This window comes from Eulemur rufifrons, chromosome 8 (assembly GCF_041146395.1).
Source record: "Eulemur rufifrons isolate Redbay chromosome 8, OSU_ERuf_1, whole genome shotgun sequence".
Lineage (NCBI taxonomy): Eukaryota > Metazoa > Chordata > Mammalia > Primates > Lemuridae > Eulemur > Eulemur rufifrons.
The window spans coordinates 39,800,886-39,916,334 of NC_090990.1; the positions used below are offsets into that span (position 1 = coordinate 39,800,886).

General features: G+C 42.6%; 4 protein-coding genes, 1 non-coding gene and 1 pseudogene across 11 annotated transcripts; 4 read left to right on the top strand and 2 right to left on the bottom strand.

Annotated features, from left to right (window-relative positions):
- Window positions 1–738: 738 nt before the first annotated feature.
- On the top strand, window positions 739–13,612 carry DIO1 (iodothyronine deiodinase 1). Of its 5 annotated transcripts, none has more exons than XM_069480001.1 (4): window positions 748–946; window positions 8,362–8,507; window positions 10,292–10,491; window positions 12,494–13,612. In XM_069480001.1, the coding sequence occupies exons 1-4, from the start codon at window positions 804–806 to the stop codon at window positions 12,560–12,562; spliced, it is 558 nt and encodes a 185-aa protein (XP_069336102.1). In that variant the 5' UTR covers window positions 748–803; the 3' UTR covers window positions 12,563–13,612. The 5 variants fall into 5 exon arrangements, with proteins under 5 accessions (XP_069336105.1, XP_069336101.1, XP_069336104.1 ...); XM_069479999.1 differs by having other exon boundaries at window positions 749–1,140; window positions 8,364–8,507; XM_069480000.1 differs by lacking the exon at window positions 8,362–8,507 and having other exon boundaries at window positions 744–1,140.
- An 11,919-nt stretch (window positions 13,613–25,531) lies between these two features.
- On the bottom strand, window positions 25,532–58,537 carry IFT25 (intraflagellar transport 25). Of its 2 annotated transcripts, XM_069477965.1 has the most exons (6): window positions 58,465–58,537; window positions 46,984–47,096; window positions 32,722–32,828; window positions 30,073–30,141; window positions 28,326–28,369; window positions 25,532–25,730 (listed from the first exon to the last, which is right to left on the bottom strand). In XM_069477965.1, exons 2-6 carry the CDS (start codon window positions 47,079–47,081, stop codon window positions 25,617–25,619), a joined length of 432 nt encoding a protein of 143 aa, XP_069334066.1. In that variant the 5' UTR covers window positions 47,082–47,096; window positions 58,465–58,537; the 3' UTR covers window positions 25,532–25,616. The 2 variants fall into 2 exon arrangements, with proteins under 2 accessions (XP_069334066.1, XP_069334067.1); XM_069477966.1 differs by lacking the exon at window positions 46,984–47,096.
- On the top strand, window positions 26,177–26,237 carry LOC138391131 (U7 small nuclear RNA). Its single transcript, XR_011234751.1, has one exon. It is a non-coding gene; the product is annotated as a U7 small nuclear RNA (small nuclear RNA).
- A 362-nt stretch (window positions 58,538–58,899) lies between the features above and the next one.
- LRRC42 (leucine rich repeat containing 42) lies at window positions 58,900–79,132 on the top strand. Its single transcript, XM_069477967.1, has 8 exons — window positions 58,900–59,078; window positions 64,694–65,180; window positions 69,981–70,112; window positions 71,274–71,392; window positions 72,970–73,058; window positions 73,232–73,345; window positions 77,083–77,167; window positions 78,637–79,132. Exons 2-8 carry the CDS (start codon window positions 64,708–64,710, stop codon window positions 78,909–78,911), a joined length of 1,287 nt encoding a protein of 428 aa, XP_069334068.1. The 5' UTR covers window positions 58,900–59,078; window positions 64,694–64,707; the 3' UTR covers window positions 78,912–79,132.
- Window positions 79,133–85,965: 6,833 nt separating this feature from the next.
- LOC138390956 (small nucleolar RNA U3) lies at window positions 85,966–86,168 on the top strand (annotated as a pseudogene).
- Window positions 86,169–100,444: 14,276 nt separating this feature from the next.
- On the bottom strand, window positions 100,445–108,559 carry LDLRAD1 (low density lipoprotein receptor class A domain containing 1). Of its 2 annotated transcripts, XM_069477968.1 has the most exons (5): window positions 108,539–108,559; window positions 108,149–108,200; window positions 103,555–103,692; window positions 101,745–101,873; window positions 100,445–100,593 (listed from the first exon to the last, which is right to left on the bottom strand). In XM_069477968.1, the coding sequence occupies exons 1-5, from the start codon at window positions 108,557–108,559 to the stop codon at window positions 100,445–100,447; spliced, it is 489 nt and encodes a 162-aa protein (XP_069334069.1). The 2 variants fall into 2 exon arrangements, with proteins under 2 accessions (XP_069334069.1, XP_069334070.1); XM_069477969.1 differs by lacking the exon at window positions 103,555–103,692.
- Window positions 108,560–115,449: the final 6,890 nt, after the last annotated feature.

Below are 115,449 nucleotides of genomic sequence, written 5' to 3' on the forward strand. Positions count from 1 at the left end.
CTCCTTCCACAGGATCACTGTCCCCACTTGGCCTGGCCAACTGCCTGCTGCCTCTCTGGTTTCAGCACAGACATCACTTCCTCGGGGAAATCCTCTTGACCTCTCTAAAATTAGCTCCCAGACCCACGCACATCTTCCATCACGGTACTTAATATACTCAGTGGTAATTTTCTATTTACTTGTCTCTTCCCTGCACTAGACTATCCCCTGCTTGAGAGCAGAGAGTATTTTATTTATCACTCCAGTCCCAGAGCTAAGGGGAGCTGCAGGCCCCAGATTTCACTGGAGATGGCTCCAGCTCTTTCTCTGCCCTGGGAGCTTCCAGATCCATATCCTGGGCTCTGCCTCCAGAAATACTCAACCCCCAGCTGAAAGCTGCAAGTGGGAAAAACATCTTTCATTAGTGAAAGAACAATTTATATTATTAAAACAATAATTAACATCAGAACTTATTCACTTGCAATAGATCCTTTAACAGGGTCTCTTTAAGAGTGATCTGTTAAGTATTTGTTTTTAAAAATTAATCAGAGGGAGTATTTAAGATCTGGAATCTCCCAACCCAGGAATCTCTTAAAAGCTAAGGCAAAGAATCTGAATTGGGTAATGACTAGAACAGACCTTTGTGCACCTGGTTTGGAATTTTACATTTTATTGACAGAAAGGCAAGCACCTTCTGTCCTGGCACCTTCCTCTTGCCTGGGGCTGGCTACTCCCACCCTGCACCTTTGCTCAGCTCCGCCCAGCGTTGCCTGGCTGCTGCCTCTCTGCACATCGGCCTCAGAGCCGGGTCTGGCTGTGCCAAGATGGGGCTGCCCTGGCCCAGGCTGTGGCTGAAGAGGCTCTGGGTACTCTTGCAGGTGGCCGTGCATGTGGCTGTGGGCAAAGTGCTACTGACACTGTTTCCAGAGAGAGTCACGCAGCACATCCTGTCCCTAGGCCAGCAGACTGGGATGGCCAAGAACCCCCACTTCACCCATGACAACTGGGTCCCGACCTTCTTCAGCACCCAGTATTTCTGGTTTGTCTTGAAGGTCCGTTGGCAGCAACTGGAGGACATGACTGAGCGAGGGGGTCTTGCCCCAAACTGCCCGGTGGTCCACCTCTCAGGACAGAGGTGCAACATTTGGGACTTCATGCAAGGTCAGGAGGCTGCTACATGCTTGAGGGGTACTTGAAATAGTGGTGGTAGAGGGGGCTGGAGAGGTGGGTTGGAAAGTCCTAAATTCTTCTACTACTCCAGCTGCTCCTGTTGGGGCTTGGTGTCCTCTTCCTGCTTCCTGAAACTAGGGATTCTTGTGGGTTCTGTTTCTCTGAGTGGCATCCCCACCTTCCCAGGCATTCAAATCACAAACCATCCTCTCTGGCCTTTCGCGCCTCGAATATTGCTCTTACCGTGCAGTCTGATCTGCCTGGGATGCTCTTTGCCCACCTCTGTGCCTGGGTGACGCCTGTTCACCCTTCAGGCTTCTGCTCAATGACACGTCTTGTGAGAAGCCAACCCCAGCTCCCCAGACTAGGTTACCCCCTTACATGCTTGATTAACATCCTAAACTTTTCTTTATTCTCCTGCCACGGTTTATAATTATGTGGGGGTATTTGATTAACATCTAGCCGTCCTGCTTAGCCTGCGAGCTCTGTGCAGGTGGGGACTGTCATTCTAACCCACTGTTGCATCATGCCTTGTGCTGGCACGTGGTAGTTGCTCAGTTGCACTGCCTCTCCCCTCCCATGCCCCACCCCCGCCAGGCACACCAGTTCCATCTATCTGGGACCTCAAAGACCTCTCCACTCAGTTTTCTCTTTTTGTTCTCGTAGCTTCTATTCCTGCCAGGACTTCCTTCTTTCCCTCTTGCCCTCTTTTCCAAGCCAACTTGGACAGTGCTTCTTCTTAGCCAGTACCTGGCTACCTAAGCACAAGCCTTATCTCTCTGCCCACCGGGGCACCTCAGGAGAGGGACATGCTTACCCCAGTGGCCAGACACAGCAGGTAGAGAGGCACCTGAGGCAGTTGGTTAATCTGGTGTTTTTCAAAGCATGTGCTTTGGAACCCAAGTCCTACAGATATACTCTGCCATGTAGAGTTCCCTGGTCAAAGTAGTTGGAGAAACCCTTCATTCTGTATCCTGCTCCTGGAAATTTATAGTGCACATGAGCATATGAAAGGATCTGAGAAGCCCCGAAGCTTAAAAACTTGGCTGGATGCAGTGGCTCACGCCTGTAATTCTGGCACTATGGGAGGCTGGGGCGAGAGGATTGCTTGAGCTCAGGAGTTTGAGACCAGCCTGAGCAAGAGTGAGACCTCGTCTCTACTAAAAATAGAAAAATTAGCCAGGCATGGTGGCGAACACCTGTAGTCCCAGATACTTAGGAAACTGAGGCAGGAAGAGCACTTGAGCCCAGGAGTTTGAGGATGCTGTGAGCTATGATGATGCCACTGCACTCCTAGGCAACAGAGTGAGGCTCTATCTTTGGAAAAAAAAATTTAAAAGTATAACTTTTGCCTGCAAGACTTTGGAAGGTTTCCTGGAGGAGGTAGCTTTGGAACTAGGCTTTGAAGAATAAGATCTCTGTAGCTTGATAAGGAAAAAGGGAAGAGTGTTTCAAGCAGAGGGAAAGGCAAGACTTTTCTTCTTTTCTTTTCTTTTCTTTTCTTTTCTTTTCTTGTCTCCTTCCTTCCTTCTTTCTTTCTATGATTTTAAACCACGGTGCACAAATGACCTGGATTTATTCAACATTCACTAAGTTACTACTAATAACAAGAGCACCGAGACTAACAACTAACTCACCACGTGTCTGCTGCGTGCCACGCACTGATAGAACCAGGCCAATTTTCGGAATGTCGATCACCTGAAGACGAGTTCCCTGAAAGCCAAATTGCCTCATTGCCAATTCACAGAATTTACTTGTGTCATGTAACTGCCCACTTTCAGTGGGCCAGTTTACATTTTACCAACTATTCAATTTTTCTTGGCTTCCTGCTGCTGCAGCTGAGACTGAAAGATGGTGAGAGGAGGAGACTGAGGCAAAAGAAAATTCTATGTACAAAATAGAGTTTTGACCTAGACATTGACCTAGAGTCCCCTGAAATCATAGGTACCAGCGAGACAGAAATAAACACTACTGGCCTCTGCCCTGGACAGCCTTATAACCCAGAGCGAGAGACAGTGTGGTGAGAGAGGGAAGCAGGGAGCCGTGGGGGAAGGGACCTTGTCACAGGGTGGGGCAAGGAAGCTGGCCAAGGGAAGGCATCTGGAGGAAAGGATGGTGAGCTGACTGTCTAGGGGCAGTGGTGCCTTGGGGCAGGTGAGGAAGAGGAGCTTGGGGAGCAGGGGAGGACAGAGGGGAGGAGCAGCAGAGGTCTGAGACGCAGAGGAGCATCATTCAGTTTGGCAGAAGTGGGGTACAAGAGGCAGGAAGGGGTGAAAGATGAGGCTGAAGACATCATCACGGACCAGCGCTTGTTGGGGGGACTTATGTGTCTTACCTGAGGGAGTAGACTTTATCCTGAGGGTACTGGGCAGTTCTGGAAGAGTTTTCAAGCAGGGGTTTAACATGATCAGTTCTGCTTATTAGAAAGACATCCTGCAATTGCTTTGGAAACCTACCAGGCCACTGAAAAGCTCTGTTACATGCTTTGGGTATAAACTCTGAACTCGCTTTAGGGCCAGAGACTGGGAAACCTACAAGATACTTTACAGATAATCTAAAGCAACTGCTTCATTTTTCAGATACAAAGGCCCAGAGAGGTAAATAACTTGCTCAGGGTCATACAGGGAGTTCTTAGAAGAGCCAGACTAAGAACTTGTACATTCTGACTCTCAGCTAGTGCACTTTCTCTTATTGGATAAGATAATAGGGGCTCAGAGAAATTCTCAGCTGCCTCCCAACTTCTGCATGTCCATGCACACATACACAGACATACATGTCCAAGATACATACCTTGGACACACACACAGAGCCAAACATTGATTAATGACATGTTGTGGCAGAAGGCAAGTTCTGGATGATTTACATTATGGATGATTTATATTATGGATACTTGAGAGTTAATCTGAAACTGGCTTTATTTTAGCCCCATTTAAAATCTTCCAACAGGTCTCCAACTATACTCACAAAGTGTTATCTAGTAACTATAAATGGGATTTCTCTCCGGAGAGAGCCGGGTATGGGGTAATTTGTTGGCCTGGGAGTCATGAAAGGTGGGTTCAAGCCTAGCTGTACTACACAGATGTTTGCTCATTGATATAAAAGAGTTGGACTTGACAGTCCTTGCCCAATTCTTGAAATGGTGTTCTCTGCACTGTGGCCTGTGGACATGGGCAGGGTGCCAGCCCTTGGCACAGACGCCCCTGTGCACCCATCTTTCCTCTCTCTGCTACTAGGAAAGCAGGGAACTAAAGTTTAAACTTTGTCCAAATACTGGTCACTGTACCCAAGCACACATAAATAATTAAACAAATGGCTCTGTCTCTTCCGGGGTCCTAGTCAATGAGTGTTGAATTTTTTTCCCAGTTAGAAACAAAATTTCAGACAGATGATATTTAGAGCTGGCCATGACCCTAAGTCTTTTGGATTCTTATCTAAAGTGTGACTCCCTGAGGTCACTGGAGGCCAATGGCCGTCCACTGGCCATGACTGACCTCTGGGCATCCCTCCTGAGGCCTGGGCCTTCCTGTCATGTGGGTGAGGAATCATTGTGCAATCAACTCCCAGGGGCGGAGGCCCAGTCAATGGCTCCGTAGGCCTCTTACGAAATGAAGTGTGAGCCCAGGACAAGGAGAGCTTTCTTGTCAAGAGAAAAAACTGGCCTGTTTCTCCTCATGCACTGAAAACTGAGGAATATATAACCGATTTTTTTCTCCTTTTACTTGGCCACCAGGAAACTCAGAGTCAAATATATAGTTCAGTTATAACAAATGCATGGGACCTCAAGGAATGTGGGTGTTCCATTTTTTCCTCCTATTCTACACCTCCCAGACGGCATGATTTTTGAATAATTTCTATTTAATATTTTATTATATACGTAAGCTGGGTCAAATCCTTCACAGAACAAGGATAGGGTATAACTAACCAAATAAACCACAAGCAAGTTAGTATGCCCTCTACTCCCCATCTATCAGCAAACCTTGTCAATTCCACCCACTCCCCTTCTCCAACTAGCCCAGGCTCCCATTACTTCTCCTGTGGACTTCCCAATGCCCCCAGCCGCTTCTCCCCCATGTCCATGCTCACTCTGAGTCCTTTCTCCACAGAGCAGCCAGAGTGACCTCCAAGCGTAAACCTCGTAATTACAGAGCCCTACTGTAGCAGTCGGGGTTCTGGCTTGTGAGCAACAGAAACTCACTCTGGCGTTCTTGATCTCACACACACATACATACGTAAAGGAATGTATTGGAAAGATATTGGGCACTTCCCAGAATCAATACCAGCTGAAGCCCTAGGTCTGGACTGTCTTTTAGCATCAATAGTTGGGCTTGGATCCTACTGCCATTGTGGTTGCGATGGGAACCCATCCCCATCCCTGACGGGGCACCACCACTGGGCTGGGGGATGAGTTCTACCATCTCAGTGACTCCAGAATCAAAGCTCTGTGTGGGAGGGTACAATCAGCCCAGCTGCTAGAGACAGAGAGCAAACCTGGCCCCTCTGTCTCCCACAGAGCAAGGTGAGCACACACTCCCATCAGTGGAATACAAAATAGGAAACTCCAAGTAGGAAGGAGGCTTAGGAGCTGGGCAACCCAAACTGCTGTAGTGTGCAATGATCGTGCCTGTGAATAGCCACTGCACTCCAATCTGGGCAACGCAGTGAGACCCAGTCTCTAAAAAACAAACAAATGAAAAGCTGTAAGAAGGCTGGATGTGGTGGCTCACATCTGTAATCCCAGCACTCAGGGAGGCTGAGGCGGGAGGATCGCTTGAGGTCAGGAGTTTGAGACCAGCCTGAGCAAGAGAGAGGCCCTGGCTCTACTAAAAAAAAAGAAAAAAAATTTTTTTTAAAAAAAGCTGTAACAAATATCCACCACCCTTGTTTTATCTCCATGACATCCCATTGTACATAGAATAAAATCCAAATTCTTCACCAAGGCTTATGGAGCCTGCCTGCTCTGGCCCCTTCCTGACTCTCTGACCACCTCTCCTATTGCTTCCCTCGCCTGGTTGCTGCCTGGGTTCTTGCAGGGCCCTGAACACACCAAGCTCTATCCCTCCTTGGGGACTTTGTACATCAGTCCCTTTGCCTGGAATGCCCTTCTCCCTTTGCCCAGGGCTGGTTCTTTCCTGTCCTTCATTTCACAAGTTAAATGGCAGTTCCTCAGAGGCCTTCCCTGACCCACCTATCTAAAGCAGGTCGCTCCTTTATAGTCTCCTTTGTAACATTTACCACCGTTTGAAATTACTTCATTTATGCATTTTCATGTATTTTTTCTATCTCCCCATTAAACAGATCTCAAACTGCAGGCAGAGAGCCGCTGGTCTCGCTCTCTGCAGAATCCCCAGTGTGTGGCAGGGAGCTGTGCACATGATGAGCACGGAATAAATGGTGGTAGATACGATGAGAGTGTGTTCAGTGTCAGGGATGAATGAGAACAGGCCCTGCCCTCAAGGGACAATGAGGGGGGTGGGGGGGGGATGTGGACACTAACATAGGCCATGCAGCACCAGTCGTGCTCCAGTAGATGTGTGGTAAGGGTTAGCTCTGGCCATAAGAACCCACAGGGTGCTGGCAGCTCCCCAGAATTGCCCTCCGTCTAGGCTGGAGGAGTTACAGAAGGCTTCCACGAGGGCTGGCTTCGTGGGCACATGACCGGTGAATGACACTGGGTCCCATACTCAGAAGGGCCTCATGCTTGGGGTTTAATGTTCTGCAGTAGCTGTCTTGAAATTCTTAATCATTTTATCTCTGATTCTACATTTTGTAAGTGAAGCCCTATGGGACAATGGAGCATGCCCTTAGAGCCTTGGCTCACACAGGCTTCTGTCTTCCACAGCCTCCTTGTCACCCCAGGGACATGTTCTCCGAGGCCCACTCTTCCATCCCCAGGTGCCCCTTCTTCCTGCTCCCACCCAGTGACTGCTGCCGCCTTCTGGCTCCAGAGAGGGCCTGGACACAGGCATGAGGAAGGTGCAGGTCAGGTGTCAGCGTCCCCCAGTGTCTTGTGGCAGGGCATGGAGGGGGCTTTCTCCATCCCAGGCTGGCAGTGTCATGGTACAAAGTGGCAAGTGACTGGGGGTGACTTGGCAGGAGAAGTCTCTTGCCCACCTCGTCCCCCATTAAGGTACCTAGCATGTCCCTGAGCAGAGGCTGTAACACCCTGTGGTTGGAGTGGTGGGCAGGTGGGAAGGGGGGAAATGTCTGGCTCAAGTTCTGTGCTCCAGGCTGGGACATGGAGCACTGGTTGGGTGGCGGAAGGGAGAAGAAAGCACATGTGCACGGAGTCTCCGGGCTGCTGGGTAACTGTGAGGGTCTACACTCGCCCTGGGAATATCCCTGTGCCAGGGGAGTATGACATTAAATAGCAACTAAAAACCGCCATGCCAGGTCAAGAGAAAGACCGCAGAAGATAAGAAACATCTTTATATTTAACAGCACTTTTCCATTTTTTTGAACAAGTGGCCCTGCATTTTCATTTTGCAGCAGGCCCAGCACGTTGTGCAGCTGGTGCTGCTCCACCCTTCACTCTCTCGGGGAACCGCCTTCGCTGCCTCCCTCCTTCACGGCTCTGGGAGGAGATAAAAGCTAATAGAACAGCTTACATTTATTGAGCAGTGGGCCAGGCACCAGTTTAAAGCCCTTACCATATTAATTTATTTAATCCTCATAATAATCTTACAACAATGCTATAAAGTATTCTTATTATGCCCCCTCGAAGATGAGGAAACTGAGGTGCTGCGAACAGAAAGAACACTGAACTGAGAGTCCAGAAGCCACAGTGTTCATTTTAACTCCACCACCGACCTGCTGTGTGACCTGGAGCAAGTCTATAAACCTCAGTTTCTTCATCTATAAAATGCAGAAAAAAATCACTCGCCTTGCAGTGTCACTAATCACGTCACAGGAGAGTGGACGCAAGCCTGCCTTGTGAGCTGCACGAGAGGGGCTCTGCTTCTTTATAGTAAGCAAGTGCAGCAAGTGCAGGTGGTCCGCTGAGACCACCTAACAAAAATCTCTCATTTTAGAAAGGAGTAAACCAGCTCCAGCCCCTGCTGAGTCATGCTCTCTGGGCTTTAGACCCCCACTGTGCCCAGGACCCATCCTGGGGGTGCAAAAAAAGTAACAGAATTAAACACTGGAGTGAAAATGGTGCTTCCAAAAGAAAGCTGTGTGTTCATTCTTGGTTTGTGATGTTTCTATTTCTGTTTTAGGCAACAGGCCACTGGTGCTGAATTTTGGAAGTTGCACCTGACCTTCGTTTCTTTTCAAATTTGACCAATTTAAGAGACTTGTTGAAGACTTTGGTTCCATAGCAGATTTTCTCATCATTTACATTGAAGAAGCACATGCATCAGGTACAGAGAGATTCTCTGCCTCTACCTCTTCCCACCGTCACTTATCTTTCTCCCCTTCCCCCAAGGCCCAGCACGAGGTTGGGGGTGTAGAGGGAGGAAAAGGGGGAGAGGGGAGAAGAGCCACTATTTACTGAGCACCTACCATCTCCCAGACCTTGCACGAGCTTTACCCACCACTGGCTAACTCCAGTCTGTGCTTTCAACCAGGGCACACAGAGAATGGAAAACTCGGAGTGACAGGGTCTGTCTAGGAGAGAATTCTAACATTCTGAATGGATAAACAGGGAAATCAAGGGAGAGAGACTGTTAACAAGGAATTTAGACCTGAAATGTCACAAGTGAAATGACTGCTATATAGCTATTATATGACATCCCAAGACTCAAAGGGATATTATGGTTCATCCTGGTCAGTAGTTCCCAAGCTTTAGGGAGCATCAGAAGCCCCTGGAGGGCTTGTTAAAACAGACTGCTGGACCACACCCCAGAGTTGCGTAGATCTGGGACAGTGCCCAAGAATTTGCATTTCTCATGAGTTCCAGGTGATGCTGACACTCCTGGTCCAGGGACCACACTTAGAGAACCACTCCTCTAGGCCGACTTTTACCTGGGGTAAAAATCCTTTCTACAGCCCCTAACTGGTGGTCACCCACCTTCCTTACGTCATAGGAAATCTTGTTCCTTTGCTAGACAGTCCTGTTCATGAGAAAGTCCTCTCTCCAATGAGCAGAAATGTCCCTCCCTAAAACTTGCACACCTTGGTCTAAGCCCCTTGACCTTTATGAAACGGTCAGACACCTCTTCATCTTCCTGACCATCGTGGGGCTTGAACCCATGAGTTTGGTCCAAGTCTCAAAGATAGAGATTGAAAACGACAAGAAGGCTTGTGTGGCCAAGGGGGACAAGTATCATTTTCTCACAGATGGGAGAGATGCTATCTGATTTGTCATTGTCACCCAGTGGGTCAAGGGATCCAAATATTTCACACACCTGGCCGGAGCAAAGAGCTGGAAGCAGGCTGGAGAGATGGGCAGAAGCCGGGTCACTAAAGGCCGGGTAGACCACACCGAGGAGTTTTGGATTTATCCTGAGGGCAACAGGGAGCCACCAAGAAAGATCTAAGCAGGAGAGTGACATGGTCATATTTGCATTTTGCAAAGAACACTGTGATAAAGAAAAATTAGGTGGGAAACTGTCTAAACTCTAGAGCAGTGGCTCTTAAACTTGGCATGCATTAGAATCATCTGGAAGGCTGTTAAAACACAGAGTGCTGGGCCCCATTCCTGGTCGGTCTAGGGTGGGGCCTGAGAATGTGCATTACTAACAAGCTTCCAGGTGATGCTGATGCCTCTGGTCTGGGGACCACACACTTCGAGAACCACTGGTCTAGACCCAATAGCCTCTCAAAGTATGGTCCAGGCACCAGGAGTCTTGGCGTCCTGGGAGCTAGTTAGACTCTCAGTGCCACCCTACACAGACTGAATCAGAATCTTCCTTTCATGAGGTCCCCAAGTGATTCGTGTGCACATTAAAGATCTCAGAGTGCTGCTTCATTGGGCTGTTTCATGTCGGAGAGCAGAGGCCTGGCAGCCGGGAGCACCGGGCTTCAGCTCTGGATCCATGGCTAGCTTCCTATGTGACCTCGCACATTCAGCCATAATAGGAAACGGGCCAAATCATGGCCAAGAGCTCCTCTGTCTGAGATCCTCAGTTGAAAGTGAGGGGTATGCAGTCTGCAGGAGGTGTGTGCCATGCTGAGGGCTCGGTGCCTGCCCTTTCTCTTCTAGATGGTTGGGCTTTTAAGAACAACGTGGACATCAGGAAGCACCGGAACCTCCAGGACCGCCTGCGGGCAGCCCACATGCTGCTGGCCAGGAGCCCCCAGTGCCCCGTGGTGGTGGACACGATGCAGAACCAGAGCAGCCAGCTCTATGCGGCGCTGCCCGAGAGGCTCTACGTACTCCAGGAGGGCAGGATCCTCTACAAGGTGGTGCCCCGGGGATAGGTGGCCTAGGGAGGGCAAAGGGGCCCAGGGAGGGTAAGGGCAAAAAGGGGGCTTTGTATCAAGCAGATCAGCCATTTACCAGCCATGTGACCATGGGCAAGTCCTTTTACCTCTTGGAGCTTCAGTTTCCTCTTCTGTAAAATGGGGATGCTGGTCCCCACCTCACAGGGGAAGAAATAATGCACGATAAAGTCCCTGGCATTTGCGCTGGAGCGGCATCCTCCTGGCTGCCTTCTGAACCCAAGTGACTGGCCCAGCCCTGGTTTGGTTTAAAGCTGAGAGAGAGAATATTGTTCTCATTTTATAAACAATGCTCAGAGAAGGGAATTGACTTGCCCAAGGTCGCACTGGCCACGGCTCAGATTTTAATTGTAAATCCCCCATGGGATGGGCCCCAGTGGGAGGGTCTGAAGCTGCTCCTCTCTGAGGCACGCCTGAGTGGGAGTGGGTGAGTGTGGGGTGACGGGGTGTAGGAGGCCCAAAGAGAGTGAGCCCTGTGGTTCAGAGCAGCACAGGTGAAGCAGGGATGTGGGACAGAAATGGGTCCTCCTTTCTGGGGATTGCTTCCCCTCGAGACTTCCAGCCTGTCTGGGGGAGGCAGGTACAGCCTCTGACCCCCTAGACACTGTGGGCCTCCCTTGAGAGGGTAGACATTAAGGTTTATGGCTACTGAAGGGATTTCAAGCCTTGGAGAACAGATGAACCCCAACCACGTGGATGCTCCTCTGCCCACAGGTCAAGCCAGCCCTACTTATCCAGGCAAAACAAGCAACAGCTTGCAAATGAATCCCCAAGGTGCCAAGGGTCACAGTTTAAGAATTCAGGTCCTTCTTCCTTTCCTGTTTCCTGAGACATGGTTCTAAGATACCATGATTGCCATAAGTTGGGCACTGAGTCCCTAGAGGGCTGGGCCCTGTGCAACTACTAGAAAGACAAAAATGAATTGAAAATGACCCACACCTTACTTCAATGTACTCACCATCTAGGGGACAAGGAAGATTCACATCCCATGTAAGAGTATTACAATATCCCAAGTGCTGGGAGACTCCAGAGCAAGGGTCAGCATACTTTTTTTATAAAAGGCCAGATTTTCGAATATTTTCAAATTTGTGGGCCAAATAACCCCTGTCACAATTCAATTCTGCTGTTATAGCGCAAAAGCAGCCACAGGCAATATGTAAAGAAAGAGTGTGAGGCATCGGAATGGATTTGGCTCTCAGACTAAGTTTTCCAACCTCTGGGGAAGGACAGGCTTCTCAGAGGAGGTAGCAATTGCTTGGGCCTGGCAGAATAAGGAGTCAGCCAGTGAGCGTGGTGGATGAGAACCACTACAAATACAGGGAAGAGAGTGGGCGAAGGCACTGAGGCATATTAGGGCAGAGTGTGAATAGAGAATTGGGGGCATTTGGGCTATAGGGGTCTCATTCTGGACCAAGGAGCTTGGCCTTCATCTCAGGGCAAAGAAGAGCCCCTGAAGGGTTGTGGGCAGGGGAGAGGCATGATCAGCTCCGTACCTAGTTCACCGGCTACTGGGTGAAGAAGGGACTGCGGGGAGCAGGGGCTGAGCACGGGGGATGAAGAGGCTGATGTAGGGCAGTGGCACTGGAGAGGTGGAGGTGGTTCCGATGTAGAGTGGGTAGAACTTGACGTGAGGCCTGGAGAAGAAGATCCGGCCAGTCTGAAGGTCTGATTAGGGAAGAAAAGCTTATCTGTATAGACTCCTTTCTCTGCCTGAAACTCTGTCACTTCGCCTCCTCTAGCTTTCTCCGCCTTCCCTGTCCCTTCTTCCTGTTAACTGCTGGCACGACTCTACACTCTCTCCCTGGGTGATCACTTCTACCTCACTGTTGCATCTGCCATTGACTTCGCCGTACTGGCGACTCCCACATAGATGTCATTTGCTCAGATCTTGCAACTAAGCTCCAGACCCACATGCTCCTTGCAAGTTGGAAATCTGGGAGTATCTGATTCATTTCTCTTGCAGGGTAAACCCGGCCCTTGGAACTACCATCCAGAGGAAGTTCGTGCTGTCCTGGAAAAGCTCAACAATTAATCTGGACAGATCCCCCAATTCTAAGTGACCAACGAGAGGACTTCTCAAGGCTTGGCTCTCCCCACAACCCAACTGGCTTTTTAGCTGTGGCCTGTGTTCCCAGCTAAATGACTAGCTCAGATTTTTCTGATCGAGGCAAACAACTCCCAGCTAGGGAGTACAGGACACCATATCCAGTTGGGACAAATTGTTATAATCAACAAATGAAGTAACACTTAAGCTGTTTAGGCAAGTGAGCTGTCACAGAATGTGTGACGTCACACTGCTCCCACTGTGGAGACCACGTCCACTGCACACTGTCTTCCAGTGAGGGAGCAGTTGCACTCCGCGGGCCTGGTTTCCCTCTCCAGCTACTCTGACACCAAGTAGTTCAATATGGCATCCCTTCAAGTAGGTGACTTCATTTTACCAAATTTGCATTTATAGAATTGTTCATTTAGGACACTAACTTGGTTTTTAGAACGAAGTATGAGAAGAATTCCAGTTGTGAGGAAGAGATGAGGAATTGGAAGAGGAGGGAGTAGAAACAAGAGAAGACAATAATCCTTTCCTTGCCAAAAGATTTAAACCAGTCGGTGGTGGTGATGGGTGCGTTTCCATGGTAACACATCTCTCATTCTACCAGGGAAGAGGAGGGTACTCACTTTGCCATCTTGAGTATATTTCATAGAAATCTGGCTCTCTGTACCATGGATTCTTCCACTATCCTCACTTAGCAACCGAGTCTAGAGGGGCGGATTGGCTTCCCAAAAGCATTACAGCCTTGATCAAACCAGACAGCAGGCACCGGCCAAGCTGTCATTCAGTTATGCAGAAGCTCATATCTGAAATTCTGTTTCTCTGATGTCTTTGCAAGTCTCCTAATGGTCGTTTGTGTTAGATTACATCAGACTAATGGATAAGCATTGGTTTTCATCTGTTTTAACTCTGCTTCTTTTCATATTTGTTTATGACGGCCACAGCCTAAAGTACACACAGCTGTGACTTGATTTGTAAGAAAATGTTATAAGATGCAGCAAGCGAATACAGAATTATTAAAATATATCAGGATATTTTGGATGGCTTGACTGTGATTTTTACATTTTCTTTTCCAATTTGTGTCACCCTTGTCTTTTATTGTAGCCCAGTGTAATCTGCTCAGCAAAAATACCATAACCTGAAAGGACCCCATTTGATGGGAAGAAGACTCAATCTCTATGTCTTACATGTCAAATGTGGTTCTTTCTTGTGAACTCTTGCTGGAGGGAGATAACTTTTCACATTAGAATTAAACTACCTTCATAACATGATTCCCCACAGACTTGGAGACATTTTGCTGGCACGAAACACATTGTCTTTGGGTCTGTTTTAGTTGTTACAATGTCAGTATTATTATTTTCCTCTTTTAAAAATAGTTATTATTGGCCTGGCGTGGTAGCTCACACCTATAATCCTAGCACTCTGGGAGGCTGAGGCGGGAGGATTGTTTGAGCTCAGGAGTTCGAGACCAGCCTGAGCAAGAGCAAGACCCCATCTCTACTAAAAAAATATAGAAAGAAATTAGCTGGACAACTAAAAATATATATAGAAAAAATTAGCCGGGCATGGTGGCGCATGCCTATAGTCCCAGCTACTCAGGAGGCTGAGGCAGTAGGATCGCTTGAGCCCAGGAGTTTGAGGTTGCTGTGAGCTAGGCTGATCCCACAGCACTCTAGCCTGGGCAACAGAGTGAGACTCTGTCTCAAAAAATATATATATATTATTATTAATCATCTATCAGACACAGGCACTTATTATCTCATTGAATCTCTCTATATCCCAAAGAGATTATCCCCATTTTAAATATGAGAAAATCAAGGCTCAGAGAGTTAAGTAACTTGCATAAGTTCTCAAAACTAGCAAATAACAAGTCAAGATTCAAATCCAGGCCAGGCGTGGTGGCTCACGCCTGTAATCCTAGCACTCTGGGAGGCCGAGGCGGGTAGATCATTTGAGCTCAGGAGTCGGAGACCACTCTGAGCAAAAGCGAGACCCTGTCTCTACTAAAAACATAGAAAGAAATTAGCTGGACAACTAAAAATATATACAAAAAAATTAGCTGGGCATGGTGGCACATGCCTGTAGTCCCAGCTACTCGGGAGGCTGAGGCAGGAGGATGGCTTGAGCCCAGGAGTTGGAGGTTGCTGTGAGTGAGGCTGACGCCACAGCACTCTAGCTCGGACAACAGAGTGAGACTCTGTCTCAAAATAAATGAATGAATAATAAATAAAATAAAAAGGTGTATTAAAAATATTTTATCCAGCATTGTCAGGTGATTGAGGAAGGATTTCAGGATACCTAATCTGCCAAACAGATAGATCACTAAAAGTCTCCACTAGTTGTGTCAAGGGCACATGGATCCCGTATGCCCTGAAGTTTTACATGTTTGTGACTACCAGTCTGTTGTCTTTAAGCCTGAAGGATATGTGGCTGAGCTCCATATTCTTGTGTTTCACTTCAGAGATTTGTGGACAGGGTAGTTTGAAGGGAGAAGCCGTCTGTCCCACTTTTTTTTTTTTTTTTCTTTTTTGAGACAGGATCTTGCCCTGTCTAGAGTGCAGTGGTGTCATCATGGCTCATTGCAACCTCTAACTCCTGGACTCAAGCAATCCTCTTGCCTCAGCCTCCCACATAGTTGGGACTACAGGTGTGCACCACTGTGCCCAGCTAATTTTTTAATTGTTTGTAGAGACGGGGTCTTGCTATTGCTCAGGCTTCCCACTTCTGACTGTAGGGATTGCGGGTGACTGCGCTCACTGCAGGTAGCAGCTTCAGAATCACCAGCCATGGTGGCTGGGTGGCTTCCGTTCAGAACCAGTGATGGTGCCTCCAAAGGTCAACAGTGAGTGTGGCTGATGGGTTCCAGCTCGGGGTTACATTGTATATTCCATTTGCTTTTCCAGCCTTTTCAACATTTTGCAACCAAGTCCCCTAATTATTTCCATTTCTGCTTTAAATATCTAGAGTGATTTCAGTTTTCCTGATCAACGCGGAGGGCTACAATTGAGCTCATCATCGTCATTTCTTTGTTTCTTATGTGGCTTTCACCTCTGAAAAAGTTTTTTCTCTTTCATTTCTTAGCTCTGCCAACTCACTTTCATCTTCTGTCTTATCTTTGAGTCTCTTCTTTGAGATCTTTTTGTCTTTTTGAGAGATAACTCGCTATGGGTCTCAACTTCGTATATTATTTGCATAATTTCTCTTACAACAAATGTTCTCTATCTGCCTTATTTTTCTGTGTTTCCCCCCACCCCATCCTTTTGTTTTACAATCTTAGTCACAGGCCCCTATACTACAGTGGTTCTCAAACTTTGGCATGCAACAAGATCACTTGGAGGGCTTGTTAAAACACAAATTCTTGGGTCCCACCCCCAGGGTGTCTGATTCAATGGACCTGGGCTGAGAGAGGGGATTTGCATTACTAACAAGTTCTCAGATGAGGCTGATGCTGCTGTATGAGGAACCATACTGTGAGAATCACGGCTCTAGTAGATGTTGGTGCTCTGCCCAGACGCCTGTCACTGAGCCATTATACTCATCTGCCAGCTGCTGCCAGTGTTGCCTGCCAAGTGCTCACAGATGCACCTTGGCCTGAGAATAGCCCTCATGACAGGAGCTGTCCTACCCAGAAATGGCCGAGAGATTATGTCCTCCACCTGAGTGTGGCCCGTGGCCAATGACTGATGGGTTTGAGAGTACAAAAGTCCTGGTCCCTTGCTGCAAGGTGGGGCAGTATACTTCTCTGGTGTCTTTCATGTTCCAGAGCTCCTCTGGGATCAGGCTGAAGCCACATCTTTGGTTAACTTTTCCATCTGCCTTATCCTGCTTCCCACACTTCCTTAGAGGTTTGTCCTGAAAGCGCTTCCTCAATAAATCACTCTTATAAGAATTCCTGTCTTAGGCTCTGTTTTTAGAGAACCTGACCTAAAGCAGTCCCTTCTGGGTCTTTTCTGGTTACTAGTCTCCCTTAATGGGGCTTCTTATTTGCTGAAACATAGCATAGGATGAAGAGTCAGCCGGGGCAATCTGCAACTTTCATTTAGATTAGTTGTCTTAGATACCTTCTTATTAAGTTTATTACTTCCTTTGTGATAGGGCTCACAGAAATCCCCTTCGGTCACACTCCGTCTGCTTTGGTTGCCTTCTCACCTTCTGCTATGGACTGGATTGTGCCCCCGTCCTCCAAAATTCATATGTCAAAGCCTTAACCCTCAATGGCACTGCATTTGGAGATAGGTCCCATACAGAGGTAATTAAGGTTAAATGAGGTTATAAGGGTGGAACCTTGGTAGGATAGAAATAGTGTCATTTAAGAAGAGACACAAGAGAGCTCAGTCTCTGCATGAACACACACAAAGAAGAGGTCATGTGAGTACTCAGCAGGATGGCAGCTACCTCCAAAGTAGGAAGGGAGCGCTCACCAGAAACTGACCATACTGGCATGCTGATCTTGGACTTCCAGCCTCCGGAGCTGTGAGGACATAAATAAATGTCTGCTGTTTAAGGCACCCAGTCTGCAGCATTTTGTTACGGCATCCTGAGCTAAGGTGCCTTCCTTCACCATGCTCTACCTCTGGCAGTCTCCCTCTGGCAGTGTATCTTGCCTGGTTTCCCCTCCAGCTCCATCTTCCCTGCCATTCTGTTATCAAGCTTGAGCCTCTGTGGGGACATTCTCCATCCTCTTGAAGCTACTTGCAGCCCTATTCAATCTAATCAAAGGATTTCTGGATAAGCCTTTCCTAACTATGACAGGTTTAGGAAAGTCTCCAGCTTTCGCAGAGCATATGCCAGTTCTCAGCTTCTTTCTTCACCAAGATCCTGATTTCACAGTACGTAGTAAGTATGTGTCCCAGTTTGATGGTAGAGGTTATAACTATTTCTTTGATGATGACATTTTTTCTTTCCTAATTCTCTTTGTTGTGAATAAGTTTTGAGAAAGAGGATGGAGTAAAAATCTCTTTACTTCACCATCTCTAACTAGAAGTATCCATTCTATATTTATATATAATTCATATCCCATTAAAAAGTAGGATATACGCTATCTGTATATATCATACTTTCTAATGTATGTATGGATGCATAGCAGTTTCTGGTTTTTTTTTTTTGTTTGTTTTGTTTTTGAGACCGGGTCTCATTCTGTCACCTGGGCTAGAGTGCAATGGAGTCATCATAGCTCAAACTCCTCAAACTCCTAGGCTCAAGCGATCCTCCTGCCTTGGCCTCCTGAGTAGCTGGGACTACAGGCCCATGCCACCATGCCCAGCTATTTTTATTTTTTGTAGTGATGGGGTCTCAATATGTTGCCCACGCTGGTCTCGAACTCTTAGGCTCAAGCGATCCTCCTGCCTCAGCCTCTCAAAGTGCTGGGATTTCAGGCATGAGCCACCGTGCCCAGCCTGGGAATTCTTATCTTATAAACAGCATTGCTATGAATCTTTCCATTTGTCTGTTATCTAATGATGTCATTAGGATATATTTCTAGAAATAGAATTTGTGTCAAAGACTATATGCATGTTTAAAACTTTGTATACTGCCACACACTATCTTTTAGAACAGCAGTGCCCAGCCTTTTTGGCACTAGGGACCAGTTTCATGGAAGACAATTTTTCCACGAGCCGGGGTGGGGGGATGGTTTCGGGATGATTCAAGCACATTACATTTATTGTGTAGTCAAACCTCTCTGCTAATGATAATCTGTATTTGCAGCCCCTCCCCAGCGCTATCATCACTGCCTCAGCTCCACCTCAGATCATCAGGCATTAGATTCTCACAAGGAGCCGCAACCTAGATCCCTCACATGCACAATTTACAGTAGGGTTCGCACTCCTGTGAGAATCTAATGCTGTGGCTGATCTGACAGGAGGCAGAGCTCGGGCGGTGATGCGAGCGAAGGGGAACAGCTATCAATACAGATGAACCTTCACTGGCTCACCCCCACTCGCCTCCTGCTGGGCTTCCTAACAGCCCATGGACTGGTACTGGTACTGTGAGGCCTGGGGGTCGGGGACCAGTTTTAGAAGGCTCACTATCAGGATCAAGTCACAGAGGGCTGTTGGAACATTACGTAGAAGGTGAAGCCCACCTGCAAAGGGGCATTCCTGAGATAGGACTCACAACTCCAAAGCTTTCAAAAGAATCTGTATAAGTGAATGATAAACACAATAATTTTCATTTTTGTAAAAGTTCTTTGCTTTGATTGGTTACATGGTTTAAAGGTCATTAGACTTTTACTTTTTTATCCATCCCTTTAAATAAATATTGATTCATTTAACTTGGTGCAAGGCACTATAATCGACATTGGCCCACAGTAAGTGATCCAAAATACTGTATATATACTGTTGGGTAGCTTTATTAAAAGCTCCTCAAGGATTCCACAGTATAAAGAGATACAGACATGCAAATAAATGGACAATGTTCATTCATTCAGTCAACAAATATTTATTGAAAATCTGTGTGCCAGGCACTATTCTAAGCCCCGAGGATATAATCATGAGCACAAGCAACAAAACTCCCTACTGTTGTGGAGTTTACATGCTAGTGAGGGAGAGAGACGGTAAACAGATACATGATAAATAAGGAAATTACATGTGAAGCAGTGATGATCAGGGCTGTCCCTATAAAGGTGTGAGAGCCTAGGACAATTCAATCAATTGAATCCTGTGCCCAAGAAAGTCACACTTGAAAGGAGGCAGGACTGCCCTCATCTTTCATAGGATGCATGGGATATCATTAAAGGAAGAAAAATTTAAACTGAATTTTAATGATAGTCAGAAAAGAGGAGTAAGATATAAGAACTCCAGAAGCACAGAACACAGGGAGGCTACCTCAGGTCCCTCACTCAAGAAAGGAGAAAAGTAAAGCAGGAGAGGAAGATGGAATGTATTTCTTTTGCAAGGGTGAGGGGGCGCTATACCTTTGGATAGGGGAGGCTGGAGAAAGCCTCACTGAGCAGGACATTTTGAGTAACAATCTGAAGTAAATGAGGCAGCTAGCGAAACAGACACCAGAGGAAACAGCAAACACAAAAGCCTAAGTCACACAGCACACACAGTGCAGTGACAGTCAGGAGTCCCTGGGCAGGTGGAGAAAAGGCCAAATGAGGGGAAAAACTGATGCCGACTGAGGACAAATGAGACTTTAAAAAGATGAGGTTCAGCAATGAAAAATAAAACAAGGCAAAAAGGTAAAGCCACGCATCATAATTATTTCCTGAAATTTAGAGTGGTTTCATAAGATGAAAATGAGTTTTTTAAAGCATAGGAAAACAAAGGGAAAGCTTACTGTTTTCAAATGCCATACATAAAGTGGGATCACAAGTACTACATTGATCACTTGTTCTCTGCATCTACAGAAGACAGAGAAAAAAGACTTAAAGATAACTCGATAGGCCTGTGCCAAAGAAATCACTCAGGTAATCTCTGGAGAACCCTTCCAGCAATCTGCAAGCCTTAACACAGTGTTTCCTGTTCAAAGAGTTATTGACATTTCAGTTTAGGAACTTGGTGAAAAGAAAATCCTCAGCATTTCATTTTATGGAACATAAACACAATTACTCTAAGTCATATTCCTTCTCAAAAACCTTAAATGGTTCCAGTGTTACAGGAAAATATCTGAAAACATTAAAGGCCTGTGATTCAGCTGTAAGGTTCAGTTTTCAACTTCTTTGCTCTAGCCAGACTTTCTATTCATCTTTCCCCAAATGTTTTATGAATGAGCACTCATCTTCACATCTTTCATTACACCAGTGTTGCTCTTGAAATGCCTTCCCTACTCTCCTTCACGTATCTGAAACCTATCTTTCCAAGAGTAAGTCTGCACAGCAAATCTTGGTAAGCAATGTATCAGGAAGTACCAAGAACCTTAAAACTGTTCCTAACTTGGACTAATTTCCTACTTGGAATCTCATCTAAGGAAATCATCTGAAAGGCAGGCAAGGATTTATGCACAAGGGTGTCCTCTGTGGCATTATTTTTTTATTTATATTTTTATTTATTTATTTTTTTTGAGACAGAGTCTTGCTCTTTTGCCCTGGCTAGAGTGCCGTGGTGTCAGCCTAGCTCACAGCAACCTCAAACTCCTGGGCTCAAGTGATCCTACTGCCTCAGCCTCCCGGAGTAGCTGGGACTACAGGCATGTGCCACCATACCCGGCTAATTTTTTCTATATATTTTTAGTTGTCCAGATAATTTCTTTGTATTTTTTAGTAAAGACAGGATCTCGCTCTTGCTCAGGCTGCTCTCAAACCCCTGACCTCGAGCGATCCTCCCGCCTCGGCCTCCCAGAGTGCTAGGATTACAGCACTCTGTAATAGGTGTAATAGGCCACCGCACCCGGCCTATTTATTTTTATAATTTATTATAAAGAATTTAAGCATACTATAAAAGTAGAAAGACTAGTATAATGAACCTCCATATATCCATCACCCAGATTCAGTAGTTTATTGCCACATTTGCTTCAACTAACCCCTTTTCCATTATAAAAAAATCTCTGCTTAAATATTTTAAAGCAAATCCCAGATATCATGCCACTTCATCCAGACATAGTTTCATACAGATTTCTGAAAAACATGGGTATTTTCTTATATAATGTCAGTATCACACCTGGCAAAATGAACAATTAACACCCAGTCCACAAGCAAATTTCCTCAATTTTCTTAAAATGCCCTTTTTCAGGTTGTTTATTCAAATCAGTTTGCATCAAGATCCATATATGACATGTGGTTATAGGGGCCCTTATGTCTCTTTGAATCTAGAATGGACCCTCTTAATATCTTTTATGCCACTGACTTGCTGAAGAAACCAGGTCACTTGTCCAGGAGGATGAGCTGCATTCTAGATTTGTGTTCGTATCACTTAGGATAAGCTAGATTATACTGTGATAACAAGCAATTCCACAATCTCATTGGCTTAAAACAATGAAGCTCTATTTCTCACTCCTTCTATATGTCCATCTCGGATTGAGTGGGAGCTCTGCCACCTTTTAAACATCAGTCTCACTCCCGGACCCAGATAGATAAAGTAGTTACTACATAAAACATTGTTGGTCATCACGGCAGATGAAGAATAGAGCTCTAAAGGGTCTCAGGTAGGCGATTACATGCTCACCCTAGAAGTCAATTACTCTTCATCTCATTGGCCACAACTGGTCACATGCCACTATCCAAAGAAAGAAGGCCAGGAAGTATATCTTACCATGTGCAGGAAAAACACAGATCTGGATATTTTAGTGAGAGGCATTAATAGCTACTAGACTATTTGTTTCCTTGTGGTATCATTTTACTTGTTCCTCTATCCCTGGAATTTCCTGAAAATGGAAGTTATTTCTAGAGTTTGATTAGATTCAGTTCATTAATTTTGGCAAGAGTATTTCACAGGTTGACCTGTGTGCGCCACGTAGTAGCACATCAGGAGGGATACAGTGTTTGATTGTATTAATAGACTGCAGCAGTAATAGCTCCCCCCTGCCCACCTGTCTATACCTCCTTGTATTCACACCCTTGGGCAGACCCTGCTTGTTCTGACTCTAGGCTTGGCCACGTGACATGATTTGGTCAACAGGACAATAGCAAATCTGCTGGCAAGCAGAGGCTCCAGAAGTGTTCGTACATTGAGGCTTTCCTTTTCTTGCTACTTTTCAGATTGCTGAGACTACCATTTGAAGAAGCTAGACTGCTGGAGAAAACACTTAGCGCAGAGATGAATAGTCCCAGCTGAGGCCACCTAGACCAACTGACCTGAGAACCAAAAAACATGCAGGTGAGGTCATCCTAGATTCTCCAGATTACATGAGTTGCCAGCTGACCATAGAGATAGCAAAGCAACAACCAGAAAAACTGCCAGCAGATCCACAGAACTGTAAGCAAATGAAATTGTTGCTTTAAGCAAGTATGTTTTGAAGCAGTTTGTAATAGAGCAAAGCTGATATACTGGTTCATTCACGTTTAGTAGATCAGTAGATTCTGGTGGTAATAGCCAGATCCCTGCATTATAAAATTCTCCATTAACCTTGCAATTATGGTTTCATCCACTTCCCATGGAGTCCAATGAGGGTTTTGTTTTGTTCTTTCTCTTATAGCAATATGAATTCATGTTTAAATATATTAAGAATGGTTTCAATCAACTGTAGGATTTTTTTTTTTTTTTTTCCTGCTGAAATTGCCCCATTTTTTGCCAAGAGTGCCTTCAGGTTGGCTTCTGATTCCTTTTGATATGATCTATTAGTCTTTACTTTCTGGCACAACAAAATGTCCCAGGCTCATCTTGTCTATTTCTTGTCCCAGATTTGGAATCAACCATTCCTCCAAACAGCCTTGGCTTCCATTAATGGGAAAGATATACAGAGACCACAATTTGGGTACCTGATATGCTCACTGATGCTTGGACGTCACTGCTTCTAGATTTTTTCAGTGGACAAACTTAAGAAATATTCCTTCTTCTTCTTCTTCTTTTTTTTTTTTTTTTTGAGATAGAGTCTCACTCTCTTGCCTGGGCTAGAGTGCAGAGGTATCATCATAGCTCACTGTAACCTCAAACTCCTGGGCTCAAGTGATTCTCCTGCCTCAGCCTCCCAAGTTGCTGGGACTACAGGTGCATGTCACTATGCTCAGCTGATTTTTCTATTTTTTGTACAGATAGGGTCCCGCTCTTGCTCAGGCTGGTCTTGAACTTCTGGCTTCAAGCAAATCTCCCGCCTTGGCCTCCCAAAGTGCTAGGATTACAGTTGTGAGCCACTGTGCCTGGCTAAAATATGTATTATTAAAAAAGAGAGAGGAAATTTATACTGATATCTTCCATTAAAATTAAACCAGAGAGGAACTTACTTAACTTCTTTGATTTTATACTTGCATCTCTTATATAATCATGATTCCTAACCACATTAACATAACTTATTTGCATTATTCTACAACATATAGGATATTAAAATAGTTTCAAGATACAGGATAATATCACTACCAATAATTAGTTAAATGAAGTATAAAATTTCCTTATAGTTTTACCTGTCTTTACTCAAATCTGTAATAGTCAGGATTCTCCAGAGAAAGAAACTAATAGGATGTATACATATATTGGGTAGGGGGTGGATTTATTTTAAGGAATTGGCTCATGTGATTATGGAGGCTGGCAAGCCCAAAATCTGCAGGGTAGGCTGGCAGGCTGCAGACTCAGGGAAGAGCTGATTTTGCAGTTCAAATCTGAAGGCCGTCTGCTGGTAGAATCTCTTCTCATCCAGGGGAAGTCAGTCTTTGTTTTATTAAGGCTTTCAACTGATTGGATGAGGCCCACCCACATTATGAAGAGCAATCTGCTTTATTCAAAGTCCACTGATTTAAATGTTTCTTTTTTTTTTGAGACAGAGTCTCACTTTGTTGCCCGGGCTAGAGTGAGTGCCGTGGCATCAGCCTAGCTCACAGCAACCTCAAACTCCTGGGCTCAAGCAATCCTTCTGCCTCAGCCTCCCAAGTAGCTGGGACTACAGGCATGCACCACCATGCCTGGCTAATTTTTTCTATGTATTTTTTTAGTTGGCCAGATAATTTCTTTCTCTTTTTAGTAGAGACGGGGTCTCGCTCTTGCTCAGGCTGGTCTCGAACTCCTGACCTCGAGCGATCCTCCCACCTTGGCCTCCCAGAGTGCTAGGATTACAGGCATGAGCCACTGCGCACAGCCTTGATTTAAATATTTATCTCAACCACAAAATACCCTCACAGAAACATCTAGAATAATGTTTGACCAAATAAAATTAACCATTATTCCACTAAGACTGTATTGTGGGTTGACTTGTGTCCCCCAAAAGATATGTTGAAATCCTAATCCCCATTACCAGTGAATGTGACCTTATTGGAAATACATTGCATCACTGCAGATGTAATTAGTTAAGATGAGATAACACTGGAGTAGGGTGGCCCCTTAATTCAATATGACTGGTATCCTTAGAAGAAGAGAAGATATACAGACACAGACATGCACAGAGGGAAGATGATGTGAAGACACTCAGGGAGAATGCCATGTGACAATGGAGGCAAAGATTAGAAATGCCAAGGATTGCCTGCAACACCAGAAGCTAAGAAAAAGCATGAAACAGACTCTCCCTCAAAGCCTCCAGTATGAACCAACTCTGCCAACATGGTTCCTGGGACTTCTAGCCTCTCGTACTGTGAGAAAATACATTTCTTTAAGTCACCAAGTTTGTGGTACTTTGTTACAGCAGCCCCAAGAAACTACACACTGCATAGACAAAATACTATGCCACTTAAAGCAATGATCTTTTCCTGTGTGTTTAATTTACCAACTTGTAATAAAGTTAGGTTCATGTATTTCTCCTTGTTTTAGATATTTTATAAATTTTTAAATTTAATTTTTGGGTGTATTAGTTATTTATATTCCCAAAGTCAAAACTATATCTATATAGTAAGATATACTCAGAGAAGTCTTACTGCTAACCAATCTGTCCTACCTTGTTCCTTCCCTCCCGAAAATATCAAAAAATATAAAATAAAACCAGTAATGGTTATCTGTGGAAGTAAGATTATGTTTCCTAACTCTTCTCTGAGGTTTTTAAAATCAGAATAAAATTAAAAGAAAAAAATAAAATGACTTGTTTTACAAGGCCCAGCTCAGGTTCCATGACCTCAATGAAATCTTCCCATAAATATTTTCTTTTCTCTGAACTCTTACATTGTTTTCTGTCTGTGTTGCTCACTTAGTCCTTTGCATCGATCAATCAATAAATTAATAAATTAATGCACTGAGACTGAAGAACACTGTATTAGATGCTGTGGGGATACAATGTATTGTAAGTTAAATTTTCATGTATAATCACTTCCTTGATTAAGCTGTATATTGAAGCCAAAGCTGTCTCATACCCTCCATGGTGGCCAGCATTGCTGCCTGATAAAACCAGAATTTCTTTACCCCAAATATTAAAGAAAATATAAATAAAAACTGAAACAGATTGATATAAATCCTTTTAATAAAGTATTATCAATGACGATTTCATTTTTAAATAAATACATTTTTAAAAAGTCATGCAAGTGAATTCATGCAAAATCTGAGACTACTATTCCATCTGCAGAAATGCTATGCACAGATGCAAAATGATCGAAGGCTGAAATAATAATGAATCTCAAGTAAGTGGCGTAACCATCATGTGCCTGTGGGGAAAAAATCAATATGGATGCTTTTAGCGATCCTAGTTAACTGTGAACAAGCAGTTAGCAGAAGAAAGGGTTTGATGCAAGAGTAGTATTCTTTTTTTTTTTTTTTTTTTTTTTTTTGAGACAGAGTCTCACACTGTTGCCTGGGCTAGAGTGCTGTGGCATCAGCCTAGCTCACAGCAACCTCAAACTCCTGGGCTCAAGCAATCCTTCTGCCTCAGCCTCCCAAGTAGCTGGGACTACAGGTATGCGCCACCATGCCCAGCTAATTTTTTCTATATATATATATATATATTTTTTTTCAGTTGTCCAGTTAATTTCTTTCTATATTTAGTAAAGACGGGGTCTTGCTCTTGCTCAGGCTGGTCTCGAACCCCTGAGCTCAAACGATCCTCCCGCCTCGGCCTCCCAACGAGTAATATTGTAAATATATAACAATATATTAGTGTACAGCTCTTTTAGAATTTGTCTAGCAGGTTTTTCGGTCCTCATCAGAAGACCCCAAAAAATAAAAAAAAATTAAAAATATATAAAAAAGAAAAAATGAATATATAACAATATATATTGGAGATGTCAATGGTGGGGAAAAAAACAATATATAAGGTACAATATTCAGAAGAGAGGTCAGCCACATATAACAGTTGTTCTAGTGCAGTTCTGTAAGCCAAATATCAGCCTAGGTTTGATGAAATATAGCAGATGTAGCTAAAAATTATAACTGTACATTTCTGATCAGTTTTTTAAAAGTGTCTTTCTAAAGTATTTTTCATGATAAGAGGTTTTCTTTGATTAATGTTGCCTCAGAATATATTACCTTGAAGCATGACTATACTTTTACATGTATATAATTTCTCTGGAAAGCAATTAGGCAACATATTTAAAAAGCTACAAATATGTTTATACCCTTGTACCCAGGTAATTCTATTCCCTGAAATTTAATCTTAGAAAATAATCAAAAAGGTGAAGGTCATGGTAGTAAGAACATACATAAGATGTCCCTGTGTATTACTTATAATGAGAAAAGGAGGAAAAAGAAAATTAGTTTAGATGTAAGCCAACAGGCAAGTGTTATTAATATTTTAAAATTATAATTATGAAGCTTATATATAATATTAAGTAAAAAAAGATGATACAAAATTGTCCAGACATTATTATTCTATGTGATGAATATGGTCAACAACTAGAAGAAAATAAGTCCATAAAAGCTGTTGTGACAGGGTAAAAAAAATTATGGGTGATTTCCAGCCTCCCATTCCCCGTTACTATTTCACAATTTTCTATAACGCTGCAACCCTCCCTGATCCACAGTGAGTCCTGAAACAAAATACCGAAGAAAGCAGAGGCTTACTAATCATCACCCATTAGGTAAACATGGAAAAAATATGAAGATAAAATTCAGTATACTTAATCATTTTTTGAGACCTCACTGGCCTCCCCGGTTATTGGGCAAATTTTGGTAGGAGAGAAGGGAATCAATGGGATTCAAAAACTTCCTACAAGGCCGGGCGCGGTGGCTCACGCCTGTAATCCTAGCACTCTGGGAGGCCGAGGCGGGTGGATTGCTCAAGGTCAGGAGTTCGAGACCAGCCTGAGCGAGACCCCGTCTCTACTAAAAATAGAAAGACATTATATGGACAACTAAAAATCTATATAGAAAAAATTAGCCGGGCATAGTGGCGCATGCCTGTAGTCCCAGCTACTTGGGAGGCTGAGGCAGTAGGATCGCTTAAGCCCAGGAGTCTGAGGTTGCTGTGAGCTAAGCTGACGCCACGGCACTCACTCTAGCCTGGGCAACAAAGTGAGACTCTGTCTCAACAAAAAAAAAAAAAAAAAAAAAAAAAACTTCCTACAGAATCTTTTGAAACACTGATTTAATAGTAGCTTCTGGCAAGTTGTGAAGAAGTAAACTTAATAGACAAGGTGCCACTTTAATCCTCATTTAGAGAAACCAAACACTGCCACCTAAAAAGTACACATTCAGTTGTTTTCCTTTTTTGTCTCTGTCTAAAACCAGGGCCTGACGAACCAGCAGGATAAAGGAACTCCTGATGAGGCAGCAGCTTCCTCATCAACCGGCATTCATTTCACTTGACAAGCAAAGCCCGATGGAATGTTGTCGAAAAACACTGGTTCTCTTTCCACCTCATCTCAATTTGACTTATTTGTTGCTGATCCTATGCTCTGGTTCCCCCTTTCTGAACCTCCCTGTCCTTTCATGCTTAAGTTAACATACAATTTTGGCATCTCGACCTTTTTTTGATTCCTATTCTAAAAGGCTTACAGAATCAAATGAAAGAAAGCAAAGCAAAGCAAATAAATACTTCAAAATGAAGGAGAAAAAGAAAACAAAAAATGGATTCTGTTTCATCCTTGCTGTCACTCTTTCTATGATGGATAAAAGTGTAATTTATAAATGCTACATTTAGCTTACAGTATTATTGAGAATAAACTTCTCTATTGGTTGATTAAGTACAGAACCTATAATATCATGAGGATATTTATTAACTCTATGACTATGGAGATACATTTAAAATCTAAATACACTGTGCTGGTTAAAGATAATTTTTATTTCTACAAAGTATATTTACTTACCACAATTTCTTCATTTTGAAGCTGCCCCTCTGTGTGTACTAAGTCTAAAAAACAAATTCAACAGAAATCAGTTAAGGCTGAAAATACATGAGGATAGCTACTGAAATTTATGTTCAGCAAAGCATGATATCTGGTAAACTGTAAGTCAGGATCAGATTTAAAGGAATATCAGTATTTTGGGGTTGAAATTTGATATAAAAATAGAGACATTTGATATAAAGTTTAAAAAACAGTAAACTATGAGCTATAAAATATATCTAGTTAGTATAAGCAAAAAGAAATGCAAATGTAAATTATGGTAAAGGAATATAAAGTAAGGAATTGATAAAGTATGAAAATCTCTTTTAAGGATCAAGCTACCAACAGTAATTACAGGCCTGAAAGGAGACATTTTACCACACCCGTGTGTAACAAGTCGGGCTTGGTTTCTCAGTGAATGTACGTACGCTATGATGCAGAATCGTGTAGCCCGTGAAGGGATCTTTTCTGGTATCCAAGTTTAAAAAACTTTTACTTACGTAATTTTAGGGAATTAATTTATTTGGTCATGAGTTAATCATATCAAACATTCTTTTAGAAACATGAATATTTAATACATATAATAGCTACTGGTGTTGTTAAAAATTTTATTTATATAAAAATAATTAATATACATAATTTAAAAATCCTATAGTACTAAAAGGGAAGTCTCTAGGAAGTAAGATTGTGTTTCCGTTTCCGAACCCTTCTCTGAGATAATGAAAAAATAGTAATTCCCTGCTTTATCTCCTTTTTCTCCTCCAGTCCTGCTCCCTAGAAGTAAAAATTTTCAACTCTTTAAGCTGTTTTTCCTGGAATTATAATAATATATGTTTATATGCTTTTTATGTTTATAAATTTTTTACTGACTTTGTATTATGGTAGATGAAAATTTAGGTTTCTTAAACCAACATCCTCCTCCCCCTCCTCCTCTTGCAACTTCTCCCTCCTCCCCTCCTCTCAATTTTGAACTCAATATTTGATAGTTACATTATTAGGTCTATATAAATGTTATTTACCGCTTAAATAAATAATAATTATAATTATATTTTCTTTCTTCTATAACTCTTCCATCAGAAGTTAATAATAAGCTCTTTTTCTTTTTTTTTTTTTTTTTTTTTTTTTTTTTTTGAGACAGAGTCTCACTTTGTTGCCCGGGCTAGAGTGAGTGCCGTGGCGTCAGCCTAGCTCACAGCAACCTCAAACTCCTGGGCTCAAGCAATCCTCCTGTCTCAGCCTCCCGAGTAGCTGGGACTACAGGCATGCACCACCATGCCCGGCTAATTTTTTCTATATATATTTTTAGCTGTCCATATAATTTCTTTCTATTTTTAGTAGAGATGGGGTCTCGCTCTTGCTCAGGCTGGTCTCGAACTCCTGAGCTCAAACGATCCGCCCACCTCGGCCTCCCAGAGAGCTAGGATTACAGGTGTGAGCCACCGTGCCCGGCCCATAAGCTCTTTTTCATTGCTTTGTTGTTTTTTGTTAGGAAAAATTAGAAAATTTCAAACATATATAAAAGAAGAAAGAATATAATAACTCCCAATATATACCCATTATCTAGCTTTTACAATTATTGAAATTTCACCATAGTGGATTTATCTAAATTTTTTTTTGCTTAAGTATTTTAAAGGAATTCTAAGAAATTATGACATTTCACCTCTAAAAACTTTATTATCCATTTCTAAATAATTGGCTCTGGAACAATGCTGGTAAAACAAGCACATACCTTTTTCAAACCACTGCTGAAAATCAACTGGCTCTTTAGACGTGCTCTTTTCAATCTTTAAGGTACGCACTAACATTGTAAAACAACAAAATAAATAAAGTGTTAATTATCTACTTGATTCTAGGTTTTTTGTCCCTATTTTTTTTTCCCCTCTGCCTGAGACTGTCATGCATTGGTGCAACTACACAGAGTACTGGGAGCAGAAACACCATGTTCTGGAAGTTACTCTGTGTTTTGCCATAAATCCCTAAGGTAAAATGAAGTTTTGTGTAACTATAATCTTACAAACATTTGCAAGCATACAACATAGAAGAAGTAGAGCATTTTTTGTTTTGTTTTGTTTTTTTAGAGTCAGGAGCTCACTCAGATTGGAGTGCAGTGGCATAATCATAGCTCACTACAGCCTTGAACTCCTGGGCTCAAGCAATCCTTCTACCTTAGCCTTCCGAGTAGCTAGTACTACAGGCATGTGCCACCACATCTGGCTAATTTTTTGTTTAAATTTTTTTGTTGAAACAGGGTCTTGCTATGTTGCCCAGGCTGATCTCAAACTCCCAGCCTCAAGCAATCCTCCTGCTCAGCCTCCCAAAGTGCTGAGATTACAGGTATGAGCTACCATGCTCAGCCCTAGTAGAGCTTTTTAAAATGTGGTATCATCCAGATTTTTTGGTATACTGATAATAATAATAATCCTATTGGTGGTCTTGGTTGTAAGCCTTTTTATGGAGAACCTATGATGAGTCACGCATAATTATTCATTCTCTCTTGATTGCAATCTTATGAGAAAGGTATATTAACCTACTTTGCTGATAATAAAAAAAACAGGCTTAGAAAAGCCAGGCAAGGTGTTAAATAATATGCAGCTAGTAAGTGCCAGAACAGGAATTCAAACTTTAGGTCTACCTGACTCCAGGAGCCTCTACAATGAATGGCAGGAGAGAGACTTATCAGGAATGCAGTCATCTTCCTTCTGCGCTGGTTCTTCTCCACCATCCTCAACCCAGTCTATACCACTCCAGATTCTTTCCTCCCCTTCTATGTACTGGCCTGATCTCTGTGAACTGTATCACCTGGACTCACTCACCCACTGGCTTCTGATTGGATTTGGCCAATAGGAGGCATGAGGGAGACTGAAGGGCGGTGGGAAAGTGAGGTCAGGCTATTTTATCTCCATTCCCTCTCTGCTTCAGTGCCACATATTCAACAGCCCCTTATGCCTACGGCTCCTGCATGGCATGCCCTTTTGCACAGGCTCCAGCTCTCACTGGGCTCCAATAACACTATTTCCTTCCCTTGTCCCAGGCGGGGTAACAGCTTTATGCTATAGCTAGTTTCTGAGGGCCTTATCATCCCTTGTTTGTTCCCTTAATCCAGGCCATAATTTTGTAAGCAGTCTCATCAATAAAGTCTCTTCATTTGAACCATCTGGGAGGTATTTTGTTTCCTCCCATGATTTTGTCTGATACACTTTATCCTTACACAAACAGGCCGAGTGCAGTGTGGCTCACACCTGTAATCCCAGCACTTTGGGAGGCTTAGGCAGGACTTCTTGAGGCCAGGAGTTTGAGACCAGCCTAGGCAACATAGTACAACCCCCCCCCCCATCTCTACAAAAATAAGCCAGCATGGTGGCACGCGTCTGTAGTCCTAGCTACTCAGAGATGAGGTGGGAGGACTGAGCTCAGGAGTTTGAGGCTGCAGTGAACTATGATTGCACCACTGCACTCCAGCCTGGGTGACAGAGTGAGACCCTGTCTCTAAAAATAAATAAACATAGATAGGATTACAATAATGTACCAATGGGAGATTCTCCTCCTAAATCCCTCAGAAAATGCCATTAGTAATAGAAGAATCAAAACTATTCAGTGTGAATAATTAGGGTTATACAATTTTTTTTTTTTTTTTGCGACAGAGTCTCACTCTGTTGCCCGGGCTAGAGTGAGTGCCGTGGCTTCAGCCTAGCTCACAGCAACCTCAAACTCCTGGGCTCAAGCAATCCTCCTGCCTCAGCCTCCAGAGTAGCTGGGACTACAGGCATGCACCACCATGCCCGGCTAATTTTTTGTATATATATATTTTAGTTGTCCATATAATTTCTTTCTATTTTTAGTAGAGACGGGGTCTCACTCTTGCTCAGGCTGGTCTCGAACTCCTGATCTTGAGCGATCCACCCGCCTCGGCCTCCCAGAGTGCTAGGATTACAGGCGTGAGCCACCGCGCCCGGCCGGGTTATACAATTTTAAGCAAGAATTTTACAGAGAGCCCCAGGCCAAATGAATCTAGAATAAAGATGTCATGGAACCTAGCGTTCTGGCAAGCTGGCTTCTTATGTTCATAATAAGGCCTTTTGCCAAACACTTTCACATAGTAAATTGCATGGAAATTATTATGTGTTTTGGAAGGGTTTCAAATTTGTAGCTTCTGAGAGGCTAATTGAGCTTAAGGCAGTTAACCCATAATCCTCACCCTCTCACTCCAGCAATAAACTGGATTCCATACTGTAAGGAAAAACTAGTGTTTTGCCAAAAGTTTACATATGTGCCTTCTGCCGATGGAAAAATTAAAGAATGATGAAAATTAATGTATAAGCCTCAGCTGGAGCACCAAAAAAAGAAAAAAGAAAAGAAAATTAATGTATGATTTGCTTACCAAAGTAACTTTGGATTACAAGCCTTTCAATCTTTACATGTTTGTGAAAAAAAATAATAAACTCCTGGGGAAACATTCCTGTGGTGGTCCAAAACGTTTCTGGTTTCCTATCATTAATTAAAAAAAAAAAAAAAGAAATAGGAATAACCAATTGGTTAGTCATAAAATTCTAATAAATACCTATTTTTTAAAAAATAAATTACTGAATTCTTACAATCCCTTCTGTTAAGTCTGCCTCTAATCTCTCCCCAACTTTAATAATTTTTCTTTACTACTACCAGGTATTCTTTCCTAAAACACAGAAACATAGAATTGATGTCATTCCTGTCTAAAAGCTTTCAGTGGTCCCTTATTGCCTATAAATCTAAACTCCGTAGTATGGCATTTAAAACTCTGACAATCTAGTGCCATCATTAAAATATATTCTCTCCCATCACTGTAGTCACATTGGGCCACTTAAAATTCTGCAAACACATCATGCAGGCTCATGCTTCCGTATCTCAGTTCATGAGGCTTTCTTGACCTGAAAAACTCTTCTTCCCCTTGCAAAAGTTTATTCTTTGGTCCTATCTCTCTAACCCCAGCAAATCAGAATCACTTCCTCCTTCCTTTGCACTTGTCTCACACTCAGCCTCTATTTCTATATTAGCACTTAAAGAATCTCTTGTGTTTTTATGGCTCCTGCTAGATGCTGAGCTCTTTGAGCCCAGCCACTTTCCCTTACTCATCTTTGTATCTCTACAACTACTATTAAAACAATGTCTGACCCACAGTAGATGCACAATAAATGTTTGTTGAGAAAAAATTATGCACTCCATTTTAAGTCATATATATGAAATAGTATATAGTATACATGGTATTGACAATAGAAATAATGATTTCTATTTTAACTGTAAAGATTTTTCGGTCTTTTTTGGAAATAGAATTTACCTACAAGGCAATTTATCTTATATTTTTTTAATTTTTTTAAATTTCAGCTTATTATGGGGGTACAAAAGTTCAGGTTATATATATTGCCCATGTCCCGCCCATCCCTCCAAGTCAGAGTTTCAAGTGTGTCCACTCCCCAGACAGTGTGCACTGCACTTATCATGTAGTTATACACCCATCCCCTCCCCCAATCCCATCCCCCGAGTCAGCACATTCAAGCGTGACCATTCCCCAGATGGTGCGCAACGCACTCATCATGTAGGCATACACCCATCCCCTCCCCACCTCAGTCCGATACCCAATTGATGTTATTCCCAAATGTGCACTTAGGTGATGATCAGGGAAACCAATTTGCTGGTGAGTACATGTGGTGCTTGTTTTTCCATTCTTGGGATACTTCACTTAATAGAATGGGTTCCAACTCTCTCCAGGAGAACAAAAGGGATTCTATATCACCGTTATTTCTTATAGCTGAGTAATACTCCATGGTAGACATATACCACAATTTACTAATCCACTCATGAATTGATGGGCATTTGGGTTGTTTCCACATCTTTGCAATTGTGAATTGTGCTGCTATAAACATTCGGGTACAGGTGTCTTTTTTATAGAATGACTTTTGTTCCTTTGGGTAGATGCCCAATAATGGGATTGCTGGATTGAATGGTAGGTCTACTTGAATCTGTTTAAGATATCTCCATAATGCTTTCCACAGGGGTTGCACTAGTTTGCAGTCCCACCAGCAGTGTATGAGTGTTCCTGTCTCTCCACATCCACGCCAACATGTGTTGTTTTGGGACATTTTGATAAAGGCTATTCTCACTGGAGTTAAGTGATATCTCATTGTAGTTTTGATTTGTATTTCCCTGATGATTAGGGATGTTGAGCATTTTTTGATGTGTTTGTTAGCCATTCTTATATCTTCTTTTGAAAAATTTCTATTCATGTCCTTTGCCCACTTTTTGATAGGGTTGTTTGATTTTTTCTTACTGATTTTCCTGAGTTCTAAACAGATCCTTGCTATCAGTCCTTTATCTGATGTGTAGTATGTGAAAATTTTTTCCCATTCTGTAGGTTGTCTGTTTATTCTCGTGACAGTTTCTTTGGCTGTGCAAAAGCTTTTTAATTTAATCAGATCCCATTCATTTATTTTTGTTGTTGCTGTGATTGCCTTAGGGGTCTTCTTCATAAATTCTTTGCCTAGGCCAATGTCTGTAAGAGTCTTTGCTACATTCTCTTCTAGAATTCTAATAGTTCACACCTAAGGTTTAAGTCTGTTATCCACCATGATTTGATTTTTGTGAGAGGTGAAGCTGTGAGTCCTGTTTCAGTCTTCTACATGTGGCTATCCAGTTTTCCCAGCACCATTTATTCTTTATTTTTATTTATTTTTTTATTTTTTTTTGAGACAAAGTCTCGCTTTGTTGCCAGGGCTAGAGTGAGTGCCATGGTGTCAGCCTAGCTCACAGCAACCTCAAACTCCTGGGCTTAAGCGATCCTACTACCTCAGCCTCCCGAGTAGCTGGGACGACAGGCATGCGCCACCATGCTCGGCTAATTTTTTCTATATATATTTTAGTTGGCCAGATAATTTCTTTCTATTTTTAGTAGAGGCGGGGTCTCGCTCTTGCTAAGGCTGGTCTCGAACTCCTGACCTCGAGCGATCCACCCGCCTCGGCCTCCCAGAGTGCTAGGATTACAGACGTGGGCCACCGCGCCCGGCCTAGCACCATTTCTTGAATAAGGATTCTTGTCCCCAGAGTATGTTTTTGTCTGCCTTGTCAAAGATGGCTATATGAGGATGGTTTTATATTTGGATTTTCTGTTCTGTTCCACTGGTCTGTGTCCCTGCACTTGTGCCAATACCAAGCAGTTTTAAGAACCACAGCCTTGTAGAATAGTTTGAAGTCTGGCAAATTAACACCTCCCATTTTGTTTTGCTTAAAATTGCTTTTGCTACACGGGGTCGTCTCTGATTCCATACAAAGTGTATAATTATTTTTTCTATATCTGTGAAAAATGATGTTGGTAATTTAATAGGGATTGCATTGAATCTGTAGATCACTTTGGGTAGTATAGACATTTTAACAATGTTGATTCTTCCGATCCATGAGCATGGTATGGTTTTCCACCTATTTACACGCTCTGCAATTTCCTTCCTCAGTGTTTCGTAGTTCTCCCTATGGAGGTCCTTTACCTCTTTAGTTAAATATATTCCTAGGTATTTTATTTTCTTTGTTGCTATTTTGAAGGGTATTGAGTCCTTAATTTGGTTCTTGGTTTGACTGCTATTGGCATATATGAATGCCTCTGATTTGTGTGCATTGATTTCGTAACCTGAGACTTTACTAAATTCATTGATCAATTCCAGGAGTCTCTTGGTTGAATCCTTGCGGTTTTCCAGATATAACATCATATCATCAGCAAAGAGTGAGAGTTTGATCTCTTCTTTCCCTATTTGGACTCCCTTGATTCTGCTCTCTTGCCTGATAGCTCTCGCAAGGACTTCCAAAGTAATGGGGACAGTGGGCAGCCTTGTCTGGTTCCAGTTCTAAGTGGGAATGCTTTCAATTTTTCCCCATTCAGTATGATGTTGGCTGTGGGTTTGTCATATATGGCTTGTATCATTTTTAGGTAGGTCCCATCTATGCCTGTTTTATTAAGCGTTCTTATCATAAAAGGGTGTTGAATTTTGTCAAATGCTTTTACTGCATCTATTGAGAGGATCATATGGTCTTTATTTTTTATTCTATTTATGTGGTGAATTACATTTATATATTTGTGTATGTTAAACCATCCCTGCATCTCTGGGATGAAGCTCACTTGGTCGTGATGGATTATTTTTTTGATAAGCACTTGGATTCGATTTGCTAGGATTTTATTGAGAATTTTTGCATCTATATTCATAAGAGATATTGGTCTGTAGTTTTCTTTTTTTGTTGCATCCTTTCCTGGTTTTGGTATCAGTGTTATGTTGGCTTGATAAAACATGTTGGGGAGAATTCTATCCTTCTCGATATTGGAGAATAGTTTATGTAGGATGGGCACCAATTCTTCTTTGTAGGTGTGGTAAAATTCAGGTGTGAACCCATCTGGACCAGGGCTTTTCTTTTTGGGAAGGTTTTTTATTGCTGTTTCGATTTCAGTTCTTGATATTGGTCTATTCAGGAATTCTATTTCTTCCTGGTTGAGCCTGGGAAGGCTATGTGTTTCTAAAAATTTGTCCATTTCCTCCACATTTTCCAGTTTGTGTGCATAAAGATTTTTGTAGAATTCATAGATATCATGTATCTCTGTGGCATCAGTTGTGATTTCTCCTTTCATGTTCCTGATGGAGGTTATTAGAGATTTTTCTTTTCTGTTCTTGGTTAGTCTAGCCAGAGGTGTGTCTATTTTGTTTATCTTTTCAAAGAACCAATTTTTTTTGTTTTATTAATCTCTCTTATGGTTTTTTTGTTGTCCTTTTCGTTTAGTTCTGATTTGATCTTAATAATTTCTCGCCTTCTGCTGGGTTTGGGGTTGGTCTGTTCTTCTTTTGCAATTTATCTTAAGTGCATATTTTTTGAGTTTTGATAAGTCTACATGCTTATATAGCCAATCAAGACATATTATAGAACATTTCCATGACTCCAGAAATTTTCCTTACCTTTCCAGACAATCCCTACCTCCCTTAGGCAAACACTGCTCTGATTTCTATCACCATGGACAATGCCACATGCTTTGATTCATTCTTTTTTTTTTTTTTTGAGACAGGGTCTTGCTCTGTTGCCCAGGCTGAAGTGCAGTGACATCATCATAGTTTACTGCAACCTCAAACTCCCAGGCTCAAGCAATCCTCCTGCTTCAGCCTCCGAGTATCTGGGACCCCAGGCATGTACCACCATGCCTGGCTAATTTTTGTACTTTTTTGTAGAGACCCTGTCTCCCTATGTTGCTCAGGCTGTCTCAAACTCCTGGCCTCAAGTGATCCTTCTGCCTCCGCCTCCCAAAGCGCTAGGATTACCAACATGAGCCACCACACTGGGCCTTGATTCATTCTTTTGTTTGGTATCTTTGTTGGACTGCTGAATTGCTTCCAGTGTTTTGACTATTATGAATAAGGCTGCTATAAACATTTTTGTGTAAGTGTTTTTGTGGATATGTTTTCATTTCTCTTGGGTAATCACCAGGAATGGAATTGCCGGGTCATAGGGTATATTTAACTTTATAAGAAACTGTCAGATTTCCAAAGTGGTTGTACTATTTAATATTCCTACCAGCAATATAAGAGAGTTCCATTTGCTCCATATTCATGTGAACATTTGCTGTTGTCAGTCTTTTTAATTTTAACCATTCTAGTAAATGTGAAATGGTATCCTAGTAAGGTTTTAATTTGCATTTCCCTGATAACCAATGATGCTAAGCACTTTTTTCGTGTATGTTTTGGCCATTCATATATTTTCTTTTGTGATGTGTCTGTTAAAGTGTTTTCTTATTTTTTATTAGGCTGTCTGTATTTTTACTATGTATTTGTAGGAGTCCTTTGTTTGATACATGTATTGTGAATATTTTCTTCCAGTCTATGGTTTGCCTTTACATTTTCTTGTGTCTTTCAATAAGCAGAAGTTTTACTTTTGATGAAGTCCAGTTTTATTAGGGTGGAGGTTAAAAAAAAGGAAGTCCAGTTTTATTAATATTACTTTTTTCTTTTATGCTCAGTGATTTGTGTTTCCCTAAGAAATCTCTGCCTACTCCAATATCACAAAAGGTACTGCTATGATTTGAATATTTGTCCCCTCCAAAACTTGCATTGAAATTTATTATTTGCTCCTTTTCCATTCCCATCGCTTCACTTGACTAGCCTTAAAAAAAACTAAAATTGTTTAAAATTAAAAAAAAATATATACCATATATACCATATATATACCAAATATATACCATATATATATACCATAACAATAAGATGAAATAAAAATAAATAAATAAATAAAAAGGCAGCGCTTTCCAAAAAAAAAAAAAAAGAAGGTAGATCTCATGTTAAATGTTCTTACCAAGATTTTTTAAAAAGGCAAAACTGTAATTGCTATATGACATCTTTTGGCAAAATGTTATAAAAGATGATACACTATCTTGGAACAAACTGCTAGTCTGATGAAATAAACTTTTATCCACCGGAAAAAAAAAAATATATATATATATATATTTCCCAATGTGACAGTATTGAGAGGTGGGGCCTTTAAGAGGTGATTGGGGCCAGGCCCTGTGGCTCATGCCTGTAATCTCAGCATTCTGGGAGGCCGAGGTGGGCAGATCGTTTGAGCTCAGGAGTTTGAGACCAGCCTGAGCAAGAGCGAGACCCGTCTCTACTAAAAATAGAAACAAATTACCTGGACAACTAAAAATATACACAGAAAAAATTAGCTGGGCATGGTGGCACATGCCAGTATTTCCAGCTACTCGGGAGGATGAGGTAGGAGGATTGCTTGAGCCCAGGAGTTTGAGGTTGCTGTATGCTAGGCTGACGTCAAGGCACTCTAGCCCGGGCAACAGAGCGAGACTCTGTCTCAAAAAAAAAAAAAAAAGGTGATTGGGTCATGAGAGCTCTGCCCTCATGAGTGGATTAACCCATTCATGGATTAATGGGTTAATAGATTATCATGGAAGTAGGACTGGTGGCTTTATAAGAAGAGGAAGAGCGACTTGAACTAGCACCCTCAGCCCACTCCCCATGTGATACTCTGCACTGCCTTGGGGCTCTGCAGAAAGTCCTCACCTGCAAAAAGGCCCTAATTGGACGCAACCTCTTGACCCTGGACTTCTTAGCCTTTGTAACTGTAAGAGATAAATTCCTTTTCTCTATAAATTACCCAGTTACAGGTATTCTGTTATAAGCAACAGAAAATGGACTAAGACAGGCACTTGCTTATGTTTTCTTCCACAGCTTAACAATTTTAGCTGAGCTGAGGTCTGTATCCACTTTGTTAATTTTTGTGTTTGATATGAGGTAGGGGTCAAGGTTAATTTTTATCCTGATGTTTATTCAGTTGTTCCAGCACCATTTGTTAAAAAGATTTTCCTTTTCCTACTGGAGCTGCTTTGGTGTCTTTGTTAAAAATCAAAGAATTTTTGTCAAAAATTAACCTTATATGTGTGGGTCTATTTCCGGGCTCTCTATTCTGTTCCATTCATCTATATTTTTAAAATACCACACTGTTTTGATTACTATATATTTGATTATTTTAAGTCTTGAGATCAGATAATATAACTACTCCAACTTTCTTTTCAAGATTATTTTGACTAGTCCTAGGTCTTTGCATCTCCATATATATTTCAGAATCAGTTTGTTAATTTCTATGTAAAAGTACATTAATTTGGATTGTACTGAATCTACAGGTCAATTTAGGCAGAAGTGGCATCTTAACAACACTGAGTTTTCCAGTCACGAATGTAGTGTATCTTTTATGTAGTTCTTCTTTATTATAATCTCTCAGTAACATTTCATAGTTTTCAGTGTAAAGTTCTTATTAAATTTATTCTTAACTATTTTATGTTTTGAATGCTATTGTACATGGAATTTTTAAAAATTTCATTTTATTTCCTGCTAATATACAGCAGTACAATTGATTTTTCTTTTCTTTTCTTTTCTTTCTTTCTTTTTTTTTTTTTTGAGACACAGTCTCACTCTGTCGCCCTAACTAGAGTGCAGTGGCATCATCATAGCTCACTGTAACCTCAAACTCCTGGGCTCAAGCGAACCTCCTGCCTCAGCCTCCCAAGTACCTGGGACAACAGCTGCACACACCACTATGCCCAGCTAATTTTTCTATTTTTAGTAGAGACTGTGTCTCGCTTTTGCTCACGCTGGTCTCAAACTCCTGAGCTCAAGCAATCCTCCCGCCTCAGCCTCCCAGAGTGTTAATATTACAGGTGTGAGCCACTACACCCAGCTGCTTTTGTTATTTATCTCTAATTTAATTATATAATGGTTAAAGAATATACACTCTTAAGATTTCAATCTGTTTAAATTTATTGAGATTTATGTTTCAGTACATTTCAGTGAATGTTCAATGTGTTCTTGTTCCATGTATCATAGTTAATTACAGTGTTTTCTAAATGTCAGTTAAGTCAAAGAGACTGATAATATTGTCCAGATCATCTATATCTTTACTGATTTTTTTGTCTAGTTGCTCTATGTAGAGATCTATCTAGTCTCTCAGTATCAATACTGACAGATGGATATTAAAATCCCCAACTACTGGCCGGGCACAGTGGCTCACGCCTGTAATACTAGGACTCTGGGAGACCAAGGCAGGTGGATTGTTTGAGCTCAGGAGTTCAAGACCAGCCTGAGCAAGAGCGAGACCTGTCTCTACTAAAAATAGAAACAAATTACCTGGACAACTAAAAATATACACAGAAAAAATTAGCTGGGCATGGTGGCACATGCCTGTAGTCCCAGCTACTTGGGAGCCTGAAGCAGTAGGATCTCTTGAGCTCAGGAGTTTGAGGTTGCTGTGAGCTAGGCTGACACCATAGCACTCTAGCCTGGGCAACAGAGTGAGACTCTGTCTCAAAAAAAAAAAAAAAAAAAAAAAAATCTCCAACTACGGTATGTGCCAGGTGCCGTGGCTCAGGCTTGTAATTACAAGCACTTTGGGAGGCCAAGTTGGGATGACTTTTGAGGCCAGGAGTTTGAGACCAGCCTGGGCAACATAGTGAGACCCTGTCTCTAACAAAAGAAAAAAAAATTAGCTGGGTACAGTGGCGTGCACCTGTAGTCCTTGCTACTTGGAAGCTGAGGCAGGAGGATTGCTTGAGCCCAGGAGTTCAAGGTTACAGTGAGCTATGATCACTCCACTGCACTCAAGCTTTGGCAACAGAGTAAGACCCTGTTTCTAAAAAACAAAAAAAACCCCATAAAAATCCCCTCCAGCTATGATTGTGGCTTTGTCTATTTCTCCTTCTCTTCTGTCAGTTTTTGCTTTATGTATTTTGAAGAACTATTATTATATCCATATACACTGAGAATTGTTATCTCTTCCCGATGAATTGATCTTCTAACATTGTAACATGTCCCTTGTCTCTATCTCTGGTAACACTCCTTGTCTTATATTCTACTTTGTCTGATATGAATATAGCCACAGCCACTTTCTTATGTGTACTCTTTGCAGGGTATTTCTCTTCATCCTTTTTTTTTCAATCCATTCATATCTTTATATGTAAAGTGCATATTTTATAGACAATATATATTTGGGCCATGCATTTTTTACCAGTCTGACAATCTCTGCCATTTAATTGGAGTGTTTAGCCCATTGACATTTAATATAATTATTGACATGGCTGGGTTTAAGTCTAACATCTTGCTATTCATTTTTGTCCCTCTCATCTATTTTTTTCTTATTCTGTTTCTCCTTTCTTATCTGCTTCTGAATGACTCAAAAAAATTCAGAATTCCATTTTTTTCTTTTCTTTTTAAATATATAGGATAAGAAGAAAGAATTCCATTTAATTCCCTCCTCCCCCTTTTTCTAAACTATACTTCTTTTATTTATTAGGTTTTATTTTTAGTGGTTGCTCTCTAGGTTATAACATAAAATTTCATGATGGGTATTGTAGGTATTTTTTCATTAAGTGGTCAGTTGTCTTTCAAAAAAATTAAAAAAGGAAGTAAAGATAGTCATCTATATTTATACAAATATTTACCATTTCTAGTGCACTTAAATTCTTACTGTAGGTTTGAGTTTCTGCTTAGTATTCTACCTCCTCAACCTGCAGAACTTCTTTTAGCACTTCTTATGATACACATCTACTTGTGATGAATAAAATGTCTTATTCTATTGTCATTTTTGAAGAATATTTTATCAGATACAGAATCCTGGGTGGACAGGTTTTTAAAATTTGTTTCCCCTCTTTTTAGCATTTAAAGAATATTGTTCCATTGTTGCCTGGCTTCCACTATTCGTGATACAAAGTCTGCTGTTATGAGTACTATAGTTTCCTTCTATATATATTTTTTCCTCTAGCTGTTTATCTTTTTTTTTTTTTTTTTAAGGTTATTTCCTGGACTAGAGTACAGTGGTATCATCATAGCTCCCTGCAACCTCAAACTCCTAGGCTCAAGTGATCCTCCTGCCTTAGCCTCCCAAACTGCTAGGATTACAGGTATGAGCCACAATGTCCAGCCTTCTTTTTCTTTCTTTTTCAGCAGTTTGACTATGATATGGTCTTTTTGTATTCATCTGGCTTGCGGTTTTTTGGATCTGTAAGTTGGTATTTTTAAATGAAATTGGGAAAAATTCAGCCAAAAAGTAGAAACAACCCAGATTTCCTCTGCTCTGCTAAGGTGTAGACTAAAAAAGCCAACAAAAATAAACCATATGTCCATCAACTGATAAATGCATAAATAAAATGTGCTATGTCCATAAAATGGAATATTATGTGACAATAAAAAGGAATGAAATACTGATATGTGCTACAACAGGGATGAACCTTTCAAACATGTAAATGGATCAAACCAGTCACAAAAGACCATGTATGTATGATTCCCTTTATATAAAATATCTGAATAAATAATATTAATTATTTTTACTTGTAGATTAATACTTGCCTAGGGCCAGTGGGGATGAGGGAATAGAGGGTGACTGTTAATGGGTGGGGGAGGGGTTCTTTTTTGGGGCAATGAGTATGTTCTAAAATTGATTACGGAGATAGTTACACAACTGTGAATATGGTAGAAGTCACTGAATTGTATACTCTATACAAGTAAATTTTATGGCATGTGAATACTATGTTGATAAAGTTGTCACAACAAAAAGAGTCAAGTCTCCTAATTTGTAATTGTTTTTTATACTATGCTTAATATTTCATAATTTAATTTTATTTATATGGTCTTAAATTTTACTTATTTAAATCAATTACATGGATTTTAATTGCCCTATTTTTTCCTTGAGTACTTTCAATGAACATGATCAATATAATAGCATCAAGTATTCTGTAGAGAGATGCACTCAGACTTTAAAATGACAGATAACTAGGTCTTCATAATTAAGTATGGATAAGTCATAAAAGTAGTGGTAGTTTTCTTTTAAATAAGGATTTACAGTTAACAACTATTTTACATCTATTATCTCATGTGACTTTTTTCACAGCTCTGAGGTAGGCAGGAAAGGTAATATTATCTCCATTTTTTCAGAACAGTAACTGAGGCTCAAGGAGTAACATATATATTCTTTGCCCAAGGTAACACATATAGTTCACTTACCTAGGAATTTTATTTCTAAATCTAGTATTCTTCTTCTATACCATGCCAAAAGGACTGATTCTCTCTCTTCTGCTTTCCTTCTTCTTTTATATGTATAATTTTTTTAATTTTTTTTTTTTTATTTTTTTAGAGATGGGGGTCTGGTTCTGTCATCCAGGCTAGAGTGTAGTGGTGTGATCACAGCTCACTGTACTACAGCCTTGAACTCCTGGGCTCAAGCAATCCTCCCACCTCAGCCTCCCAAGTAGCTGAATACTTTTTTTCTTGACTCATTTTTTTTTCTTTCTTCCTTCCCCCTTCTCTTCCTTCCCTTCCCCTCCTTTCACCTTTCTTTCTCTCTCTTTCTTTCTTTCTCTCTCTCTTTCTTTCTTCATTTATTTTGAGACAGAGTTTCACTTTGTTGCCCAGGCTAGAGTGCAGTGGTGTCAGCCTAGCTCACAGCAACCTCAAATTCCTGAGCTCAAGTGATCCTCCTGCATTCGCCTCCCAGAATGCTAGGATTACAGGCATGAGCCACCACACCCGGCCACATTTTTTTTCATTTTTGTAGACCCTCTTTTCTCCCTTTTCACTGACATATTAAACACATAGGGCAAAGGCAGGGTTAAGGGGAAGTAGAAGTATTATCATTTTCTTTAACTCTTATTTCTGAAGAAATTGAGAGTTTAGGGCAGGGCCATAAAATAATACTCTGTGGTAGGGACAAATTTATAATACTGTTTTGTCCAAATAACTCAATGGTTATTTCCATTTAGATAAAGCAATTTTGAACAGAAAATAACTTTTAATGTCTACCATTTAAAGTCTAATTGTATTTGCTGAAACTGCATATGGATTAAAAGCCTCTGCTATGCTCTGTTCAGTTAGCAGGACTGTAACTACCTTTATTCCAAATGTTTTAGTGTACTAAGAGTTTTTGTCTAAAAATATTCTGTCCTTAATCATTCATTAACATGGACTGATAGAGCCACCCTAAAACATTAACTGCTACACATGGCTGATCCTAATGATCTATAAACATATTTCTTTAAGAGATAGGTCACCAAAAGGATGCAAGGTAAATTGATAATGCTTTGGAAAATGGATTTACCTCCAGTCAGGAACAAGGAATGTTTCTGTAAAGACCTCTATTTCCAGCAAACAACTTAAGGCAAATCTCTATAGTTCTGTGTATCCTCACAGCAGTTCCCACATTAATTTTGCTACTCCAAGTCAGAGTGGGATAAATAACTGTTACCTGAATATAGGGAAGTAAATAACTAAGAAGAGACACAGGCAAAAACCAGATTTAAATTTTTTTTTTTTTTTGGAGACAGAGTCTCGCTTTGTTGCCTGGACTAGAGTGAGTGCTGTGGCATCAGCCTAGCTCACAGCAACCTCAAATCCTGGGCTTAAGCAATCCTACTGCCTCAGCCTCCGGAGTAGCTGGGACTATAGGCATGTGCCACCATGCCCGGCTCATTTTTTCTATATATGTATATTTTAGTTGGCCAGATAATTTCTTTCTATTTTTAGTAGAGACAGGGTCTTGCTTTTGCTCAGGCTGGTCTTGAACTCCTGAGCTCAAACAATCCACCCGCCTCGGCCTCCCAGAGTGCTAGGATTACAGTCGTGAGCCACCGTGCTCGGCCCAGATTTAAATTTTTGATTCAAACTAATTTTGAGTTAACATATTGTAGCTTAAAGAACCTTGAACTAGAAGTTAGAAGTCATGAGTGTTAGTTGATTCTACCACTTGCTTATCTGTGTGATTTTCAGCAAGTCATCTGAGTGTCCTTTTCCTCATCCTTACCATGGGGTTGCAAATACTTTTTTGTACTTCTTATTCCCCAAGCTTACCATGAGGGTCAAACCACATAGTATCTCTGAAGTTATAAAGCCCTATCCAAATGTACAGTAATATATACATCTATATGTATGTATGTGTTTTTATGTGTGTGTATATTTTGACACTTTCCAATATTAACCAAATTTGACTACTATCTGATGGTATAATTCAACAAGCTATTCCACAAATATTTTAAGACACTGTGGAGCGAAAGATGAGCAAGACGTGGTCTTTGACTTCTAGGAATTCACAGTTAAGAGAGGAGACATTAAAAACAAACAACACAACAATGGAATAAGTAAGATAAGAGATATACACCAGATGCTATTAGAGACCAGTAAAGAAATAAACTAATCTTACCAGAGGGGAAAGGGACAGAGGTCAGAAAGGGGATTATAACTAGGCTCAAAGAAAGAGGCTGAGTTGCTAAAATTTCATCCAGACATAGGAGCTTCACAATAGAACACAAAGAATCACAAAAATCTCTTTACAGCTGCTGGCTCTCCCTTGAATAATTAAAGCTAGTACTTAACCTCTTTAAACCTTTCTTACCACTTAAGTCTAAAAAGGGTATCAACTCTCAAGCCCTTCCAGCTCTAAAATGACACAATTCTCTGTGTCAAACTCTGGTCATTGTATATATATCAAGAAAGTAAAAAAATATGCCAGAAGTATTAAAAAAATGAGTTCTCCCATTAACTACTTTTTCTTGGAATTAAAAGTCTAAGAATAATATTTATCTCTACCTAGAAAAAACTCTAGCGCAGTGAAAAGTGGAAATTGGAATGATATCAAGAAGGGGAGAAGCAAACAATACAAGAAGTGAAACATTCAATTCACCAAAGATGCTGTTTAGAACAGTAAGGAAATAGGCAACAGATAGGAAGTTACAATGTTGACATTCCTATTTTCAAAAAAAACTTGGAATAAAACCAAAATCAGACATTAAAATTTACACTTCCACAAAATGAAAGTGGTGGTGTCGGGGGGTTTTGGCTTGGTAAACCACTTTTAAAAAAACCTATTTGTACTAAGAGGTCAGTTTAGGAATTATAAAAAAAGTGTTAAACACCTAAATATGTACAACTGGAATTAGTTCCAGGAATGGTACCAAAGGTGGATGCCATTCGGTAATCTAACTCACCAAACATTTATTAAACTTCGTTTAACAGTGCTAGTTGTTGTAAAACATATAGTCCCAGTACTCAAAGGATTCACTAATCTAATATTAAGACTGTAGATAAGAAAGTATAGTAACTCTTACCCATCAATGATATTTTCAGGTGGGTGTTTTTCATCACTTGATGTAGCTAAAATCACTTCAGACCCTTCAGAGCTCAAACAGAGATCAACTTTTCTCATCTTAAACTGTTTAACCTGCAAATAAAAAAATAACAAACAAATGACAAAAAAGCAACTTCTTGATTCTCTTAAGTTTATCTGAGGAAAGGAAAACAGAAGGAAAAGCCTGTTGCCTAGCACAGTTTCACACCCAAGCTATTTAACAAGCTGGAGTGACTCTAACATGTTCATTTACATAAGTCAACTTCTGACCTTTCCCAGGGACAATATGTAAGACATGACTATATTTCCACCACTCTGCTCTGGAAAATAAGTCTCTGAATACCCTAACCGACATCATTTTTTCTGCTTCTAAAATTAAAAGCCCTCAATAATTATATGAAAACAGCTAACAAGCTAGGCTGACATGAATTAGTGGGTAAATTTTAAAAAATTATTTGTAGTTATATTTCTGAAATTTTAAAAAATCTGGAGGTTAAAAACAGATATTTTGTGACTGTTTATCCATATATTTATCAATTGAAGTGACAGACAATATTATTTACATCTTAAAAGATACACTATCATCAATATTTTTTGAGCAGAAACGTGAAATTTGAGAAAAGATAACATTTCACTTATTTTAAAATTTTAAATCAGTCACTGTGGTCATGGACTTAAACACATTTCTGTTGCAAGGTTATATTTTATTTAAAAGGATCCTGAAAAAAAATTGTTGAGCTCTACAATGTAGCCCAGAAGGAAGACAGAAAAAGGAGAGAAGATTCTATCAGACCTCACCCTCCTACTTGATCTAGTGGTGACAGTGCACAGACCAATATTCAGATGTAAAGTGACTTCGAAAGCTTTACGGACAAAGAGTTAAAGGACAAAGAGTGTTTGAAAAAGGGAGGAAGGCTTCCAATGGCACACAATACCCAATAACCGTCATGCCCTAGCAGAGTCTAACTTTTTTTTTTAAATGACACCATTTCAAATAAACAAGCAAACAAAAAAGTACAAAGAATATTACATAAATTAAATAACTATGTGCTCAGATGCCCAGATGTAATAAATGTTAACATTTTGCCATATCTACTTTAGGTAGTTAGTTTTGTTTTTTGTTTTCTTGTTTTAGAAATAAGTAACCTCTCACTGGTCCCATGCCTTTACTTGCCCAGGTAACAGCTGTCAATGGAAAAAAAGCCAAACTCTGTAAAATAATTTTAAAGAGATTTATTCTGAGCCAAATTTGAGGATCATGACCCGGAGCCACGCCCAAGAGGCCTTGAGCAAGTGGACTCGCTGTGGCTGGGTTACAGTTTGGTTTTATAAATTTCAGGGAGACAGGGGTTACACGTAAAGTCATAAATCAATACGTGGGAATCATACCTTGGTTTGACCCGAAAAGGTGGGCCATCTGGAAGGGGGGGCGGGGCTTACAGGTCATAGGTGGGTTTAGATTCTTTGGCTTGTAATTGGCTAAAGACATGAAGCTTTGTCTAAAGGCTTGGAATGTTTTAACATAGTTGCTGTTTATCAGAGATAAGCCACTGGACATATATTTGTTGTGTAAATTGAGGACCTGTAGGTTTGTCTTGCATACCTTTAGGCCTGTTAAAGGGTTACAAAGGATGTCCCCAAGAAGGGAGGGGGCATGATAAGATATGTCTGACCTCCTTCCTCCTGGCAGGCAATTTGGTTTTAGGATATTCCTTTTAGCCATGAGGGGGTCCATTTAGTCAACCGGTGAGGGGATGAGCCTTAAAATTTTATTTTAGTTCACACAGCTATTCTTTTTTTTTTTTTTTGAGACAGAGTCTCACTCTGTTGCCCAGGCTAGAGTGAGTGCCGTGGCGTCAGCCTAGCTCACAGCAACCTCAAACTTCTGGGCTCAAGCGATCCTCCTGTCTCAGCCTCCCGAGTAGCTGGGACTACAGGCATGCACCACCATGCCCGGCTAATTTTTTCTATATATATTTTTTTTAGCTGTCCATATAATTTCTTTCTATTTTTAGTAGAGATGGGGTCTTGCTCTTGCTCAGGGTGGTCTCGAACTCCTGAGCTCAAACAATCCGCCCACCTCGGCCTCCCAGAGAGCTAGGATTACAGGCGTGAGCCACCACGCCCGGCCCACACAGCTATTCTGAAGTTAAAGAGATGGGGGTCTCACTATGTGGCCCAGGCTGGTCTTGAACTCCTGATCTCAAGTGATCCACCTCAGCCTCTAAAGTAGATGAGATTATAGGTATGAGCCACCACACTTGGTATGAGTATACTTTCATATTTTTACCATGTATGTATCCATAAACAATATGAGCACATATTGTTTTAAATTCTTTTAACATTTAGATGATTCCACAGTATATATATACCCTTTTGGTATTTGCTTTTTGCATTCAATATTGTGTTTATAAGATTTTATCATGTTGATACATGTAAATCTACTTTATTCATTTTAATTGCTATAGGGTATTTCTCCATTCCCCTAGTGATGGACATTTAGATCTATTTCCAATCTTTTGCTATTATAAACAAATTTGCAATGCAAATCTTTATGCATGTAGCCTTATACATGTGGAAAAATGTCCTCATGATAAAAGAGTCTCTCTCCACAGAAGTAAAATTGTAGAAACTTAGAATCTGCATACCTTCAAGTTACTGATTAATTTGTTCTCTAAATTATAACAAATTACATTACCATCAGCAGTGTATGAGAGTTTCTGCTTCGTCATATTCTCACCAACATGGCATTCTTAGACAGTTTGGCTTTAGCTAAACTCAATGGTATGAAATGGTATCTCAATAAGGTTTCAATCTGTATTTCCATCATTGCTAGTGAAGTTAAATACTGTTGTACATGTTTATGGGCCATTCAGGCCTCTTCTTCTGTTATTTGCTTTTTCTAATCCTTTGCCCATTTTTCTATTGGATTGCCTTTTTATTAGCATTTTTTTGGTCCTTTTCTTTTTGATTTATGGGAATTTTCAAAATAAAATATTCTAGATACAAATCTTTTGTTATATATGTTGTAAATATCTTCTCTCAAACTGTGGCTTGATTTTTCTTTTAAACTTGGTTTGGTTTATTGGTTGGGGTTGGGGGGGTGTGTGTGCGAGTGAGAGAGAGAGAGAGATATCAAGAGAGAGAGAGAGAACCGCTCTTTATCGTTATTGAACTATAACATATATACAGAAAAAGGCACAAATCATAATATAGTACAATAAATTTTCAAAAAGTAAACAAACCCAGGTAAAGAAATAGAACACCTGAGAAGCCCTCCCACGCCCCCTCCCAATTACCAGTACCTCTTCCTTCTCAAAAGTAATCATGGTCCTTATTTCTAACGCTATAGGTTAATTTTGCCTGAACTTAATATACATGGAATCTCATAGTCTACACTACTCATATCTGGCTTCTTTCACTCGTCATTATGTTTGTGAAATTTATCAATGTTGTATGTAGCAGAGTTGAAGTACAGCTACAACCCAGCTACCACTCAATTCAACTCCTGATAAGAAATCAGCCCCTACGGGAAGCTTTGCAGGAGACTGGGTGCCAGCTGAAAAGCAAATAAAGATCTCTTTGGTCTCTGGTACTTAGATACCATAACCCTGATGAAGGAGGGAACTGATCTCATTCTCCATTATCTGAAACCAGAGGTAAACTAAAACTACTTAAAATTGCCACTTGATCTGAACCTAGCACAATTCCTTGTTAGACTGAAGTGATTTGCCCCTTACCCTGGCTATCAAACAAAGGAAATGGTGTGTTCTTTCTGGGAAAAAACATTATACCTCAGTCTGTATTTTTTTTAAACACAAAGTCCAACAAATATAGTCACTACAAACAGATTTATAGATGACTGAGATGCTGGAATTAGCAGATATAAAGATAACTATTATAAATATGTTAGAGAATTTAGAGAAATAATGGAGAAAATGAGTGAACAGAGCATTTTAGCTCAGAAAGGTAAACTCTAAAAAGGGACAAAATGGAAATTCTAGAACTGAAAAATACAATATCTAAAATAAGAAATCATTAGATAGGTTTAATATCAGACAGGACCCAGTATAAGAAAGGATCAGTGAACTCAAAGGAGGGTCAAGAGAAATGATCCAAAATGAAATGGAAAAAAAATGGAAAATAATAGAATAGAGCACTAGATACCTGTGAAACAATATCAAACTAGTCTGAAATACATGTAATTGAAGTCCCAGGAGAAGAAAAGAAAGTCTATAGTGCAGAAGAAAAATATCAAGAGATATGGCTAACATTTTCCCAATATCTATGAAAGATATAAACTCCCAGAGGCAAGAAGCTCAGCGAACCCTTATTTGAATAAATACAAAGAAGATACCAACTAGGTGCAATTTAGTCAACTGTTGAAAGTTAAAGAGAAGAAATTTTTTTTTTTTTTAGAGACAGAGTCTCACTCTGTTGCCCAGGCTAGAGTGCCGTGGCGTCAGCTTAGCTCACAGCAACCTCAAACTCCTGGGCTCAAGCAATCCTCCTGCCTCAGCCTCCCGAGTAGCTGGGACTACAGGCACACGCCACCATGCCTGGCTAATTTTATATATATATATATATATATATATATATATATATATATTTTAGTTGTACAGCTAATTTCTTTCTATTTTTTTAGTAGAGACGAGGTCTCACTCTTGCTCAGGCTGGTCTCAAACTCCTGAGCTCAAATTATCCTCCCGCCTCGGCCTCCCAGAGTGCTAGGATTACAGGTGTGAGTCACCGTGCCCGGCCTAAAGAGAAGAAATTAAAAGCAGAGCAAAAACCACATTACATTTAGGAGAACAACAAGAATTAAAATTGACTTCTCATCAGAAACAACGGAAGCTAAAAGACAATGGAATGACATCTTCAAAGTGCTGAAAGAAAGAACTATAGAATTCTACATTGAGAAAAAATAGTCTTCAAAAATAAAGACAAAATTGAAGATATTTTCAGACATACAAAAGCTGAGTATTTGTTACCAGTACACCTGCACTACAAAAAAATATTAAAGGAAGTTCTTCAGGATGAACTGAAATGATTCCAGGTTGAATCCTGGATCTGCGGGAAGGAGTGAAGAGCACTGGAAATGGTAAATATATTGTTAACACAAAAGAATATTCTTAAAATTTCTTTAAAAGACTATTGACTGCCTAAAGAAAAAAATAATAGCAATGAATGGTAGGGATTTAACAGATGTAGAAGTAATAAATACAATAATAATACAAAAGGCAAGTGCAGGGTAAATGAAACTACTTCTTGCCAAGTACTTTTGTAAAATTCTTACACTGAACAAAATAAAAAATATTAATTCAAAGTACACCAGGATGTTAAGAATGCATGTTGTAATGCTAGGATTAAGTAACCACTAAAAACCATAAAACAAAAAGGTTTAGGAAGAAGGCCAATAGAGAACAAAATGGAATACCATAAAATACTCGATAAATCTGAAAGAAGGCATAAAAGGAGAAACAAAAGAATAAAGAAAAATAGCACAAATAGAAAACAAATAGTAAGAACATATATTTAAGCACAAATACGACATTTAATTAAATGTTAAGCTAAACACTAGATTATTAGACTGAATTAAAAAAACCCTAAATATTGTTTTCAAGAGATGCACTCTAAATTTAAAGACATAGACTCAAAGCAAAATGACAGAATAAGGTATAAGTCTTAATATGTGGCAAGGTAAATTTCCCTACTTAATTTTCAAAAATTGGTTTGGTTCTATGCTTTGTACCTTGACTATTAGAAACAATTTTGGGCCGGGTGTGGTCGCTCATGCCTGTAATCCCAGCACTTTGGGAGGCCAAGGTTGGGGGATCACTTGAGCCTAGGAGTTCAACACCAGCCTGGGTAACATAGCATGACCTGTCTCCACAAAAAAAAATTTTTTAAATTAGTCAGGTGTAATGGTGTGTACCTGTAGTCCCAGCTACTGGGGAGGCTGAAGTGGGAGGATTGCTTGAGCCCAGGAGTTTGAGGCTACAGAGAGCTAGATCATTTTACTGCACTCCAGCCTGGGGGACAAGGGGAGACCCTATTTCTAATAGATAAATAAACAATTTTGTTAAGTTACATTTAAAAAAAACTTTGAGATATTGATTGCAATTAAATTTATAGACTAATTTGGAGAGAACTGACATGTTTATGATAATGAGTTTTCAAATCCACCGATCTGGCATATCTCTTCATTTATTTAGGATTCCTTTTAAGTCCTTAAATTGTTTTATAGTTTTCTCCAAACGTATGTTTACTTCTTTTGTTAGATTTAATCTGAGGCATTTTATAGTTTCAATTGCTAATGTAAATGGGATTTAAAAAAAAATAACATTAAAAAAAATCTTATTCTGGGCCGGGCGCGGTGGCTCACGCCTGTAATCCTAGCACTCTGGGAGGCCGAGGCGGGTGGATCGCTCAAGGTCAGGAGTTCGAGACCAGCCTGAGCAAGAGCGAGACCCCGTCTCTACTAAAAATAGAAAAAAATTATATGGACAACTAAAAATATATATATAGAAAAATTAGCCGGGCATAGTGGCGCATGCCTGTAGTCCCAGCTACTCGGGAGGCTGAGGCAGGAGGATCGCTTGAGCCCAGGAGTTTGAGGTTGCTGTGAGCTAGGCTGACGCCACGGCACTCACTCTAGCCTGGGCAACAAAGTGAGACTCTGTCTCAAAAAAAAAAAAAAAAAAAAAAAATCTTATTCTGGACCATACAAGAAATACTTCTAACATTTCATTATTAAATATCATTTTCATGGAGGTTTTGTTAGATATTATTCATTGGGTTAGAGAAATTCCCTTCTTTCTAGTTTGTTGGGTTTTTTTTTCTTTTAAACATGAATGAACATAAATTTAATTTTATCAAATGCACTTCTAACAGTTGTTAAGATGATCATATGGATTTTTCTATAGATTGTTAATGTGACCCATTAAGGTTTTCTAATGTTATAGCATCCCCAGTTCCTGGCATAAACTCTATGTAGATGTCTAAGGTTTATTATTATTTTTATCCTCAGTTAGATTCAGTTTGCTAATATTAATTTTGGAATTTTTGCAAGTGAGATTGGTCTATAATTTTCCTTTGTCATTCAGTCCACATCTGATTCTGGAATCAAGACTATACTTCAAACATAAAGAAGTTGGGGAGCTTCCCTTCTTTTTCTAGTTGGTGGAACAATTTGTATAAGATAGGGATTATTTGATCCTGTGAGTGGTAAAGTGTTTGTGGGTAGATTTGTGACAATTTCAAATTCAATGGTTCTATTTAGGTTTTCAACACTTTGATTCACTTTTGATAATTTATATTATTGATAATTTATATTTTATAGAAATCTATTTCTTCTTAATTTTTGTATTTATTAGCATAAAGTTCACTTTCTATTATAATTTAAAACTCTAGTATTGATAGCATTAAACTCTAGTATTGATAGTATTAAAAGTGTGATAACATTGGTCAAGAAGACATATAATCTAATTTTTTTTTTTTTTTTGAGACGGAGTCTCGCTCTGTTGCCCGGGCTAGAGTGAGTGCCATGGCGTCAGCCTAACTCACAGCAACCTCAAACTCCTGGGCTTAAGCGATCCTACTGCCTCAGCCTCCTGAGTAGCTGGGACTACAGACATGTGCCACCATGCCCAGCTAATTTTTCTATATATATTTTTAGTTGGCCAGATAATTTCTTTCTACTTTTAGTAGAGACGGGGTCTCACTCTTGCTCAGGCTGGTCTCGAACTCCTGACCTCGAGCAATCCACCCACCTCAGCCTCCCAGAGTGCTAGGATTACAGGCGTGGGCCACTGCGCCCAGCCTTAATCTAAATTTTAATTTGTGCTATTTTTCTCAACTACAGCTTTTAATACTATTGATACCAGAGGACAGATTGGTATTGGATGAACATTGTCAATCCTTAGTTTGAAGAGGAGAAAGATGGTAAATTCCTGTAAATACAGATTGATAAACTTGGATGTTAGATCTCAACAAAATTCTAAAATTATTAAAATAACATTAGTTTACAAGTTATACCAACCTATACATTTCTTTTGTTTGTTTGATGGCATTCCTACCAATCAGGAACATGTTCTGAACATTTCAAAAAAGCTTCAAAGCTTCTCAAGATACCCTGTGGACCAGATGGAGAAATGTGGGCTGGGGACAGGCAGTACTTTAGGTAGATATTTATAACTCTTTTAATGGCAATACTCAAAGAATGGTGATTAATGGAACACAATGAACTTGTGGAAGACTTTTATCCTTATCTCATTCAACATTTTTACTAATTAAGGATTCAAGAAGTATACAATTTTTTATTAAGGATTCAAATAGTATTAATTTTGTAGATGACACAAAGATCGGATGTCAGCTTAATAGGCTAGATGACAGAATTAGCATTCAAAAAGAAATGAGCAAACTAGAAAGATGGGTTGCAATGAATAAGATATTTAATAAGGATAATAGTAAAGGCCTACACTCAGACTTAAAAAAAAATCAATCATACAAGGATGGGTCTGATTAGGGGTTAGTCAGCAAACTACTGCCTGTGAGCTAAATCTAGCCTGCCACCTGTTTTGTATGGCCCACAAGCTAAAAATGTTTTTTAAACTTTAAAATATTTTTAAAAATAAAAACATTTTGTGACACATGAAATTTATATTTTAATGACTGTGAATAAAGATTTTTTAGAACATGGTCACGCTCATTCATTTACATATTGTCTATGGCTGATTTTGAGTAGCTGTGACCGACTACAAGGCCCATAAAGCCCAAAATATTTACTATTTGGCCCTTTACAAAAAAAGTTTGCCAACCCCTGGTCTAGATGTATAAAACTTATAGGTTTGGTTGATTACAAAGTCCACATAGGGCAATAGTGTACTGTATCAAAGGTAAAAAAATGCTATCTTAAATTATGTTGTTAAACGAGTTAAGGAGGTATTACATTCAATCAAAATTTTTGAATATCAACTAAGGCTCTTTTTTTTTTTTTTTCCCCTGGAGACAAGAGTCCCACTCTGTAGCCAGGGCTAGCGTACAGTGGCGTCATCATAGCTCACTGCAATGTCAAACTCCTGGGCTCAAATGATCCAACTGCCTCAGCCTCCACAGTAGCTGGGACTACAGGCACATGCCACTATACCTGGCTAATTTTTTCTGTTCTTTGTAGAGTCTGGGTCTCACTCTTGTTCAAGATGGTCTTAAACTCCTGGCCTCCCAGGAGCAAACCTCCCGAGTTGGCCTCCCAGAGTGCTAGGATTACAGGTGTGAGCCACCAAGCTGGGGCAAACTAAGACCCTTTTGAAGTAAGGGCCAGGCACTGTGCTAGTATTGCAAAGATGAAGACAACATGTGACAAAGACTTGGTTCTTGCCTTCAAGCCCTAAGTCAAGAAAGACAGACAAGCATGCAACTAATAATATAATATACTATAAGCTAATATAGTGTGGTGAACATCCAGAATACTGTGTTCAGTTCTGGGTAGTAGGTTTTAAGTAGGAGATTGTCAGGCTTGTTATTGTTGAAAGGAGAGTAAATAGTTCATGATGATCTATAAATCACATTACATGGAGAAGGCTGAAAGATTAGGGGCTGCATTTCAAGAAGAGGTAATTTGGTGAGAGAAATGTGACTACGATTTTTAGTATCAGTAGTGCTCACAGATGGAAAAGGATCAGAATTTTTCTTTCACAGCTCCAGGAGGGTGAACTGGACTCAACAAATACAAATTTTAAGCAGGAAGACATCACAAATATAAGAACTTCCTAGCAAAGTAAAGACTTTAAATCTTTTCCACCCCTGAAAGTATCCAAGAAGAGGAGCAGGTAATAATCTATGGAGGAAACCAAAGAAAGGATTCCTGCACTGGTAGTTCTTTTAGGTAGAGTCAAACTCTGGGAAAGGTAGACTGGGTACAGATAATGAATGATCTTAAAAGCCAGGTTAAAGACAATGGGCTTTGTCTTGTACCCCAGTGGTTCTCTACTGGAGTAGGGGTGATTTTGACCCCCCAAGGGACACTTGACAACATGTGGAGACAGTTCTGGCTCTCACAACTTGGAAGGGAGAATGCTACTAAATATACCATCACGAATAGGACAGCTCCTCCCAACCCTACAAATAACTATCTGGTCCCAAATGTGAATGGTGTTAAGCTGGAAAAACCCTGGAGTAATCTATTTGGGAGTGGAAATGTGGGGGTTGGAGATTTAGGAAGAACTTGTTTTTAAAAAGTGCTACATTTTAGGGAAATGTATCTAGCATTGACACGGAATAGATGAATAGCAAAGGTGTACTCTCCAAATGTTCAGTTCTTTTCTTACCTCACATTCCTAATTACCTATTGATAAGTTGTCTGAGGGAAACAAATGCTTTAATACAAAACTCATTTCATACTATTAATATATCCCCCATCATCCTTCCTATGTCCTATGTTGGGTAGAAGTACTTAAATAACAAGTAGGACCGGTAGAGATTGGGTTCTCTTTAAAGTTCTTTTGTTGCAGTTAATGAGACAAACCAACCCTAAAGAAATCCATGGAACAACACAGCAGATATGTTGCTTCCACAACTCCAAAGCGCAGGTTTGGGATGCAGTCTAATCGCTCACCCCTTTAGAGCAAAGTGTGCCATGCTCTAAATACACATGTATTCCCTCGGGGCCTCAGTTTACCAAAGATGGTGCATTCTGGGGTGCCATCCTTTCCATTTTTTACAATCCCTGTAACTTCCTTGACATCTTATCCTGTCCTCCCAACCAGGGCCACTGGTTTCATCTCCAGCTCCCATGCTCCTCTGGTCCTTCTTGCCAAAAACCCCTCCAGGTCAAGTCCTCAGTTGACTTTCTCCTGGACCAGCCCGCTCACTCGATTCTAGCGCTCCTACAACTCCTCAAACCCTTTCCTATGACATCATCCCTTGGAAGTTGGTGGCATAGCTTCTGGCAGGACCAGGGTCTACAGCTTCAAAGACAAAGCAGCCCAGACACTACACTACCTTCTCATCACCCCTTCTATTCACTCCAAGGCCATCTGAAGACCTCCCAAGGGCCCTAAACATTCATTCTTTTGGAGGCCACGCCCCAAATTATGTAAAAAAATATATTAAATATAATTCATAACTACATGGGTTCCTTTGCGGAGGACATCTTACATTTTGATAGATTTAATAACTTCAACTTGCAATTGTTTTTCCCTTTTGTGGGTCAAAACACTATTTTTGGCCTCAAAAAGCTTCGTGGAATGGCACTGGAGTCTCCACGGGCAACGGGAGAGGAGGCCAGCATAAGGCTTCCCGCTCCTGAGCCCCTCTCGAGGCGGCGCCTCGGCGCCTCCCGCCCCTGCGCCGCGCGTCTCCTCACGAGCCCCTCCGCTCTCGCTCGCTCCCTTCCCCACCAGACTCCCCCTCCGTCCCACCTCCCCCGGTGCACGCCTACCCAGCCCGCCGACCCGCTCGCCTAGGCCTCCAGTTAGCTCCGGGCGCACGGACGTCCCAGCTCCCGGCCTCCCTCGCGCCCCGCCCTAGCCGTGGCCTCGGCGGAGTTCCAGGGAGCGCGCACCCCTCTACTCCCGGCCCCGCCCGTAGCCCCGCCCCTCCTGCTCCCCTCGACTTCGCTGGCCCAGCGGTGCAACCCCGCCCAAGCGCCTTTCCCCAGGCAAGTGCCAGAGCGCGCGCCGCCACCCTCCCCTAGCTCAGCGCCATCCCACCGCCCTCTCACGAGCACGCACGCGCAGTGCTCACCTCCGCCGGCTGCAAGCCCTCGGCCCTCAGGTCGCGGGCCAAAAGCCCGGCCCCGCCCCTAAGATCGGCCCCGCCCCCAGGCCTGGCCCCGCCCCCATGCCGGCCCGGCGCACGCGCGCCTCCCCCGCCTGGCCCTCCCCCGCCCCCGCCGGTCCCGCGGTCCCACGGCGCCTAGTCGCCCCCAGCCCCCTCCCTCCTCCCACCTTCTCAGTGTCCCACCCTCCCTAGCTTTGTGCCCCGGGTGCCGAGCTGCTCCCGCGTCAGCTACGCTGCGGGAGGAGGGAGCCGCCACCGAGGAGCTGCCGCTCGCTGCCCCGGGCAGGGGCACAGGTAGGTGGCGACCGCGGGCTGGGCCGCTCTCGGGGCCCGGGGCTGCTTGTGGGGGCGGGGACGGGGTGTGGGGGAGGGGAAGCATGAGAGAGACAGGATGGGGGGTGGATTGAGGGAGAGGTGGGAGGAGCAGGATACAGGGGTGTGGGAGATGGGTTTAAGGGTGGGGTCGGGGTGCCGGGGTAGGCTGTAGGGGCGTGTGAGAATTGGGGTTCGCGGCCAGGGTGGGAGAGGGAGCAGGGTTAGCTTGGGTGGACTCGGGGAGGGGCTTGCGTGGGAATTGAGAGAGGGACGAAGGATTGCTGTCCAGGCAAGGGGGAAAGGGAATGGGATCTGAGGGTTGCAAGGAGGAAAGGAGTTAGGATTGGAATAGGGGAAGGGGTGGGGTCTTGGGGGCAAGGAGGAAGAAGTTGGGGCTGTGGATTGTGAAGGAAGGGGGTTTTAAAGGTTGAGAACAGAAGACAAGGAAAAGGATGGAGAGATTGGGGTCCTAGGAGAGGGAAGCTCCGAGAGTGAGAGGAAGGGAAGAATAGATGGTGAGGGGTGGAGTGGTGTGGGGAAGGAAGGGGAGACAGGTGGAGATGAGATTGGGCCTGGAGCCACATTTCAGAAGGGGCAGGGAGAATTGGAAGTGTATGAGGTTTGAGAGATGAGAGGGAGGTTAGGATTTTTGGGGTGGAGATTGGATTTTGTGTGAGAAGCTCTAGAGTTGGTAAGAGTGTCAAGATAGGGGAGAGTTTGGCATGTTCTTGTGGGGAAGTAGGGAGCTGGGTGTGATGCGAACCTCTGGAGCTTGAGGAATTAAGGGGTATGGGAGAGAAGGCATACCCCTTTTTTCCTGCAAATGACAGGAAAAAAAGAAGTAGTGAGGAGAATTGAAAATTGAGTAATGGCGGGGACACAGAACAATGAAGGTGGATTGTTAGTTGGTTATTGGTAGTTTAGAACTAGTTTCTGTTCAGGTTTTAATGTTGGAAGTTTTCTCAAGAATACTCCGTTTTCAAATAAACCATGGGTGCCTGCAGCTTTGGGATGAAGGCCACGGTTGACAGATGTTTTCCTGGTGTGTGGATATGGCTAATTTTTGCCCTGGCAGAAGAAAGAAGGGAGGCCTCGCTGTAACTCTCCTGGCTCTGTTCCCACCCACTCTTTCCTCAGATGCCCACTGTTTTTTATCTCCTCTCTCCACCCCACCCAACCCCCCCAGCTTGAACCAGTGAGTGCCAGAGGGATCAAACAGGTGGGTGAGATTAATTTTTAACATTTTTTTAATCCTTAAGGCTGATGTCATATTTTTATTCTTGAAAGATAACATCATGCCATGGAAAGAGCTTGAGCTTTGAGCTACAGCCTTGAGATTGAATTCTGGCTCTGCCTCTTACTAGCTCTGTTCTAGAGTAAGTTACTTTATTTCTCTAAGCCTCTTTATCTATTAAATGGCAGTACTGACCTCATAGGATCGTTGAGAATTACGTGAGGTCATTTTATATAATACCTAGCAACTGGTAGGTGCTTAATAAATGGTAGCCATCACTTCCAGTATCACTACTATAACTTACTACTCATAGGGCATTGTTATCATTACTTACCAAAGTTAGGCATGTTTTTCTTTTCCTCTTTACATGAGATAGCCATAGACGGAGCTCACAGCTTTACTCTGTGCTACCTTGTGCTGCCTACCCCCTCCCCGCCAAAATCCACCTGACTGGGATAGTTAGGCTTTTTGCTTGGTAAACTTGCTTTAAGGTCTTTTTAGACAGTTTAACTGTCATGTGTAGTTATCAATTATTTTGTCTTCCCTCTTATTCAAGAAGGCTGTGGAGAACTGAGTTTTTAATGTAATGTGCCTATATTTCATTCCTTTGATGAAATGGTATGCTTCGTGGTAACTTCGGCTCACTTGTGGTAACCAAATACTATTAATAGAATACACTATCGTAATGTTTTTCTATGATGTATGAGTTACAAAGCTGCCTCTCTGTAGTGGGCCCCTCTGTAGCGGGCTGGGAGACTATCAGAATGTTCTGTTACTCTGTTGATCTAATATATAATATAGCTACTAGAGATCTAACCTAGATGTTGTTATTCTTGCAGATACTAATTATTTTAATTTTCGAGTTTGGATGGGGTTTTTACCATGGTTTAGAACAGGCCCTGTCTCCTGACAGGGTGCATTTATAATAGACCACCCTGAACAACAGCCAGGGGCAAATGAAGCCAAGTACACAACAAGCTTTTTGTAGAATTCTCTTCCCTTTATAGTCCTTAGCCTTGAAGGTTTAAACATTAATTTATGGCCGGGCGCGGTGGCTCACGCCTGTAATCCTAGCACTCTGGGAGGCCGAGGCGGGTGGATTGCTCAAGGTCAGGAGTTCGAGACCAGCCTGAGCGAGACCCCGTCTCTACTAAAAATAGAAAGACATTAAATGGACACCTAAAAAAATCTATATAGAAAAAATTAGCCGGGCATAGTGGCGCATGCCTGTAGTCCCAGCTACTCGGGAGGCTGAGGCAGTAGGATCGCTTGAGCCCAGGAGTTTGAGGTTGCTGTGAGCTAAGCTGACGCCACGGCACTCACTCTAGCCTGGGCAACAAAGTGAGACTCTGTCTCAACAAAAAAAAAAAAAAAAAAAAAAAAAAACATTAATTTATTTTTATTTAAAATTTTTTTTTAATATTTAATTTTTTTTTTTTTTGTAGAGACAGGGATCTGCTCTTGCTCAGGCTGGTCTTGAACCTCTGAGTTCAAGCAATCCTCCACCTTGGCTTCCCAAAGTGCTAGGATTACAGGTGTGAGCCACCATGTCCGGCCTAAACATTAATTTAATTCTTTTATCATTTTATAGTTCCTCGCAGACTCTCAGGAAGCTCTTTATTGGGAGAATGCAAGATGTGTAAATTTAGTAGTAGAAATCAAAGGTCACCAGGATTCCCTGAACCAAAGTCAGTTCCTCCAATGGCTTCTGGACAATTGATGTGGGTTTGCTCTTCAGGAAATTGGACTTTTTTCATCATTTAAAAAGAGAAATAATATTTGATGAGTAATCCAAAGATAAAATATAGCCAGAACTGTACCTGTTTTTGAAAATGATCCCTGGAAGCCAAAGCTGCCAGGATTTTGAGGAGCCTGAGTTAGCATTCTTACCCTGTCCCAAGCTGCTTGTGCCCTCTGCTGGATGGAATCAGACTTTTCTAATTTTCATCTGAAGTGGTCATTCATCCCTCCCTCCCTCCATCATCCATTTGTCTACTTTACTCCAGAGTTTTGTGGAAGGACTAGTAGGTGTAAGAGTTAGAGGTAATACAAGTGGGCAGACCCTATTCATTGTTCAGAGAGTTCACAGTGTATTGATCCATTATAATACAATTTGCCTTTTTACAATTAAAATCAAGTCATTGCTTTCTGATCTACAGGTAGAGTAGGGCTCTAAATGTCCAATTACAGAGATAAAGACAAAAGAAAATCTGCTTTATCTTCTCATCAAGATTAAGGTTTGACGGGGCTAGATGGAAGAAGAGCTTAGAATAAGTGAGACGTCTTCTTAGCAGGCACTGTGAATGCTGGCTAGGGAAGAGTGTGGGTTGTAAGAGCTGGCACTGTGACAGGATTTTTTTTTTCTGGTTTTCAGTTTAGTTCCCTCCCAACTACCCTGGTAGTACCAGTAGCAATGTACTCCCATCATCTGCTTTGCTTCCACCACCTGCAGAAGGGTCTGGCAAGTGGGGGAGGAGCCTGCAGCTGTTGCCTGGAAGAGGAGCTGGCTCCTAGCGACAGTATCAGCAGGCCCTGCAACTCAGAGGACTAAGTCTGTCCCTTTGAGGTCTCAACCTTCTCTCATTCAGTTCAGCAAGTATCTTTTGAGGGCTTATTCAGTACTAGGCAGTATGTTCTGCCTGGGAAAGAGAGATGAATTAAATAAGTGCCTTGCCTTCAAAAAGTCACAGCTGTGGGTACATTAACAAATAAACAGACATAATACATGATGCTAAGTGCTATGTAGAAGAAGACACTGGGTACTCTGGGAAAACCATTCAGGCATGCACTGGTGCAGGGATTAGGGAGATTTCCCAGGAGAGGGATGATGGTTGAGCTGAGTGTTAATGATGAGTAGGAATTAGCTAGGTCAGGGAGGCAAAGAAGGTTATTCTAGCCCAAGCGAGCAGAATGAGCAAAGGCCAGTAGGACAAGAGAACATGGCCAATATACCCAGGTAGAATGGCATGGCCAGAGAGTAGGGCAGAAGGAGATGAGCAGGAAAGAGTGAGGCTCTACGGCTAGGCAGGGCCCTCTTTTCTGATGTACTTTTATACACAGTTATCCTTGAAAGAAACACGGATAGTACTGATTCCCATAAACAGGATCATTGATCTCCAGAGACTCAGCATTTTTGATCACTGACTTACTTGTTTGCTGACACTTGTAAGTGGCTTCAGGGCCACGTTGTGGCCCTGCATTTATGCAGAAGAAGCTGAGTTGGTTCACTCTAAAACTCAAAGTCTTTCGGGGATAATATCAGGCCTATATTATATTAAATTTTACCTTTCTTTTCCCTTTAAATTGTAGAAGTGATAATCAAATATCTTCATTTTATTTAGCAGCAATTTCTCATGTATTTTGAAATCTCACTGTTATTCAGGAAAACAGTTATTTATTCCAGTTACTTCTTAGGCAGATGTTGCCCATTTGATTGCATAAATACCCATCGGTTTTATTTTTTGCCTTACTTTGAAAGTACCCTAATAGAATCTTAGTAGATGTGATGCTTCCAATGACTAGAATAGCTTTTATTTGGCTCTTGTGATGGAGGTCTTTATCTGTAGATCCAAAAAATCCTGTTGTTTGTGGTCTATGTAAGGCATAGCAAACAAGTAAACTTTAGTTCCACAAATGTCTGCTCAGGGACTGTAACATGCCAGAGCAGTGTATTATAGAGTCCGGTTGAATTAAACATGGTGCCTCCTCTCAAGGATCTCAGAGCAGACCCAGAAACAAATCAATAGCAGAACAGTGAGCCAAGTGCAACAAAGAAATGTGGGGAAGGTGCCAAGCTAACAAGGGAGTTATTTCTTTCTAGTCTTTTTCTTAACTGTCTTAAAAAAAATTCAGTCTCTGTGCTAGTATATTTCTAGTCTTTTTTCTGTGTATAAATATTTTTTTTAAAAATTCTACAATTTTAATGGCTTCATAACATTTTATGGTATGGATATATCATAACTTAGTTAATAACACCGCAGTTGTTGGACATTTAGGTTGTTTCTAATTGTTTTGCTAATATAAACTGCTGCCATGAATTTATTTGTAGATGAATCTTTGTTGCATGTCTGATAACTTCCTCCTGGTGAATTTTAAAGATGAGATTTGAGCTGGGTTTTGAAACATGAGTAGATCACCAGGTAGACATGAAAAGGGGAGGGTAGAAAGGGGTATTCCAGGAGAGGCAATAGAGGGGACCTCAAATGTCACAGTTCCCAGGTGACTGCTGAGCTTTGTTTCCCTCAAACCAGCCATGGGGCCTGCCTGGTAGGCTCAGAAACCTCTGGGCACAGCAAGATGAAGTTACATTTTACAAATGGCATTTTAATTGGATTTACTTTCCCATGCCTTGCCTTTACAGTCACAACCAAGGCAATGTCTTACTACCTCAACTCAGAAAACCACCTGGACCCAGGGCCCATCTACGTGCGGGAAAATGGGCAGCTGCACATGGTCAATCTGGCTCTGGATGGCGTCAGGAGTGGCCTGCAGAAGCCAAGGCCTTTCAGACTGTTTCCCAAAGGCTTTTCTGTGGAGCTTTGCATGAACAGGGAAGATGATACTGCACAGAAAGAGAAGACTGATCATTTCATCTTCACATATACCCGGGAGGGGAATCTTCGGTACTCCGCCAAATCCCTCTTCAGCCTTGTCCTGGGCTTCATCTCTGACAATGTTGATCACATTGATTCCCTTATTGGCTTTCCTGAGCAGATTGCTGAAAAGCTGTTCTCTGCTGCTGAAGCCAGACAGAAATTCACAGAGCCAGGTGCAGGGCTCAGGGCCTTACAGAAATTCACTGAGGCCTATGGAAGTCTGGTGCTTTGCTCCTTGTGTTTGCGAAACAGGTGAGTGTTCTGATTAGGACATTGAGTATTTTATTTCATTGGGTGTTAATTCTGTCAAGCTCTGGGGCTTAGTGGGCTCTCCCCCATCTAACAGCACTTTAAATAAGAATATTTTGAGGCCATTTTGAGAAAAATCACTGTCTTTCTTCCCCCTCCTCACCCAGATGTTTTCTCTTGTGACTTGCCTTTGCTCATATACTTTTACTTATTTATTTAAAATTTTTATTTCACCATTGTGTAAAAAGACTTTCAAAACATCTAATTTTAAAAAACTTACAAAAAAGTAATAAAAATGTGTGTGGCAGACAATTCACACACAAAAACACCAAAGGGTATAAAGTGAAACATAGGCCTCCCTCCCGTCTCATCTCCTATTTCCTCTCCCCAGAGGCCAACTTCTGTTAATAATGTCTTTTATATCATTCCAGAGATATTCTGTACACATACATGCTTATATGGCTCTCCTTTGTTATATGAATGGCAGCACACTGCCTACACTATTACGTACCTTGCTTTCTTCACATAATTTGAAAATCATTTATCATTAATACTTGTTAAGTTTTTAAAATAGCTTTATAGTATACCACTATGTGAACTTTTTTGTGATTAGAAACTGTGAAAGGCAGCTTACTATTAAGATGCACAATCAATATGACCATTAAAATGAGGCTAAATAAAAGTATATAATAGAAGAGAAAGTCATATCAGAAAACATAAGCTAAGCTCATATTCTTAAAAAAATAAAGAAATAATAATGGGACCGCATCTTTACAAAAAATAGAAAAAGTAGCCAGCCAGGATGGCTAATGCTTGTAGTCCCAGCTATTCAGGAGGCTGAGGCAGGAGGATCGCTTAAGGCCAGGAGTTTGAGACCAGCCGGGGCAATACAGTGAAACCCGGTCTCTATAAAAAAATGGAAAAATTAGCTGGGAGTGGTGGCAAGTGGACTGTAGCCCCAGCTACTCAGGAGGCTGAGGAGGAAGGATTGCTTGAGCCCAGGAGTTTGAGGTTGCAGTGAGCTGTGATGATGCTGTTGTACTCCAGCCTGGGCAAGAGAGCAAGACCCTGTCTTAAAAAATATATATAAAAATAAAGAAACAATAATCTTTATTTAATCAGCTTATAGGATTAGTGGTTTCACCCCAGGCCAGATATTATACTTTAAAAAGAAAAGACATAATAAACACATCCAGAAAAGAATAGAACCTTGGACTTACAAGCTGAGCAGACACCTTGTTTGCCACAGAGAAAGCTCTCTCTGCTGTGGTCTCAGTCATGGCTGGGCTTGGGGCTGCTGCCAGTGGAAAGGAAAAAAATTACCTTGCCTAAATGAAAAAGTCAAGCAATATTTCATTGTAGCTCATACATTTAAAATACATTTTACTCTTTTTTTTATTCCAAGTTATTTATGTTCATTGTAGAAAAATTAGAACAGTGGAAAAATAGAATTATGTTGTATACCTTGTTTTAAAATTATTTTATAAAAGCAATACTTTTTGGGAAATATATGAAACTGTAATATTAAAAAAGTTCACAATCCCACCATGGTAATCATTTTCAAATATATATTTTTATACATTTGGGAATATAGACTTGCTACAACTTTTATTCTAGTTTTTTACCCATCTACACTTGTAGCTTGAGTATTTTCCACACTACTGAAAATGTTGTTTTATCCATTTGTGGTGTCTATATACTGTTGTGGTGGCAGATTGGTCAGACTGTGATGCGAATAGTACTTTCATTCACATTTGATGAGCACATAAATTAGTGTAGCAATTCTGGGTTTTTTCTGAGACAGAGTCTGGCCAGAGTACAGTGGCATGATCATAGCTCTCTGCAACCTCAAACTGCTGGACTTAGGTGATCCTCCTGCCTCAGCCTCCCAAGTAGCTGGGACTACAGGTGTGTGCCATGACAGCCAGCTAATTTTTCTATTTTTACTAGAGACAGTGTCTCGCTCTTGCTCAGGTTGGTCTCAAACTCCTGGCCTCAAGCAATTCTCATGCCTCGACCTCCCAGAGTACTAGGATTATAGGTGTGAGCCACTGCGCCCAGCCCAGTGTAGCAATTCTGGAAAGCAGTTTGGCAATGTGTATTAAGAACTTTAAAAACTTCCATACCCTCCCATCGCATAGACGATGAGGAAAAGAAAAAAAAAATCCATACCATTTGTTTGACCCATTAATTCCACTTATTAAGAATCTGTTCTAAGCTCTAATCAGAGATTGGAACAAATATTTTTACATAAAGATGTTCATTGTAGTTCTGTTTGTGGTACTAGTGAAAATCTGAAAACTAAATGTTCAACAATAGGGAATTGGTTAAGCAAATTATGGTGTATTCATAGGATGAAATATTATATAACTATTAATGTTGCAAGAAATAGATATTTTATATAAGTATTGAATATATAGAAAGAAAAAAGAAACCCACCAAAATGTCTAGATGGTGGGATTGAAATTGGTTTTATGTTCTTTATACTTTTCCATATTTTCTTAATTTTTCCTGTGATGAATATGTATTGCACTAATAATCAGAAAATATAAAACATTTTTAACATAATCTTTTTGCCCATATTTTAATGCAGCAATTCCAGACTTCACTGTCTCATTCAGATATGAGTAGGACTTTCACTTGTGATCAAAAACCTCTCTTCTCCTTTAGAATCCTTAAAGGAAAATAGAGAGCAGGAGATTTGGGGTTGCATTTGCAATCCAGGGCTGAAGATGCAGCAACAGAAGTTTCATCAGCACAAAGCGTTCAGGTCAAAGTGAGTGAGCTTGAGAAAATAAATTAAAATAAGATAATTGGGTGGATACAGGCACTTGTTATGTTGGGGTTGGGTCACAAAGCTGCCTTCCAGAAGCCAGCATCTTTGCAATTGGATTCCAACCTTACAAACTCTCTCCTCTCTTGTGTTGAAACGTCAGTGATTTTTAATCTCATTGGTGGTCACAGGGAGGCAAGTGTGTTTTCCTTAAAATATCACCCTGTGTTACTGAAGTAATAATATTAGCTACCATTTGATGAGGGCCTATAAGATACCATGTACTTTTAAAATATTTTGTCTATTTTTCTTAATAATCATTAAAAGAAATAAACGATTCCATTTTGTAGCTGGAGAAATTGAGGCTCAGAAAGATTAAGTAACTTTCTTAGAATCACACAAGTAATTAGGGCTGTTAGAATCCGAACTCAGGTCTGTCTGGCACTAAAATGTCTGTGCTCCTTCTATTGTTTCTCCACTGTAATGTTCTGAACCTTTTAAGGGGCACATCGGAAGACTAGTTAGTTTTAAGTAAGAACCTAGAGCTTTGATTATGTCCTAGATTAGCATCTAGTAATGTCTGTGGCCTAGCATGTTGGTTCCTCAGCCTTGAGATTGTAATGTTTCTTAATCAATTTACAGTGTTATGTCCTTCACAGAGAACTCTTGTTTCAGAATTACTAAAAATCTTTTGGTTAATTGATCAAAGGATGTGTGTTTTCTCTGATTGCCAGTAATCCCCTAAATCCCCATTAACACACTTCAACTCTGATTGGAAGATGGAAAACAGCAGGCTTATTTACAGTGCAATTAAAATACATCTGAGTAAATAAGGCTCATTTGTGTAGCCAGCTGAGCACAGTCTCCAGGCAGCTTAGGCTCCACAGTTTAAAAGGCATGTCAGTGCCTCAAGCCATCTGTACCTAGCAGTCAGCCCAGTGATTAGTTTGAGTACATCTTACTGTGGTTGGAAGTGGGAAGAAGAGACATCTAACTTCTCTCTTGCCCTCTGCTTATTCCATCTTGTTTTTGGCAGTTATGATCCTGCTGATGGAAGAGAGATGTGAATTCTTTTAAGTATTTAATATAACCCCACCAATCCTAGCATACCTTCTAGCTGTGGAAACCTCTCGACATCCAAGAGGAAAGTGGATGAGAAAGGCATGTTGTTACCACAAGTCAATTTCCCTATCCTCTTAGGATCCCCTCCTCTGTTTCCTGTGATACCTAATCCCTTTCATTTCTTCGCACTGACCTCATCTGAAATAGATGAACAACTATGAAGCAGGGTGGAGCTCCAGCCTGGGCTGTAGAATGCCGTTTTCATCTCCTTTTTCTTTCCAGAGCCCTCCCTGATGCTTCCTGATAACAATTTGGCAAGGTGCTCCAGTGTAATTAAGCTGCTTGAGCTCAGGGTTTGTCTTAATAACCATCTAGATTAGAGCAAGTCCTCATAGCAGTCATGCTACACATACTTTTGGAACAAAATTAGCAGGATAAAGACACAGTAGAGTGGGCAAGTGAGTAGAAAAGATAAAATGTAATCTGCCAAATATCTCTTGGTATGTTCTTGGAGATGTGCAGACTAGAGCTCAGAGTTCTTGGCCTTATTTCCGTTTTCAAATCACTAGATAATGAGCATTAGATAAAAAGCAACTTTAAAAGGATGATTGATTAAAATTTTGAGTATCTTTAATTTTGGTAATTCTCAGATAAAGTCCCAACACTAACACCAAGGTCTGTCTGTCTAATAACAGAGCAGATGTTTTCTCTTGTGACTTGCCTTTGCTCATATACTTTTATTTATTTATTCAAAATTTTTATTCCACCATCATGTAAAAAGATGGTCAAGGCATTTACTAATTTAAAAAATCCAACCTGTGCCCAGATAGTAATCAGTGAAGTCTGCTTATTACCTAGTACTATGCCCTGATGGCATGATGGGATGTTGACTATGGCACAAAACCATGAATGATACTGTTTTAAAAGAAGGAAAAGAAAATCTGTTGATTGTTCTCCATCCTCCACAGGTATCTGGTGATTTCAGAAAAACTTGAGGAGATTAAGTCTTTCCGGGAGCTGACGTGCCTGGATCTTTCCTGTTGCAAGCTTGGAGATGAGCATGAACTTTTAGAACATCTCACCAATGAGGCCCTTTCTAGGTACTGACTGCCAACACTTGTGCATAAATTGTTTTATTATTTTTTTAAAGGATGATCCAATGGGATCATCTTGAGTGCTGATTCCCTCCTATTCCAATGATTATTTCCTAATTATTTTTTCTAAAACATTTTCATTCTCTATTTACTTGGTACAAGCAATATAGACTGGACAACCCTTAGGAAAGTCAGTCAGTTGGCTCTTTTTTCTAAATAACCTTTATTTTAACATGTTACTTGAAGGTACCTGGGTTGAAAATAATTGTCCTTTATTTGTCCAGTCCTAGTTTATTCTAGTAAGAGATGAGAAGCCATTTCCCACAATCATTATTTGCTATGTGAACTATCAGTGAGCTATTACTATAAAGAAAATGAACTGTTAAAGACAGCCAAATAAATTATTTTCAAGAACCGTGATATAGAGAAATGTCCCAGTTCATACCACTCACAAATGGTCTGGCTGATCTCACGTTACTCAGTCTGGCCAGCAGAGAGGAGCCAGATGGACTCCTCTGTGGTTCATACACACCCAGAAGGGTAACAGCATTACAGACCTGGGTCTGACCTGCTATCTGAGGCCTGCTTCCGATGGCAAAACCTACATCCTGCCCCTTAAAGAGGTATTTTTGTGTGAGGTTAGTTAGCACCAAGCTTCAGATTTCTTCTGTGAAAGAGAGTGGAGCATATTAATACATCAGTTTCAGGTTACCTGGATGGACTGGGTTATGGGTATACCTTATAAACCCAATCTGAAAATCTAGATTTATGAAGCTGTTTTAGAGGATTGTTTGTTTTATAAAAGGAGTTCTTTAGCAGACTTTCCTGACACACTTGGAATGTTTTTCACATAATTTGTCCGAAATGCAGCTTTTGTGTTAAACAAGGTATATTTATGCCTAGTGTAAGTCCCTGTTTACCTCATTCAACCATTTACCTTTAGTGCCCTCTGCCAGCTGAGGTTAGTACTACATGACCCTTTGATCTCTAACCCTCACTTGGTAACTGAAGCACCAAAAGATCTTTAACTCTGTTAAATGTATTGGGTGTGAAATAGCAGGGTATAGAGAACATCTGATATTTTTAACTGAAAAATTTCAAAGCATATTCTCATATCTACATTTTCTCAAACTCTCTTTAATTTACATATGGACTTTGTTTCCTTAGTGTAACTCAACTCCACCTGAAGGATAATTGTTTATCTGATGCCGGAGTACGGAAAATGACAGCACCAGTTCGAGTGATGAAAAGAGGCCTTGAAAATCTAACATTATTAGACTTATCATGTAAGTTTTATTAGAAATTATAAGATAGGCAGGACATAGTGCCTCATTCCTGTAATTCCAGCACTTTGGGAGGCTGAGATGGGAGGATTGCCTGAGGCCAGAAGTTTGAGACCAGTCTGGGCAACATAGCAAGACCCTTTCTCTACAAAAAATTAAAAAATTTGCCAGGTATGGTGGCGCATGCCGGTAGTCTTAGCTACTCGGGAGGCTGAGGCAGGACGATTACTTGAGCTCAGGAGTTGAGGTTGCTGTGAGCTGTGATGGTAGTACTGTGCTCCAGCCTAGGAGACAGGGTGAGACCCTGTTAAAAAAAAAAAAAAAAGAGACAAGAAAAGAAAGAAATTTGAAGATTAACTTTGGAAGAATGGCCTTAGAGATAGCCTAGCTCTTCCCCATCATTTTAGAGGTGATAAAGGAAAGGTGACTTTTCCTAAGTGCCATAGAAAAAAGTTACTGGCAGAGCAGGACTAAAGCCAGAGGCTCTTGACCCCTGGCCAAATGCCTTTTCCAACACACTGCCACCTCTTTAGGGTAGGAAAAGCCCTAGTGATTCATCCATGCTACTCGCTATGTGCAGACAAGGGCAGCCTTTCATCATCTTTATAACATGCATGAGGGACATTTGGCTCATGTTTACTTCTTTGAGTCTTTGATCCAGGGTGTCGGTTATCTAGGCCCTTTTTATCAGTATTTGCCTGATGAAAAGCTGGATGAATCCACAATTATGATAACTTACCCAGGATTAACCAGATACTGACTCCAACATAGGAAGTTGACAGATCATTTCTGATTTAACTGAGCATCCATTGAATGTATGGCAGGGTGATATGGTGCCAAAAGAATAGAAGGAGCAGAGACTTGAAGTCAGAAGATCCTCCGTGCTCTGCAAGTTTTAGTTTTAGCTGTTTACCCTTAGACAAGTTATTTAACCTCTCTGAGCTTTGGTTTTGGCCTCTGTAAAATGAGGATAATAATGAATGCCCTCCCTCCCTCCCAGGGAAGTATATTAATTTAACAGATATTTTTTGAGCATCTACAATGTGCCAGGCACTGTGCTTGTAGCCTTGAGGTCTCAATGCTAAATGCAGCACTCTCTGATGTGAGAAGGTAATATATAAGAAAGGATTCTGAAGAAAATGCAAGTTAGTAAGAGTAGTGATAGTCTCTGTGTCTAAGTACCCTTGAAAATCTTTTTAAAATAAATAAATGCTTTTACTTTGGATGTGAAATGGTCATGAATAAAGTATAATGAGCCATTTTAATACAGGCTTAATATGTGTTCTCATGTGGTTCCAAATTAAACCCTTTGGGATAACTACCTGGTTTGTTAAATTTTCTGCTTACTCCCAACTCGCAGAAAATCAAGGCTGAAGAGGATCTTAAGGACCATCTAGCGTGGCTCCTTTTTATTACAAATAGGAAAAATGAGACCCCTATATTTCATTTATTCTGAAAAGTTTGCCCACCCAATATTTTATAGTTTGCTATTGCCTGGACTTTTTTGTGAGCTTGTTTACAGTGGTCATTTTAGGAACAGTTACATTACGACAGAATGTTGCCTTGTTTTTGGTGTCTAGGTAACCCTGAGATCACAGATGCAGGAATTGGATACCTCTTTTCTTTTAGAAAACTCAACTGCTTAGATATCTCTGGGACTGGACTCAAGGTAAGACTTTTAGTTCTTTCTCTCATTTTTCCATACTCAACAATTTGATACTTTGCTTCTGCTAATTGGTGTTTAAAAAGGGCTGGTGTTTATGATGGTCTTTATTTGCTGCTGAAAGCAAGTAAGAATTGGCCAAACGTGTTCCCATTTCTGGTCTGTCTCTCCCTCACTAGGACATCAAAGCCGTCAAGCACAAGCTCCAGACCCACATAGGCCTTGTTCACTCCAAAGTGCCTTTGAAGGAATTTGATCATAGTAACTGCAAGACAGAAGGCTGGGCTGACCAGGTACTCCTGACTTTTCTCCCCTACGGTTAATACAGCTTTTCATTTTAATTCCAAGTGTCTCATCTAACACGTTGAACAAACGTTAACCCTCAGCTGAATTGTCATTTTCATGTCAAATCGGAAACACTGATGGGTTATAACTGATACATGTATTAATTGGTGTTGGATGCCAGCCCTGACATCTCATGCTCTGGTCACTAGGTTTTGCATCATCCTTCCTGGACCTAGGAGAAAATGCCATTTACAAATGCCTCAGAAAATAAGTGAATGCTGGCTTGCGATGCAAAAAAGCAGTCTAACCTAACTTCAGAAGAACAGCTTCTCTTAGTAGTGTGTGTATACTAGAGAGAGAATAAATTCTGGCATCACATAAATGATTCAAATCTGACTGTTCCCTTTCTTTTGGGCAAATTTCTTACCTCCCAGAGCCTTGGTGAGGAAATGTCTTTTTTGTCCTTCTCTCACTGAGTCTTACCAGTGAGAGAACTTTGCTCTGACTTTATTGTGTCTTCATAATGGTCTTTCTCTACTCAGTAAATACAGACTTATGTAGGAAGTCAGAAAGTAACCAAGTAGTAGCGCAAGTAAATGCCAGCTTGCCTGTGGCTGGTGCCTTTCTTCTTCAGACACTTTTAGTCAGTGTTTCTTGGTGGAGGGGCCTAGAGGACCCACCAAACTATTTTGTCATGGGTCCCTCCTTGGCTCCAAGCCATAATGCATGTTGGTGGACCTGTCCAACTGCCTGATTGTAGCATCACCTCACTTATAGGTAAGCAAGAAGGGAGACTGGTGAGTCAGTGTTCAGAAGCACTTTGAGCTTGGTCCAGAATATACATGATGAAATAATTATCTCAGTGCATTGCCAAAGTTTATAGTGCTAGATGAGTCCTAGATGCATCCAGTGGACTTTGGGGCAGGTGTAGGACGGTCATGCAAAGGCTTAATGCAGTTTGATAGCAGGTAACATGGTGGAAAGAGCATAAGCTGTAGAGTCAGAGACCTGAGCTTGGATCCCGGCTCAATAACCCAGTAGCTGTATGACCTAAGGCAACCTTGAGTCTCTGTTTCTTCATCCTTAAAATGCAGAAACCAGAACCTCTCTTGCAGGGCTTGGTAATGATCAGGTAGCAGCCTGGCCTGAGAGTAAGTTGGTTGGGCCAGTGCAGCTTCCTGTCACTCAACTTCAGCTGGGCCCCTGAGGACTTGGCAGCATTGCTTTACCTGTTTCTTACTGATCCCTTACTGCAGCATCACTGTTTCAGGCTGTTCATCACTGTTTCAGGCTCACCCACTCTCCTGCCCTCATTCTCATCAGGTGATGCAGAAGAATGAGGCCATCTAACGGGTCCGCTTACTTCCCTGTCTCTGTCTCAAAATTTCTCCATTTCTTCCATCATATTCCACTTCCCTCCTGAGGGGAACACGTACGCCATTTTATTCCACTGACAAGCTCTTTGTTTTTCTTTTTCCTTTTTTTTCACTTCTGGTCCCTAAGATCTGCAGCTTCCTCTGTGATACTTACTAACAATTATTGCTTATTTCCCGCTATTGCTCCACCACCACATCTTCAGTGTCGCCCTCTGTTGGCTGTTTTCTTTCTGTGTACAAACATACACTATCCTTATTCTAAGGTGTTCTCCATCCCCCAGTGTGACTCTGCGTTGTTTGCCATTCTTCTCTGGCTCACCTCCTCAGTGCCTACTCAGTTCTTAATCCCTTGCAGTCTAGTTCTGGCCTCTACCGCTCTGCTGAAAGTGTGCTCTTGAAGGTAGCAAGTGATCTTATTCTTCACCGTTCTTGGTGTTCTGCAGCATCTGGTGTAAAGGGTTATGCCTTAGGAGTTTTCTCTCCCGGCCTCTCTCTTTCTCACTCTCCCTCGGGCTGTGACCGAGTCCTCCTGCCTCCTCTCCTCTCCTCTCCCACCTCCACCCACTTGCCCAGTGACACTAAATGTTCTCAGGGCTTTAACTGTTACTGCGAGGATGACTCTTCTGCCTTACTTCTCTCACACACTAGATCCATTCCCAAATATCGTTCATAAATTTCTGCCTGGCAACTCAAATTCAGTGTGTCCAGAACCAAACTCATTTTCTTCTTCCGCACCCGCAAACAGCTCTTATTGACGTTCTTACCTCTGTTGGTGGAAGCACAATTTTCTCTATTGCCCGCTGAGTTAACAGATTCAGTCGATCCATCTTGGCCCTCTCTTAGATCTTTCCCTATTTTCCATAACCAGGAAATTATCATAGAGCAGATGGCAACTAATATTTATTAAGTGTTTCTGTATGTCAGACACTGTGCTAAATCCTCTATGTATGTTATCTCATTTAATCCTTACCACACCCTTATTAGAATATGTACTATCATTAATCTTTATTTTACAGATGAAGAAATTGAGACTGAGAAAGGGTCCCCTGGCTAGTAAGTGGTGGTGCTAACTCTGGAACTATATATTTTTTTTTTTTTTTTTTTTTGAGACAGGGTGTCGCTTTGTTGCCCTGGCTAGAGTACAGTGGCATCATGATAGCTCACTGCAACCTCCAACTCCTGGGCTCCAGCGATCCTCCTGCCTCAGTCTCCCAAGTAGCTGGGACTACAGGCTTGTGCCACCACATCCAGCTAATTTTTCTGTTTTTGTTTTTTTGTGGAGACAAGGTCTTACTCTTGCTCAGGCTTGGAACTATATTATTAAACTCTGTGTTGTACTGCCTGTGTCCTGAAAATGTTTTTCTTGACTTTTTTTTTTTCTCTTTGAGACAGGGTCTCAGTCTGTTGCCTGGGTTAGAGTGCAGGAGTGCAGTGGCCCAATCACAGCTCACTGCAGCCTCAAACTCCTGGGCTCAAGCGATCCTCCTGCCTCAGCCTCCTGAGTAGCTGGGACTTAAAGGAGTGTGCCACCACGTCTGGTTAATTTTTGTATTTTTTAGTAGAGACAGGGTCTCACTGTTGCTCAGGTTGGTCTCAAACTCCTGGCCTTATGCCATCCTTCTGCCTTGGCCTCCCAAAATGCTGGGATTACAGTCATGAGCCACTGCACCAGGCCTCTTGACTTTCTTTATCATCATTTCATTGCATACCACATAAGAAATACTAAATTTAAAGTTCTTGTTACTCGTGGTATATTGAAATGATCATTTGCTTTTTTTCTTTATTGTTAAACTCAGCCAGTTTTCTAAAAGTACTTATATTAGCTTACAATAAAATACATTTGTAACAATATAAAAGTGGAAGCTGATCATGAAGTAATGTGAAAGTATGGAAACATGGGCATCTTACACACATATGAGTTTGAGTTATAGTTGGCATATTTTAAGGCATAAGAGAGAGTCTAGGAATGTATAAAAAGTACTAAGACTAAGGTTTTAAGTTTTGGTATTTAGTTTAAGGATATGCAGTTTATTTCTGGCTTGGAATAAAGATGAAAATGGGGAGTCAGCTTCTTAGATTGTCCTGAGTCATTCAGATGCGCATCGCCAACATGTTTGTATTCTGACTCAGCTCCTGCGTGAGAACAGAAAACGGAGGCTTGACTCCATTCTTGTCCTGTCGCCAGTCATCTGAAGTAAAATTTACCACAAGGGTTTGTGTTCATGGAAAGGAGCAAGGGGGAATGAGAAAGGCTTTGTTTATTTATATATTTTTTACCTTCAATTTAAGTTTCATACAGAAGAGAAAGGCTTTTGAGATTAAAAGCTTGAGATTTTGTTGCGATTCAAATCTTTCCCACGACGTTTCAGATCGTTCTGCAGTGGGAGCGTGTGACTGCGGAAGCTGTGAAGCCACGGGAAGCCTCAGAGCCTCGAACAGCAGCTCAGCGCTTCTGTGAGAAATTCCATTTTCTTTGGAGTTTTTGCCTTTAGGTTGTTTGCACCCTTAAAGCAGTTAGCCTGTCTTCTGTCAGTGGGACAGTCAATTATGATAGTATTGGCTGTGTTATGATCACCAAAGACTTACAGTCCCTCGGTGTAGCTTACAGTGTAAGTTCACACTTCGCTTTGAGCACCAGCAAGATAGCTTTTTAAAATCATTTATTTATTTTCCATCTTGTTCTACAAAATATTTGTGGAGGCACAAAAGTAAGATAGAGACAGAAGATTAAAAAGGAATTAAGTGTAGCCAAAAGGTGGAGGCACCCCACATGTCCGTCAGTAGATGAATAGGTGAGCAAAGTGTGGAATGTACGTATCATATATTTCAGTCTTAAAAAGTAAGGAAATTTTGACATGTGCCACAACATGGATGAACCTTGACGACATTATGCTAAGTGAAATAAGCTAGTTACAAAGGGAGAAATATTGTATGATTGTTCTTATATAAGGTACCTAGTCAAATTCATAGAGAAAATACAATGATGGTCGTCAGGGACTTGGGGGAAGGGGAGAGTTACTGTTTAATGGGTACAGAGTTTCAGTTTTGCAAGATGATAAGAGTTCTGGAGATAGATGGTGGTGGCGATGATTGTGCCACTATGTGAATGTACTTAATACCAGTGAATCGTTTACTTAAAAATGGTTAAAATGGTAAACTTTAGGTTGTATATATTTTACCATAATTTTTTTAAAAAGAGGAATTAAGCGATGAAGTCAAAGTGAAGGAAACACAAAAGGTAGCAAAATAAGAATGCAGGACATACCCAAAAATATAGAATGAGGTTGTACTGTTTGCTAGAGTTATGCCACAAATTTGGCTCTTAGAAGACAGAGTCCAGTCCAGATTTTGAATAACAACAGCTAACATTTTTAAAAATTTAAAATTTTTTTTGTAGAGACAGGGTCTTGCTGTGTTGTCCCTGCTGGTCTCAAACTCCTGGCTTCAAGTGATCCTCCTGCCTCGGCCTCCCAAAGTGCTGGGATCACAGGCATGAGCCCCCATGGCCAGCTCCCATATTTTTTGAGCTTTCAGTGTGTGTGGAGCATTGTGCTTAGCACTTGGTATGCATGATTTCATTTAGCTTCATATCACCCTTGTGGAATAGCTTTTGTGCCCTATAAAGATGAGAAAACTGACTCTCAGACAAGTCATTTGTCCAAGGTCACTTATCTAGGAAGAGGCAGATCTGGGATTTGAATCCAAATCTGTCAAACTCCCGTATGAGTCTTTGCCTTCAGCCTGTGCTAGCCCGCATGCCACTGCTACCTCACAGGGCTCTCAAGATAACATACAGTCAATGCAGACATCATTCTGTTTGGGCCTTTGTCGCTTCCCTGGGGTAACTAACCCTTCTAGACTGATGCAGGCATCGCATGCCAGCGTAGTGAACTCATCACCCCTCCCTCCTGTCACTCTTACAGATGGGAAGCGGGCTCGAGCAGAAGCCCCAGTGAAGTGTCCCCTGGCAGACACCTACATGAACTCTTCTGAGAAACTACAGTTCTATAAAGAGAAAGCCCCAGACTGCCATGGGCCATTGTTGAAATGTGAAGCTGTCTCAAGCCAGGAGTCAAAGAAGAGCAAAAAGAGAGCTTTTGAGGAGTCAGAGAAAGAACAGAATAACTCTTCACAGTCTTCAAAGCAGAAATATGTATGTCTTGCTGTGGAAGATTGGGACTTGTTAAATTCCTATTGATTGGCAGATAGAAGTTGACCTTTCTCCCCCCAGCTCTAATGTATAAGGGGACTGATACTGATTTACTTTTTGTTTGAATTTACCTATGGCATTAGCATAGTAAGCAGATATTTCTACTTTTGTGGTGGGGGAGGGGAATGCTATGGAAGTACGTAACAATTTCTAATGTATATTTTCAATACATAGTAATTTTTTCAAATAAACATTTTTGCTGTCCTTAAGTTTTGCTTGTAGATTATAGACTGGAGCCACGGGAAATAACACGTTGGTTTGGGATGGAAGGCCAGGTGAACTAACAGGGCAGCTTAGCATACCTCAGAGATCTTGTGGGTTCTGTCCAAGACCACCACGGTAAAGTGAATGTCACAATAAAGCAAGTCACACAAATTTTTTGGTTTCCCAGTGCATATAAAAGTTACCTTTACACTGTATGACAGTCTGTTAGGGGTGCAGTAGCGGTATGTCTAAAAAAAAAGCGTATATATTCTAATTAAAAAATACTTTATTGTTTAAAAATACTAATGATTATCTTAGCCTTCAGCAAGTCATAATCTTGTTGTTGGTGGAGATCTTGATATTGATGGTGGTGACTGCTGAAGGGTTGGGGTGGCTGTGGCAATTTTTAAAAATAATACAGTAATGAAGTTTGCTGCATCAATTGACTCTTCCTTTCAAGAAAGATTTCTCTGTAGCATGTGATGTGATGCTATTTGGTAGCATTTTACCTGCAGTAGAACTTCTTTCAAACTCGGAGTCAGTCCTTGCAAATCCTGCTGCTGCTTTATCAAACTAAGTTTATGTAATTATTCTAAATCCTTTGTTGTCATTTCAACAGTGTTCACAGCATCTTTACCAGGCAGGAGTAATCAGATTCATAGAGATCCAGGAATAGATTCCCCCTTAAGAAACCACTTTCTTTGCTTATCCATAAGAAGCAAATCCTTATCCAGTCAAGTTTTAACATGAGACTTCAGCAATTCAGTCATTATCTTCAGGCTCCACTTCTAATTCTAGCTCTTTTGCTATTTCTACCACATCTGCAGTTACTTCCTCCACTGAAGTTTTGAACCCCTCTAAGTCATCCATGACGATTGGAATCAACTTCTTCCAAACTCTTGTTAATGTTAATATCTTGACCTCCTATGAATCACGAGTATTATGGCAGCTAGAATAGTGAATCCTTTTCAGAGGTTTTCAATTTACTTTGCCCAGATCCATCAGAGGAATCACTATCTATGGCAGCTATAACCTTATTAAGTGTATTTCTTAAATAATAAAACTAGAAAGTCAATATTGCTTCTTGATCCATGGCTACAGAACAGATACTGTGTCAGCCGGCATGAAAACAACATTCATCCTGTCCATCTCCATCAGAGCTCTTGGGTGACCAGGTGCACTGTCAATGAGCAGTACTATTTTGAAAGGAATCTTTTTTTCCTGTGCAGTAGGTTTCAACAGTGGGCTTAAAATATTCAGTAAACCCAGGCTGTCATCCAGGCTTTGTTGTTCCATTTACAGGGCACAGGCAGAGGAGATTTAGCATAATTCCTAAGGGCCCCAGGATTTTCAGAATGGTAAACAAGCATTGAATTCAACTTAAAGTTACCAGCACCATGAGCCCCTAACAAGAGAGCCTGCCTGTACTTTCGAAACTTTGAAGCTAGGCATTGACTTCAAACTGTGAGAATCTTAGATGGCATCTTCTTCAAATAGAAGTAACATTAGATTGGTCAATGTAAATACTGTGGCTCCTTATTGGACAGACACACAATCTTTACATCCTAATGTTAATGCATACAAAGCAACAAGACATTGTGAAATATAACAGTAATAGTTACTGCATATTAGACCTTGTGACCAATTACATAATTAAAATTACTTCCCACATTCACACCCACGGTAATCGTCCACCATTTAACATCTCAACCAAAACATTGTGCATGTAAAACAATCACTACCGAGGCAAAAATGCTAAACCTGTATATTTGGTATTGCAAATGCCCTTGTGCGTGAGCAAGCAAGGGATTCACGGAATCTACAGCTGCAAGAGCCTGAAATGACTTAAATTGTTAAATCATTCAAAATTTATTTGAAAGTACTCATTTCTTGTTGCAGACCCCTACTGTACTCACAACCATTAATATTGTTCCCTATGTAAACAAAAAAGGAAATGTATAATAAGATTTGAAAAGTGTGGACATTTCCTTCCAAACAGAGATTAAAGACAACTTTCCTACTCTTAAGACATTATACTAAAAGGACTATCATATTTTAAAAACAAGATCACTGTCTCCATAGGTTTTTTAAATTTTTTAAAAACTAGCTATGTTAAAGTGCTTGTTTCATATAATACGATGGTAATAACCTTGAATTTCTTTTTTAAAAATTACAATAAGCTACAAGTATCAAAGAAGCAAAGTTATCTGGAGTAGTCTATATGGAAGTTCTTTGGTCTTTCTTTTATTATGCTTAAAATAGTTGTGCTTTTAGGATTTACATTATTATACTCTCCAATACTAAATATAAAGTATACAGTACACCATTTTTATACATGTGTAACATTGGTTGATGAAGCATATCTCTTAGCAGTAATACTAGATGTAGCCTCTGGTTTTATCAGCTGCATTATTGAGGACTATTTTTTTTTTTTTTTTTGAGACAGAGTCTCACTCTGTTGCCCAGGCTAGAGTGCCGTGGCGTCAGCCTAGCTCACAGCAACCTCAAACTCCTGGGCTCAAGCAATCCTCCTGTCTCAGCCTCCCGAGTAGCTGGGACTACAGGCATGCGCCACTATGCCCGGCTAATGTTTTCCAACAAAAAGCAGACCTAGTCTATGGCCATACCATCCTGAATGTGCCCGATCTCATCTGATCTCAGAAGCTTACGCAGGGTCAGGCCTGGTTAATACTTGGATGGGAGACTGGGAATATCAGGGGCTTGTAGCAGACACAACAAAGTCATTAAAAGATTAGTTAACTTTAAAATTAACAAATAGTTTTCATTTTTTGAAATTATTAAGTACATAGTAGTCAGATTTTTAGAAAATAATGTACATAATTTAAGTATATCTGATTGAAATTTGTTGAATGCAGCCTTATTTGATTACAGCTAAATGAATGCGGCCTTCCAACACGAAAAGCTTCCCAACCCTGCTCTAGACTTTTACTGTCCAATAGAGTAGCCCCTAGCTACACGTGGCTACTGAACACTTGAAATGTGGCTAGTCCAGATTGAGATGTGCTGCAAAACGCAAACTGGATATCAGATCTCAGACTTGGTACCCTAAAGTATGAGTGAAAAATATCTACATTTCAAAGTGTTGATTACATGTTAAAATGGCAATTAGATAATTTCACCTGTTTTTATTTTTCTAATATGGCTACTAGAAAATTTAAAGTCACGTACATGGCTTACATTTGTGGTTTGCATTATATTTCTGTTGGACAGTGTTGCTCGACCCTTATCCATCTTTAAAAGGTCAGCTAAAAGCAAGACTTACTGGCAAGTAAAAGGAAGGGAGAAAGTACCTTAAGAAATTGAGAACATTGGTTTAACATTTGGAAATGCTCAGGAATTTAACCAGGATTTTAATACAGATAGATCTTAGCTATGTAGATCTTCGATATGGTATGTGTTTATTTGTTACTTAGAGCTAAGCAAGGTGCTACCCCTGTAAAGATGTTCTGTTACCCAGGATCATATCAAAAGCTCCGATTTCTGAAATTTATAAAGTGAAAAAGGCAACTACAGTGTAGATTGCTTTTCTTTGTAAAAGTAAAGTTGAATTTTAAAGTGTCATTGAGTGGACAGTTGGACACCTTGCCAAATTCTGAGTGCAAATCAACAGCCATCTGTACTTGTTGAACTTGGCATATATTGTTAGTCAATCCTGAGTCTAATTTGATCACCACCCCCAATACACACACACACACACACCACCAACACCACTCCATTGTTGCCTAGGGTGCGATGCTATGTCAGAAAATGGCATCTAGAATTACTCTTCAAACATCCACTCATTCCGATTACTTTGGAAGGCAAATCGACCTTCCGTAACTTCTGATTACTTCTCTTTTATAAACACAGTGTATGTTTAATGCTAAGATTTCATTTTCTTTAATCCTTTCTTTCAAGGATCTTATTTTTCTCTGCTGGTGATTCTTTTAAACAAATACTTCTTGTTTGGATCTGAGCAATTCATTCTAATCTTTCAAATGGAGTTACGAAAATCTGGGCTTTGTTTTCGTGATTGAGATGAAGGTCAAGATTGGAACTAACTGATGAGCACACATGTGCATAGAAGGAAGTGAAACGCAATGGAAATCAAACGGGGAGGGGATGGGCTCAAACCTACCTAAGGGGCACAAGGAACACTATCTGGGTGATGGGTATACTTTTAACCCTGACTCAAACATAACAACATCGATCCATGTAACCAAAAACATTTGTACCCCCATAACACTTTGAAATAAAAAAAAGGAAATTATAACCAGCATAATACAAATGGGGTAATCTTTGTGTGTGTTTAACCTACATGTGAGAATAAGCAATGTTTTAAAATTAGAATTTCTTGTTCCTGTCTTATTAGAATTCACTTGCTGACTCATTATGAACTTTCAACAAGTGATTCAATTCTACTAATCCTCAAACCTCTTCAAAACTGTGCTGCCTTCCTACATAACGCTTGCAAGAATAAATAAATCAGTGCTTCTCAAAAGCATGGCCTATGGACCCCTGTCCCAGTGTCTTCTGGGGTATTCGTTAAAATAAAGATTCTTGGACCTCACCCATATTTACTGAATCAGAATCTTTTAGTTTGTTAGAATTACATAAGAATCTGATATTAGGCCAATTTTTCTTTCCATATATTCATTTTTTTTAAAACCCTGAGCCATTAATTTATTTATTTGAAAAGGTGTCAGTTGAACATTCAGCATGTACCAGGTGCTGGGGATTCAGCAGGGAACAAGCCCAGCACCGGCATTTGCCTTTGAGGAGCTTACATTCTAGCAGGGCGAGACGGACAAAGAGTGAGAACAAAAAATCAACAAGTTCAGCTCACATAGTGTAAGGCACTTTAAAGAAAATGGAACAGGGTAATGGGATATTGGGAGATGGGGAAAGTTAATTTAGATTTTTAATTAATTTATGGGATTACAGAGGCCTCTCTGAGGAAGTGACATTTGAGCTGAGAAGCGTGATAAGAAGGAGCTAACCACGCAAACATCTACGGGGACAGGGTCTCCAGTAGGGAAAGAACAGTGCAAAAGCCAAGATGGGAAATGCTTGGCACATTCAAGGGACAGAAAGGAAGAAAAGCAGAGGGCCTGAGACTGGGCCTAGGGCCGTCCCCCACACCTAAGGTCATGCAGAGAGGAGCAGATGTTGAGGATGGAGAAAAAGCAGGAAAGTATTTAAAATAAACTTAGAAATGAAAACGCTGCAACAAGAAGTGCACGGTGAGTTGTGTTGGATGCTTCTGAGAGGCCAAGTCGGATGAGAACAGATAACTGACTAGTAGGTTTGGCACGTCGGAGTTGGTGGCCTTGGTTGGGTTGGCGGGAGAGGTGACTGTTAAAAGCCCAGCTGGAACAGGTTAAAGAGAATGGGAGATGAGGAAGTGGAGATAAGAACTACAGAAAAATTTCAAGAAGTTCTACCACGTAATGGAGTAAAAATTCCAAATTGTTGTGGTAACTGGGGTCTTGGAGCTAAAAGAGGGTTTTCTTTCATAATTTTTATTCAAACATATTCAAAAGTAGAATAGAACAAACCCCCATGTACCCATTACCCACTGTGGTTAGCAGAATAATGGCCCCACAAAGATGTCGGTGTCATAATCCTCAGAACCTGTGAATGTGTTACATGGTAACAGGGGCCTTGTGGCTGTGATTAAATTGAGGATCCTGGGAAGGAGAGACTATCCTGGTGACCCAGATGGGCCCAGTGTAATCCTTATGAGAGGGAGACCAGGGGGTCAGAGCCGACAGTAGGGGACATGACAATGGAAGCAGGAAGGTGGAGTGACACACTCAAGGGGCCAAGAGCCAGAGATGCAGCGTCCTCTAGATCCTGAAAAAGGCAAGGAAATGGATTCTCCCCTGAAGCCTCTGGGCAGAGGGAAATACCCAGGGAATGGGAAAGCCCAGCGAGTGTTCAAGAAAGAACAAGCCATTAGCTTTCCCAGCCACAAAAGTGCTTGGGAATTTGGCTTCTTGACAAGTCTTGCCGAGTTCACTTACAGATTTTTTTGTGGTTTTGAGATTCTCCCTACTGCCCTTTTAGCATTCAATTTAGCTTTGCTCTTCTGGAGTCCTGGAAGTAAACGGGGAATAATCCCAGTCCAAATGAATAGAGTACCTTATCAGGAGGCCTTGCTCTGTGTCTAGTACTTCCACTGCCGGTCTTTTTGCAGCTTTGGTCTGGGAGTAACATGAACTCTTGGCTTTGGAATAGATTTGTGATAGAATATTCTGGCAACATTAAGTGCTAAATGACTCCTAACAAGTAAAAAGCAATGACCCAGCTTTTCTGGCCAAGTTTAAAATGCATCTTTTGCCATATTTACTTTTTTTTTTTTTTTTTTTTTGAGACAGGGTCCTGTTCTGTCACCCAGGCTGGAGTGCAGTGGCATAATCGTAGCTCACTGCAACCTCAAACTCTTGGGCTCAAGCGGTCCTCCTGCCTCGGCCTCCCAAAGTGCTGGGATTGTGGGCATGAGCTACCACACCTGGCTGCCACCTTTACTTTTTTAGAGAGTTATCCTAAACCCTGAGCTAGTCGTTCTTAATACACCAGGTGTGGAGCCCTGGCCATACCTGTACTCTCTCCACTAGAGAAGGGAAATTACATTTTGGACTTCCTAGGTCAGCCTGACCAGGCGCATTTTGACATCTTACTGTTATGGTCTGGGTCTGAGTCCCCGTAGCAGTCCCCTCTGTGCCTGCTTCAGCTTCCTGCTCCCGGCAGCTTCCTCCCTCCCTATCAACTCTCAAAGATGGTTCTTTGGGCCCAAAGGATGAGCTCTAGACTGGGAATCAGAAAATCCAGGCTTCAGACTATACTTACAGGGATCATTTCTATAGTTCATTACTAGAGAGGTTTCTCCGACCGTGTAGAGCATCGGAAGCCACGAGGAGGATCGCAGCGTTCTCTCCCGAGCGTGAAGCCGGCTCTCGGCATTGCTTTGCTGCAACTCCCGTTTGCCATTGATGATCGCTCTTCTCGCCTTTCTTGGGCAGTAAAAGGGAGAGGGGAAAAAAAAAGATACTGGAAACAAAAAAATCCAGGCTCTCATCCAGGTTCCACCACTTGCCAACAAATCTCTTCCCCTCTCTGGCCTTGATTTCCTCATCTGTAAAAAAGAAGGCAGTAACAAACATGCTTAATAGAATTGTTGTAGGAATTAAATGGTACAGTGTGAGTGAAAGTGCACATAGCTAAAAAGTATAATCCATATCTTACCTAATTATAATCATTCCTTTGTAGAATCCTAAACTATTATCACAGCTCTTCATTTTGCAGATGGCAAAGCTGAGGCTCAGAGAGAAGTTTATTCATTGTGATGGTTAATCTCATGTGTCGAGTCGGATAGGATATGGTGCCCAGTTGTTTGGTAAAACACCAGTCTAACCAGGTGCAGTGGTTCATGCCAGTAATCCTAGCACTTTGGGAGGTGAGGCGGGAGGATCTCTTGAGCCCATGGTTTGAGACCAGCCTGGGCAACATAGCAAGACCCCTTCTCTAGAAAAAAAGAATAGCACATCTAGCAAGTATCGTAGCTCTGAAGAAGGAAATCATTGACTAGTGGATTGAACCATTGAACCATTGGATCAGTGGTTCTAAAAAAGGGCGGATAACCTCCACCCCTCCATTTTGACTCTGGAGAGCTGGTTGGGCCCGGGAATCTGCATTTTAAACAGGCAACACCCCCTCCACCACCCCCAGGAATCAGGTGTGGCAGATCCTGGGACTCCTCTTTGGGAAACTGAATGAAGATGATGGAATGAGGATAACAACATTCCTCCAAATAAAGTGCTCTATAAAGCACAACGTGCTTTGCAGACAGGCTCAGCCGTGTGGGGGACGTGCCAGGAGAGGCCGGAGGCAGGTGTCAGTCCCAGACTGACTCTCAGGTCCAGGCGTTTTCCCACAGCACTGAGCAGGCTAAATGGAGAATTTTGCAGGCCTTAATCACATTCACTTCCACCACTCCCACCTGGGGTGAATAGGAGGCCCGAGTCACTGCCTCAGTCTCCCAGCCTACAAAATGAAATAATGGTGGTTGGGCCTGTATTCTCGGTGGACAAGGGAGAATAAATCTGCAAAGTGTGGACCCCCAGGACTGAGTGGGGCTGGATAACTCTGAAGAAAGCTGCTTTGGTCTGAATGTTTGTGTCCCCCCTCAAATTCATATGTCGAAACTCTACCCCCCAATCTAATGCTATTTGGAGGTAGGGCCTTTGGGAGGTAGTTTGGGTGAGATCAGGTGGTCCTTCCCCCTCCTCCTCCGCCTCCCCCTCTCTCTCTTCCTCTTTGCACTAAGGAAAGGCCACGTGAGGCTGTGACCAGGAAGGGAGCCCTCACCAAGAACCTGACCATGCTGGCAGCCTGATCTCAGAATTGCAGCCTCCAGAACTGTAAGAAATAAATTTCTGTCATTTAAGCCACTGAGTCTATGATATTCTGTTACAGCAGCCTGAACTAAGACAGATGCATCTCCCTCTATTTGCTCAAAGGATTCAGAAAGCAGCCAAGATAGAATAATGGAGGCCGCATTTTCCCTCCTGCCTGGCAAAACAACTGGGCAGAATGTATGAAGCAACTGTTTCAAAACACTAGAGGACAATGACCCCTGAGAGCCAGGAAACCAATGGGGTTTCCTGCGATTGCTGCAGCTTACTGCCTGGAAGGAGCACAGGCAGAGCAGCAGAATCCCTGACCTGAGATGATGAAACAGTTCAGGGAACGAGAGGCAGGTGGAATTCACAGGACAGAATGCTGGAGAAGAGAAAGCCGCACAGAGAGAAAGCTCCGGAGATATGCTGAGTGCCCCTTTGAAGAGGGTGCTCCAACAGAGTACTGATCAGCACATGCACGTGAGGGAAAGAACCTCCCGAAAGAATTAGAGGGGTCTAATATTGATGACCACAAAGGGCTGGGAATAATTCCTGTTTCTACCAGATTGGAAAACCTCATTATCCACGGGGTATTGGGTATGGCGTTCAGAAGAGCTTTGCCTCAGTAGTGGGGAATAATTAATCCTAGGTAATAATCAGCCTAGACTAAGCATGGCTCTGCTCCCACCCAACAAATCTTAAAAGCAAGACCTTAAAGGATCAAACTGTTCTGAGTACCTTGACTGCAATCCCAGAACAAAGCTCAAAAACATTTATAGGAAATCAAAAATATCTAGCTCCTGACAAATTAAAACTGAAAATGTCTAGCATCCAGTAAAAAATTACTTGGTATGGTCTAGAAATAAACCCTCAATTTACAATCAATCAATTTTGACAAGGGTGCCAAGATAATTGAACGAGAAAAGAATAGTCTTTTCAACAAATGGTACTGGACAATTCTGTAGCCACATATAAAAGAATGAATTCAGACCCTTTCCTCATAGCATATACAAAATTTAACTCATAATGGATCATAGCTTAAGAGTTAAAACTATAAAACTCTTAGAAGAAAACACAGTCATAAATCTTCATGACTTTGGGTTAGACAAAGCCTTCTTCAATGTAACACCAAAAGCACAATTGACCAAAAACGAAAGATAAATTAGATTTCATCAAAACTAAAATCTTTTATGTCTCAAGGGACACAGTCAAGAAAGTGAAAAGATAAACCACAAAATGAGAGAAAATATTGCAAATTGTATATCTAACAAGGGTCTAGTATCCAGAATATGTAAAGAACTCTTAAAACGCAACAACAAAAGACAAATAACTCAAAAAATAGACAAAGGGCCTGAGTAGACATTTCTCCATACAAGATAAACAAATGACTGGTAAGCACATGAAAAGATATTCAACATCATTAGCCGTCAGGGAAATACAAATCAAATCCCCAATAAGATGCCACTTCACACTCACGAGGATGGATATAATAAAAAAGACAGATAATAGCAAGTGCTGGTGAAGATGTGGGGAAATTGGAACCCTCACGTACTGCTGGCCGGAATGTAAAACAGCAGTCACTGTTAAACACAGTTACCATGTGAGCCAGCAGTCCCATGCCAAGAGAAATTAAAATGTAGATTCACACAAAAACATGTACACGAATGTTCATTCATAATAGCCCCAAAGTAGAAACCCAAATGTCCATGAACTCATGAATAAACAAAATGTGGTATATGCATACAATGGAATATTATTCAGCAATGAAAAGGAATGAAGTACTGATACATGCTGCAACATGGAGGAACCTTGAAAACATTATGTCTGTGAAAGAAGCCAGTCACAGAAGACCACATATTGTCTGATTCCATTGATATGAAATGTCCAGAACAGGCAGATCTATAGAGAAAAAGTAGTTGCCTAGGGATGGGGAGCTGGAGAGTAACTACTCATGGGTACAGAGTTTCTTTTTGGGGTGATAAAAATGTGGGTTTTGGGGTTTTTTTGCATTTTTTGTTTTTGTTTTAAGAGATGGGATCTAGCTCTGTCACCCAGGCTGGAGAGCTGTGGCACGAGCATGTGGCACGATCATAGCTCACTGCAGCCTTGACCTCCTGGGCTCAGCGATCCTCCCTTCCAAGTAGCTGGAACTACAGGCATGTGCCACCACACTCAGCTGGAAATGTTTTAAAAGTGATTATGATGATGGTTGCACAACCCTGTGAATATATTAAAAAACATTGGGCAGGGCGTGGTGGCTCACACCTGTAATCCTAGCACTCTGGGAGGCTGAGGTAGGAGGATCGCTTGAGCCCAGGAGCTGGAGGCTGCAGTGAGCTATGATCGTGCCAGTGCACTGCAGCCCTGGTGACAGAGTGAGGCCCTGTCTCTAAAATAAATAAGTAAATTAAAATATTTTTTTTTCTTTTTTTATTTTAAAACTCTTTTTTTTTTTTTTTCTGAGACAGAGTCTCACTTTGTTGCCTGGGCTAGAGTGAGTGCCGTGGCGTCAGCCTACCTCACAGCAACCTGAAACTCCTGGGCTCAAGCAATCCTACTGCCTCAGCCTCCCGAGTAGCTGGGACTACAGGCATGCGCCACCATGCCCGACTAATTTTTTCTATATATATTTTAGTTGTCCATATAATTTCTTTCTATTTTTAGTAGAGACGGGGTCTCACTCTTGCTCAGGCTGGTCTCGAACTCCTGACCTTGAGCGATCCACCTGCCTCGGCCTCCCAGAGTGCTAGGATTACAGGCGTGAGCCACCGCGCCCGGCCTAAAATATTTTTAAAATAAATGGGTGAATTGTGTGTTTTGTAAATTATTCCTCCAAAAAGCTGTTATATTAAAATAAAATTACTAGGCATTAGCAAGAAAATATAATCCATAATATGGAGAAAATCAATCTATCTAATCAACTCGGAACTGATACAGATATTAGAATCCACAGAGAGAGACATTAAAAGTTATAATTGTGTTTTATATATTGAAAGAGTTAAATAGAGACATGGAGCATTAAAAAAGACCCAGATCACACTGTTAGGGATGAAAACAACACTGTCTAAAGTGAAAAATGCACTGGTGGAATTAATGGCAGATTAAATATTACATAAGAAAAAATTAGTGAATTTGAAGATATAATGATAGAAACTATCCGAAGCGAAATACAGAGAGGAAAAAGAATTTTTTTAAACACAAGCAGAGTATCAGTGAACTGTAGGGCAGCTTCGAGCAGCCTAGCATGTGTATAACTGGAAATTCAGGAGGAGAGGAGAGAAAAGTGGGGGACAGAAAAAATATTTAAAGAAATAGTGGTCAAAAAATTTTCAGGCTTGCTGGGCACGGTGACTCACGCCTGTAATCCTAGCACTTTGGGAGGCTGAGGCAGGAGGACCGCTTGAGGCCAGGAGTTCAAGACCAGCCTGTGTAACATAGCAAGACCCCACCTCTACAAAAAATAGAAAAATTAGCTGGGTATGGTGGTACATCCTGTAGCCCCAGCTACTTGGGAGGCTGAGGCAGGAGGATCGCTTGAGTCCAGGAGTTTGAGGTTGCAGTGAGCTATGATGATGTCACTGCACTCTAGCCAGGGCAACAGAGCAAGACATTGCCTTAAAAAAAATTTTTTTTGGGGGGGAGGATCTGATGAAAACAAATCCAAGAAGCCCAATGAACCCTAAGCACAAGAAACATGAAAAAAAAAAAAAAAAACAAAAAAAAAAAAACCAAGGTATGCATCATAATCAAATTATTCAAAAGCAATGATAAAGAAAATCTTAGAAGCAGCCAGAGAAAAACACCTTACATACAGAAGAACAAAGATAAAAATGCCATCGATTTCTCATCAGACACAATGCAAACAGTGGGAAACCTCTTTAAAGTACTGAACAAATTTATTACTAGCAGAACTGCACTACAAGAAATGTTCAAGGAAGCCCTTCGGGCAGAAGGAAAATGGTACCAGATGGAAATATGAATCTACATGCAAAATAATAAGGAGCACTGGAAACAACTACATGGCTAAATATATCGTATCTGTTTCTTACCATTTAAATCTCTTTAAAGATATTTGGCTGTTTAAACGAGAATAGCAGCAATGTCTTGTAAAATGTATGACAATTGCAAAGAGGTCAGGTGGGGAGAAATGGAAGTACACTATTATTAGGTTCTTATACTACATATGAAATGGTACAATATCACGTGAAGGGAGATTATGATAAATTAAAGATTTATACTATAAACCCTAAAGCAACCACTAAAATAAAACACAGTTTTTGTTCATAAGGGATAAAAAAAGGAGACAAAGTGAAATCATAAAAAGTATTTAATTAATCCGAAAGAAATAGGAAAAAAAGGAAAAAGGGAACAAAGAACAGATGGCAGCAAATAGCAGGATAATTTAAACCACATCAATAATCACATTAAATATGATGCAAGTGGCCTAAATATCCCAGTTAAAAAGCAGAGGAGATTGTGAGATTAAATGAAACAGCAAGACCAATAATATTCTGACTAAAAGAAACACAGTTTAAATGTAAAGACACAAAAAGCTAAAAGCAAAAGGATGGAAACATATGCAATGCTGATACTTATCAAGAGAAACCTGGTGTGGCTAAATTAATATCGGACAAGGAGATTTCAGAGCCAAGTATATGGCAGTGGTCCCCCGTTAACCGCAGTTTCGCTTTCCAAGGCTACCCGTGGTCAGCTGTGGTCTGAAAACACGACGTCACTACTCTCCGCTTTGGGGCTGTTAGTGAGTCAAATAAGGGTCACTTGAACACGAGCACTGCAGGGCAATCACCATCAATGTGACAACTAAGACACCTACGCAGTGACCACCAGTGATCCAGGCGAGATGAAGTGGGACTGCACAGGATTTCATCACGCTACTCAAAACGGCCACAACTGAAAACCTATGAATTGTTTATTTCTGGAATTTTCCATTTACTCCACAATGCCTACAATATTCACCTCACTTCAGATCACCACATAGGCACTTTATCATCTCACATTATCACAAGAAGAAGGAAGAGTATAATATGTTTTGAGAGATCATGTTCACATAACTTTTATTACAGTATACTATTATAATTGTCCTATTTTGTTTTTAGTTGTTAATCTCTTACTGTGCCTAATTTATAAATTAAATTTTATCATAGGTTTGTATGTATGTATAGGAAAAAATATGGCATATATAGGATTCAGTGCCATCTGTGGTTTCAGGCATCCACTGGGGGTCTTGGAACATAGCCCCCATGGATAAGGAGGGACTACCATACCAGGGATACAGAAACTTAATTAATAATGATAAATAGGTCAATTAATCAAGATAATATAATAATCTTAAATGATTATGCACTTAATAACAGAGCTCCAAAATGCATGAGCTTTTACTGATAGACCTCCAAGGAAAACTAGGCAAATTCATAATTCTAGTTGGAGATTTCAATACCCCTCTCTCAATAATTGGTAGAACAAGGAGGCAGAAAATCAGCAAGGATACAGTAGACTTGGACAGCACTGTCAATTAGCTTGACCAGATTTACAGAATCCCACAGTCGCAGAACACACATTCTTCTCAAACGCCAGGCCTCATGTTATCCTCCTGCCTCGGCCTCCCAAAGTGCTAGGAGTATAGGCGCGAGCCACTACACAGTATGGTATAATATTTCTAGCAAAACCAACAAAGAAAAAAGAGAGAAACTGTCAATAAAATTGATAAACATCTAGCCAACTGATCAGGAAAAAAGAATGGCGATGCATCTCACTAACGTCAGGAATGAGGGAAGTAGCCTTACCGCAGATTCTATATATATACATATAGAAAAGGATAAGGGGATATTACAAAATTTATGTCAATAAATTCAACAACTTTGAGGAAATGAATAAATTCCTTGAAAGTCACGATCAAAGTGTAACAAAAAATGGCCTGAAAAAGGGTAGAAATGTTTTCTGTCCTTCAAAACCCCCTCACCCTTTTTGAGAACTAAAGCTTACATCCCTATCTCAGGCCAGTGGTCAGGAGGGGCAGGAGAATGTCCTTTGTTCTTTGTGCCACAGGAGATGGCTCAAGGGAATTGTCTGGGTGGAGGTCACAAGATTGTCTTAGCCAAAGATGGGACTATGGGATTAATCAGAACGTTTGAAAGCTCTATACTTCTGCTTAGAAACAGGACGTTGGTACTTTGAGACAAGAGTCTGTCAACATCCTCGTTTGCTGACAAATTATTATAATAAACTTCTCTTTCCTTCTCCTCAAACCACTTGTCCTTGTTCTTCTGGTGTAGCCTCGGGGACAATTGCTGAACAAAAGCTCACTCAAGGCCGGGCGCGGTGGCTCACGCCTGTAATCCTAGCACTCTGGGAGGCCGAGGCGGGTGGATCGCTCAAGGTCAGGAGTTCAAGACCAGCCTGAGCAAGAGCGAGACCTCGTCTCTACTAAAAAAATTAGAAAGAAATTATCTGGACAATTAAAAATATATAGGAAAAAAATTAGCCGGGCATAGTGGCACATGCCTGTAGTCCCAGCTACCTGGGAGGCTGAGGCAGTAGGATCACTTAAGCCCAGGAGTTTGAGGTTGCTGTGAGCTAGGCTGACACCATGGCACTCTAGCCTGGGCAAAAGAGCGAGACTCTGCCTCCAAAAAAAAAAAAAAAAGAAAGAAAGAAAAAAGAAAAGAAAAAGAAAAAAAGCTCACTCAAGAAGAAATAGTCTAAATAGTTGTATATGTATTAAAGAAGTTGAATTTGAGTTAAAAATCTTCTCACAAAGAAAATTACAGGTCGGATGACTCCACTAGTGAATTTTATCAAACATTCAAGGAAGAAATACCAATTCTACATAAACTATTCCAGAAAACTGAAGAAATGGGAACACCTTCCAACCCATTCTATGAGATCAGCATTATTGTGATACCAAAACCTGACGAAGACATTACAAGAAAAAGAAAATCCCTCACGAACATAGCTGCAAAAATTCTTAACAAAGTTTTAGCAAATTGAATACGTTAATACATATAAATAGAACAATATGTTATGATCAAGAACAGTTTATCCCAGGAGAGCAAGATTATTTTAACATTCAAAAATCAATTCTTGGCCGGGTGCGGTGGCTCACGCCTGTAATCCTAGGACTCTGGGGGGCCAAGGCGGGTGGATTGTTTGAGTTCAGGAGTTCAAGACCAGCCTGAGCAAGAGCAAGACCCCTGTCTCTACTAAAAATAGAAAGAAATTATATGGACAGCTAAAAATACATATATAGAAAAATTAGCCGGGCATAGTGGTGCATGCCTGTAGTCCCAGCTACTTGGGAGGCTGAGGCAGTAGGATTGCTTGAGCCCAGGAGTTTGAGGTTGCTGTGAGCTAGGCTGACACCATGGCACTCTAGCCTGGGCAACAAAGTGAGACTCTGTCTCAAAAAAAAAAAAAAAAAAAAAAAATCAATTCATGTAATACACCACATTAACAAACAAAACATAAATCATCTTAATAGAGAAAAAGAATTTGACAAAATTTGACATCCAATCCTGATTTAAACTTTTAGCAATCTAGGAATAGAAGGAAACTTCCTCAATAATGGCCATCCATCTTCCTTCCTGTGAAGTTTATCTACAAAAACCCTATGCTAACATCATTCTCAGTAGTGAAAGACTGAATGCTTTCTCTTCAAGATCAGGAACAAGGTGAGGATGTCTGCTCTTACGACTTCTACTCAGCATTGTACATGGCCAGTGCAATAAGAAAGGAGGAAGAAATAAAAGGTATTCAGATTGGAAGGAAAGAAAGAAAACTCTTTATTCACAGACAACATGATTATCTATGTAAAAATCTGATGGAATCTACAAAAAAATTAGAATTAATAAGTGAGTTTAGCAAGGTTGTAGGATACTTGATCAATATACAAAAATTAATTGCATTTCTATAAACTAGCAATGAAAAATTAGAAATTAAAATTTGAAAAATCACCATCAAAAATATGAAATACTTAGGGATAAATCTGACAAAGAATATGCAAACCGGTAGACTGAAAACTATAAGACATTGTTGAGAAAAATTAAAGGAAAACAAAATAAAGGGAGAGAGAATGTAGTCAGAATACTCAACATTAAGATGTCAGTTCTCCCCAAATTGATCTATAGTTTCGATGCAATCCCAATCAAAATCCCAGCAGAACTTTTCTCTAGAAATCAGCAAGCTGATTCCAAAATTCAGATGGAAATGCAAAAGACCTAAAACATCCAAAACAACTTCAAAAAAGAACAAAGTGGGAGGACAAACGCTACCTGATTTCAAAACTTACTTTAGGGCTACAGAAACCAAGACAGTGTCGTATTGGCCCAAAGGTAGACAAATAGATCAGTGGACCAAATAGACCAGTATATATATGTATTACTGATTTTTGGCAGAGGTGCAAAGGCAATCACTAGAGAAAGGATTGCCTTTTCAATAAATGGGGCTGGGACATTTGGATTCCATGTGCAAAAAAAGAAGTTGATCCAGTCCTTGTACCACATACAAAAATTATAGCAGCACAATTCACAATTGCAAAGATATGGAAACAACACAAGTGCCCATCAATACATGAGTGGATTAATAAAATGTGGTATATGTATACCATGGACTATTACTCAGCTAGAAGAAATAATGGGGATATAGCATCTCTTATGGTCTCCTGGATAGAGCTGGAACCCATTCTACTAAGTGAAGTATCCCAAGAATGGAAACATAAGCACCACATGTACTCACCAGCAAGGTGGTTTCACTGATCATCACCTAAGAGCACATTCAGGAATAACATTAATCGGGTGTCCGGCAGATGTGGGGGGGTGATAGGTGTATACATACATAATGAGTGCGAGGCACACCGTCTAGGGGATGGACACATTTGAAGCTCTGACTCAGGAGGTGGGGGGCAAGGGCAATATACGTAACCTAAACTTTTGTACCCCCTCAATATGCTGAAATAATAATTTAAAAAAATAAAACAAAATAAAAAATGGAAGAACATATAGGATAAAATCTTTATGATTTTGGGTTAGGCAATGATTTCTTAAATACAATACTAAAACCATGATCCATAAAAGAAAAAAATTGATTGGATTTCATAAAAATAAAAATTCATGCTCTCTTTTTTTAACTCCTGCTCTTTGAAAGACATTGTTAAAAGAATGAAAAGCTAAGCCACAGACTGGGAGAAATATTTGCAAATTATCTATCTGATAAAGGATATGTATTTGAAATATTCAAAGAACTCTCAGGCTGGATGCAGTGTCTCATGCCTGTAATTCCTGCACTTTGGGAGGCTAAGATGGGAGGATCACTTGAGGCTGGAAGTTTGAGACCAGCTTGGGCAACAAGCAAGACCTTGTCTCTTAAAAAAAAAAAAGAAAAAAGCTGACCATAGCAAGTGTTGGTAAGGATTTAGAGCAACTGAACCACTCATCCTCTAATGGTAGGAATGTAAAATGATGCAACCACTTTGATAAACGGGTGATGTTATAAAAAGTTAAACATATATCTATCTATCACATCCAGCCATTCTACTGCTAGGTAGACAAATGAAAGCATGTGTCTGTATAAAGCCTTGTACATAGCAGCTTTACCTGAAACAACCCAAACTGGGAATAACCCAAAGTCCACCGATAAGTGAATGGATGAGTGAAAAGTATATCTCTTCAGCCTGGAATGCACGAATTGTGGTATAACCATACAATGAAATATTACTCGCCAACCAAAAGAATGAATATTGGACATCCTACAACATGGATGAGTCTCGTAATAGTTATTTTGAGTGAAAGATGCTGACAAAAAATGGTATACACTGTAGACCACGTTTATATAACATTCTAGAAAAGTGCACACTATTCGATACTGACAGAAAATACATCAGTGGTTGCCTGAGTATGGGGTGAGGATCAAGGAGGGGTGGGGGGATTACCAAGGGGCACGAGGAGACTTTGAGGGTGATGGATATGTTCACTGTCTTAATCGTGATCATTTATGAGGGCATCCATGCATCAAAATTTAGCAAAGTATGTGTTTTAAGTACGTGTAGCTTACTGTATGTCAATTATACCTCAATAAAGCTGTTTCTTAAAAGCCTCATGGAATTATACGCTTAAGATCTGTACATTTCATTGAATGTAATTTTACACATTTACATATATATATATATATATATATATATATTTAAGGACTCAGAGAAGTCGCTTCTACTTTGACCTGGAGTTGCTGGGTGGCCCTCAGCATACCAGTGATAACCTCCAGGCAGTGCAAGTCTGGGCTGGTCCCTTTCGTCTCTGGGAAGCAGTGTCCTGCTTTGTGTAAAGCCTGACTGGGCTCTGAAGTCCTCGCCAGCCCTAACGTCCGTGGTTCTGTGAGTCTAAGGATGAAAAGAGAGTCCCCGGCAAACAGTGACGGCAGACGGTTAAACCAGACCAGATTTCCAGTCCAAACCCTGGGGCCCAGCCTAAGCCATTTTAAATTCCATTAATCTATCCCTGCGTGTTTGCACAGCAAAAAACCCGTTGTTCTTAAAGCACTGATCTTGGGGCCGGGGCCAGGGAGGCTGGGAGATGGCTAATATTGACGCTGCTGCCTGAGTTCTCACCCGGGCTGCTCTGCTGATGTGAGCCGAGGAGGGGCTGCCTGGCCGCCCTGGGCCCTGTGTCTCTCTGCACGCACCTTATGGAGTGCAGCTTGGGAGGTCGCTGTGGCACCTGCTCCATTCCGAAAGGAAGAACCAATAAACAAGAAAAGAACAAAGACCCATTCTTCTGCTAGCCACCCCCCATTTGCATGCTGCAGCCCTTTGGCCCCGGCTCTGGGTGTGCCCTCTAGGGAGACCCGGCTGACAAGGGGACAACACGGGTGTGATGGGCTCTGGACCTGGGCCTATCTGGATCCTGGCTCTGCGTCTTAAAAGCTGCATGATCTTAGGCAAGCAACTTTATCTCTCTACGCCTCTGCGAAGTGTGAATAGCCAAACCAGGTACCCGGAGTGGTTGTGAAGATTCCAGAAAATGAGATACCAGAGACATAACACATAGAGGTTTGCAGTAGTGCCTGGCACAGACTAAGTGCTCACTAAACATCCACTAAAGCCCCTAGCACAGCGCCGGGCACCCCTTTCTTGTGCACAAAGCTTTACTGCTTCCAGAGGGCATTTGCATTTCCAGATCTCATTTTTTCCGGACGCTGTCCTCTCTGGCTGTTGGACATTCCCCGGCTGAGCCTGCCCCCTCCACGCCTTCATTCGCACGGCCCCCTCAGCCTGGCATGCCCCCTGCCCCAGCCCTACTTCCCGAAATTCTCTATCCCTCCAGAGCCAGCCCAAATGCCTCCTCCTCCGGGAAGGAAGTGTCCTCTGGTTCAGTGTCCGAACTGAGGAGGCACCAAAGGCTCCCGCAGCTCCTGCCGGCACTGCAGCTGGAGAGACACTCTGCCAAAGGTGCCCCAGCTGCGGGCTGACCACCCCTCGGGCAGGACCCCCTGCTCTAGGAGCTGGTCCTCAGATGGTCAGGGTGAGAGATGTGATTGTCCTGCCTCCCAGAGGCCCCTCCTTGGTGCCCTCAGCCCGGCGTTTCCTGCTCTCCCACCCTCCCCCATAGGACCCCACGTTCCTCTCCTCTGGGGCCTGGCACCCTGCTCATGGCTTGGTCCAAAGCAGGTCCACAGACACTGAGGAGTGAATGAACTAACGAGGCAACGAATGAACCAGAGCTCACCAGTCTCTTGGAGGCCCATTTCCGTTCAAAAACTGACAAGAAACCAACATATAAAACCAATTTTATTAATTTTCAATGGGGATATGTCTGTCTCCCTCAGCAGAAACCCTCTCATTGGCCAGACGCCCAGTCTCCCTTTCAGAAGAAGGGTGTGATGCTTTCGGACCCTCCAGATGCATTTGCAAATACCCCACGGAGACTCTGCCCCAGCCAAAACATAGTCACACTGGTAGCTGGAAAGGCGTCTGGGCTGGAGTGTCATAGGCCATGTTTTAGCCCCAGTTCCAGCACTGACTTTGCTGTATGATCCTGAGCAAGTCACCTCCCCCTCTGGGCCTCAGTTTTCTTATCTGTGTAATGGGGCTATCCATGTTTGCCTGCTTGGGTGTTGTGGAGCTAGAAAAGGAGGCAGAGAAACAGCTTATTCAGGCTCCAGGACCAAAGTTACAGGCTCCAGGACCTACTTCAAGAAAACTGGGCTGTTCAGCTGGGCAGCTGGGCATAGGGTGGAGGGTGGGGAGTGGTGGGGCAGAGAGCAGAGGGTGGGAAGGGGCTCCTCCAGCTGCTCTCTTTCCAGCTCTAGAGTTCTACAGCTCAGAGCTGCCTGAGGAGCTTCCCGCTGGTGGGATGCCGAGTACCCTGACTCGTGTGCAACCTCGTGTGTTAATCAGCGGGGCCTGCTGGGATAACTGAGTTGAGAAAAATGCTAAGGTTGCATCCAAGCCCAGCAATGTCTGCCCGAGGTCTCAACGGGTCAGGCAGTGGCACATGCTTCATGCGTGTGCCATCTATAAGGGCAACTCCTCAGCTTGGTGTTTAAGCCCCAGACTTATCTTCTCTCCAAGGGGTGGCAAGATTAGAATCTGCAAGCCTGTTTTGGAGCAGAGTGGCAGATTTCCTCTGTGTGGCCTCAAAGGCAACCCTAAAATCATGGGAGCAGAGACCCCCCGTCTTTGTTAGAAGCTGTCTAACATGATAGTGAGCTCCCAGTTGCTGGGGGCATTCAAGCAGAGGCAGGAAAACTTGAAAGCAGAAGAGACGATTCCTGTTCAGACATGATGTGTAGATCCCACGAGGTGATTTCGAAGGCCCCTTCCTGCCCTCGCGCTCCAGGATTTGATGCCCGTGTGAAGGGCTGTCAGTGCCACTCCAACCAGCCTTCCACGCCGGCCGGGGGCTCCACTCAGGGCCCAGGACAGGAGAATTCGTCGGACCAGTCAGAGCAGTGCTGCACGTGGTCCCGGCAGAGACTCCTCGGGATGCAGTCGCAGTACTGGAAGATGGTGGAAGGGCAGTGCCACCACCCAGGGCCACAGGGTGGACACACAGTCACTGGGGAGACAAGAACAAGCAGAAGAGCAGCTGGTGTGTCCTGGAATGGCCCACGCACCAGGGCACTCCTTAGCTCTGGAACCTGCTATAGCTCCCCATATCCCCATCCCATCAAACTGGTTTTTCTGCAGCAGAATCAGGACTCCACAACTCAAGGGCTGTGTGACCGTACACATCTGTCTGAGCCTGGGTTTCCTCATCTGCTTAAGGTCGTTATTAAGTAAAGGAAGATAGGCAAAGTGCCAGGCACATGGTCAAGGCTCAAACATGGAGAGTGCACACTGCCTCCTGCCACCCCAGCCTCAGCCACAGCAACCCACTGTGACTCCCTGGGGGTGCCGCCCAGACTTCTTCACTCTGTGTCCCAGGCCTCCAACATTTCTCCTCACACACCCAGCCTTTGCCTATTGAAACCCTGTCTACTCTCTCTGGCCTGCTTGAATGCCACCTCTTCCAAGAAGTCTCCTGGGATTCCTCCAGGGCCCCAGCACTGCCTTTTGGCACCACCATGATGCGAGTCCTAGGGTAGGATACATGCCTGGTCCCTAACTATCCTCCACCAGAATCTGGCACAGGCCCAGCCCCCATCAGGGCTCGGAACATGTTTGTTGATTGAACACTGGGGAAGGGATGGAGAGGAAACTCTGGGACAGTGGAAGGACCATGGACTTGGAGGCAGGAGACCTCGGCTTACACAGGCTCCCTCCCATGTATTAAGCTCCTTCTCATTGTATTAAGCTCCTTCTCTTCTCGAGGCCTCAGTTTACCTACCTATAAATTGGGGCCAGTGATTCCTGCCCCGCTTTCCTCACAGGGTTTTTGGGAGGTGCAGAGGAGATGAGGGAAACCCCGGTTCAAATCCCAGTTGTGCCACATACATATCCTTGCACGGCCACCTTCCGGGTCCCAGTTTTCTCATCTGTGCCCTTGAGGTAAGTTCTCCGCCACAGAAGAATGAACCTCCATGAGGAGCCACTCGGAGTGGCAGTGAGCACCCTGCTGCTGGTGGCATTCAAGCAGAGGTAGAAAACTTCCTTCTAGGGTGCAGGGACGGTATGCAGGGCGGAAGCTGGGACATTCCCTAGTCAGCCTCTGCCCTCTGGCCACTGCCTGGCCACCTGCTCCAGCGCAGCCCGTGCCCAGACCCCCACCTGGGCTCAGTTCGTCCGAGCAGTCCCCACAGCTGTTGATCCCGTCACATTTTTGGTCTGAGTAGATCCAGGAGGCCGGGTCTCCACAGTGGGCCACCAGGAAGCTGGGGAGGCTGTGGGGCACGTCTCCTACAGAGGGACAGATGGGACAGGAAGAAGTCCTCATCGGGCCACAGCCTGAGGTCACCTCCCATCCGTGCCAGGAAGGACACAGAGGTTTCCTGGGGAGGGAGGCTGGATCAAAGGCAGGGGCGTGATCTTTCCTCGCACAGCCAGCGGGACCCCGGCGGGGGGGGGGGGGGGGGGGGGAGCCCCCGCCTGTTCCCGCCCCCACCGTTGCTGGCACTCTTCCTCCCTCCAGAAAGTGCTCCGGACACTTATCCAAAACCATTCCACTTTCAAGTTCAGGTTCAAGTTCTTTCACCTCCAGGAAGCCTCCTCCAACTGGAACATAACAAGAATAAATGTGAAGCCTCAGAGCTCAAGGCACGGAGGGTTCACATGCCTGTGAGAGGGAGTCAGAGCAGCTTTCTGGAAAATGGGTCTGTGCTGGACAGAGTGTGACGGGCTCCTCAACATTCCCACAGACTCAGGCCGCATCACTAGAGATGGAAAACCCAGGTCAGGGAGGGGACAAGCCTCTGTGCCTTGGACTTGCCAGACCAGCCAGAAGGGCCATGGATGCTCCTGGGGCCTGTCCAGGGGGAGGGGCGTGGGCAGTTGGTATGAGTCCTGTGGGGCACTGTACAGTGGGGAGGGCCAGGAACTGGTCACAAGGGGGGTGGCCATTGGAGTTCAGGGTGTGTCCTGGAGAAGGGGACACTCATGGGGGCAAGAGAGCAATCTCCAAATCCATGCAGTGCCACCGGCATGGAGAGGGATCAAAACGTGGTCTATCAGGGGCAGGGGTTGAGGAAAGGACAGAGCTGGAACCAATCTGGGACACTACCAGGAGGCAGCCCTAAGCTCAGGACAAGGAAGATCTTTCCATGGAAAAACCATCCAATTCTGGTAGTGGCTGCCCGTGTAGTGAGCTCCCCATCCCAGGAGTATGCAAGCAGAGGCTGGATGGCGTCTGTTGGGCTGGTGGTAGAGGGGATTTGGTATGAGTTGGGGCATTGAGTAAACACTTTGAAGATTTCTTCTGTTCTCCAGAGTCTGTGATGCAAGTTTCCTCCCCCACATGCCCCTCCAACCCAGCCACTACAACTCACCGGGCACTGATCCTCTCTCCTGAGAAGCTTCAGGTCCCTAAGGTCTGGGGCCAGGTCTTCCCATTCATTCATTCCCCCACTCAGTTAGCAAGTCATTCTGGATACCCCTCTGTGCCAGGCACTGGGGCCCCGGACCAGGCCTGCCCCAGAGGAGTTCACAGTCTAATGAGGGTGGCAGGTGTGCCAATTGAGAGTGACAACCAGTGTGACTAGGGCTGGGACACAGGGAAGCACAGAGGCTGTGGGAGCCCAAAGGAGGAACCTTAACCCCTTAACCTAATGTGGGAGTCAGGGAAGGCTTCCTGGAGGAGATAACACTTGCATTCTGCCTTGAAGGATGAATACGGGTTCTCTGGGAGAGGGGAGGTACAGAGTGAAGGCATTCCTTAGTGTGGGCACGCAAGTGTGTGCCTGACCGGGATGGGTGCGGGCAGGCGCTCCTGGCTGAAGGCACCATATAATCAAATGCATGGGGGCGTGAAGGTGCCTGGTATGTTCAGGGATGGCTGAGCTTCTGTATGGCTGCAGGGAGAGTTGGAGAAGGGGGACTCCTGGGAGGGCCCATCAGGCAGGGGCAGGACCGAGCAGGTACTCACGGCACAAGCCCTCCTCTTCATCCTCGCCGTGGGTACAAGTGCGGATGCCATCACAGACCCCGCTGGCCGGGATGCAGCTCCTCCGGTCGTGGCACAAGAAGCCTGTCCTGTTCGTCGGTGTTACACAAGCCTGGGCCCCTGAAGGGGCAGGGGGAGGCCCCGGCTCACAAGGGCATCGCTGCCATCTAACCTGGTTACGCCCTCACCTGAGCCCCACTCTGGGTGGCCTGAGGGGCTGGGGCAGTGGGGGGCACTCTGAACTCGTGCCAGACATGGGGCTCGAGCCCCAGCTCTACCGCCTGCCAGCTCCTTGACCTTGGCAGATGACCTGACCTCTCTGAGCCTTGGGTTCTTCGTCTGCACAATGGGGATCATAGCACACACCCCGTGGGACTGTTGGGAGATTAAATAAAAGCTTGTCTGTGGCTAAGCACAAAACAGAGAACGTGCAGAATAAATAAGTGTTCTCTCCTTTATTGAAACTTATTTACAGTCTCACGGGAGGCTTCTGTGGACAGTGCTTGGTGCGATGCAGGGGTTTTAATGGTGGATCTCCTGGTACCAGGTGAGGTCGTCAGAGCTGTCCCAGGGATCATATGTCATAATCTCTTACCTCTGGCCACAACTTCACAGTCCCTGAAGCACTTTCATATTTTTATTCTATTGTCCCTCAATCGCCCCTGTGAAGTGTCATCATCAGCCCCCACGGGGAGGAAGGGTAGGACACCCACCCCTAGGGCTGTCCCAAAGGATTAAAGGAGAGAAATCAGCAGACGGGGCGGGAGCCAGCCTGGCCCACAGCCTGTGCGAGTGTACGTGTGCACGATGGGAGCGGGAGCTGATTGTGCATTTGTGTTCGTGCACATGGGAACCACCTCTCAGCCCCCAGAGCTGCCTCGACTAGTGTGAAGGGGCCCAACTCTTAGGTACAATCACATTGTCACCGACACACACACAGACATCTGCACCTAGGTGCGCAGTCACACACAGACAACAGGTGCGCCCACAGACACACACACTCCCACACACACGTCCCTGCATACACAGACACCTGCACGTACACTCATAGACGTACACAGACACACAGATGCGTACACACAGGCACATGACTGCGGCTCCTAAAGTATTCACGTCTACCCTCGGTGCCCACGTTCCTGCTCAGGCAGGGAGAGCACTGTGGATTTGACCCCTGACCTTGTCCCCCTACACCTGCCCTGCCTGGCTACAGAGCCATCCCTCAGAAAGGTAGATCTGGTGACACCCCACGCCCAGCTTTGGCCCCTTCCCATGGCTCCTGGATGGTGACTCCCTCCCCAGGGCAGCCTTCGAGGCCCTGGTCACCTGCCCCACCACCGCCCCAGCCCTTCATGCCCACCGGCTCCTTGCAGTCCCCGAGTCTTCCAGTGCTTCCTCCCTCCCCACAGGGACTCTGCACATGCTGTTCTCTGTGCCTGGGGTGCTTGTCCTGGCACTGCGCCCTACTAACCAATTCCTACTCTCCCTTCATGCCTCGGTTCCCATTCACTTCCCCAAGGTGTCCACCCAGACTCCTAGATCAGAGCCCCGTTCCAGACTCTCAGAGCCCCGGTCCCCCCTGCCCTGATGTGCTTACTGGATTCATGTCCACATTGCTCTCCAGACACTTAGCTCCAGAGGGCAGGGACTGTGCTGGGGCTGTGCGCCACTGACCCTGTCGTCTATGCTGGAGAGGAGCACACAGATGGACCTCACCGCCCAGGGTGGCCAGCCCAGGAGAAGAGGCAGGGGCTGCGGGGACTGAGACAAAGCTCCTCACCCAGCCTGGGGGGTCCAGGAAGGCTTCCTGGAGGAGGTGACACTGGGTCCTCTCAAGAACTTGTCACAGATATGCAAATGGAGGCTCAGAGACAGGTATACGTCAGTGTGTGTGTGTGCACGTGTGTGTATATGCACCTTAAGGAATGGTCCAAAAGTTACTTAGTGCAGAAGCCAGGCAGGGTCAGAGCTCCGCCATCTCTCTGTGCCCCCACCGTCTCCCCACCCTCTCTTGACCACCCTTACCTGGCATGCGTGGTGGCAGTCCAAGGATGGTGACCAGGGCAATGAGGGCTGCTAGAGTTGCTAGCAGGAGCAGCATGGAGGCTGAGAGGCACATCCCGCGACGTGAGCAGCAGAGGGGACTGCAGCCTTCTGTGTGGGTGGGAAGCAAGCGCATGGCCGGCAGTGATGGGCAGCAGGTGTTGGGCCCAGGGAGGACCCTCGCACCCTGACCCTGAGGGGCCCCTCCCCTCCAGGATAGGTGAGGGGCAGGGAGGGCTTCCCAGGGGGAGGGGGCTCCTAAGCCCTGCACCGTGGGCCTCGGTGCTGCCTGTGGACCCACCCCGCCAAGTGCCCATCGCTAGCCCGGGGCCCACCGCTGGTGAGTGGTAAGGGCGGATGATGAGGACCCTGTCTCTGCTCCCCAGACCTCCCTCTCCCACCCACTAAGGGGCAGCCTCCCCAGGACGCTGGGAGAGGTGGACACCTGCACATCCAGCCCCGGCCATGGGGCAGAAACTACATCAGCCTCTTCATATCTATTATTTTTATTTTTCAAAACAACCCTTTGTTTTATCAATGAGGAAACTGAGGCTCAGAGAAGAAAAGGTCCAGGTCATCCCTTGCAGAGCTGGGATGTGAGTCCACTCCTGTTTGGTGCCAAAACCCGTGCCCTTTCCACGATTCCAACTGATTATCCATTCTGGAGTCCACCAGGATGCTGGCTGGAATCCCAGCTCCACCACTTCCTAGCTGGGCCACATTGAGTAAGTCACTGCACTTCTCTGTGCCTCAGTTTCCTCGTGTGGAAAACGGGGATCATAATAGCTACTTTAGAGTTTATTAAGAGGATTAGTTTGTTGAGTTAATGTCTTAGAATAGTGCTTGGCATGTAGTAAATGCTGAGTGTGGGCCATTATCAGTGTTCACTGAGCACCTACTACGTGCCAAGCTCTATTCTAAGTACTGTGGAAATAGCAGTGATAAGAGACATCCCTGTTCTCATAGAACTGTACTTCGCTCCTTTGAGTCTTGCTTGCTTACAAAATAGTGAAAGAACACTTTTTTGACAACCTACTAGGCGTCCTGCTCTGTAGAGGGCACAAAAGTAGCTGTGGCTCTGGTCCTTGCGCTCTGAAAGCTTGCAGTTGCACTTAGAAGGCAAGGTGTGGACACGTCCGAAGGAGAGCGTGAGCTCTGTCCTGTCCAGGCCACAGTTACCCGGGAGAAAAGGGCAGGAGCAGGTCTGATTCAGCCCTGTGGTCCCAGGGATGCGACTCCAGAGTCAGGCACACAGTAGGTACTTTATGAACGCTTTGTGAATATAGTGACCCAGACATCCGGGAAGCAAGGGAAGGCCCCCAGTTTGGGTCAGTTCGGGTCATTGCCATTCAATCCACTAACATTTCCAAAGCAGGGTCCTTGGAAGCACGGGTGGTGGGATTTCCACCGGCAGGTGAGGCGAGGGTGCAAAGAGAGGGCATTCCAGGCAGAGGGCGTGTGGGGACAGTAGGGGCCCGGCGTGGCGGGCGCCAAGGATGTGTGTGCAGGGAGACAATATTAGGAGATGCAGCATAAATCTAAACCCCATCAGCCCTACAGCCCTAGTCGGCGGCTCTCTTGTCATCGGCAAACCGAGGGTAAACTCAGGTAGCCAGGGAGACCGCGTGACGCTGGGCAAGGAGAGGCATGTGGCCAGCCAGGGAGCGCTCCTCAAATATTTGTGCAGCACGGGCTGTGAGCAGGTGGGGTCCCGGGAGAGACTCCAGCCGTTGGGTGCCAGTCCCCTCCCCGACAGACAGCGGAGAAAAGGAGGCTGTTCTTGCCTCAGCCACGCCCGCTATGGGCCAGGAGTGTGGAGCCACAGGGGCACTGGGGCTTTGCAGCCAGAGGGACCTCGGTGCGAATTTGAACTCTGCCCCCAACCTCCCTGCTGTGTGACATTGGCCAACCTCTCTCCGCCTCGGCTGCCCCTTCTGTCAGTGTGCCGTAAGGGCCCCTCTCAGAGCTGTCCCAGGACGGAAAGAGATCACACAGCGCCCGGCACACCACAGGGGCTCGAGCCTTCATGGCTGTTATCATCACCCCCTCTGGGTCTCTCCTCACTGGTCACATGTGGGCCAGGACAGGGCACGTAGGAGATGCTCAATAAACGTGTGTTCCGTCCTTCCTCTATTCCGTAAAGGTAGAGGGAACTGTCCTGGTCGCACAGTGAGTCGGTGGCACAGAGAAGAGCTAAATAGTGTGTCACTTTATCCCTCAGAGCTAAAGAAAATTGCCCAGGTCGCCCCTGTGTCAGGGCTTTGGGCCCCTTTCTCTGTGTTACAGGCGGGCTGTGAGGTGGGCAGCGCTCGGGAGGCACCGGGGACGCTCGGGCAGGACAGGAGGAGGGACCCCGCGAGCAGGTGGCTGTCAGCACAGCCGGCCAGGAAGCTGGGAGCAGATGGCATCAACATGGGGCAGAGGTCTGAGGGACAGCAGGAGCCTGGAACCCACTTTGTAGCCAGCTGCCCAGAGACCAGGGAGCCCCCGCTGGGGGCGGCGGAGCCCATGGGCCCCAGGCCCTCCAGTTCCTCACCTGCTCCTCCGGGGAAGGCTTTGGTTCCAGCAGCTGCCTTGCCATTATGTCCCTGCCCGAGAGAACAGGGCGACGGTGGGCTCGGGTGGGCGAGGTCCAGCCTCAGGGTGTTGGACCACACTCGCCATGCCTGCTTCACACGTCCGCACGCTGCCGGCGCTGTGCCCTCCGCCTGGAACGCCTGTTCCTTTCCTGTCCCACCCGGCTCGGCCCTGCCACCTGAGCTGTGTAGCTGGGTCCCCTCCTGGGTCCCCTACAACCTGGCAGTGGGCCCAGGGCACGGTGGGCACTGCCTTGCCTCAGTCTCTCTCCTATCCCTTCTACTGCCCACTCCTCCCCCAGGGGTTGCTCTCTCGAGGGCAGGAGCCGGTCAGCCCAGCCCGCTCTCACCTGGGGGAAGACCTTGTTCATGTCTCCAGGGACAGAGGCCGGGTACAGAGAGCTCAGCGCAGGTTCCCTGCCTGGTCACCGGGGCAGCCTAGGGGAGGGCTGGCAGGAGGCCTGGCCCAGGCCACACCCTCCCTTGCGGGCAGTCCCCTCCCCGCTGCCTCCCAAGCAGAGACAAGCCCTGCTGGGGCCAGGTCTGCCCCAGCTCTGCAGTCTGACAGCAACACCCCGAGTTTGGAACCCTCATCCCATTCTCCAGCCTGAGGTTCAGAGAGGGAGAAACTGCCCAGAGTCACGCAGTAGGTGGGAGGGGTAAGATTTCAAGCCAGGAACTTTTCAGGGTGTGCTTTTTCCTCTGCATTAATGATGAGAAGGGGTGGGGCGCCATGGCTCACGCCTGTAACCCTAGCTCTCTGGGAGGCCGAGGCGGGAGGATCGCTCGAGGTCAGGAGTTCGAGACCCCAGTTCTCCCCCCTCAAGTGCAGAAACTCTGAGGGGCATCTTCTCCCCTGGCTTCCCCGAATGCCCTAGCAGGACTCTGTCTCAAAAATAAAATAAAATGAAATAAACTTCTTTTCCCCTTGGTCCTGGAGAAAGGCAGGAACCCATGGCGTGAGCCTCCCTGTCCCCCACTCTCCACCCAATACCAGGCCACCCCACTCTTTTCACTTGGTCCAACATCCTTCTCCTCTTTGTCCTGCCCCCCAGAAAAAAAGTTTCAAAAACTTAAATACAGAAAAGTAGGAAGAATAATGCAGCAGATAATCATGGAGTTAACAACTGTTAACATTGAGTCATTTCTGCTTCAGGTTTTTCCCTGTTAAGTACAATAATATTGAAGGCGTCCTTTGTCCATCTTCCCCTCTCGCTCCAGAGTCGATCAGTCTCCTGAACATGCCGTGTATGCTTCCAGTGACTGGCTTTTATGTTCTTACTACGTGTGTACATATGCATGAAAAAATATAGTATTGCCTTTACGGTTTTGTTTTTTTTTTTTTTTTGAGACAGAGTCTTGCTTTGTTGCCCTGGCTAGAGTGAGTGCCGTGGCGTCAGCCTAGCTCACAGCAACCTCAAACTCCTGGGCTCAAGCGATCCTCCTGCCTCAGCCTCCCGAGTAGCTGGGACTACAGGCATGTGCCACCATGCCCGGCTAATTTTTTCTATATATATTTTAGTTGTCCATATAATTTCTTTCTATTTTTATTAGAGACGGGGTCTCGCTCTTGCTCAGGCTGGTCTCGAACTCCTGACCTTGAGCGATCCACCAGCCTCGGCCTCCCAGCCTTTACGGTTTTTAAAACTCATTTACATAAATATCACCGTAGTGTACATATCTCTCCTGCTCTTCACACACACACACACATACACACACACATCTAGAATCACATTGTAGGGGCACCTTCAATTTTCCTAGATATGGCCAAACTGCTCTTCAAGGTGGCTGTACCAATTTGTGCTCCAATTAGCAGTGTGTGACAATCCCTGTCTCCCCATCTCACCAGCCTTTGAAATTGCCAGACTTCCCGACATGGCCAGTCTTGTAGGCATGGAATATGTGGTTTAATTTTCACTTCCTGGTTATTCCTACTCTGACCACCAATTGCTAACGTTTATTGAGTATTACTTTTGCCACATGCTGTCTACATGCTCTATGTATGTGAACTCATTTAGTCCCCCAAACCACAGGAGATAGGGACTATTACTATCTCACTTCACAGGTGAGGAAACTGAGGCACAGAGACATTAGGTTACTTGTCCAAGTTTCATAGCCAGAAAGTGGCAGAGCCAGGGTTCAGACCTGGCTGGCTGAAGAATTCACTCTTATCCCCACCTATGACCTCACTGCTCAAAAGCGTGGTCTGTGAACCAGCAGCCTCCACGTCGCTTGGGAGCTGGTTAGAGATCCTAGAGACTCTCAGGTCTCACCCCAGACCTAGCAAACCAGAATCTGCACTTTGACAAGAAAGCAGGGAGATCTGAATGCACATTAAATTTGAAAAGCCCCACCCTGCCCTATGCTGTTATGCAGCTCCACTTTAAAATGTATCGGTCACATGGATTCCTCCCTGGTGAATTGCTTTTTCATATCTGTTGCTCATTTTTCTATAGGTGTTTTTTTTCCCCTATTGATTTATAGATTTGAATCTTTTCCTACATGGGTTATAAATATCTCTCACAGCCTGTGGCTTGTCACTTGCTTAGAGTAACTTCTGTTGGCTCCCTCTACTTTTCTAAATCCATCTTTCTTGCCCAGAACGAGGTAAAAATCTCATTCTATGAAGCAGCCTTTGACTTTCTCTCTTCCCCTGGATTTACCTTTCCCTACATTCCTTATGCTGCGTGTCTTCATCTGAGCCCGGCTGTGGCTTTGGGAGACCCACAGGACATGAGATCGGCAAACTCCAGCTGGAGTCAGACAGAGCCAGCTTTTTAATCCTGCCTGTGCCAACTTAATACCTATCTAATTTAAGGTGGCATGTCTCAGACTAAGTCTTAGCATTCTCGTCTGAAAAATGGGGATAAGAATACTTAATTCAGAGTTATGGTTAGGATGACGTGAGTGCACATATGTGAATGTGCTCTGCGCCCTTTGAGGGTGGAATATTGTTTCTGGTTCCCTCGGTCTAATTACAGAAAGATCTTCTTGAGGGCTGGGACTGCTTCTTAGTCCCAGGCTCGACATTGGACAATGCTAAGTGGGCACCGCAATTAGACCGACCCAGGGACCTGAGAGATCTGCTTCTAGCCCTGCGTAGAAATGGGACCCAGTCCCTGCCGCAGGATTTATCAGTCCTCCCCTATTCCTTCTATAACTCTGGGATTTCCTCTCCTCTCTGAGACTGTTTCCTCAACTGTACAATGGAGATGGCAACCCCCACCCCGCTTTCCGAGAGGGATGCTGTAAGGATGCATTTAAGGTGACACTTGAGAATGCTATAAAGGGGCTTTGCAAATGTCATGAGGAATCAACCAAAAAAAACCCCAATTGTGACTTATCTAAGTAGACACTTTTACAAGATAGCATTTTAACACTGTTTAATGCAGATAATCCAAATTTTATCAAAGTTTACATAAGCATTATGAAATTAACAGACTTGGAGCTCCAGTAATGACGGCATACCTGGCGGGAACATCATCAAGAGCTTTTCTTGGAAACTTTCATTTCCAATCAGGTGCTGATTTCTTTCCACCCAAACCTTCAATTATTGCTGTTCTAATATTGCAAAAAAAAAAAAAAAAAAAAAAAAACCTCCACAAGCACACAAGAAGCAGTAGTAAAATCGGCCCAACAACTTATAATTGAACAAGAAAAAAATTTACTCTGAAAATCAGAAAGTAAAATTAGACCACCTCTAAACCAGGGGTTTGGTGAACATGGATGGGAAAAAAATTAAATCTTTACTTTCACCAACTTCCAACTGAAATACAGCATTTCCTTCAATTATCAATGTAGGCAACAATCCTTAGTAGTATAAGCAGTAGCTGTGACTTCAGCACCAACAGAAATCACAGACATTTAGATACTAAAGTTGTTACAGATATTTCAAAATTATTAATTTAAAATTACTTTGAAATTACAGTAGTTTTAGAACCACCACTCAACCTTATTTTATGTATCACAAAATTTTGAAAATATTTTAATATATTAGTTTCCTTTGCAATCCTTCATATTTAGTTTCATGCATTTGAAAACATTATTCTGAGAAGGGGTCCTTAGACTTCACTGGATCACCAAAAAAGGTTAAAAACCCCTGTTTGAAACAAATAAGTCATTCATATCACAGGAAGAGAGTATTTAATAGTGAAATATACAAAGCTGACTTCAACAGTAACACATTTCGGGAAAGGTCTATAAACTGTGCTTCAGAATTTAATTATTGCAAGGAGTCAGAAAGTCCATACTAATTGTTCAATCTAGCTCCCCCAGAAGGCTTTATTTCCCACTATCCTAATCTTTATCACTGTGTGTACCCTCACCCCAGACTCTGTAACACTCAAGTAGTCCAGGAAAGAAAGATCAAAAGGAAACTCACGTTGACCACGCTCAGATACAAACACGACATCCTGAGCAACCGGACACCTGGTGGGAGGGGCTCCTGAGCACAGCGAGTTCCTACAGACTAGACGGCAAACCTAGCATTAGAGGACGATGGTAAGCGGACCTAGCATTGTAGTTTAAAAGTGTAGCCCAGCACGAAGAAGTCTGGTGAGAAGCATGGGATCCATGGAGCAGCCTTCCCAGTTTGCTTGGCAACACTCAGATTGTGACCAGGACCCAGAGACCAGTCCTAGGCTTACCATCCAAACAATAATGTGGGAAACAAAGCCTTATAGGTAAGAGCTTAAAAGTATAAATAAAGTAAGTGAAAGGAAATAGGATTACCGGGCATTAAACAAACAAACAAAAACTATGGGGCAAAGATGCCATTGGCCTCTGGACTTGCCCCACTGGTCTGTCTTGCATGTTGCTGTCCAAGTAAATCACGACACTGGAACTCTTGCTTAAAACCTCTCAATGGCTCTCCACTGTGCTCAGATCAAGTCCTTTATTATCTTGTCTGTCTAGCCCTATCTGTTGCTATGCTTTTGCATGCCATCTCAGCCTACTAAACAATTTGAAACTATCCACTCTCCTGCCCTCGGTCTTTGAGCATACCGCCCCCACTGCCTAGAACACCGCTCCTTGTATTTTGCTTGGTTTTCCCTTTTCCTCCAGGTTGATGCTTGGCTAACACTTTCCCCCAGAAGTTAGAGAGTGCCTCCCATGTGCTCCCACAGTACTCAGTGCTTATCTGGTCATAGCATTTACCACATTAATAATAGTCTCCTTTACATTCTGAGCAACTGGAGTCAGGCACTGGGTCTCGCTGCAGTCCTATCACCTAGCACAGGGTCTGGCGCTCAGGCTAAGTGGTTGGTGAATAGTTAACTGTGGATCTATGATAGGGTATCTGGGCAATATCACTGCCTTGGTGTGGTGGTGGCAGTTAACTAAAAACTTCTAGATCAAAGATTCCCAACACGTGGTCCTAAGACATCTAAGAGCCCACAAAAATTATAATGGAGCTATTTCATATATTTACAAAATCATATTAGAAATGGCTCATTTAAGACAACAGAGACAGACTAATAACAGGGTAAATTGTTTGCTTTTGGCTGGAACATTGGCTCAGACAATACAGGGTTTTATGCGTTGCTTAGCAGCTCAGATTGCCTGATGATACATCATAGGAATTTCTGAGACAAGACAGAACAGATAATCTGGCAATTCCTGATTACCAAAAAATATATTAATACCTTAAATAAAAGGTGTCCATGAAGTTTTAGGAACAGATTTGGAATCTGGGCCTAGATCATGCATTAGTAATTGCCTGAATTAGTCTCTTAGATGAGGGACTTGAACCAGGAAGAAACTGGGAGTCTGGGAGGTTTGTACTGAAGACCCAAGAGAGTTGAGAATTTGCCTGGGACCAAGACAAGATGCTCAAGAAGATGCTGCCGCACAGAAGACAACGCCTGTCTTATGAAAACGAGGAGCTAAGCAAAGCTGGGCCCATCTAAGGGCAAAACCATTACCTTGGGAGAAGGGGCCTGGAGGCTCAGTTTTGTTGCTTTGGTTGGGATTTTCAAGATCAGAAACACTTTTATGTTGTATGCTTTTTGGGGGGATAATTTTTATTTTCTTTTCTTTTTTGAGACGGTCTCAGCTCTGTAACCTGGGCTAGAGTGCAGTGGGATCATCATAGCTTACTGCAACCTCAAATTCCTGGCCTCAGGTGATCCTTCCTGCCTCAGCCTCCCTCTTTTTTCAAGTAAAACCTTTTTTGAAAGTATCAGTTTGGTTTAATTATGCTAAAATAAAAAGGAGACAAATGTTTGAGTGCCTACTAAATATCAGGAATGACTGGGTATTTCCGCATATAAGGAATCGTGTCTTATAAACAAGTGGGGAAATAATGTCTAAACTTGGTTCAATACTTTCAAGAGGAATGAAGGTATCTCAGGCATATTTCATTTAGGAAGCAAAGAGAAACAAAGCCAAGGGAAGGTAGAAGAATATAGGGCAATTATACAGTTACTTCTTATCTAGATATTTTATTATTTTTTTATAAAGGAGGCCTTTCCTAATAGTGGGCTCTCTGACTGCTATAAGGCAGCAGCATTCTGTATATTTCCCCCTCAGTTTGCGTCACTGGACGCATTACAGTTACACCTGTGCCTGAGTAGGGACCCTAAGTACGCACTACTGATGGGAGACAAGCCAACAGGGCTTTTTTTTTTTCCCTTAAAGGTAACTCCAATCCATTCCCCACATTTTATATAGAGTCCCCATGTTTTCTCACAAAAATAAGAAAGAGACAATGACTGCTTAGACTTCCTCTCTGCCCCATCTGGATATGTTCGCAACTTTCTAACTCTTTAAACAGCACTACTGCAGTTGTCAGCAATGCTCTTGTGATTAAGGAAAGTACTGGTTTGCAAATTTAACAATTCATGGCTGGATGCGGTGGCTCACACCTGTAATCCTAGAACTTTGGGAGGCTGACATGGGAGGATCGCTTGAGGCCAGGAGTTCGAGACCAGCCTGAGCAACATAATGAGACATCTGTCTCTATAAAGAATTTAAAAATTAGCCGGGCACAGTGGCACACACCTGTAGTCCCAGCTACCTGGGAGGCTGAGGCAGGAAAATGGGTTGAGCTCAGGAGTTTGAGGTTGCTATGAACTATGCACTCTAACCTGGGCAACAGAGTGAGACCCCGTCTCAAAAAAACAAACAAAAAATTTCATGGCATAATGATACTGAATCATATTAAGATTCTAGTGTATTATGTTACTTGATATCACTCATATTTTTAAATGTATATTACTGCAGGCAAAGAAATGGTAAGAACACTAACTTTTGCCTAGTA

What these genes read in the sequence shown, in the direction of transcription:
- IFT25 (XM_069477965.1), bottom strand. Translation starts at nt 47,081, where the DNA reads ATGAGAAAAGTTGATCTCTGTTTGAGCTCTGAAGGGTCTGAAGTGATT. An exon ending in CCTGAAAATATCATTGATGG is followed by an intron (nt 32,829 to 46,983) that starts GTAAGAGTTACT and finishes AATTAATGATAG; the next exon opens with GAAACCAGAAACGTTTTGGA. An exon ending in TCAGCAGTGGTTTGAAAAAG is followed by an intron (nt 28,370 to 30,072) that starts GTATGTGCTTGT and finishes TTTGTTTTTTAG; the next exon opens with ACTTAGTACACACAGAGGGG.
- DIO1 (XM_069480000.1), top strand. Translation starts at nt 804, where the DNA reads ATGGGGCTGCCCTGGCCCAGGCTGTGGCTGAAGAGGCTCTGGGTACTC. An exon ending in CATTTGGGACTTCATGCAAG is followed by an intron (nt 1,141 to 10,291) that starts GTCAGGAGGCTG and finishes TTTCTCTTCTAG; the next exon opens with ATGGTTGGGCTTTTAAGAAC. An exon ending in AGGGCAGGATCCTCTACAAG is followed by an intron (nt 10,492 to 12,493) that starts GTGGTGCCCCGG and finishes TTTCTCTTGCAG; the next exon opens with GGTAAACCCGGCCCTTGGAA.
- LDLRAD1 (XM_069477968.1), bottom strand. Translation starts at nt 108,559, where the DNA reads ATGAACAAGGTCTTCCCCCAG. An exon ending in AGCCTTCCCCGGAGGAGCAG is followed by an intron (nt 103,693 to 108,148) that starts GTGAGGAACTGG and finishes CTGCCCCTTCAG; the next exon opens with GGGCCCAGGCTTGTGTAACA. An exon ending in TGAAGAGGAGGGCTTGTGCC is followed by an intron (nt 101,874 to 103,554) that starts GTGAGTACCTGC and finishes GTCCCTCTGTAG; the next exon opens with GAGACGTGCCCCACAGCCTC.
- LRRC42 (XM_069477967.1), top strand. Translation starts at nt 64,708, where the DNA reads ATGTCTTACTACCTCAACTCAGAAAACCACCTGGACCCAGGGCCCATC. An exon ending in TCCTTGTGTTTGCGAAACAG is followed by an intron (nt 65,181 to 69,980) that starts GTGAGTGTTCTG and finishes CATCCTCCACAG; the next exon opens with GTATCTGGTGATTTCAGAAA. An exon ending in TCTCTGGGACTGGACTCAAG is followed by an intron (nt 73,059 to 73,231) that starts GTAAGACTTTTA and finishes CTCCCTCACTAG; the next exon opens with GACATCAAAGCCGTCAAGCA.